The sequence below is a fragment of the Mauremys reevesii genome, linkage group 3, assembly GCF_016161935.1.
Source record: "Mauremys reevesii isolate NIE-2019 linkage group 3, ASM1616193v1, whole genome shotgun sequence".
NCBI classification, from domain to species: domain Eukaryota; kingdom Metazoa; phylum Chordata; order Testudines; family Geoemydidae; genus Mauremys; species Mauremys reevesii.
Window position 1 is genome coordinate 95,471,064 of NC_052625.1, and position 113,882 is coordinate 95,584,945.

Genomic DNA, 113,882 nt, shown 5'->3' on the forward strand with positions numbered 1-113,882 from the left:
GTCTACAAATGACATCAATAGTGTCAATGATACCAGTAGTCAAAACAATAAATGACAAATTCTTTGGCAGCCCAAAATCAGCCCCGGGAGAGGTGCCCGCCGAGCCGCGAGAGCAGCGGCCGCCGGCTGCGCATGCGGAAGGTCGCTGGGTCCGCTGTCAGCGCGCAGCTCCCCGCTCCGCGGACTGCGCGCTGGTCGCTGGTCGGCGGCTCGCTTGAGCTGCGCGGCCCTGCCGGGAGGGTCCAGCCGAGCCGCGACCAGCGCGAACCGCATCGCAGCCTGCGGCAGGTCGCAGGTCCGGTCGTCGGGGTTCGGTGGGGACAGGGGCTGCGGCATGGCGCATCCCCCCCCCAGCCTGCCGCCCCCCTGGGAAAGGGCCGCCCCAGGCGGGTGCTTGCCCCGCTGGGCTCTAGAGCCGCCCCTGGCTGTGCCGTAAAACAAACCCAAGAAGAAGCTAACCACAGTAATATGGAACCACTAGCACTGAAAGCCCCAAATCCCAAAATGTAAACCAAGAAGGCTGGAAAGTTCTTCATTTAATTTCTGTCCCCACACCCCTGTGTCATTCTACACTTTTGGCTTACAGGACTAGATGTGCAGGAATACCATGAGAGAACATGTTCATGAAATATCCATCCCAATTTTGCAGGCCCAGCTAGCATGGTCCTGGTTGGTATGGCATTCAGCAGTTGCTATGTCAACTGATTTTACCACTTTTAGTTTGCATAGTCATGACTTTTCAAAGACACACCAGTTTCCTCTTGGGCAACTTCAGCATTGCAACTAATTTGAGTAAGAATTTCCTCTCCATTTTGAGATGTATAGGAGTTGGCAGGGCAAGTGTGTGGCTGGTCACAGGAATTCCTAGCTGGTGGGTATGTAACTTTTAATCCTTTCCTCCTAAATTGGAGCTTTCTTGTCTTTGCTGAATGACTATTATGGTATTGAATTTTCACTTCCTTTCAAATGATCAGTAATACACTTATAAAATAAAGGAAGCTGTTCACATAGGCACATAACTGCTCTGTTCTACAAAGGTCTGCTTAAAAGAGATGTGCTACTTCCTTTTTTCCTTTGGTTAAACAAAGGAAATGGATTATTCCGAAATATTTTTTTTAAATGAATGTATTTCTACTTTGTAAAAGATCCTACTGATTATCTCTAAGCTGCATCAGAGGTCAGTGTGAGAGCTTCGTTTTGGTTACTTCACTGAAATATGATGTATGTGAAGATGAGTATTTGATAGTGAAGTAAACAGAAACTGCAAAACCAATTTCAGTTTCTCAGAGAAAAATGTGCGAGTCTCTCAACATGTTATGTGGATTTATGGTGCTATATAAACAATGGGATTTAATCTGCTGTAGCAATAGCACTAAGTAAATGGTTTTCTATTTTTTTAAGAAGGAAGGAATATGTGAATCTTTCATTGTTTTTGCTCATAAAAATGTGTGTGGCAGCGGTGGTGGTGGTGGTATGCAAAATGACAGACATGTATTATGTGAGCTTAATCACTCAGCTAAGGCTTTAACAGTCACTCTCGTATTGGTCAAATCCCGGGTTTCTCTGTGAATAGGTTATTCCAGATTATAAAACACTGGGTCCAAACCTAATACCAATTCCCCTAAACTGGACTCAGACCTATTTAAGGTTCAGACAAGTAGCCTCTCCAAGCATCTCTGACTCCCAAAAGTCTCTCTCTCTGTGTGCTTGGTTGAATTTAAATCCTAATGTACCCCTTGCTAATATATTCTTTTATTTCAGCTAACAAATCTGAATACAGTTATCAAGTATTTGTTATTTTCAGTGTTGGAGCTATGTTGGTCCCAGGATATTAGAGAGGCAAGGTGGGTGAGGTAATATCGGTTATTGACCTTTCCCAGACCTGAAGAAGAGCTCTGTGTAGCTCGAAAGTTTGTCTCTTTGATAGAATCATAGAACTGGAAGGGACCTCATCTAGTCCAGTCCCCTGCACTCAAAGCAGGACTAAGTATTATTTAGATCATCCCTGACAGGTGTTTGTCCACCTTGCTCTTAAAAATCCCCAATGATGGAGATTCCACAACCTCTCTAGGCAATTTATTCCAGTGCTTAACCACTCTGGCAGTTAGGAAGTTTATCCTAACGTCCAACCTAAACCTCCCTCGCTGCAGTTTAAGCCCATTGCTTCTTGGCCTATCCTCAGAGGTTAAGAAGAACAATTTTTCTCCCTCTTCCTTGTAAAAGCCTTTTATGTACTTGAAAACGGTTATGTCCCCTCTCAGTCTTCTCTTCTCCAGACTAAACAAACCCAATTTTTTCAACTTTCCTTGTAGATTATGTTTTCTAGACCTTTAATCATTTCTATTACTCTTCTTTGGACTTTCTCCAATTTGTCCAGATCTTTCCTGAAATGTGGCACCCAGAACTGGACACAATACTCTAGTTGAGGCCTAATCACCGCAGAGTAGAGCGGAAGAATTATTTCTTGAGTCTTGCTTACAACACTCCTTCTAATACATCCCAGAATTATGTTCACTTTTTTTGCAACAGCGTTACACTGTTGACTCTTATTCAGTTTGTGATCCACTATGACCCCCAGATCCCTTTCTGCAGTGCTCCTTCCTAGGCAGTCATTTCCCATTTTGTATGTGTGCAACTGATTGTTCCTTCCTCAGTGGATTACTTTTCATTTGTCCTTATTGAATTTCATCCTATTTTCTTCAGACCGTTTCTTCAGTTTGTCCAGATCATTTTGAATTTTAATCCTGTCCTCCAAAGCACTTGCAACCCTCCCAGCTTGGTATCATCCGCAAACTTTATAAGTGTACTCTCTATTCCATTATCTAAATCACTGATGAAGCTATTGAACAGAATGACCCAGAACCTGTCCGCGCCTCCCCCTGCCTCCCAGCACCTCCTGATCAGCAGTTTCATGGCATGCCAGAGGCTCGGGGGGAGGGATGAGTGAGGGAATGGCAGGCTCAGGGACCGGGTGGACTGAGGGCACGGCCTGTGGCAGAGCCAGGGGTTGAGCAGTGAGCACTCCCCAGCACATTGGAAAGTTGGTGCCTGTAGCTCCAGCTCCAGGGTCAGTGCCTATACAAGGAGCTGCATATTAACTTCTGGCCACCCCTGGACTGCGGGGTTGTAGTACCTGCCAGTGTTTGATTTGCTAGCAGGAAATACACTCACTCTTTTTACAGTCCCCATATTTTGCACCTCAGCTTACCTCTCTGAGGCAGCACAGGCCAGAGTTCTGTCTTTTCACAACTTTTTCAGGGAAGTGTTAAACAGAGTTAAACCTCAGAGCTATGAAATGCAAAACTCTAAATGTAAGTGTTGTTAATAGCTGTCACACAGCCTCAAAGAGAGAGTACCATTCAAGTTCTTACTGACAAACATGTAGTACAAAGACAGACATTTGCAAACAGTATCAGGAATACTTTTGAATGACTTCTTAAAAACATCTATCAGGCAGTAAACCTGTTGGTGTGCCTTATATAGACTTCCCCACTTTGTTGCTGTTGCACCTATTTCAATAGATCAGTTACAGTTTGGGGCTTGTCCACACAGGCAAGTCGCAGGAAAGTTAATGAGAAATAGCTAAGGTGTGAATTTAAAGTGCAAAGCTATTCTGCACAAACTCCTCATGTGAGCACTCTTATTCTGCACTAAAGCTCCATCTACACTACAGAGTGTGTGCCATCATAGACCCCTTGTGTAGGTGCGGCCTATGATGACAGTTTTTCTGTCAATGTTGGAACACCACCTCCCTGAATGACAGTAGCTACATCCATGGAATTGCTTTTCTGTCAACATAGCTGCATCTACATTAGGATTGTTGTCAGCATAGTTATGTTGGTTGGCATCTGTTTGGTTTTTTTTCAACCCTTGATTGCTATAGCTATGCTGATATAACTTTTAAGTGTAGCCCAAGCCTAAGACCGCACTTTACTCCTGAGTGAGAGCATCCACACGGGTGTTTGTGGAGCCAGAGGGTGTTAAATGTGCTTTAACTCATGCACATTGATTTCACACCTTTACTTGATTCACTTTAACTTTGAGTGTCACCCTGTAGATATGCCCCTAGAGTGCCTTTGTGTTGTTTAGGGCATGGCTATGCATGCATGTAGAGCGCTGTGAGTTAAATCAGCCTTCAGAGACCACAATAGGGAAAACGCTGCAGTGTGTCCACACAGTCAGATTCAAGCGCACTGGCATGGCCCCATTAACAGCTCTTGCAACAGCCACAGAGCAGTGCATTGTGGTAGCTATCCCAGCATGCAAGTGGCTGCAACGTGCTTTTCGAGTGGGGTGGAGTGTGACAGGGAGTGTTTTGTGTGTATGTGAGAGAGAGTGGGTTTTGTGGGGGCTGAGAGCATGTCAGCATGCTGTCTTGTAAGTTCAGACATCAGCAGACCCTCCCCCTCCCACCTCTCTCACACACAGCATTCCACAGTAATGATTGCTTTGTTCCGGAGCAGATAAGCAGCCGGCTGTCAGAAACGGAGCTTTGAAATGGCATATCGGCATTCCTGCAGTGATTCCAAAACAATGACAAGAGTGGCCACTTGACTTAAGGGGATTATGGGATGTTTCCAGAGGCTGAGCAGAGTGCAGCAATGCAACACCTCGTTCACACTGACACTGGGGCATTTCAGCTGAGGCACAGCAAGCGTTATGCCTCTTGTGGAGGTGGATTACCAGGAGTGCTCTAGCCACGGAGTCAGAGCACTCTAAGTGCCTTGTCAGTGTGGATGGGGAGTGAGCTAGGGTGCCCAGGGCTGCTTAAATGCGCTCTAACTCGCAAGTGTAGCCATGCCCTTAGATCAGTCCACTTTGGAAGTGGGTTAAGCTAAAGCTCACAAAGGCACTCTTAGGCTTGGTCCACAATTAGAAGTTATATCACCATAGCTATGTCAGTTGGGGCTGTGAAAAAAACACACACACTCCAGCCAGCATAGCTATGCCAGCACCTTCCCCTCCCCCTCCCCCCAAGTGTAGACGGAGCTATCCCAATAGAGTTCGTCTGTTGACGTGGCTAATGTTGTTTAGGGACATGTTTCTACACTGTCAGAAAAACTCCTTGTGTTGGTATGGGTTGTGATTACCATATGGGGCTGTGCTGGCATAGGCTCCAGTAGTATAGGCGTAGCCTCTGTTTGCTGTTGGATTAAGTTACAGCAGTTTAAGATCACTTTACTCCTGAGAGAGCTGGTGGTAACAGGCTTTAACCCAGGCACATTCACATCACACCTTCAACTGAGTCACCTTAAGTTCCCTGCCTGTCCCAGTGTAGGTAAGCGCTTAGTGTTGAATAAGAGTATCCACATAGGGAGCTAATGTACATAGCTATTGGGCAAGAGCAATTCTGCATGAGCTATTCTGGGACTTTTCCCTGTGTAAACAAGACCTTATGTAGTGCACTCCTCTACACACATTCTGCTCTAACTAGAGCTGGGTGAATAATTGATTTTTTTGGTTTGGCCAGCTCTTACTTCAACGGATATGATTTAGATTTGTGAGATTTGCATACACAAGGGCAGAATTTGTCCCTCAGTTGTGGTGTTTGTCATGTGCCTTTTAATTTTCCTACATATGTCTTCACTACTTAAAAGCAGGTTTGAGGCCATGCATTATAGCAACCCTACCTCAGGAAGACTGGCTTTTTGCCCTTATTGAATAGGAACCTGGTTTTCTGCAAGTGCACTTACAGCTTTCTGTGATCATTTAAATGTCTTCAGTCAGAACCAGGCATCAGAAAGGCATCATCACTGGTCACAAGGCACTAATTCAGTTATGGTAGGGTACTAGTGCCAGCCAAAGACTGGTCTTAGATGAGCTACATCCAAAATATTAAATAATAGTAATAATACCTAGTGCCTATATAGTGCTTTTCATAAGTAGGTCACAAAGCCCTTCACAACTTGTAATGTATTTATCTTCACAACATCCCTGTGAGGTAGGGAAGTGCTGTTAAGCCCATTTTGCAGATAGTTTCTCTGTGCTGCAGTTAAAAAAAAAAAAAAAGAGAGAGAGAGAGAGATACCTATCTCATAGAACTGGAAGGGACCCTGAAAGGTCATTGAGTCCAGCCCCCTACCTTTACTAGCAGGACAAGTACCAGGGCCGCCCAGGGGGGGGCAAAGGGGGCAATTTGCCCCGGGCCCCGGGCTCCGCAGGGGCCCCCAAGAGAACAGCGGGGGCTCCCGCCTCTGCCCCTCTCCTGGAGCCTCAGCGCACCAAGCGCCGAGTCTCCGCCTGGAGCCCCTGAGCCCTGCCCCGCTCAGAGCTGCGTGGTCAGGGGGCGGGGCTGGGAGCTCTGGGCTGAGCTCGGCTCCCTCCGCTGGGCCCGGAGCTCCCAGCCCCGCCCCCTCCCCACGCGGCTCTGAGAGGGACGGAGCTCAGGCCCCGCCGGCCACACGCTGCGGCTGTTCCGGCGAGGCGCTGGGACTCCGGGTGAGGAGGGAGCCGGGGGTACGAGGTTGGGCGGCGGGCGGGGCCGCCGCGGCGCAGCCCGGTCTTCGGCGGCGGCGGGGGCCCTTCCGTTCGGGACCCGCCGCGAAGTGCGAAGACGCGGTGGGGGCCCCCCGCCGCCGAAGTACTGCCGAAGACCGGGCTGCACTTCAGCGGCGGGTCCCGGTTCGGCGGTAATTCGGCGGCGGGGGGCCCCCACCGCGGGTCTTCGGGGCACTTCGGCGGCGGGTCCCGGAACGGAAGGGCCCCCCGCTGCAGAAGACCCCGGGCCCCCGGAATCCTCTGGGCGGCCCTGACAAGTACTGATTTCGTCCCAGATCCCTAAGTGGCCCTCTCAAGGATTGAACTCACAACCCTGGGTTTAGCTGGGTTGAGCTGTCCGTCCCTCCCTGAAGTCCCTAAGTCTACACAGCAACTAGACACCAGTAGCTGGTATGGGCCAGCTGACTCGGGCTTGTGGGGCTCGGGCTGCAGGGTTGTTTCACTGCAGTGTAGACTTCTGGACTTGGGCTGGCACCATCCCAGCTCGCATGGTCCTAGAGCCTGGGCTCCAGCCTGAGCCTGGAAATTTACACTGCAGTGAAACAGCCCCACAGCCCATGTGCCCAAGTGAGCTGGCACAAGCCAGCTGTGTTTTTTTTCACTGCAGTGTAGACATAGCCTGTGTGACTTGGCCATTACAGTACTTCTGTAAGACATTACTATTCGTTTATCATCTTGTGCATGATAACACTTTTGAAACATATGCACTAGATTAGAATATCTGGTCGGAAGGTGAGAAAAGTCATGTAGCGGCCAACAAAAACAGGATGCATAGCAGCATGTACTTGGATGGGCCATTAATATTAGATGGGAGGGACAAAAATGCCATTCCATATGTTAGGCAAGAGTTCAGTCCAAAAGCACTGTCCTGCCAGGTGGATTGGTTTCAGTCAAGGCAACTTAAATCACTGGTATTTAAAATACTGATATTAATCTTTTTTAAAAAATCTCTAGTTGATTTAAATTACTGCAGTTGAAATCAATGTACATGACTGTTGGATGTATTGAGTGTGGGTTAGCTACCTTCCAGGCATTTACTGCTTTTTGATAACAAATATGTGCCATGTTCAAGAAGTGATGTGTCTAAATGAATCTCTTCAGTCTTCATTCCTAATTCTATTCACCATGTGTCATTCTTCTTAGCGTATGCACAACACGCCTCAGATGGCACGTGACTAGGATTGATCAACAAATTTGATCCGCTGGTTGGATCATTAGCTTCCCCGGCTTGGACTGGGTACTGACAGGGTGCGATGTGATCGCTGATCCATATCCCCCCACGTTTCATTGAAATACAGTATATGCAAGCTATATAGTTAGACTTAAACTACACAAAACCCCTAAACAGTTTGTTACAATGCTTTTATTTTGTACTTTTTATACTCAACAAAGTAGTCCATGCATTTATCACTCAAAAATTTTGAAAGTATGCTTTCTTTTCCCACCAGAACTGTAAAAATAATAATCTCATCAAAATTATTGAAGTATTTGAGGTTCTGTACAACAGTGTAAATTCAAATAAAATATCTCCTTAAAATACACACACATACAAACAAATTGGGTCCAATTTAGAGAAAAAAGGGGTGTGGGAGAGAGGGAAGGTGACAGAGGGTCACCTTTAGTCATTCAAAAATACATTTTTCCCTCTTTTAAAAAAGGAACCGTCAAGTTGTGTTTCATGTGGAGAGAGATGTAACAGGATAGATTTTAGAGGGGAATGAGTTCCACACTGTAAAGCCCATGAGAGCAAAAAATGTAATACCGACCTGGTCACAAAATAGTAAGTATTTTTAATTAAAAAAATTGATAAATTTTCAGGCTTTTCACAGAAATTTTCCATTTTTTTATGGGAAAAATGATGAAAAATTTTCCACTAGTATTTTCATTTTGTTTAAAAAAATCATTTACAAAAAGGGCCATTTTTGGTAAGAGATGAGTTTTGATCACTATTTTGGACCAACTTTATTGCAATCACCTAATTTCAGGTGCAATGGTGGCAATTCTTAATCTAGGTTGAGTATGTTCATCAGCTATTCAACAGTACAAAGTTCAAAAAGCAATTGTCTGAGACAGGGCTACCCCCCTATGAGTGGTAATTAACAATCTTCTATTGGGGATCCATTTCTGTGCATTTTAGGCTTAAACATGAAACTATAGCTACAATAGATCCAGTATGTTCAGTTTGGCTGATTACAACAGTAAAATATCTCCAACTACCCTTGCCATTAGCAGTGAGCTTAGCTAATGTTTTATTCTTGCTCCTAGGCCTCTCTGGTGGTGGTGTTTTTTTAAACATCTGGTACATATGTGATCCCTTTTCCAGCCTGTCAATAGGTATAGGAATTTTTCCAAATATTTCTACATAGGCCCTTTGTGTGATCTATAGACACAGCAGGTTTTCCTCTCTTCTGTCTCCTCTCCATCACTAACCTAACCAAAAAAAGGCACAGGGCATGTCTGAGATCTGTGAAGGGTACAAGTGAACAAACATCTGGTAATTTCGGGCCTGAATCTGCTGCCTTATACCCATTGATATAACTCAAATAAAGCCATGGATTTAAAAGAATTTATTCTGGATTTACTCTTGTATATTTAAAATCTGAATCTGGCTATTTGCTGCCTTTCATAAATTCTTGGACTTTAACTCAGAGACAGAGGAACGGCTTGGTTAGCTCAAGTTTAGCAGAGCAGTAGTAAGAGCTCAAGTTTAGCAGAGCAGAGCACCTCCTTTGGAGATATTTCCATCCCTACAAAGAGGTGCCTCTTCCGAGTGACTGTCTTGCTTCTGAGTTTCTTTGTGGTCATCATGACACCTTGACACACTTAAAACTACTTTCACCAAACAAGGACACTCCACCAGAGAAATAGATCATCTCATGGAATGGGCCACCCAAATATCCCAAGAGAACCTACTTCAATATGGGGGGAGGGGGGAAAACAAAACCACTGACTGCACACCCCTAATTGTCACCTACCACCCCACACTGGACCCCTTTTAGAACATCATTTAACCAATTACAACCCATACTTGATGCGGACCACATCCTGAAAGAAGTCTTTCCCAAACCCCACTCTTCTGGCCTTCAAACAACCCCTGAACCTCACCAAACTCATCATCAGAGGCAACCTCCCCACAGATCAAGACACACCAACTCAAAGCAGCATCAGCCCCGTCAGAACAACAGATGCAAAACCTGCATCCATATCTTCATTGCTACGATGATCAATAACCCCTTCCCCCAACATCTCTTTCAAGATCCATGGGTCCTACACACGCCCATCACAACATATGGTATACCTCATCCAGTGTACTAAGCACTCCAGTAACAACCATGTAGGTGAAATGAGACAATCCCTACACTTCCAAATGAACTCTCACAGAAAAATAAGATAACTATACCATATCACCTGTGGGGTGAATACTTTTCACAGAATAATCACTCCACAACTGACCTCTCAGTCCTTGTTCTCAATGGAAACCTGCACTACACCTTGAAAAGATGACCCTGGGAGCTTAAATTCATAATTTTGCTAGACACTAAAAATCATGGACTTGGTAAAGACACTGGATTTATGGCTCATTACAACAATCCATAACTCACGAACTCTCTGTCCTATGACTGCAGAGGTGCTAACTGCCCACTTCAACTTGAATGGTCTCTTGCAACATGTGGGTTAACTCCTTGTGCTTAACAATCTCTCCCACCTTGTATTTAGCTGAGACTCTCTTGTTACCTTTCCCAGAACCTGAGGAAAAGCTCTGTGTAGCTCAAAAGCTTGTCTCTTCCACCAACAGAAGTTGATCCAATAAAAGATTTTATCTCACTGCTTGTCTCTTTAATGACCCAAAGGAGGCAGTTTCCATGCAGACAATTCCTACTTTCAAACTGAAATTGTCACACTTTTCGAGAAGCTTTGAAGGTGGTAAAGAGGACAGTTAACCTCTGCCACTTCTCCCTGGTTGGTGGTATATAGCATTTGAGTGCTAAGTGAAGATAAAAGATTTGTATTGAGAGACAGCTGCTTAACTAGAATACTATCTGTGGTTCAGTTACAGGAGACATTCTCTACATGCAGCTCGCAGTGGTTGGAGCTTCACTTGTCGCACATCATGTTTCTCTCTTTCCTGCCTTCTTTACTTGGGGGGTCTGAATTCCCAATGATTTAACAATATAAACACACTAGTACTAATTATCCTTTCATTGAACACCATTTTCTCTCTTACCTTCTGCACAAACGGTGTCAGACTATGACTGACTGATTGCTACATTTTGTGGGTGTGTATAAAGGAAATTCTTGAACTACACCATGCATCGTATTCCAACTTCCATCTTTTGCCTGTCCCTGTGTCACCATTTGTGGATTCTATTGCCAACCTCTAGCTTTTAAAATTAGTCAGGCCCCAATAAAATCATGATTGTAAAAAGTAATAAACTTTGGGTGTTTTTTCATTGGCTTCCAGAACCTTTGGGGTTCACATTTTTTAAGCTTTTCTCTCCCACTGTGAAGACTTTTCTAAATGGAAGCTGAGATTCTTACATACGTATGCGACCCCAAGAGCTGAGGCTTTCAAAAAATCCACACCCATTGCGACACTCGTGATAAAATTGTGAGTTGGCAACAGTGAATGTAGTGGGGAAAATCCCCTTTCTTCTACATCGTATTAGCTTCGGCAGTAGTAAAGCTATGGTTAATTTTTTTCCAAAAGCGACTAGTGGTTGTGGGTGCGCCATTTGAGATATCTTGGAAATGCCTGATTTTCATTGGGTAGGTGCTCAACTTTTCCTGAAAATGTCTCAACCACTAGTCGCTTCTGAAAATCTATGCCAGAATCTGCAAAATACCAGATTGACTCAAAATACAATATAAATACTAAAAGTGCAGAACTCACACTTGTGGGAAAACTTCCAGTGCACCCCTCTCTAGATGACGCTATAAGGGTGATCAGGGTCAGTTTTTTCTTCTCTCTTCTTGACAGTTATCATGTCTCATTCCCAGAGTCCTTTTACCCAGACCAGTTCAGTCTAATATCCTCACCCTTCACCTGGCAGTAGAGGCTTATCGTATTGCCAGTTTTCCTTGGGCAGGAGTCAGTGAGAAAAGGAAGCCCTAAAAGACAGCGGAAGCAGAAAGGGTCCCATTCTGTGGGGACTGAATGCAATTAATACTGATTATTCTTGTATGTTCATACTCCTCTGCTTACTCCCCCTCTCTGAACCCTCCTCCTACAGGTGCAACTCTGCAGCCTTAATGTTCATGTAGCAGTCTGGAGCTATAGAGTGCTACATAAGTGCTAAGTACAATTACAAATCTCTTCCTTTCTTGTCAAATTTTCACTTCTAAAATGATGGTGAAAAAAGTGAAGGTCAATCAAATAGGGGATTAAAAGGAAATGAAACGTGTTGCTAAAATCAATAATACAGTAAGTGAGGAGATTGTCCAATAAGTAGCAAAAATATTTTTCAGTGCAAACTGTCTCTACAGTACAGTTGCTCTTTGAGTTTAATATCTTAAAATATAATTTTTCCCTTCAGTGGAGCACATCCTGCTCTGATTCATAAACATCTGAAGCATCATGACTTGGTGAATCTGGCTCTGCACCACATTGGTGTTTGGGATTGGATGTTAAGTTCTGGAGCCATTGCCAATTAAACTATTACAACAAAAACTCCGATGCTGGCACTCTGGTTCCCCGTGACCCTGTTGCTGTGGAAGTGCCTGTCACCATTCTATACACAGGACGTGCACAAAATGGTCCTTATCTGAATGGATTTCATTCTAGAATGGTGGCATTGTCCATCGCCACTACATCCTCTCATGACAGCCTCACATCCTTTTAGCCCTCTAAGAAATTCACTTTCATGAATATAGGATGGAGGCTTTTGATGGAAGAGGACAGTAATGCCCAAGCTATTTCTCCACAGCTTTCCCTCTTCTGACCAGCATCATGGATTTTGTTTTGCTTTGTTTTATAATCTGTGCTCTTTCTCTGACATTTCTCTTTGATTCTCAGTGCCAGATCTTTATACATATACAATGGATTTACAAGGGTGCCCAGATCAGGGAGAAGATCCACTCACAAACCAGAGAGAGCACAAATTGTAGTGACATTCTGTTTCTTTTACTTTTAAACGTGTGCATCAAAGGGAAAGACTGAGTATTAGTGACTGAACAATCCTACAGCAGCTCTACTATTACCTTGTTACACTGACAGTTGTGACATGTTTAGTATCACTTCTGAAAAGGACTGATTGCTGTTGCCACAATTGCCTGCCAGTCAGTTATATTAGATTCAGATATTAGGTTGTCCTATGTTCAGTTTGGAATGTGGAGTGTTCTAGTGAAATCGGAGGGCATTCTAGGCATGGGTGGGTGGGATGGTTAGTTTCTGAAGTATTAATGAGTTCACTGTCATAAATTAAATGACTTCTGGCCACTAGATGGCTCTGTGCATATATACAGTTACAGGGTAAATTCCTTATTAAGACCTTGATGCGGAAAACATATCAATGAACCAGAGCTGGGAGGAGAATCTGTAAATTCCATTTCAGAGGATTTAAAAATGCATTTTTCTTCCAATTTGGAACAAAACACCCCAATTGAAATTCTACATAAAACAGAAATTAAAAAAATATGTTTATATTAGAAAAATCATAACATGTTTGATAATTTCAAAATGAAATTCTGCCTGGTAGGCTGAAGAGGAGCTGGGAGCCTAGAATGCTAGCTGAGCTGGGAGCCGTGGAGCTTGGGAACCAGGGCTTCCAGGCTCTCAGCTCCCTTTCAGCCTGGTAGGTGCGCTGCCCCACAGCAAGAGACCCTGGGACTCCAGGGGGCCGTGAGTCTGGGAGCTGGGATTTCCAGGTTTTTGGCTCCTCTTCAGGTGGGCTACTGAGGAGCTGGGCAGGTGAGCTGACAATAAATCTGGCAGGTTTGTTCTGGAAACCCGCCTGACAGGCAGGGTTACATTTGAACTATATGAAAACCAACCCGTCTTTACAAAAGATTTTGATTTTTGACAAATTCTAACCAAAAATATGTTTTGTCAATTTTTCTAACCAGCTCTACAATGAACCTTACTCCCTACATTTTCTAAATGTTTGTCAGTGGTTTATTCCCAGGATTCCTTCACTTGACTAATGTGAGTTGTGCAGCTAAAAACCCAGGGAATGTTTTGGAAACAAATATTTTATTTTAGTGGGTGCCCTTAAAAATGTCTACTAGTTCTAGCTGCACTTCCTATTTTCAGTGTTCCAGAACTATACCTTCTATTTCTACAACTGGGAGAAATTTTTTAAGTGCACTCGCTATATTTAGACAGATGAATGTGCCTACTAAGAATAAATGTGGAGCTCTATATTATTGGGATTCCCTCCGAGACCCCTTTCCACTCAGCGTCCCAAGAACTAAGTGATTATCAATGAGAGCAGCAGGAGCTGGAGTACGAGAGGTATTTGTTTACCTTGTGTTGGAGTGACTGCTCTGGGTATGTTTGTCCATTTCTGGTGAATGGAGGCAGAGTTCCTCTTTTTCTCTTTTTGGAAGGTGATACTTGAAATGTCCCCTGCTGACATGCTTGCTGAATGGACAGGGCTCTCTGCAGTTGGCTTCCACAGAGGGGAGTAGATGTTTCTTGTCTGTTCTATGTGCGTGTTGTTTGCAGGGGATTTGTTTCTGCGGGGAAAAAGTTTACTTTTACTTTTCCATAGAGGGAAGAAAAAACACGACAGCATAGGACACCTACATTGCCTTTATCGTCAGTCTTCCCTGGACCTCAACATCTAAGGAAGGATTCCAGGCAAGGCCTTTTTGCTGCCTCATTTTTTCTTTCATCTTCTGGACTACCAAGGGAATTTTGCATTTTGGAATGGAATCCTTTTGGGAAGGATTCCCTTAGCACTAACACTTTCCCCCAGCACCTCCACCCACCAGCTGTGCACGTTCAGCAGCTGTTCTCACCCATTTCAGCGACCAGTGGCTTAGCTTTGCTGTATGACTGTTTGAGAACACTACAAGAGGTTCAGTAAGTTCAGTCTACACTACGGAATTACTCCGATTTTACGGATTTCGATTTTTGGCAACAGATTGTATAAAGTCAAGTGCATGCGGCCACACTAAGCACATTAATTCAGCAGTGTGCATCCATAGTACCAAAGCTAGTGTCGACTTCTGGAGTGTTTCACTGTGGGTAGCTATCCCATAGCTATCCCATAGTTCCCGCAGTCTTCCCCGCCCATTGGAATTCTGGGTTGAGATCCCAGTGCATGATGGGGCAAAAAACATTGTCGCGGGTGGTTCTGGGTACATGTCATCAGGCCCCCCCGTCTCCCTCCCTCCCTCTGTGAAAGCAATGGCAGACAACTGTTTCACGCCTTTTTTCCTAGGTTACCTGTGCTGACACCATCCCATAGAGCCTGCTCAGCTCACCGTCACCGAAAGTCTCCTGGGTGCTGGCAGACGTGGGACTGCATTGCTACACAGCAGCAGCTCATTGCCTTTTGGCAGCAGATTGTGCGGTAGGACTGAAAGCCATCATCATCATACAGAGATGGGAGTGACTCAGCCAGGTCATGTCCCACTTTCTGCTGAGCACCCAGGAGATGACAATGGCTAGCAGTCAGACTGCACTGTCTGCTGCCTGCCTAAGATGTAAAAGATGGATGGAGTGGATCAAAACAAGAAATAGACCAGATTTGTTTTGTATTCATTTGCTCCCCCCTCCCTCTGTGAAATCAACAGCCAGCTAAACCCAGGCTTTTGAGTTCAATCCTTGAGGGGACCATTCTGTGTGACAGTTGTTTGTGTTTCTCCTTGATGCAAAGCCTCCGCCTTTGTGGATTTTAATTCCCTGTAAGCCATGTTGTCAGTCGCCCCTCCCTCCGTCAGAGGAATGGCATCCAATTCTCTGGGATGATCGCTTTACCCCTCCTCCCACCACGTGGCTGGTATCAGAGAAGATCCCTGCTAGCCAAACGCAAACAGCTCAGCGCCAATGCCCCCCCGCCCCGCTTGGCTAACTGCGGGGAGGATTTCTTTTCAGCCACAGGCAAACAGCCCAGTAGGAATGGCCACCTCTGAATGTCCCCTAATTAAATTCCCGTATCTCAACCAGGTTACCATGAATAATATCACTCTCCTGAGGATAACACAGCGAGATAAAGAACAGATGTTGCTTGAATGTCAGCAAACACCGGTACCATATGCTGCCAGGCTTTGCCATGCAATGATACCAGATTACTTGCTACTAACATGGCGTGGTAAAGTGTCCTACCATGGAGGACAGAATAAGGCTGCCCTGCCCAGAAACCTTCTGCAAAGGCTTTTGGAGTACCTCCAGGAGAGCTTCATGGAGATGTCCCTGGAGGATTTCCGCTCTATCCCCAGACACGTTAACAGACTTCTCCAGTAGCTGTACTGGCCGCGAATGCATCCCAAGTCCTCAGGGCAAATTAATCATTTAAAAATGCTTGCTTTTAAACCATGTTTTATATTTACAAAGGTACCCTCACCAGAGGGATACTGCCTTGGGAGGGTTGGGAGGCTATTTCAGTCAGGCTGAGAAAAAGATCCTGGATGTTGGGGAGAACGGTGTGCTGTGTGCTCTCTGCAAGCTCCTCCTCCTCCTCATCTTCCCTGTCCACAAAATCCTCAGGCATGGCTGAGAGTACCCCTTCCTCGGAATCCATGGTCAGGGTGGGGTAGTGGAGGCAGCCCCCCTTAGAATTGCATGCAGCTCAGCGTAGAAGCGGCATGTCTGCGGCTCTGCCCCAAAGCATCTGTTTGCTTCTTTGGCTTTTTGGTACGCTTGTCTGAGCTCCTTAAATTTCACGCGGCACTGTAGTGAGTTCCTATTGTGGCCTCTCTCCATCATGCCCTTGGAGAGTTTTTCAAATGTTTTGGCATTTCTTCTTTTGGAACGTAGTTCTGCTAGCACGGAATCCTCTCCCCATACAGCGATCAGATCCAGTACCTCCCGTACAGTCCATGCTGGAGCTTTTTTTCGATTCTCATCCATGTGAGCTCTGCATGGTCACCTGTGCTGATCAGCTCTCCACTCTGGGTAAACAGGAAATTAAATTCAAAAGTTCGCTGAGCTTTTCCTGTCTTCCTGGCGAGTCATCCGAGTTCAGATTGCTGTCCAGAGCAGTCACAATGGTGCACTGTGGGATAGCTCCCAGAGGCCAATACCGTCAAATTGCGCCCACACTAACCTTGATTCGAACCAGCAATGTCAATTTCAGGGCTAATCCCCTTGTCAGAGAGGAGTACAGAAATCGATTTTAAGAGCCCTTTATGTCGAATTAAACGGCTTCGTTGTGTGGATGGGTGCAGGGTTAATTTGATTTAACGCTGCTAAATTCGACCGAAACGCATAGTGAAGACCAGGCCTAAGAGGGCTTTAGCACCTTCGAGATCACAGTCCTGTTTCCCAGCAGGCCTCTGCTTTTCTGGCAACCCATTTAGGATTATCTTGAGGATAGCTGCAGAGTAAATTTCAGAGCCAGGCTGCCAATCAGCTCACCCACCTGAACTTGCAGCATGTTACAAGCCTGCAAGTGTGACGGCTGCTCACATGGCTGATATGCCGGGAATCCAGGGATCTCCAGACCTAATAGCATGAGCTGCTAGCAGGGGCGGCTCTAGGAATTTCGCCGCCCCAAGCACGGCGGCACACCGCAGGGGGCGCTCTGGCGGTCGCCGGTCCCGCGGCTCCAGTGGACCTCCTGCAGACGTGCCTGCAGAGGGTCCGCTGGTCCCGCGGCTCTGGTGGACCTCCCGCAGGCATGCCTGCGGATGCTCCACCGGAGCCGCGGGACCAGCGGACCCTCCGCAGGCACGCCTGCGGGAGGTCCACCGGAGCCGCCTGCCGCCCTCCCGGCGACAGGCAGAGCGCCCCCCGCGGCATGCCGCCCCAAGCACGCGCTTGGTGCGCTGGGGTCTAGAGCCGGCCCTGGCTGCTAGAGCTGGAGCCAAAGTGCTATAGTTAGGAGCTGTAACAGCTCACACCTTCTATGGATCAGCACAAAAGGGATCCTACACCGCACACTCACCAGTTGATTACACCAGCAAGTGCAGATAAAGGGTAGAAATATACCCTTATATACTATAGCCAGTCACCATAACAATTTGTTTTGTCCTGAGTGCTTCAGGAGTGGCCTTACCACCAGCATCCTTATTTCTTTGAATCTACTTTTTCCTCCTCCCCGTCTTTTCTGGGAGCCAGCTACTCGTGGAACTGCTTCCTTCAGACTTCCTCAGATGTGCGTGCACATGCAGCCTGTCTGCACATCTCCCTGCTGGATTGACAGCTCAGTAACTGGTTGCAATCCAGTCAGGATTATATCTATGGATCCTTTTCCATTTATGGTAGGATCAGTGAACCTTGCCCCAGTTTTTCTTGGGCCTTTCTCAAGAGGAGTCAGAAATCTTCTTTTTGGGAGACATCCATGTGAGGGGATTGAATCTCCTTCAACCTATTTGAAAACAAGGATGCTGGAGGTATGAAATCCTCTAACCAAGCTGTGTATAAATCTGTTAAATGCATTTCTTGCTTCCTTGATTTTATACCTGTCATAACCGTTCAAAGGGCCACTTATCCAGAGGGGATGACATCAACCCCTAAATATATCATTCTAGTTCAGGATGTAGGTACTCTTTGGAAAAACATTAATTGTTGATGATGCTTTAGTGCAGAGTTCTTGTCCTTTAAAAAACAAACTGGGAATCTGTAGTTTTGCAGCTGCTGTAGCGCATTTACATTTTGAAATGTTATTTAATTGCAGCCAACATAGGCCAGAATGCAGCTGCATCAACATAGGGTACAGTACATGGGGAATTCAAAAAGTGTTCACCATTTGGGTCTGAAGCTGGCTTGGTGGAACAACTGATCAGTCTAGTTGCTGACCTTCCTGGGTACAGGTACGCCAGAGAACATCTACAGATGATCCTCCATTTCCTTGAGATACAAATGAGATAGTAATTTGCGAATAGGGAAGTCCACACTAACCGAGAATGTATCCAGTTGCCAAAAGGATGACACAAAAGGTGTTGCTTCCTGGGTCCAGATGAGTCATCTGTTTTCAGATACATGGGGTTAAAGCTCATGTGGCTTTACCCTGTGCGGCTGTAAGGACCTTCCCCAGAGAATAAGAGATGACTCAAGGACTGTTATGTAAGACTATGACCTTGATATGCAAGTCAACTGCAGACATGCCTCAAGCATCATTATGGTTTGTTGTGATGAAATTGTTAATGATGATTAAGTGAAATCTATGGCAAAGTCTTTTTTTAATTTTATTTATTTATTTTTAATAAAGCTGTGGCTAGTTTAATGTCGTCTGTCAATTCATTATCTACTGGAGCATAGTCTTTCAGGCAACAAAAATATCAGCAGGGCTAAAGTTAGTGAGAAATCTAAGAATAGAAAACAAAAGTGAGAGAACTCCAAATCATTTGCCTACTTCCAGGTTGTTTCATAGCGCTGATTCTAGCCTGAGTGAAAAATGGAATTCCGTAGGCCAGTCTGTTTTATACCGTACACTTTTCTGAGCGGGAACGGAGCCATGCTGATTTTGGATGTTACCACAATACAAACAGAATCATGTTACATATCTAAAGTGTTTGTTCACAAACTGCAAGGCATATTCCCTCTTTCTGGATATCATCTGAGGGATGTGCCAAAAGCCAGACTTGTGCCAAAAGGACTAGAAATCAGCACATGCACTGTATTTTACAAGCTGGGAGATACAACTCAGACACTGTACCTTTTAAATTCTGCAAGAAAAATGTGATTAGCAGATTAGGGCTCCCCTTTGACAAGAGGATTGTGGGTACCTGTTTATTTCCTTTCCGTGTTTTTTTGATCTTTGACAGTGATATCTCTATTTTTCTGAATGGAGGCAGTAGCCAGGTGGAAATGATTGCAAGATATTTCTTATAAGTCACTTGCTGTGTTTCCATGCTAATTGCATCATCTATTACTCACATGCCACTTGGTTAATGTAGATCTTGTAAGAACAGGAGTAAAGAGTACTAATAATTTGTGCTGGTCTAAACTCTGCTTGCTTCCCCCTGACTCCCCAATGTGCAGAAATTTCAATAGTTTTTCAATATCAATGATTTCTGAAAATGAAAACATTCATCTTTGAAGAAATCCCACTATGACAAATTGGTTGTGTGCAGCTACTCTTGGTCTGCTCCTGCATATTGGCATTTTAGACTAGGGTTGCCAACTTTGGCTAGATGAATTCCTGGAGGTTTCATCACATGACATTACTTTTAATTAAGATTAATCTTTAATTCCTGGAGACTCCAGCACAATCCTGGAGGGTTGGCAATCCTATTTTAGACTGTTATGTTTTGTTCAGACTGTTGCTGACTTGACTGGTTCATGGTTATTACATGTTTTGATTGACAACTTACCAGCATATTTTGCTGCTGTTTCTTTTTTTCTGGGTTTTCTGGGGTACATTTGAGTGTCATGACATGGTAACAAGTGCTCCTGTTGTGCCACCCAGGCTGCTTGCAGGTCATTTCTGCTGTTGACTGGTCAGGGCCGGTGCAAGGATATTTCGTGCCCTAGGTGAAACTTCCACCTTGCGCCCCCCCCACCCCCCGGCCTGGGGATCCAGGGCTGTCCCTAGCTATTTTGGTGCCCTACACAGCCCCCCTGTGTGGGCTGGCCCCAGGCATCCACGGGGGGGCTGTGTGGGGCTCTGCCCCAGGCCTCCATGGGAGGGGGTTGACCCAAGACCTCCATGGGCGACAGGGGGGAGGGGGACAGGCCACAGAAGCTAGGGACACCATTCTTTACCCATCCTGGCTAATAGCCATTTATGGACTTCACCACCATGAATTTATCCAATTCTCTTTTAAACACTGTTATAGTCCTAGCCTTCACAACCTCCTCAGGTACGGAGTTCCACAAGTTGACTGTGCACTGCGTGAAGAAGAACTTCCTTTTATTTGTTTTAAACCTGCTGCCTATTAATTTCATTTGGTGACCCCTAGTTCTTGTATTATGGGAATAAGTAAATAACTTTTCCTTATCCACTTACTCAACATCACTCATGATTTTATATACCTCTATCATATCCCCCCTTAGTCTCCTCTTTTCCAAGTTGAAGAGTCCTAGCCTCTTTAATCTTTCCTTATATGGGACCATCTCCAAACCCCTAATCATTTTAGTTGCCCTTCTCTGAACCTTTTCTCATTCATTCATGCCCGTCACCCCAACCGGGGTATGGACCGCCAACAACAGATCTCCATAGTCTTCTATCCTGGGCCATTCGCTCTAGCTGGTTCCAGGTATAGCCCATTTTTTTGCTATCAACCTGAAGGTCGCGTCGCCAGGTATTTCTTGGGCGGCCTCTTTTCCGCTTGCCTTGGGGGTTCCACTGCAGTGCCTGTCTGGTGATGTTGGTTGGCTGCTTGCGTAGTGTATGTCCTATCCAGCCCCACCTTCTCCTTCTAATTTCTTCCTCTGCTGGGAGTTGATGGGTCCTCTCCAAGAGGTGGATGTTACTGATGGTGTCTGGCCAGCGGATCTGGAGAATCCTTCTGAGGCAGGTATTAATGAAGGTCTGGATCTTCCTGGTGGTTGTTTTGGTTGTCCTCCAGGTTTCAGCTCCATACAGTAAGACTGATTTCACGTTGGAGTTGAATAGTCGAATCTTTATTGCCAAAGACAGCTCTCTGGAGCTCCAGATGTTCTTGAGCTGTAAGAAGGCTGCTCTTGCCTTACCAATCCTTACTTTGATGTCTGCGTCTGTGCCACCCTGCTGGTCGATGATGCTACCTAGGTAGGTGAAGGACTGCACTTCTTCCAGGGGGCTTCCATTCAGTGTGACTGGGTCGTTGCTGATGGAATTGATCCTAAGGATCTTGGTCTTGTCCTTGTGGATGTTGAGGCCAACCTGTGATGACGTGGCTGCCACTACGTTGGTCTTCTCTTGCATCTGCTGTTTACTGTGCGAAAGGAGTGCAAGGTCGTCGGCAAAGTCCAGGTCATCAAGCTGGGTCCACAATGACCATTGGATTCCATTCCTACGCTTGTAAGTGGATGTCTTCATAATCCAATCGATGACGAAGAAAGAGAAGTGGTGACAACAAGCATCCTTGTCTGACTCGGTTCGCACCTGGAAGCTGTTTGTGAGCTGCCCTCCATGGATCACTCTACAGTGTATGCCGTCGTATGAATTCTTGATCAGGTTGACCACCTTTGCTGGGATGCCATAGTGCGAAGGAGCTTCCAGAGGGTCTCTCGATCCACGCTATCGAATGCTTTCTCATAGTCAACAAAGTTGATGTACAACGAGGAGTTCCACTCCATAGACTGCTCGACTATGATGCGGAGCGTTGCTATCTGGTCCGTGCATGATCTGTTCTGCCGGAAACCTGCCTGTTCATCTCGTAGCTGTGGATCGACGGCATCCTTCATTCTCTCTAAGAGGACTCGGTTGAAGACCTTCCTGGCACCGACAGGAGTGTGATTCCTCTATAGTTGGCACAGTTGCTGAGGTCTCCTTTCTTGGGGATTTTGATGAGATATCCCTCTTTCCAGTCAGCCGGAATCACTTCTTCTTCCCATATTTTCTCAAAGAGGGGGTACAGCATTTCCACTGAGGCATCCAGGTCTGCTTTCAGGGCCTCTGCTGGGATATCGTCAGGTCCAGCCGCCTTCCTGTTCTTCATCATGGTGATGGCTTTTCTGATCTCGTCTCTGGTTGGTTTATCGCAATTGATTGGGAGGTCCTCGTTGGCTGGGTCAATGTCTGGTGGATTTGGTGGTGCTGGTCTGTTCAGGAGTTCCTCAAAGTGCTCCGCCCATCTGTTCATCTGTAGTTCTATTCCTGTTATAGACTTTCCCTGCTTGTCTTTAACGGGACATTCTGGCTTGCTGAACTTTCCAGACAGTCGCTTGGTAGTATCGTACAGCTGTTTCATGTTACCGCTGTATGCTGCCTGCTCTGCTTCTGCTGCCAGTCCATCCACATAATCTCTCTTGTCCTTCCTAATATTCCTCTTCACTGCTCTGTGGGCTTCAGCATACTCTTTTTGAGCTTTGGCCTTTGCTGCTCTAGTCCTGCTGTTGTTGACTGCTGCCTTCTTCTTCTTTCTGTCTTCTATCTTTGTCAAGGACTCTGCTGTGATCCACTCTTTCTGCTGGTGTTTCTTAATTCCAAGCACTTCCTGGCATGCTGACCTAAGTGTGTCTCTCACTTTCTGCCATCTGTTGAGTACACTGTCTTCCTCTTCCTCAGACCGATCCTGTAGTACTGAAAACTTATTCTTCAGCGTCAATCCAAAATCTTCCTTGGTCTTATGGTCCTTCAGAAGGTTGACGTTGTACTTCGCTCTTCTGTCTGACGCGTCTATCCAGTTCTTCTTCAGCTTCAGCTTCAATCTGGCCACCACTAAGTGATGGTCGGACGCCACGTCTGCTCCTCTTCTAACTCTAACGTCCTGCAAGGATCTTCTGAACTTCTTGCTAATGCAGACATGGTCGATCTGGTTTTCTGTCATGCCTGCTGGCGATACCCAGGTACTCTTGTGGATCCGCTTGTGAGAGGAAAGATGCTGCCTCCTATGACCAGATTGTTAAGTGCACACAGATCCACAAATCTCTCTCCATTCTCACTCATCTCTCCCAGAGCATGGGTCCCCATGACTTGTTTGTATCCTGTGTTATCAGGTCCAATTTTGGCATTAAAGTCTCCCATAAGGATGGTAATGTCTTTGTCTGGGAGAGTCTCTAATATTTTCTGGAGTCTGTTGTAAAAGTAGTCTTTGTCCTCCTCTTCACTGTCATTGGTTGGAGCGTAGCACTGAACAACATTCATCTTAATCCTCTTCATTTTAGTTCTGAAGGATGCTGTGATGATCCTGGGACCATGTGCCTCCCAACCAATCAGTGCTCTCTGTGCCTGCTTGGACAACATGAAGCCTACTCCCTGTGTGTGGTGTGCGTCACTCTCCTCATGTCCTGAATACAGCAACAGCTCTCCTGTCAACAGTCGTCTCTGTCCAGCTTGCGTCCATCTTGTCTCGCTAATGCCTAGTAGGGTCAGGTTGTTGCTCCTCATCTCTGCTGCAACCTGCGCCGTCTTTCCTGACTCGTACATGGTCCTCACGTTCCATGTGCCGATGGTAATCCTCCTGGCTGCAAGAAGGGTGATCGGCTTAGTGGCTTCCTCGCGGCTTTCACCACCCAGTGTCATGCATCTTCGAGTTGAAGACCCTTCTTTTTCCAGGCTAAAAGTCTGTGTTAACTCTATTGTTGGCGTTTCTGTAGCAAGCTGATTTTTACAGGGTGGAGTTGCTAGCCCCACGCCCAACCCTCCTCCTTTACCCTGACTTGGGACAGGCAGATGGCCCCAAAGGACCTCTCTGGTGGAGTTGAACCTTTTCTAGTGCTAGAATATCTTTTTTGAGGTGAGAAGACCACATCTGTACACAGTATTCGAGATGTGGGCGTACCATGGATTTATATAAGGGCAATAATATACTCTCAGTCTTATTCTCTATCCCCTTTTTAATGATTCCTAACATCCTGTTTGCTTTTTTGACCGCCTCTGCACAGTGCCTGGACATCTTCAGAGAACTATCCACAATGACTCCAAGATCTTTTTCCTGACTCGTTGTAGCTAAATTAGCCCCCATCATATTGTATGTATAGTTGGGGTTATTTTTTCCAATGTGCATTACTTTACATTTATCCACATTAAATTTCATTTGCCATTTTGTTGCCCAATCACTTAGTTTTGTGAGATCTTTTTGAAGTTCTTCACAATCTGCTTTGGTCTTAACTGTCTTGAGTAGTTTAGTATCATCTGCAAACATTGCCACCTCACTGTTTACCCCTTTCTCCAGATCATTTATGAATAAATTGAATAGGATTGGTCCTAGGACTGACCCTTGGGGAACACCACTAGTTACCTCTCTCCATTCTGAGAATTTACCATTAATTCCTACCCTTTGTTCCCTGTCTTTTAACCAGTTCTCAGTCCATGAAAGGACCTTCCCTTTTATCCCATGACAGCTTAATTTACATAGGAGCCTTTGGTGAGGGACCTTGTCAAAGGCTTTCTGGAAATCTAAGTACACTATGTCCACTGGATCCCCCTTATCCACATGTTTGTTGACCCCTTCAAAGAACTCTAATAGATTACAGAGTAGCAGCCATGTTAGTCTGTATAGATTACTAATAGATTAGTAAAACATGATTTCCCTTTACAGAAACCATGTTGACTATTGCTCAACAGTTTATGTTTTCCTATGTGTCTGACAATTTTATTCTTAACTATTGTTTCGACTAATTTGCCCGGTACTGACATTAGACTTACCGGTCTGTAATTGCCGGGATCACTTCTAGAGCCCTTTTAAAATATTGGCGTTACATTAGCTAACTTCCAGTCATTGGGTACCGAAGCCGATTTAAAGGACAGGTTACAAACCTTAGTTAATAGTTCCGCAACTTCATATTTGAGTTCTTTCAGAACTCTTGGGTGAATGCCATCTGGTCCCGGTGACTTGTTAATGTTGAGTTTATCAATTAATTCCAAAACCTCCTCTAGTGACACTTCAATCTGTGACAGTTCCTCAGATTTGTCACCTACAAAAGCCAGCTCAGGTTTGGGAATCTCCCTAACATCCTCAGCCGTGAAGACTGAAGCAAAGAATGCATTTAGTTTCTCCGCAATGACTTTATTGTCTTTAAGTGCTCCTTTTGTATTTCGATGGTCAAGGGGCCCCACTTGTTGTTTAGCAGGCTTCCTGCTTCTGATGTACTTTAAAAACATTTTGTTATTACCTTTGGAGTTGTTGGCTAGCCGTTCTTCAAACTCCTCTTTGGCTTTTCTTATTAGACTCTTGCACTTAATTTGGCAGTGTTTATGCTCCTTTCTATTTGCCTCACTAGGATTTGACTTCCACTTTTTAAAGGAAGTCTTTTTATCTCTCACTGCTTCTTTTACATGATTGTTAAGCCACGGTGGCTCTTTTTTAGTTCTTTTACTGTGTTTCTTAATTTGGGGTATATATTGAAGTTGGGCCTCTATTATGGTGTCTTTAAAAAGCGCCCATGCAGCTTGCAGGGATTTCACTTTAGTCACAGTACCTTTTAACTTTTGTTTAACTAACCCCCTCATTTTTGTATAGTTCCCCCTTTTGAAATTAAATAGCACAGTGTTGGGCTGTTGAGATGTGGTGGGAAGAACAGGGATGTTAAATGTTATTATATTACGGTCACTATTTGCAAGTGGTCCTGCTATAGTTACCTCTTGGACCAGCTCCTGCGCTCCACTCAGGATTAAATCTAGAGTTGCCTCTCCCCTTGTGGGTTCTCATACCAGCTGCTCCGTGAATCAGTCATTTAAAGTATCGAGAAATTTTATCTCTGCATTTTGTCCTGAAGTGAAATGTTCCCAGTCAATATGGGGATAATTGAAATCCCCCACTATTATTGGGTTCTTAATTTTGATAGCCTCTCTGGGAGCCAGGGAAGTGGAGCAGATTGGGGCCGGGCCACTCCACTTACCATGCGGTGAGTGCAGGGTCGGTCAGGCCTGGCTGCAGTTTTCAGGGGAGTGGGGGCGGGGTGGAGTAGGGGCAGGAAGAGGCGGGGCTGGTGCGGAGCAGGGGCAGGGGCCATGGGGAAGAGCCGGGGAGCCGCCCCGTGGCAAGTCCCAGCCCTGCGGCTCCCCCGGCAGCTCCCCACCCCAGCTCACCTCCGCTCCGCCTTCTCCCCTGAGCATGCCGGTGCCGCTCCACTTCTCCCGCCTCCCAGGCTTGCCGTGCCAATCAGCTGTTTGGTGTGGCAACCCTGGGAGGGGAGGAGAATTAGAGTGCATGCCCCCCGCTACTTCCTGCAGGCAGCCCTCCCCGCGACCCCCTGTGCCCCAGCTCACCTCCACTCCACCACCTCCCCTGAGCGCGCTTTTTGGCGCCCCCAACCACATGGCACCATAGGCGGCTGCCTAGTTCACCTAGTGGTTGCACCGGCCCTGTGACTAGTGCTTCTTTATTTGAAGATTGGCGGCTGAGAGATTAGTACGGGGAAAGAACAGTAAAGTGTTGATGGCGGAATATATGTGCAGATCATGCAACTCTCTTTTGCTGCTAGGTTACCCTTGCTGCAGGACTGCTTAGGCCATGATAACATTGATATTTAGGATGGACTGCCAGAGCCCAAGTCCTCCTTTAGTGTGGTTGGGCAGTGCGTCAATGAGCATTTTTGCACTGGAGATTCTATTCTGTTTGAAGAAGAAATTTTTTGAAAACCAATGAAACCATACATGAGTTTGCATATTGTTTGCAGTGGTTGGCCCAGGACTGTGAATTTAGGGATGTTATGATAGTTGTGGTTAGGGACATTTTTGTGACCGGTGTAGCTGATAACTGCCTGGGCGAATGGTTACTGGTGGAAGATTCTAGAATGCTGACTCTTGATGCTGTAGTTGCTAAGAATGAGGCACTTGACGTGGTCCAGGCTGAAAGAGGTTCTATGTGTCAGGCTGCTACTACCTTTGTGTCTACTCTTAAACCATCAGCTCCTCCTCCTACTTCGGTTGCCCGGAGTCATACAATGCTACCTAAACCAGCTCCACGACCACATCAGGAAAAAGGGCCCGCTCCTCACTGTTACTGTTGTGGTTACATAGCCAATTTCGCTGCGAGCTCAGCTAGAACTGCTAAGTGTTGGGCTTGTGGGAAGGAAGTACATCAGGCCTACCCTTGTTATAGTGTACCACAGCACACTAAGTTAGTGTGCTGTGGTACACTATAACAAGGGTAGGCCTGAAATGAATACTCTGAATATGAAGCTGCATGAGACTACCTTTACCAGGGACCCTGATGTCACCTTTTAATCCGATCTTCTCAAGTGGCAAGGCGCTGTGGTTGGTATCCTGTATTGTAGAAATTAATGGTACACTGGTACTGAAGTTTAACATACTCCCCTTTGGGTTAGTTCATAATCTGGACATTTCTCTGACTACAGTGGATATAAAAGCTTGGAATTGGTATGCTTTGCGGACACTGGGTGAAGATGTATGCTCTGTGCTCTACAAATGCATAGCTTTGACTTCGAAGTTTTGCATTGTTAAAGGCCCTGTTGTGCAGATAGTCCCATTATTGTCATATGATCTGTGAATTTGCACAGGACACCTCAGGTGCATTTGTGTCGGCTAGATTAGAAGGGCATACCCAATGTATTGTTCAGATACCTCACCATGATTTATTTAACAGTGACGGTATTTTGTCCATGGGATGTGTGTATTTTCTGCAGTTGGATTGGAATGCCAAGCCCTTTGCACCGCCTGCATGTTGTGTACCCATGCACTTGTGGACAAAATACAAGCAGAACTGCAGTGCATGAAAGATAATGGTGGTATTTGGGATGTGGAAAGGAGCTCATCCACAGTGATTGTATACAAGAAGAATGGTGACATTTGACTGTGCACAGATTTTAGTGCACTTAATAAATAGGTGGAACATGAGCAGCTTTAATGGCCAAACTTCAAAGAGGTGACATGCCAGGTAAGTGGTTCCTGGGTTTTCTCTATGTTGGATTACTGATAGGTTATTGGCAAATACCTATGGCTGAAAGTTTGCAGCTGTTATTGACTTTCAACATTTCATTTGGGAGGTACTGCTATCAATGTCTGCTTTTTGGGTTTAGTCTCAGCTCCTGAGGTATTTTGGAGAGTGGTCTCTTAGCTCCTTGATAATATCCGGGGGCATGTTGCTATTTGGATGACATTCTTGTCATTGCTAAGACCCTTCCTGAGCATAATGGTATTCTGGACCAGGTGCTAATCCAATTCCAACAAGCTGTCATAAAGTTGAATGCAGCTAAGTTAAGTTATGCAAAAGATGCTGTAGACTTTCTAGGGCATTCTCTGTCAGCCAATGGTTTGAAACTGGCATGTGAAGGGGTACAAACTGTTGCTTTCCTAGTGGTACCCACTGATCATAAGGGTTTACATTTGTTTCTTGGCCAACTCAATACATAGGTGGTCGTGCTTTGCCCCATTTTAGTATCCTTGCAAAGCTGCTGTGAGATTTAACTCAGGGCCTGGGCCAGGTTGGTCTGGACTAAAGAGACAAATCAGGCTTTCTGAAACCCTGCATCAAGTCCTTTGTCAGATCCAATCCTGTGCTTTTTTTGATCCAAGGAAACCTGTAGTGATTCAAACTGATGAATGCAATAAGGAGTCGGGTGACATTCTGCTCCAGGAGGAACATCTGGTTCTATTTGCATCTCGTACTCTCACCCCACTGGAAGCAAAGTATTCCCTGACTGACAGAGAGTTCTTGGCGATGTTTTTTGCTATCGTATGCTTCAAAGTCTACTTAGTGGGAAGATACTTTACCTTAGAAACTGATCATTTGCCTGTCATGGGCCTCTATCATAAGACCATTGACCTGCTGAAAGTGAGGCTGTAACAGTAGATTATTCAATTGCAGGACTTGACTCAAGTTAACTAAAAAGTCTATGGGACTTAGATGCCTATGTGCAGTCGTTTTTGGAAATGGGATTTGGGCTCTCAAGTTACTTCACAATGCTTTTAAAATTTTTACCTTCAGTCAAAGTCATAGCAAAGATTTTTCTGAAACCAATTTCAGACACCTTAGCATAAATGGCCCCTATTAGCCATACAGAAACTTTTCCTTGACAGTTACCTAAATCTCTTATCTTTCACTCATAGGCTCAGAGTGATCTAAATCTGTGTAAAGTCTCATAATTACAAAAAAATTAATGAAAAATTATGGGAAGACCTGTCACATCACAGTAATCATCATTGTCAATTGTTCGTTCAGTTATTCCCTTGTTTTCTGGTTCAGCATTTGATGCTTCTGCTTTAATTTGCTTGTATAACTAAGATGTTTCCTCTCTTCCTGTTTATACTTGGATATGACTTCTAAACCTTGACATTCTTTTCTATAGCATCTCTTATTATTAATATATTTCTTCCGATTTAGCTACTTTCATCTTTTTAGTTTGGTTTGAAACTGTTGGGGGCCAGACTCTGTATATATGTATTTTTCTGTTTACTGTTTTTATTTTCAAAATAAAACAAATATTACATATTAAGAATGGCATATCTTTTAAATTCAGTTTTAGACAGCACAGGAAAAAAGTACTAATTATAGAGTTCCCTGAAGAGTGACTATATTTCCTTACATTCTGGCTGCTGCTCATTTAAACAAAATACTATTTTCTCTAAACTCTCCAGTTTACTGAAAGACTCTTTGCAGTCCATTATTTTTGAGGGATTGGTTTTCTAGTTCGTTAGCTGGTCCTAGTAAAGTTATTGTGGCTTTCTTCTGTCTGGCAAGTTGCTTTGATATTTTCCCTGACACAAATATTCCAGGGCCCAAAAGAATATTGCTCTCCAAAATCATACTGAGTCTGCAGTTGATATTATCTAGACTGGTGGCCTAAACCCTGGAGAGAGATTCTCTCTTTGGAAGAGATCCCCTGCTGGACTACATCTCCTATAACACACCCTGGCCAAGGACTTAATATTGCACTGCTTCTCCCCACCAAAAGTAGACACCAGGATGGCTTATGGGAGATGTAGTCCAGCTGGGGATCCTAGCCCATAGAGGAAAATGGGGACATGAGGATCAAACTAAATTCCTTTGACACGCTACCCCATTTTTGGCCAAAGTCTTTAGTCTGAAAACTACATTTCTGATGAAAAGTTTAGCATTTTTTTTATCAATTCTTCATTTTAATAAAAAATTTCTACAGGGAAAATTAGTTTTAGACCAGCTTACCCATTGCCTAAAACAAATTTTAACCTTGAGCTTTTATATTGCGCATCTTGAAAAGAGACTCGATGAAGCTAGACCTCAGGTCCAGATCATTATTTTACTTCTCTGCTAGTAAAGTTACATCATATACAGCACCCTTATGTTTGAAGAACATAACTTTTGTAAACTTAGGCAATTTAGAACATTTTTGAAAACTATTTTCCCCTTTCACTGAGATTTATGTTGTAAAAGTGTGGCTTAGATCTTAAATAAACATCTTTTTTCTTTGTTGCAGCTTTTCCCCTTGGGTTTTAGAATCCTACATGGCTGCTGATGGGAATGCTCTTGTAAGTATATCTCCAATTTTAGCTAGAGCCATTAGTCACAGGATGGGCTGAGGGAAGTACCCTACTTGTGTGTGTACTTTTGCTCTCCAAAAAGCTGAGGTCACGTTCACTCTTTAAATAAGTCCTTGATTATTGATTGGGCTAGCCAATGAGATTGTTACAACCTGGTCCAGTCCTGCTTTCTGGAGGAGCACCAGTCTGTTTTGATTGGATCCAACAGCTGAGTCCCATGTGCTTTTAAGCCCATTGGGTCTTGGTAGTGACTCTGGTCACTATTCCTGATTCTGGGTCTCTCTGGCACTCTCTCAGGTGCAGATCCTATGTCTGACCCTTCTTGGGCAGTGGTCTCCCACCATCTGGTAACCTAGACCCCAGAACCAGTGCATCAGCCCTCCCAAACCTCCAGTTGCTTAGACACATTCTCTCCAGAGATCACCTGGTGTGGGAGCTCTGGTTTTCTACTTACACCCTTCAGGTATAACATGGCAGTAAAGCACGGAACACAGGCTTAGCAAAGGAATATGTTATATATTCATTCTCATACTCTCACTCATTGCTATATGTGGGCTTGGGAAGGAATTTCACCCAGATCATAGGCAGTGACCTGGGGGATTATTTGCTTTCCTCTGCAGCGTCTGCGTGCAGGTCACTTGCCAGGATGATATGGGTATTTCTCACTTAATCATTTCTCTACCATTGTGGTTCCCTCAGGCACTGGTGCACCTTGGGCTCTCCTATTCTCTACTTGCAGCACAATAGTCTAGTCTCCTGTGGGCTGTAATACTTTGACCTCATTTCAGTTGTTGGGTTAGTGTGCGGTTGCTGGGTGGTGTTGATGGCCTGTGCTATACAGGAGGTCAGACTAGACGATCTGGTGGTGCCTTCTGGCCTCAATCTCTAACACTCTACCATTAAAACACAAGAGATTTACAGGCTGCCTTAAGGTCTAGTCTACACTTAAAATTTAGATCGGTGCTCAGGGGTATGAAAAATCCACATCCATTAGCATTGCAGCTATTCTAAGAGAACCCCCAGTGTAGACTCATCTATATTGATGGAAGAGTGCTTCTGTTGCTGTAGCTAACATTGTTCAGGGAAGTGGTGTTCCTACAGCAACAGAAAAACCCCTTCCATTGGCGCTAGGCTGAGTCTACACTATGGAGCTATGCTACACTATGGAGCATACTCATAATCTGTCCACCAGATGTCAAGTTTCTGCTACCAAATTAATGCTTGAAGCCACACCAAAGGCTACCTTCTAGATGGAGGTTGAAAATACAATGTGATGTTCACAAAACCAAAATGGAATTTGTCAGTTGACACAGACATATCCCTCAAAACATCACATCTCTATAAGTTCCTGCCTGTTGATTGGGTCAGCCAGTGAGAAAAGTGAATGTGACCTAGTTTGAGCATTGTGGTTTCATCAAGCTACATCTAGTGCATATATGTATTTGCACTCCGTGGGAGGAGCTCTGGATAGTAAACCATAGGTTTGCAGTCTACATTTAGATGCAGAGGTTCCAGTATGCCACAGTCCCATCACTGTCCACCACATTCCTGATGTGTAAAACTATAATGAAAAAAATTCCACTATTGTCAACTGCAAGCAAAAATCAGAAGTCAGGCTGCACAAAATCATGAGTGGCTTAAAAATAATGAGATTTTTAAAAATTAGATTTGGTTTATTTGCCTTTCTATTTTGGGGCCATTAGGGGATTCATGTTTTCATCTTTCTTCTTGGAAGGATAATGAAAACTGAGATTCTCACATAAATTGGGTGACTCCAGGAGCTGGGGCTTTAAGAAGCATACCAAATATCATGGCACTCATGATGAAATCACAACAATCTGACACACCAGAGTCTTGTATTGTTCCAGACAGTGCACTTTTTGTAATTCATACAGTCTCTTTTGACATGGGTGCTATACCACTGGTTTGGACCATTAGTTTTATTGATTATGGTTGGGTCTGTTTTTATACTGATTTTTAGCTGCTTCTCATTGTCTTGAAAAACTCCTTGTTAAAGGGATTTGTCTCTTGGTCTGAAGTTAAACTTGCAAACCAGAAAAACCCAAATGGCTCTTTATTGATGATTCCTTGTGCTACCCACCTGAGTATCCTGAATTGAAAGATTCCCTACACATAATGGCCATATCTGGATATCCTGAAGATGGGAAACTTCAATCTGATTTTTGGAGAACCATTTGTTAGTACAACCCAACATCCTGTGTGTTTTGTGACAAGCTGGACCTAAATATTGCAAGTCTCTGGATTCTTTGTCACACTGCAGACTGCAAGTTTAGTGGTAGATTAATTTAAATTTTAAAAAATGGAAGTTTCAATGATATTATGTATTTGAATAATAATATATTCAAAAATATGAAGATGAGTTTAGTGAGTACAGCTGCTTTTTCCCCACATTAAATTTATTAGCTTTGGGACCAGGATAGGTATCGGAGCTGAAATTCTGGAGTACAATTCTGTGAGAGTGGGGAGATTCCATGACAAATTCCACTGCTGCAGAGTCCCGGACTACAGGGCCCCTTGACTGTGCTCATGACCTGTTAGGAATAAATGGAATATTTCTTACAGGAGAAAAAAGAGCTCCTGCTCTTATTTTTATATGATTTTATTAACAAGTAATAAAGAATAAAGTGAAAACAGAGCACACTAATCACAGGCTTTATGTTTTTCATCTAACAGAAAAGTTCATGGCTTTCTGCTACTAGAACCATGGACATTGGTACCAGAAGTGTATATTAATTCATGGTGACTGCAATCCATGCCCAGATCTGGGGATTGCTGCCACCATTATATTTACCAGTGATTTGTTCCGTTCAATTATAACTTATACGTGCAATGGGGATTCTGTCGCTTCCCTTCAGACCTGTCTATGGTCTAAGCTATTTTGCTTTAGCTCAGTGATAAAGGTTGTGTATTAGCCGGAGAGCTACTTCTTCATCAAATAGTTACAGAGAGCCACATCCTGTCACTGTGTTGCAATCTTACCATCATGACATTTCATTAATCTGGATTTAGACGATGCGTCATCTTTACAGCATCATAGCGTCATTCCTACTACCTGGCTTCTGCATAAGAGGTGTTATTTCGTCTTTCTCTTTCTTCATCCCATCCTAATTGCTAGGTAGGAGGTATTGGGTCCAAGGAAGTAGTCCTGGCAGCTCTTACTATCTTCCTATGGGCTCAAGCCTGAGTCAGGTACAACTTCCTTTAGAAAGAAGACTTCAGGGTCAGCCCATATGGGAGTGGGGGAACATTAGTGGCTCCCATTTAGCTGGTCTAGTTACTCATTGTTTTCCTTGATCTGTTGCCATGGAGCATTTCCTGAGAAAAACACCCAATAGACTACAGTATAAATAAAAATAATACAGAATATGTGATGAGTAACATGAGTCTGGTTTCATTCACTCTTGGCAAAGCCATCCACAAGTGAGGTAGGTAGGTCATCCCAAATAAGCATCAATAAAAACTTTCTGGTACACAGTTATGTATGTGTTACCTGTGTTACAGAGAAAAATATTGAGAAAATGTTTAAGGTTTTAAAAAAACATGATTTTGATATTTTTTGGTGTGTCCCTGCCACTCTAAAGCCAAGCGTCTTAGTTATCATGAGTTCAACTGTGGAGCCGTGAAAACCTCCCCAAAGGTCATAAAATAGCTTTTCTGTCCCTAAAGATAATATAACTTAAAAAATGAATATCTTGGCAAGTTAAGTGGTCAAAGATACATTATAGTCCTTTGTTACATAGTTCTGCAATTTATCAGATGAATATCACCTCTGCATAGCTGGGTTGTGTGCATAAACAAATATCAAAATACTAAGCTTGTAGACATCATTTTTCACTAAGAAGTATGAATGTTTTAAAAGAATAACTATTATTGTCTCCATTTTATAGATGGGAAAACTGAGACAAAAAGCAGTGAGTTGCCTTGTCTGAGGTAACACAACAGGTCAGGGGAGAGCTAAGAACAGAACCCAGGACTTTTGATTCCTAATTCCCTATTCTCCGGACTCCTCTTCATATAGTTTAGGTTACGTCTACACTGCACAAAATGGCGTGTTCTTAACTTGGTTTAGCTAACCCATGTGAACTAACTCAGACTAAAATAGCAGTGAAAACACACAACTCAGCTTTTAATTTGAGTTGGCAGCTCAAGTTCAACCTCGCTCCCCTGTAAGTTTTAACTCAAGCTGATAACCCTTAGTTTCATTTCTCTATTGTTCAGTAAGGCAAATGTATTTTCTATATTATAATGTTGGATAAAATATACTATATGTAAAATATGCAATTGAATGCATATAATTAAAATACATAAATATATGGGATAACATAATCAACTAAGCATATTTATACATCAAAATTAGGAAAATCAGCCAAATGTGGACAATATTTTTTTAATATTGAGACACTAGCCTCCTCTCTGTAACATATTTTGTCAACATCTTACTCATGTAGGGGGTATATGTGTACTAGAAAGAAAAGAAGGGGGAAAAGCAGTGATATTTTTGTTTTTATTATTTGTTTACAGTAATGCCCACAATGTGCTGAGAGCTCAGTGATAACAAAATACCTGACGTATTTGTCACCCTTACATGTCAGTAATTATCCCTAATAAAGGCAATGAGGCTTAAAATGTTGCAGGCTTAACTTTTCTTTTTCTACTTCAGAGAACATTATACGATTCAGCTAAAAAGCAGTCAGAGAGAGGCTGCCTGTGGGTGTGAAACAGGAAGCACTAGTGGATAGATTCATATATATAATAGTGCTACATTTGTTCTTGTTCAACTGCACATACATCAGTTTTAATTAACACATTTTATGCTTCAGCTAGTAGCTTCCCTTTAGCTGCAAGTGGGTTTTTAGATTCCATCCTCCGTATAAACACCACCTCCTCCAGTCGCCCTCAGTCTTTCTTTACAAATGTTGTAACACAATCTGAAATTTCCTTTCTTTCCTTCCTGCATTTCTTGCAGGTTCCCTTGCGTCAGAAGACCAAACAGAAAAGTCAAGGTAACAGATCTTTTCCCTCCTCTTCTGTTCCTCTTTTTTTTTTTTAAATGTATCTTGTTCGGGAGAGGTCGAGGTTTTCATACCGCTGGTGAAGGACTGTTGTTTAAACTCTGCTTATTTTTTGCATCGATTCTGAAAGAATGACAGCATGCTGTTCATTTGGACTAAGCCCTTGTGGTATGTCAATAGACACAGAGCTGGAGATTCTAGAGTGAGAGAAGGAGAGAGAGAGACATGCAGCTTTTCATTTAGTTGAAAGCTAGTCCTCTCTAGCTGTGACTTAAATAGATCTATTCTTTTCTAATGCAGTTGTAAGAAGGAGGAGACACATTTTTATCTAGTATGTTTTATTTTACAATAAGTCATGTCTTATTTGTGTGCAGTTATCTTTAGAGTAATCAGTAATTTATTTTCTGAGAACCTCTTCTCGTTTTATCTTTGTACATTTAGAATGCCTTTTAAATGAATGTGTCTAACAGACATCATAAAACTGACTGACCATCTGACTTCTGTGTGCATTTTAAGAGACACTTGGATGACTCTTAATATAGCAAATGTAGATGGACTGATATATTTAATTTATTTAGTACTGTACATTTAAACAAGCAGAACCATTTATTTTAATGGCACAGGGATTGTTATTATGAGTCGACGGAGGATATCGTGCAAGGACCTGGGACTAGTTGATTACCAGGGGTGGCTCTACAAGAAAAAGGAAAAAGGACCTTTCATTGGCAACAAATGGAAAAAGTTCTGGTTCGTGCTGAAGGGGTCATCGTTATACTGGTACAGCAGCCAATTGGTGAGTACAATAAACTCCTAACTGTGTGTGAGTGACTAAGCAGGGACTACAGGCACTGGGAAGGAAAGGATTGGGGCAGATCTGAAGTGTAATCTGGAGATGTATAAATGATCAGGCTTATTTAGTTTTTGTTCAGCCTTAAGATTTCTTGCAAAATGAGCAAATGCTACCACATTTTTTGGTTCTGCAAGCACTTGTGAAATACAGTCTGTTCCTTTAAACCTGGGTGTTCTTTATAGGCTCCACTGTCATTTAAATGCTGGAAGGAACTTGCCAATTTAAGAAGCTTACAGGCACTTACTGGCAAGGAAGGGACAGCACTCTCCTCATGTTCTCAGCTGAACTAATTGCTTAATTTTAATAAGGGGACTTGCTTATTTCCCCCACCTCCAGTTTGAACCTTGCTTGACCTGTCTTTTACTCTCCTTTTGATATTGGTGTCTGATAGGAAAGCTGGTGTCAGAATTACAGCTTGGCCAGCTCAGTATTGTGTTATCTCTTGTCTTTCTGTCATCGCATCCAGTGTCTGTAACTAAACTGTCATATGTCCTGTTAATTTGTAACCTGCTGCTCTGGGGTGCCAATGATAAAGGGCCAGATTTGGAGTGTTTCAAGGGAGAAGTACACTGCACTTCAACTCAAGAGTCAGATTTCAGTTCAGAGGATGAACTTTCCCTAAAAGAGCCTTTCTATTTATGACAATCCTCTGCTTTCTCCAGACATTCCCTCTTCTATTACAATGTGAATGGGAAGCAGCCTATGATGGAGACAATGAGCAGTCCCTGGATTTCTGTGATCAACTGAAATAAAAAATAATTAGAAATAAAAAAGTTTCAAGGAAGCAGAGATTAAATACAGCATAATTGTCTTTCTATTGGCATGGTCAGGCAATCTATACTGCAACCAATCGTCCAGAGCCAGTCCTGTTTAGCTAAGATGCTTTACCTGGATGTTTAATGAAAGATTATGGCTTGTGTGCAAAGGCACTGCGTGTACTGGAGAGTGAATACACCTGTTTTAGACTTTGTTATGACCCTGCTTCATTAGGCAGGGCTAGCATCTTGAATTTGCTGACCAGAAGGATACAAGTTGGGGTGTTTGCCCCTCCCACTTACACCTGTTTCACTCATGGATCTGGCACAAAAGCTCCTACTGTATTTTTTTTATCGACACCTGCATTGAGGGAGCTCAAAATTTGGAGGGGTCAAGGGATTAGGTGACTAGGAGAGCAGAGTGGATTGGATCCATGAAGTTTAATCGCTGAATAGTGAATGATTAACTTTTCTAAATGCAAATAGCTGTTCTATTGAAAAAGGGATGTCTTGGGCCCAACAAAGGTGTTACTGAAACCTTTGTTTACAATTGCAACAGTAAACAGTTAAGTGTGGTCTGGGATTTATTGTCAAGTAATCACTAGCTTAGTTACATTGTAACAATTACAGTTAATTTTTTAAAACCTTTTATCAAAGAAAGCTGCTAAAACATTTAAAACGTAAAGTATTAAGAAAGGTTTTCATTTTAACATCCCGTTAGCTGAGGAGTGTTCTTTTATAGAGAGAAACCCCTTTCCAGGGCTCTTTTTAGATGTTACTAACTGTTCTCTTAGAGGAAAAGAGAAGAGCGTTGAGGTGGTTTGGAGCAGTTCTTGTTGCTGCAGTGGTCATTGAAGTCCAGTCCTTCTTTCTTTAAGATAAAAAGAAGACAGACACACGAAGAGAGAAGAATAACAAAGATAGAAAATGCAGCTCCTGACTCTGCTGTTGAATCTGACTTTCAGCCTTGTTACTGGAGAGACATGGGCATAGCAGAGCTTTATCAATCACTCTGAGACACGTCAGACTTGGCCTGCTAAACAGACTCTTTTTGGACAGAAAGTAAAAGGAAAGCAAGAGATAGGAAAGGGGAAAAATAAGACTGGGAAGGAAATGGACATGAAGGAGCGAAATGCAAATCTCACATAGCAGGTGGAGGTGTTGATATCATCAGTTTCCTTTCCCTGGCTTGCTCTGTTCAGGTTTCTCTCTTAGGATCAGGATGATCAAGGCCCAATGGTATAATGGTAGATTCTGGGGTCTGAGGAGATGATGCAGATGGAAGCCATGGTGATAAAGTTGTCTCCTTCCAGTCCATGTCTCACACCCCTGATTGTCACTGAGTGACCCCCCAGATAGACCATGTCCAAAAAGGGGTGGCTACCTTATTTAGTTAACCATTCAAAACACATCTCGGTGATTTCAACTATAAACATTTCCTCTCATTTTGAGACTCTTTCAGCTCATTGTCATAACAATCTGCAATTTTATGCCAGGAGCCTGGAAGACCCTTCATCACCGTTGTTTAATGTAAGCAATCCAGTTTGTACTGGTCCATTTGTCTCCACCTTTTCTTGATGTTATAAACAATTTTATGTAACAGGCTGAGTTGGACTATTGTTACCTTGGCCTACTTAAAGTACAGGCCTCTGCCCAACGTAGTTCTAGACAGTGCTCAGCAGCATCACACCAACGAAAAGGTGTTAAAGGAAGAGGAAGGCTTTCTCGCTTACCTTTATTAGGTCAAAGCCATCCCAGGTGCAGTTTGATTAATTTCAGTTGAGTTACCCTAGGGCTGTATTTGGCCCATCGTATTTTATAGCCTAGCGAATATTTCCACCTCTTCATTGATGTTTAGAAATGCTTGTTAATGCCTTGGTCACTTAATCACGCCTGCTCCTAAATGCTAGTGCCTGAAGCAGAATAAAGGTGCAGTGTTGTGGACCAGTATATAATAAGATTATTCTGGTTTCTTATTGACTTGCTGAAAGATATTATGGACCCAATTCACCTGCATGACACCAATTTTTATACTGATGCAATTATATTACCATCAGTGGAGTTAATCCCGACTTACACCAGCGAAACTGATGTAAGAATTGTGCCCTATATGTTTTAAAGATCATTAGAATATTCTGTAGTTTCAACAATGTGGGGAGATCAGCTGCTGTATGTCAGGCTGGGAGGATGCAACAGAGTCACTTTCCACTTTAGCATCTAAACACTCAACTCAGATTACTATAAAAAAGGGCCTATACACGATGATCCTCCTAGACATTGACACACTAGTGAAGAGTGGTGGGGGCGGAATCAAGCTGAGGTCAGATGAATGAATTAAGTCAGTGACCTTGGCTATCTGTGGTTCTGTATGACCACTTTCTTTATTTTAAGAAACAAGAAGTTTTTTAGCTTTCTGTAGATGCTACAGTCAGCCAGATACTGAGAACGGTAGCACAGCAACAGCAGTGTGGTGTTGGTGGCCTTTTTCTAGTAAGGCTGGAGAAATATCAGAATCCACATTTATATTTTCTCAAGTTTTAGGGTGGGTATTCTCCACCATCCCCAGTGGATCGCATGCTCTTGATTAAATCTACCCTAGGGCTTCAGAAGCTCTGGAACTCTTTGTAGCTCTGGCTATTGTGCTCAAATCTTGGGTCTTCCATAGAAAGGGAATGGGGAACAGATGCATTCACGTCTCACCAGCAGTGTACCAGAAGACAGCAGCTGGGCCATCTCAACAGAAACAGTGTCAGATTTGTGACCTTATTAAAAAAGGATGAGGAGAGGCAGTTAAGGTAGTCAGGGAGCACCTTGGGAGAAGGAAATTGAAAAGGATGTGATGGGGTTGAAAAGTGTGAATGAGAACTGATTTGGGAGTAAGTGGGGCAATCTTAATAAGTTAGTCTGATTAGCTCCAAAATGTCTGAATGCGTATCCAGACTGAACTCCGGACATCTTTGAGAGTCACTGTTTGCTAGTCTCTAGTTCCCTCTTTTTGTTGCTGTTCTGTACAGATGGATGCTTCTAAATTGAACATTTAGAAAGGACATTATCAGGTTCTGCCTCCCCCAAGCAGTTTTAGTTCTAGTCTGGAGCATTCATACTGAAACCTTGTGAGTGGGGCGTTACTTCTGCATAGCAGGAAAAAAATGAACACTAATAATTCTGGTGCTAGACTCCTGTTTCATCTCCTGTCTGTCTCACATGTGCACCTGTGATTAATTGGAAAGTGGGAGACTAATCAACTGTTTGTTGTGTATCTCTAGGATTACTTGTGTGACATTCAGTGGATGGACAAAAATTGCAAGTTCCCTTGTATAGCAATGCACATTGTTCAAAGTCTTGATCTCTAACGCTGTTTCATGAGGAATCAGCTTAGAAAAATCTTCTGATGAATACAATAAAAGGGGGTTCAGTTGATGATGGACTTAATATTTATCCTTAAGTCTTGGTCTAACTAATTGTGTTTAGGCCCTTTGGCACTGTCGAAAAGTCATTGCCTTCTGCTGACTGTTTGTTGGACTATGAGGTTCCTTGCAGGTCTGGATAAACATTACAAAAATTATCCACAACTGAAAATCTTAGAATGTACCAGAGAAGCAGAACATTGAGTAGACATGGAGGCTGTACTCCTCACTCATGCCTGCAAATGGTCCCCCCGCAGCCACAACTGAAGCACACTCATGAGGCCACAGAAACCAGTTTGTGCTATCAGTGGATGAAGTGACATCTTCAATCTCCAGCACTATCAATTTCACACTTTTCCCCTGATTGCTTATGTTCTCTTAAAAGTTAAAACTAAATTGTGACCTGGGGTAGCCCTCGCTGGAAATGCCAAGGTCAGGGCAGGCTGCAAAAGGGAGAGCAGATACTTCCAAGATTGGTGGGTAACACTGAAGTTAAACTCCACAACCAGTCACAAACCGTGCTTCTGATTCCCCCACACCGGTTATCAAGAAGCAAAAAAGAAATCACACAGCCCCCTTCGTTGCGTTCCAGTTCTCTGGCTCCCAGCCAGCACCTAGCTCCAGTGCAGTGAGAAGTTATTTTAAAAAAACTGCTCACATATACAAAATGTTCTTCTGACCCCAAAGGGTCAGCCACATCAGCAGGTCAATATAGGCTTGGCTCTTACCCCAAATACCACGCTGCCAGCCAATCCTTTAGTGTCTAAAACTAAAGGTTTATTATAAAGAAAAAACAAGGAGAAATGTTAAATGGTAAAATAGTCACAAACGTAGAAAGACTTCAAAGTCCATATATCACGTTCCTAGCAGTATTGGTGTGTTTGCTGGCTTGAAAGTCCCTCTGGAACATATCCACAGCTTGGATGGGTCATTCAGTCCTTTGTTCAGAGCTTCAGTTTGTAGCTTTTAAAATGCCATTCCATTCCAAAAATTGACTACAAAAATGTCACTTTTACTTTACATATCTGCTCCCTGTGCTTATTTATAATCCTATTTGTTGATTTCTGTGACAACAATAAGATTTTACTGGTTTTTACACATGCTAATATTGTGGAGCCAACACAGCTATCACAACTCTGTTCTCAGTTATACCTGCTGCATGTCTTGAGATTGCAGTGAAGATACCAGGTCTAGTTTATAGAGCTGTCAGTTTAAAACAGAAACAAAACAAAACAAAAAGCAAAAACAACCAAAAACCAACAACAAACAAACAACCACCCCCGCATCCAACAGTAGCATGTCCAACTTGCAAATGAATCAAATATGATGTGGAAATTATGAAATCACAATGAACATGGAACCCTAAAATGCACTTACATGTTGATCCTGAAAAGTGCTGAGCACTGTTGTTCCACTCCAACAAAGCATTTAAGCACCTACTTAACATTAAGAATGTGAATAGTCACGTGTCTTCAGTTGGACTGAATCACATGCTTAGTTGAAGCACCTGTTTTTAAATGAACTGTTGTATTGAGGCTGTAAGTATCCATCTTCCTAAATGACTGAGGGGAAAGATTTCCTTTAAAACTGAGTGGCCCACAGTGGAACGAAAAGGTCACCTGTAATCTGCAAAATCCCCAAATGAGACTTATGGCTCTAACCTACACTTTTTTATAGAGATGCACCCTCTGTAGATGAATGAAAAGGGCTAGGGATTCATACATTTTTAAGGGGGGTGGGGGTGGGGGGCGTCCATTAGATCATCTTGTCTGAGCTCCTGTATATCACAGGCCATAGAATTTTACCCAGTTCTCCCCACGTTGAGCCCAGTAACTTGTTTGACTTGAAGCATAACAAGTGTTTGGCTATCCATCTGGATTTGAAGATATCAAGCGATAGAGAATGTGCCACATCCTTTGGTAGCTGATTACAATGATTAATCACCCTCACTGTTAAAAAAAAAATAATAATAAAAAATAGTGCCTTATTTCTAATTTGTACTTAGCTGGCTTCAATTTCCAGTCACTGGTTTTTGTTATACCTTGCTCTGCTAGATTAAAGAGTCTAATACCTGGTATATCATCTCTGTGAAGGTACTTATACGCTGTAATCAAATCATCTCTAAATCTTCTTTTGATAAAATAAACAGATTGAGCTTTAAATCTCTCACTGTCAGGCATTTTGTCCAGCCCTCAATTCATTTTTTGTCTCTTCTCTGAACCCTCTCCAATTTTTCAACGTCCTTTAAAAATGGTAAAAAGTGTATTAGGATGACTCTGAATGCCTTGGATTTGCATTCATTTTCCGTAATGGCAAACTTTACCCACAAGTAGTATCTTGTTGATCCCCCAAGGAAAATATAAAAATATATACTATGGTAATATGCATTCATATTCTTCTTCTTCTTCTATAAATGGAGATATATATTATGTGCTGCCAAAGAGCCACCTGGTGTTGCAAAGTTCATTGGTTCTTGCTTTAAATTTCAGTTCGTTGGTGTGTGGGTAGGGCTGGGGGTGGGGGAATAAGGGATGTTCCTTTTTTAAAAGATCATCTTAATCTCAATTGCTAAAATTGAATAGCTAGATTGGGGGTGAATGGAGTGGAGAAACCAGCATTGTGGGTGTACCTTTCCAGTCCAATGGTGCATTTAATAACAGCTGTTTCAATGCGATGCTAGGCACCACATGGAGCACTTGTCTGTGCTGGCATTTGTTTTTGAAAGCTTGTACAGGGAAGAGAAATGTAGATGTAGTCTGTTTACTGTGCTTAGCTCAGGAGATAACCAAGCTTTCAGTACTCTAACCCTGCATAATTTGTTCTCTTCCTTTAGTACCATCAGTAGCCAAATCTTGGAAGGCACTTTCTAGAATTCCTCTTTCTCTTACTGGCTTATTTTTCCATTCATTTACTGTGGCTGCTGCTGCTAGATTGAAAGCATTAGTTCAGGGTGTTGTTTATCCTACTTTAAATATGATGCAATTTTAGTAAAATTCTCTCTTACGCTTTATTTTTCCATTTAAAAAAAACTTCTGATCTCCTGCTTGCTATTAATTTAACTTAATTACATTTCAACATGTGAAACGTAAAATAAAGCCTAACCCAGTCTCTCAGCACCCTTGACAGATAATTAAAATTATAATCCAGAGAAGACAAAAAACAACAGTAGCAAACCAACAACATTTCTCACTGCAGAAGAAGCCAGTCCACAAAACTGCGATTTCCTCACCTCCTATGATTAACCCCATTGCTTCCTCTGCACTTAATTTCTCAATCAATGTCTTCAGTCGCTCTAGTTTAAATCTTTGACGTATAAAAATGTGAGACTATTCTTGGCTAATATCCTCCTTTTTATAGTCTCTTCAAATTCACACACAAACAATGTAGTTTGAGATGCTGCCAGTCTTCTGCACCTCTGCTCCATCTGAATTATCCCTGCTCTTTGAAATATCTTTAGATAGCTCAGCTGCTTTTCACAGTGTACGTTTTCAGAATAATAATGTGGTAGGGTTGAGGGGGAGGGACAAGAAATGAGTAGTTCAGGCATTAATATTTCTAATATTTTTTGAAAGAACACATCCATATTTCCCCCACACATACAGATGCAGGTTCTTATTTATCTGCATCACTGCCATTCATAAGAGGGGAAGGGTTCAGGTCTACAGTGATTGAGCAGGTTGCACAGGTGAATGAAGACAGACATGGGGATGGATTTCAGCAGCAGGCTGCAACTTTATTAACTCAAATCTGGCATTTAACTGGGTCCAGGATGAGCACTTCTGAAAATCCCACCTGTAAATGCTTAATTAACTAATTATACCTGCAAATCAGATATTTAGATGTCTAAATTGCACTAGCAATGTTGTGGGTGAATAAAGGAAGCCTGGGAAAGCTGGCCCTTTATTTTAGCAAGGTGTACTAAGCAGTGTTGTACTGAATGTTAAACCAGCTCAAGTGTTTACCCCCTCTGAGTGTCTAATGGCCAGACCTGGAAAGAGGATATGGTCCTCACTTTTACTGACCTATTTTGACATTAATCTTCACCTCAAATGAGAAGATACTTCTGTTTTTGGAGCTGAAGTTTAAGAGTTCAGTTTCCCATGCTGCATATATGAGGTTTGGCTGATGACTTGTTCATGTACAGCAGTATCTGCATGTGATCACTGATCATTACAAAGGGAGCTGCATTCCCCTAGCACCTCCTCTATTTTAGTCCTGTTCAGACCTGAGGCTAAATTTTGTTTTTGGAGCTTGTATCCACAGCTGACCCTACGGACCAGGGTGTGGCTTTGTGTGACAAATCCTAACTATGAGTCAGTGCATGGTTGCTCCAGAGGGGGGAGTAATCTTCCCTAACCCTATTCTAGGTGCAGATTCCATCCCCTGCTGTGCCAGTTCACCTGTGCTGCTTGGTTCTTGGGGGTGTGGAGCAAAAGCTATGCCCACACCCTGCTCACTTGCACAGGAGGCGGAGTAGTGGCACCGCCATCACTATGAGATAGGCAAACCATGCAGGGTTTCTGATTCCGCTACACACAGTCACATAAAAGTCAGTCCTAGCTGGCTCCTTGCAGTAGAAATGTATATGCACTCAATAAAAGGTTGTCGGGAATTAATATAACTTTGGTCAGAAGTGTCCCCCGCTGGAGCCTGGGTTAATGTCGGTAACGTATTTTGTTGCAGGCAGAGAAAGCTGAAGGATTCATCAACCTGCCAGACTTCACTGTGGACCGAGCGAGTGAATGCAAGAAAAAGTAGTAAGTCTGTCACTCAGCCCCATGCTTAGCTGAATAAAGATTTTACATGCCAAAAGCTACATTTGAATTTGGTGGAGGTCAATGAAAAGGGATGGAGATCAGAAATGTCATGAAAAGACTATCTAAAGAACTTCTCAGTTTCTTACTTTCACCATGACTGGGCTTAACTTTTGCGCAAAGAATATCTGGTTTTGTGTGTTTGACATTGCCTGGAAAATTATTCTTATTATTATTTTTACTTTATTTTGTTTTGTTTTATTTTCCTGATATGCCTTTTGCTCACTACACCTCCTGTGTATTGCCTCCCTATCTGGACTGAGCAGTTAGCCTTCCCCGGAGAACCCTGGCATGGGATTTATGCAGTTTTAGGAGTTGTGGAAAGTGAATTTGGTGCACCCTTGTAAAGATAAAATCTACGGTATGCAGAGTCATAATACTCTATTAAACAACAAATATGTCTTTATACCAAGGGCTTTCTTCCTACTGGTATCCAAATGAGAACACTCTTGATTAGCTACCTTTTCTTAACTGGGAGGGTTAATAATGATATAAATAATATTGCTGTGTATTAACAGGGATTACTCTTTAGATTAGATTACTGCAATGAATTCTTTGGGATATGCTTGAGGATCACATAGAAGTCTCTGCTTGTTCAGGACCTGACAGCTTGCTTACTTAGCAGCATAAACTGTCTGATGTATTACTACAGTCAGGGCCGGAGTTAGGGGCAGGTGACCCAGGTGACTGCCTGGAGTGCCAGGCTCGGGGGGCACCAGGCTCAAGATGCTGTTTGTGTTGTTAGCGACAAAAGGGACAATAGGATGTTTGAAGTCAAATGTTTCAGGTATTCCGTATGTGGATTCACTTTTCACCAACCTGCTGGAATGTTCCTTGCAGAGTCTCATGGAACTTTCCAGACTTTCTGAGAATTACATTTTCCTTGAACCTCCTGGAATGTTGTCAGCCACGCTATATAAGGGGAGGGGCATCAACATTCAGTCAGTGAGATATAAGAACAAAGTGAAGTGAAATGAAAGCCCAGGACTAGGGTTAATATTCTAAGACTGTCACTTACTGTAACACTATTTAATACTGGTCCTCCCACTGTTGGTGCACAGTTCAATTTCTTGATATTAGTACGTTTTAGTTATTCTTAAAATTAAAATGTTTCTGTAAGATTCAAGGAAACAATTTTTTTCTTATTTGCTTACGTATGGCATGAATAAATACAGATTTACAGATTCTAGTGTGCAAATTTATCACCTTATATGACAGGGATAAGTCATGCATGCAAATCATGCATCAAAGTCATGAAAAGGGCTACAAATGCAATAAAAATAAGGTATTCAAAATTTTAACAAATGGAGGGGGGTAGGGGTGCCGAAGATGCTCCTTGCCTGAGGCATCATTTTATCTAGGGTCGGCCCTGACCATCGTGCTCCATACACTGCACTGGCTTCCAGATGCTTCTAAATGCAGTTCAAGGATTTGGTTTTTAATCTATAAAACACTACATGGTTTTATCCTGGCTTTTAAGAGAATGCCCTCCTCTCTATGCTCTATCCCCACATTTTTCTTGAGGCACGCTTGCTGGCAGGCCTGTTACTTGAATTCTTGAGGGACAGAGGCAAAATGAGTATGAGAGTCTGTGGCTCCAGAGTTCCCTGTTGGTTTCTCAGAGCCCTTGTTTGCTGAGCCACATAACACACAGCAAGTGTTGATGTTGCCTTTGCTTCAATGGACCATTTGCAATGCTAAGCATGATAGTGTTTGCAAATGGAGGGCCCTAGGTGCCTAAGGTTAGGGGCTCAAGTATGAAATGTTCAATTGTATGGTTACATTCCCTGACTGGATGAGTGAAACTCTTAGAATGAGGATTCCTCTGCAAAAATTCTTATTTGCAAATTCAGTGTTTGCTTTCTGTGGATATTCTCCAATTAATTTCCAACTGGTTGTTTCAGTGATAATTTCTGACAGAAATTGGTTTGGTAGAATATTTGCAATAAAACATAAAAAGGCTGCAAACAGTCAATGAATTCATCTAAAAATTGGAATGAATGTTACCAGAAACTTTTGAAGTATTCTCCCTGTACTAATTATCACATATGGGGGAACCTGCTATGATCTTATTTTCAAAATGCAGAAATTAGCATAATTTGCTTTATAATTTAATTTGTGATAACAATAATCTCCTTTCTAGAGTTTGGTGCATATAATTAGAAAGCTACCTAACAACATGTAGGAAGAAGGACAGATAAAGTTGTGCCCTTTTAAAAATGGTGAGATTTCTTAAATGAAAAAATCATAGGTATTTTGAGAAAAGGTACCCCATGATCTGCTTAGGCTTCCTGAAATCCTCTAGTTATCCACAGAACAGAGATAAAATTGGCTGTCGAAGTGTAAATTTCTTCTGTTTTAACTTACCCAGTGTGTTTCAACTAGCTAGTTCAGTCTCCATTGCTGTATAGTTCTTCATTGTAGCTGCCACTTATTGACACAGTTGATGATGTGTGTTTATGTGGATACTTGCCTGCAGTATTTGGACTGAGTTCAATTCATTTTATATAAGCCACCAAACAACCATCAAATGGAATCAACTTTCAATGCAGTCCTGTGGGCAGATTCCAGTCCCATTGGCCCTCTAGTCCTTCACTAGAAGGCAACTTTATTGCTTTTCTGAAACAGGCTGATTTTCTTTTTTGGGGCAACAGAACAGAGGTGAATTGAGATGGATTCTTGGTATGTGAGGATCCAGAATTGGAAACTTTTTTTCTTTAGCCGGCACATCTTTCTTGTGATACTTTAGCGCTTATTCCCAGGCATATACCATTGTTGGTTTGTTAGAAGGCAGCTAATATCATTATAACATTTATTTTCACAAATATCTTTTTTACTCCCTTCTCTTTACCAAAAGGGTGTACAAATCAGGAGGCCATAAAATGTCGCTAATAGACTAGAAATATGTTAGCAGTTTTTTTTCTTCTGAAAATGTCCTTTCAGTACTGGAATGCCTCTTATCTATCTCAACCCAATGTTCTTTGTATCTTTGCTAAAATGTCAGACCTATAAAATTCCAAAAATGGCACAGAATGTTGAGGAAAGAAATACATTTCTCGATGGATAACTTGGTCTGCATTAATAGAATGGGGTGTACAAAGGTGTTATGCTTTGGATAATTTGCTCACACAATTTCATTGTTTTTTCCTACCTAAATTAACTTTTCCTCTGTGTGTGTGTGTGTGTGTGTACGCGTTGTTGTTTTTTTTTCTTGAAGTGCTATTAAGGTCAACCACCCACAGATCAAGACATTTTATTTTGCAGCAGAGAATGTGGAGGAAATGAATAGGTAAGTAACAGCAACGGAATATCTCTGTCCTTGCCCAGCATCATAGAACCATTGCTTTGTTTGCATGTTGGTTCTTTAGTTATCAAGTAGTAGCTGTGATTCAAGATTATGTGATTGTTGTGATTCAAGAGTGCTGTTTTTGTTTTTTCTTGCTGATGCAGTGGTTATCTTCCAAGTAAATGTAAGATAAAACACCCTGCTCTAGTGATGGCTGTTTAAAAACATGCTAATTTAATTAAGATATTATGGAGTGGCAATATTTGCTCCATAGTTAAGGTTAAGTTAGGATCCCATTATAAGGCCAATTTTCAATAAGTCTGCCAATGTTTCATAAAAATCAATCAATGTTCCTAAAGTTCTCATAAATCAGCAAATCCACAAAGATTAACTCCGACCCTTGAATTTAGACCTTTAAAATATGGCATGTATTGTGAATTATGAATTGTCTGACAAATTTTAATGTACATTATATAATAAAAACTGAAATTTCTTATACAACCTTATAGAGTAAGGTACGGTACCATAGGGCATACAGTAATTTAATATTGGCCTTGATTTTTTAAGCCATAATGAAATTTACTTAACAACTGCAGTTGGCAGAAAATCTTTCTTGAGAATTGAGTGAGACACCCCTGCATAGGGTCAGAATTGATCTTTGTGGATTTGCTGATTTATGAGAACTTAATTTCTCAGTGTTGTATTAATACTAATGTTTTCCGTGGAAATGTATTATATAAAAGTCACACATGCATAAAACTAGAGAGAGCGGTATCTGCCCTTCTTGGTCCCAGTCCTGAAACTGTTTACACTTGTGAGTAGTCCCACTGAACTCGTTGGGACTATTCATGCGTGTAAAGTTACTCATGTACATAAATGTTTATAGGAGCAGGACCTTTGTTTGTAACTCTTTTAGGCATCCATCCATTAAACCACTAATGGGTTTATTCAGGGAGTAGTTTGCTTCATTTATTTAGTACATGTGCTAGAAGATGAACTCTTTGCAGCAGTGATGCAAACATAAAAAGCAAACGAATGTTGGATAGCAGATAACTGCATGCATTTACCAATGTGCACTTTACACTCCTACATGATGGCAACCTTTTAAATCTGGATTTTTTTTGACCTATCCGTTCTGTTTGAAATACTAAGATTTCTTTTTTACTTTCATTTCTATTAAGCTTCATTGAGTAAGGTCAAGGTCCTTAATAAACTGTAGCCAAAATTCATTCTTCACTTTTACAGGAATGACAGCCCGTAACCTTTAGTTGTTATGCACATCTATACTTCATACAGTGATCAGGAGGAGGTGGGACTAAGGACCCAATCCTACGCCTACTGAAATTATTGGCAAATTTCCCAGTGGCCTCAATGGTGAACAAGATGAGACGCTATGTCATCTAACTGTTGTATAACTAGTTTCCAGAGGTTCACTAGACCTTCAGATTAGTCTGAAGAGAGGTTAAACAAGCACATAGTATCTTGTGTACTATAGCACCTTCCAGCTCAAAGGATCCAAACGATTTATAAATTGAAAAGGTACACAAACTATAGCCAGGTGTCTCTTCATGCACTAAGAAAACACAGCCCTCTAGGGAAGGAGGGAAACGCAGCAGCTGTTAATAGCATACAGCAACAGTTTAGAACAGGAAGTGAAGAATGCTATATAGAACTGAAGGGGACATTTAGGAAGGCAGAACATAACTTACACAATTTTAAATTTGGTCAGGAAGCCTGAGTTAAAGGACCTACTCTTACAAAGTATGCCATGATCTGATCAGAGCACAAGATTGTATAACTATGAGGAATAAATAATTTGTTACAGTATCTTAAATAATTAAGTCACTGGTTCAGATACCCATGTATGGAAGCAGTTTAAAAATAGAGGTATTTCTAAATAGCCTTATAAACTGTTCCTTAGCCTGTGAGGTGAGGAGTACATATCCCCTTGGGGAGTGCTTGAATGCTCCTCAACTCCCTTTGAAATCAATGGGAGTTGGGGTATTCAGCACCTTTTAAGGAGAGTCTGCACTACAGGGGGGCTCACCTTGAGCTGCACTGCTGTAGCGCTGTGGTGTATAGACACTTGCTACAGTGACAGAAGGGGTTATTTCATTGCTGTTGTAAATCCACCTCTCCAAAAGGCAGTGGGTAGGATGGTAGAAGAATTCTTCTATCAACATAGTAGCGTCTACACTGGATCTTATGTCATCTTAACTACATTGCAGAGGGCATGAAATTTTTCACAGCCCTGACTGATGTAGGTTAGCCAACCTAACTTTGTAGTGTAGACCTGCTCTGATTCCCATAGGAACTTTAAACTGAGGATGAAAGAAAAGAACTGGTGGTGATAATAAAAGATAGGAAAATCACTGTATCTGAAGACTGTCAGAGGTGTTGCAGAGTAGAATACAAATATCCCTAAAAATGTGCTTGCTTTCTGTTTATAACATAGGTGGCTAAATAAACTGGGGCTAGCTGTAATTCCTCAGGCATCCACTGGAAAGAATGAAGAAGGTATGTTTACATCTCAATTTTTGCATGGAATGATTTTATTTTTTTTACACAGTGAGATTTTTGCTACAATGAATTTCATATCAACGCTGTTCTTTTTAAACTTTCAGTTTGTGGCTCATCAGCTGTTGCATGTTTTGCTAGCACCAAAACCCCAGTTGTGCCCTTGAATATCTGATTTCCACATCAACCAAGGCACAACAATTAATTCTCTGACAACTGTGGAATTTATGATATAAAAGTGTTTCCATTATTTATTCATTAATACAATACTATATGTGTAGATGCTGCTTTAGAGAGATAAAATGGCAGGTCCCTGCACCCAAGAAGTTTACAGCTAAATGATTCACACTATTTGTATTTATGAGCACCAAAGAACTCTGATACAATCATCTCTTTAGGCCAGGGGTGGGGAACCTATGGCCTGTGGGCTGGATCTGGCCTGTTGCTTAATTTCATCCGGCTCATGGCAAGTCTCAGTGCTACGGGCCTGAAGCCCTGAGCCTCAGCACCCCCCCCCCCCCCCGTGGGGCTGGAACTGTGAGCTTGCCCCACTGCGGGCAGGAAACCCTGAGGATATATGCTTCCCTGCGGGGCTGTGTGTGGCCCATGACTGATTTTTTTATATGGGTCAATGGCCCGTGCATAGGTGCCGAGTTTCTCATTTGTTGGGGGTGCTCTCCCTGGCTCCGCCCAGTCCCCACTTCACTCCTTCCCCCAAGGCCCCACCCCTGCCCTGCTTCTTCCCACCCTCGCTCTGCCCCTGCCCTGCCTCTTACCCGCCTCTTCCCTGCCCAGTTCCGACCCCTCCCCCGAGCACTCCGCCCTTGCTCCTCTCCCCCCAGAGCCTCCTGATGCTGTGAAACAGCTGATCTGCAGCAGGCAGGAGGCACTGGGGGAGGGGAAGGTTCTGGTAGGGAGGCTGCCAGTAGGTGCTCTGCACCCACCATTTTTTTCCCGTGGGTGCTTCAGCCCCGGAGCACCCAAAGAGTCGGCGCCTATGAGCCCATGATAGAAAAAAGGTTAACCACCCCTGCTTTAGGCCCTCCGCTACCTCTGTGAATGGGGACGTAGCTCATACATAGGACTCATTCATACAGTGCTCGTGTTAACTTTGCTGAGCTTGCTCAGTGCCATATGGAGTGGTATTACAAGCTGTTTGTGCTGATAGAAATCATGGGTGATGATAACTTGAGGTGCCTGGAGAATCAGGATGCTTCACTGTCTCCTTTGTTTTGACTGGGATACAGTGTATTTCCCCTTCCTTCTCTTTAACAGAAACCTCTATTCACTGGTCCACTTACTTTCTCCAGAAACTTGCCATTTGTGGATACGTTCCCTAGTGCCTCTGCAGCCCCTCACTCAGGTGTTAGAGCGGAGTGGTCTAGGGCAAGTGGAGGGCACGTTGCTACACTGAATCTTAGGTCTCTTAGCAGGAAACCCAGTCTGAACATTTTACCAGAGGAGGGAAGGTGTCCAGTTTTTCTTGAGCTGTTTAGACAAGCAGCAGAAGGGCTGATTGAAAGATGATGACAATAATTTGACTGGCAACCTATCAATATTATGGATACAAATAGGAGCTTAAAAATGAAAGTTCCAGGAAGTACAGTATGCTGGTTGTGTTTGGAGAAACAGCTGAAGCAAGAGAAGAGTTACGAAAATAAGAAGCAATTAAAATTAGGAAAGTCAACTGAGCTTAATGGGAACTATGTAAGCAGACGAGAGAGCTCCTGTCCTGAGAAACTCTACCCAGCTAACCTCTGCAGCAGGTGATCAAGTTACCAGCACTTCATCATCAGAACAAACCTAACATTGTCAAGTATTGTCCAAACTTTTTAAAGCTAACACCCCACACTGCTATTTTCAGGAAAATGCACCCATCCCCATCTCCTGCCCTTTACTCCTGATGTGTGTGTTGTTAAAAGCCTATCCATCTTCCTCCCATTAGCTAGGTGGGCACCCCACATTTTGGGAAAATGCTGACATAGCCTAAGGACATGCTACGGTTTCTAGCACCGTAACTCTTTCCTGAGTGTCACACATCATAACTATTCAAGGAGCTCTTAGATTCCCACTCTTGGATTCCTGCTTTTTTGAGAGGAGAGTGAGGGGAATGGTTTCTGTGCATTTAGTCCTTCCTTCAATCCGTTTCCAATATCAGAAACCAGATATAGATTTTACTTTTCTGGTGTCATATGTGTAATAAAAAAAAAGCCGCAGAAAGAATATTTTATTTATTAATCAATAGTTCCTTTGATTTCTTAAATGTTTCTACTTGCATAAAATTTCAATCTGTTATTCTAAACATGATTTTAAAATATGTAGCTGGGCAAAGTTTGCAGTAAACAAAACCGTAGCTATGTTAAAAAATAACTAAAATAATCCTCTAGTTCTGCCAATAATAAAATGAGAACATGTGCAAAACTATACAAAACCTGGCAGATCCCCTGAATGTCATTTCGTCAACATCTTTGTGACAGCTTTCTTTTGCTTAAAATCTTCACATCAATGCTTTTTGCTGACAGTAAATTATTAGAACCAAAAAAAGTGACACACACAGTTTTCCATATATAAAAGAAGGGGAAAAAGAGTACAACCAATAATTTATCTGAAAGATATGATAATTGATTGTTACCAAATGGTGATGTTAATGAATAATACTTCACACTTGTATGATGCCATGAAATCCAAGAACCACAAAATGCTTCATGAACACAAAAACAGAAACCTCACAAACTTCCTGTAAGCTGTGTCAACGATAGTAAGGTGGTATTGCTACTACTGTGTAACAGCACATAGAAGCTGTTGCACAATATTGCTAAGAGGAAGTGAAGAATACTGGTTCCAATTGAAACCACAGGGGCAGTGAGTACCTCAGTCTCCCAACACCCACTGATGCTGTCGTCATTACACTTTGCTTAACTGATTCTTGCTAACCACACGATGGCTCAGTTCAGATCAGATGTACAGGTACAGGGTATGTGCGTACTCTGTCGCACATGGTATGTGGTACAGAAAAGCATTTAAACAGAATGAAGTCTCTCATATAAACACTTGCTCCGAGTTTGAATCTGCAGTGCTGGTGGCTGCTGCCGAGGGATTTAATCCAGTGGAAGCAGTGTTTTCCAGTGGCTACAGCAGGGCCCTGGGAGTTAGGACCAACAGCATGCTGATTTCCTTTGTCACCTTCTTTGTCATTTTAAGCTCTGTGTCTCAATTTCTCGGTCTGTAAAGGAGTATAACTGGATTAGAACCTATACCATATTTGTGAATGCTTCGTTTGTTTAATTTAGTTGGAAAAAAAAAACCTTCCTAAGTGGCAGCAGTAAATACTTCTACTAACTCCCCTGCTATTTTCCTTCTGATTCATATTGTTGTCCCTCTGCTGAGCAGTAGCAGATGTTGGGGCCTTTCAGGCTGGAGTTAAAAATAGTGAGGTGGAGTCTGAGTGTATTCTTAGTGCAATTTGTTTATTTGACCCTATGTACATCAATCCTAGAATGAAGATGGTCACAAACAGTATTCAGGCCATTGCCCTCCTCCAGGAATCTTGGTCAAAACACCAATGCCTCCTTTCCCGGGAGCAACTCTGCCCCAGGAATTGACACTAGATAGAGAGACTAAGGAAGGGAACAAACTTCCCTACTGCTTGCCACAACTTCCCCAAACTTGCAAAACTAACAACACAGCATTTCTTCAGACGGAAAACTGCTCACATGCAAACTGTAAAACTGTCTATGGCAGCGCCATCTGATGACTCCTGCCATAACGATAAAATTGGAATAAAAATACACTTCAAAACAAGTTGCCATAAAATAGCAATGAGGAGACACTGCTGTAGGAGTGTCAAATCAGATCAAAATACATAGGACTGGAAGGGACCTCCTGGGTCACTGAGTGCAGTTCCCTTCAATCGGAGGCAACTCCATCATATAATTGAATATAATCATATAATGATCTTCAACTGCTGAGCAGCTAGAAGGAATAAATGGGTGTTTATTTTTTTTTCATATTACTCTTTGTTCCTAGAATGCTATAGTGAGAGTGAACATGAAGATCCAGAAATAGCAGGAGAGACTCCACCCCCTCCCTACACAGAACAGCCACCTCCTCCTCATTTGGTATGTATTACAGTAATTAGCTTGTTTCCAGTTGGTAAACCGCTGGCACAAATGTCATCACACCCTCTTCAGTAGGTGCATGTCTGACTAATAATTTACAATAAGGGCTATAATCATTTATTTAATCTGCCTGTGAAATATGGATGCACTTATTTTGCTGTACCCTTCCCCTCCCTCCTTTCCTCCCCACCTTCCCAGTGACAGTGCACACTAGTATGTCAGCCTTCTCCATGACAGTGCACTGAAAATTGAACATATGGATGAAATGATTAATCTGCATGACGAGCTAAACCAAAAGTTATCATTTTAGAACGAAAGTTGGAGGGCAGAATGTATCTTTGAGGGAAGTGGTGGATTTCACACTGTGTATCAAACATCCTCCCAGGGCTGGTCTATAAAGATACTACCCTGCCCTCATTTAAATCTCTCCCAAAGAGTCTCTTCTTCTGCGATACTAAAAGAATCTAGCTGATAGTCACCCAACATATCAATTATCTACTTATCTCATGAGTAAGCTTCTCATTAGCATGGAAGGAGGGGGAATGGTGTGGAGAGAGGGTCCTAAAACCGTTGGAACTGTGTGTGTGTGTGTGTGTGTGTGTGTGTGTGTGAGAGAGAGAGAGAGAGAGAGGTGAATGGAGGGAGGAGGATGTTATGTGACAATGATAAAAATCACTTTCTTCTAACATTGACCAGGCAAATGATTAGAAGAAGGAAAAAAGTACTATTACTAAAGCTAGGCTCAGTAGGCTGGCTGTATCTTTCTTTCTGTTTCCCGTAGAGCTTCCGTTTAGAGTATTCCCCTGTTCCCTCCTGCCTGGCTTCTGTTATAGGTTAAAGTGAACAGCTCCTGGGTGAGGGGAAGGGAACATAAAAACAAAAATCAGTCAAATCAACACCTGCCATGCAGCACATTGCCCCACCCCCTCATTTCTCTTTATCTTTTTAGACTATTTAAGGGTATCTCTACACTGCAATTAAAAACTTGTGTCTGGCCCAGGCCAGCTGACTTGGGCTTGCAGGGCTCAGGCTAAGGGGCTGTTTAATTGCAGCGTCAATGTTTGGGCTCAGGCTAGAGCCTGAGCCCAGATGTTGACACTGCAACTAATGGCAGGTGTTGATTTGACTGATTTTTGTTTTTATGTTCCCTTCCCCTAAGCAAAAAGTCAAATACTAAATACCTCCTCACCTACAGAGGTGGTTCTTCCTGAATATGTTGAGGCACATAGGTTAGTCAATGACGCTTACACTGCTGTTGTGAGTACTGTTCTGTGGATAAAAAGAGAATCTGCCTGCAGGGATGTCTGTTTGGCACCCTGCACCAGAGCTAAATTTGCTTTTATAAAGTTAGGATTATGTGTCACACGCTCACTTATTTCCCCTTTTGTTTCAGTCAGATAAATTAGTCTGCACTTCCTCTCCTAAAACAGTTGTCAAATGTTAAACACTGTAAAACAACCCACCTGGCACTCCTGGAACATGTATTGTTCACTGGCATGTAAAATTCAAGATTCTTTATTCCCTGAACTAACTGAAAGTTAAATGTGGTCTGGAGGCTATAAATAGAGCAGAGAATGAGAACGTTAAAGACTCTGCTCAAAGATTTATTCTGGGTCAAAGGCTAGTAATGAATACAGTATCTTGAATTTTATACTGCAGTGAATTATTGTCTTAATCGTGCCAGCATAAAAGCAAATAGATTGTTACAATACTTTGTAGCTGCCCTTCCCTCATGTTATCTTGAGATTTTAATTGAATATCTCTGCATTTCTCCATAGGTGGGTTTAATCATACTATTTTTTAATATTCTCTTTCTGGCATGCCAGCAGCTTGCCACTCCATTACTGCAAAGGCCATCACTGGGTGTCTCCTTCCCATATGTGAAATCCACTGCATCAGGAGTCAGGCTGGCTTTAGGATTTTAGGAAGGCGGGGGAGTGGGAGGGGTGCAAGCAAGATGGATGTTGTGGGGACTCACATTTCCTTGATCTCTCCCCTCATCAAGCTCTTCTTTCCTTTCTTCCACTTTCTTCCCTCTTCAGCTTTCATCTCCCCACACCCACATCACCTTCCTGATGGAAACAAGCCTATTATCCACTAAGCAACCCAGTCTTTTTTTAGCTAGTCAGTAGGCAGTGCACTGATTGGCACTGGTCGTAGGGTGACCAGATGTCCTGATTTTATAGGGACAGTCCCAATTTTTGGGTCTTTTTCTTCTATAGGCTCCTATTACCCTCCACCCCCGTCCCGATTTTTCACACTTGCTGTCTGGTCACCCTAACTGGTCGGTCCTACCCACAGCTTTCTGGCTACTACTAGTCATAGCTAACAGAGCACACTCAGACACCACCAGACCTGATTTAATGTCATATCAAAGTCCTCCTTGGCCAAAATTTCATAAATCACCAAAGGCAGCTGCTGGAGCAGCAGAGCCACTGGACAAATGAACAGCATGCCTCATACTGGGGTAATGCTTGGAGTGGAGCAGCTGGTTTTGAGAAGGTATGTGAAGTAATGCTTTTGACGTGTGCCTTCAATATATAATTTTTGTGCTCTAAATCCCTGAAGTTTGCCAGACTTTGGATGCTATTGTATGAAAATCTGCTCTTTGGGACACACCCAAGGTTGGAATCCATACTCTAGTTACATACTTTCTAATTTTTATTAGAAGTAACATTTATCTTAGGAACACAAACCAACATCAAAAGTGATACACTTGGGAGCCTAATGGCTTGTCTACATTACCCCCACTGGCTCGACGGGCAGCGATCGGTCCAGCGGGGGTCGATTTATCACGTCTAGTCTAGATGCGATAAATCAACCGCCAAGTGCTCTCTCGTCGACTCCGGTACTCCACGAGGGCGAGATATGCAGACAGAGTCGACAGGACAGCGTCAGCTGTCGTCTTACTGCAGTGAAGACACCGTTATTCACATAGCTGAAATTGTGTAACTTAGATCGACCTCCCTCCCCACCCCCCAGTGCAGACCAGGCCTTAATCTTTCTGACTTTCAATGACACTTAGGCCCCTAAGTGTCTATGTCACTTTTGAAAATGGGAATTATGCTTCTGAGGGTATGTCTACACAAGAGTTGGAAGGTGCAAATTCAATTGAGCCAGCATGCTAGGAATTAGTGTAGCCCTGGCAGTGCTAACAGCAGGAGGAGCTAGCTACCCTGAGTACGAGTCCATCCAAGGCCATAGGTACATATTTGATCAGAGCTAGTGCAGGTGTGTCTCCTCAAGCCGGACTATACACTTCAAGATTTAGAGTTACCTAGGCTCTGCTGAAAACCATGGCTTCTTGGGCAGGAAGGTCCACATGTGAGTGGATTTATTGCTCCCAAACAGCAGCTACCGTGAGATAATAGACTGCAGAGGCCCCAAGAGGACAGTTAAGGTGTTTCATGTCAGTAATTTCTCTCTAAAAGAGGCCCTAAAGACTCATTGATCTCCAGTGGGATCCTTAGGATTGCCTTGGTCAAACATCTGCTTTAAAAATGTCCCTAAAATGGAGGTTTACTAGTATATGGAAGATTGCAGTAGCTCCAAAGCAACCACTATGGTAACTTAGGTAAATACTGGATATCTTTAAAAAAAAAAAAAAAAAAAAAGAGAGAGAGAAATAGAAGAGTGTTTTCCTCTACCACCCCCGTCATCCTTTTTCTTTTTAATACAAAATGAAAAGAAAAAGAGTCCTTCACAAAGATGCAAAGTTCACATATCATTAAGGCTTTCTTTTACATATGTAAATTCCAACATTTTCCTTTCGTAATTTTTGAGCATTTTAAAATCAGAACATTAACATCACATTGGCATTCATTTGTATGTTTTAGTTGTACTGCTTTGGGGAACAGATACTTGGCCAGTGTCTCTCCTTGATTTAAATTATAGGGAAGAGGAACCCTCCTGATTTACTTATTGTCAGGTTTATTTCCTGGGATACCATGAAGAACTTCTGACTCTAGCAGATGAAATTTATGACAACATAAATAATTTAAATTCTGTAAGCAGGTGGGTTAGGCTCAAGAACTCTGAAAAAAACGTTTTTAATATAGTTACCAGAATGCAGAGAGTCTGTGCTATAAGCAGAGTCCCAGGATTAGAGCTGGATGAAATTTTTTGGATTGACCTTTTTTATTAAAATACACAGGTGTGGGTTGGCCAAAAAATTCACAAATTCTTGTTAAAGTCAGTTAATTGTTTCAGTCAAAACAAAAAATGAAAATATTTTGGAAATGTCAAAATAAACCCTTTTGTCGTTATCAGAATGGAACATTTCGGTGTTGGGGCAAGATTTATTCACCATTCACAAAATTGGCGCTGGTGGTGGTGTCAGTGCCCTCTCCATGCCCTGTAGTTATGCCCTCATGTGAGAGATGGGAGAATCAGGTTCAAACCCCTACTCTGCAGCTGGCACTGGAGCCTGGGCATCAATCTTCCTGTGTGAGCACCTGAACCACTGGGTTATAGAGTCATTCTCTTTCTCTGGCCCAATGAATATTTTATACAAAGTGGAACAGTAGAGCTGGAGAGAGACCCACTCCAGAATAGCCTAGTGGTTAAGTCACTCACCTGGGAAAGGGAAGGTCTGAGTTTCAAATACCTGCTCCAGAGAGGGGATTTCAACCTGGATCTCCCCCCCATGCCTGGGAAGTGCCCTAGCTACCAGGCTACTGGGTATAAGGGCACCCCCAGAGATGACCTGTGCCTGCCAATAGTGGGGGGACAGAAGAAGGGCAGCCAGTTTCAGCAGAGTTACTGAGCATGCTCAGTACAAGCCAAGGCGCAAATGAGGGGGCACATAACCCCCCATGCGTCGCCTCTGCCCCCCCACCTCCAGTTTTGTGAATCTAGCCCTTCATTTCCTTTTATTAAAAATACCCAAACAAAACATTTTGTTTGACATGAAATAATTTTTTTCACCTTTTTTGATTCACTGAGAATTCTGAAAATTTTCAGTTTCTGTTCAAACACAAACTGATATTTTTTTTCCAATTTTTTCAGACCAGCCAGTGACTGAAAAATCAGTTACTCACATAGCTCTACTCAGGATTTTTTTTTATCAACACTCTTTGTCTTCTGTAAAAGATTAATAATTACCAGGGGCGGCTCTAGCGATTTCGCAACCCCAAGCACGGTGGCACGCCGCGGGGGGCGCTGTGCCGGTCGCCGGTCCCGCGGCTCCGGTGGACCTCCCGCAGGCATGCCTGCGGATGCTCCACTGAAGCCGCGGGACCAGCGGACCCTCCGCAGGCACGCCTGCAAGAGGTCCGCCGGAGCCGCCTGCCGCCCTCCCAGCGACTGGCAGAGCGCCCCCCGCGGCATGCCGCCCCAAGCACGCACTTGGCGTGCTGGGGTCTGGAGCCGGCCCTGATAATTACACCCCAGGAAGAAACTGTGCTTCATTCCCCTCCCCTCACCAAACTTTAAAAGAAAATAGTGCATGTTACAGCACCATTGAATTGCAAAAGCTTGTACAGCGCAATATAAAATGTTGTATTTGGTTTTTAGATATGCTGTTAATCTATGGATCATTACTGTATTGTTAATAGGTATATTAGACTGGCCCTAAGTATATGATTATGTGTTATGTTTATCATGCCTAGCCAGGAGGTTTCCCTAGCAACCCAACTTCAACATTTTTCAGTGCTCTCAGTTTTGATGTTCTCTCTTCTGATCATTACAGATCTCTCTCCTATTTTAGGAACACAGTGTGACATAGTTTGCACCCCAGAGCAGACCCTTCTGCTTGCCATCGCATAGATTAGATACCTCATCTGGCGCACCTTCTCCTGGTAGTGCCTCTCCTGGCCTTGTCTCCACTTGTCGACCCACCCCAGTCCAGGAACCGCAGCATCCTTTTTATGACTTAACCCTCCAGCTGCGTCATTATCCTTGCTTTTCCCCTTCCGGGAGGGGAAGCATCTCCCAGTTCTATAGTTCAGCCACTTCCCCCGTGGTGAGTGGGGAGGATTCAGGCCTACCCACTATTCTGGGTCCTGGCCCAGGGACCCTATAGATAGAAGCTTCCTGCTTAACTGCTCTGGGAATATTGCTTCAATTCCCTGAGCCACTTCCCCACAGTCCCAGCACCTTCTTCACCCTCTTCTCAGGGCCTACAGCTAGCATGTCCCAGCAGCCAGCCAGGAGCTCCCACTTGTTCCCCTGGTCCCTGACAGCAACTGTTCTGCTCAAAATGCTACCTTCCTGCAGCCCACTAAGAATATAGTCCTCTCTCCTTGGGCTCCCTGCAGCAACTGAATGTCTCAGACCCTGCATTTCCCTTTATGTAAGCCCACTGGGCCCTGATTGGCTGCTTTTAAGCCCATCCTTTCTGGTGTGGGGTGAACACCCCATCCCACATAGGAATTGCCATACTGACTCAGTGCTGTGACCCATCGAGTCTCTGACAGTGGTCAGTACCAAATGCTTCAGAGAAAGGTGTAAGAACCCCACAGTTGGCAGATGTGGGATAATATGCTTCCATAAAGGTCTCTTAATTTACTTTGCATTTATCAACATTCCCTTTCATCCTCTATCATGTTGCCTGTTCACCTATTGTGGTGAAGTCCCTTTGAAATTCTTCTGTCTTCTCTGGGTATGGCTAACTTAAATAACTTTGTCCTCTGCAAATTTTGCTACCTCACTGTTTCTCCCCCCCACTTGCCTTTTTTTAGTTCATTAATAAATATATTAAACACCACTATACCTAATACTGAACCTGAAGGCACTCCACTGTTGACATGATGGACATTGACCATTTATTCTTGCTCTTTGTTTTCTGTCTTAGGCAGTTTTTGAGTCGTAACAATATTTTGTCTTTCACCCATGACAACTTACTTTCTTAAAGAGCTTCTTGTGAAGGACCTTGCCTGTTGTACCTCAGGCCTAGTATACAATGGGGTTTTGACCTGATTTTTGCCATTGGTGGCCAGCTATGAGTATAGCTGCACTCGTGCAGCTTCCTAGTGTAGACAAGGCCTGAGACACATGTAGGACAGACACCTGTAGTCACCAGAACACAGATCATTAAAGCTGGGCGAACTAAAATCTATTGAGGTTTGAGGTACCAAGAAGACCAAATCCAAAACATAAGCATTCCACTGGTGGAGTTTTCGCCAGTTTGAAACTGGGGTAAGTCTCACTAGTGCAAATAGTGGATGTGCATGTCTACACTGGAGTTTGCACCATTGCTGCACTCCTAATGACTGGCAACCAATGGCTTTAAGCAGAACAGGTCTCTGGTATAGACAAGGCCTTAGCTGATATTTGAAAGCCATATGCCCACATTTTCAAAAGAAAATGTGCACTCTGGGGTGTGTGAAAGTGTGCATGGGGAGAAGTTGTTGATTTGAAACTATGCACTTCTTTGCATACTTTGAAAATGTGGGAAACGGTGCAAAATTATATATATATATATTAGCTATCTTCTGTTTCATGGGTCATTATAACAAGAAAAGGAGCGGTTGGAGTGGTTGGGTAATTATTTTTCTCTCTCAATTTGTTCCGGAAAACAGGCTCAACAGCAGTCCTTATTGACCTCGCCGCTATCAAGTGAAGCATCCTGTTCTCTCTCCTCCCTGGAAAGCACCATGAAGTCACAAGATTCCTCATCTTCCTTGCTAGCCAAAATGGCTCCTCCAGAGAGACAGTCTTGGCTTGACATAGTTAACACGGAAGAGGTTGATCAGCCTTTATCCTTCTGTGTCCAGATTCATGCTGATGATCATCCAATTACTTGTAGTGAAATGGCAGAAAGTCGGCTTCTCAAATCTAATAATGGATCTCAGAACTCTTTATTAAGTGAAAACACAACTTCATCAGACAGCAGCAGGGATCGCCTAACTGTGCCAGAAGATTTGATAGGAACAAAGACACTATCCAAAGGTGAGCATATTGGAGAGGCATCTCTCTGCAGGACTATACAACACGAATTCTGCATTTTCCTCTCTTATTTTTAATTTTTCTTTGAATAACTTGCCAGTGGAGTGTGATTGATGAGAGAATGTCTGTACAGTGCATTGAGTATATAAACTTCTGTCATGGCTGGGTTGTGGGCAGCCAGATCTAGTGGTCAGAGCTAGTGTCCACAGTCACGAGACAGGAGTCAAGAGTCAGGCCAGGTCAGGATACTGGGAGATCAGATGAAGAAGACAAACCTGAGATCAGAACCACAAGTCAGATGCCAGGAGTCAAGCTGAGTTGGAATGCCAGGAAGTCAAGCTGGGGGAGTGAGGGTGGGAAGCACACAGCCCAGAGCAGGGTGGATCTCAGTTGTTCAGACACCTTCCTGTTCCTGCTGCTGGCTTAAGTCAGGCCAGTGGGACTCCGTCAATAGGACCTCAGGGGTGGAGCCTCAAACAGGGGCTGGGCTTCATGAGTCCTGGGTAAGCAGTTGTCAGCAGTCTGCCAAGGGGAGGATTGGAGTGTGGTTGCTCCTGTGAACCCTGTGGGCCAAGATTCAAGGCCTGTGGGTTATGACATCATCCCCTCTTCTAGGGGTGCCCTCTGGGAGACACGGGTCTAGGTTTCTCAGGGTGGCTCCTATGGAAGATCTAAATCAGGGCAGGAGCATGAATGTTCTCAGCTAGCTCTCAAGTGCATTCCTCTGGGCCATAACCTTCCTAGTCAATCAGGTACCACATCTTACACTGCTTGACTTTGGAATTGAGGAGTTTGTGGACAATATATTCCTCCTGATCTTGTACTTGTACTGGTAGGAGTGACTGGAGTCTATGAGGGAATGTGTTCTCAGTGTAGGGTTTTATGAGTGAGACATGGAGTACAAGGTAGACTCAAGGGATTGAGGGAGTTGGAGCTCAAAGATGACCAGATGGATTTGGTGACAAATCCGATATGGGCCAAGGAACCAGTGGTCTAGTTTCTGATAGTCTTTGTCTGTCTATAGAAATTCATAGCTTTTGTCCTACAGAGTAGGTAGAGCCTTAATGTTTATGCTGGTCCATGTGCCTTTTGTAGTTCTCCTTCATCTCTTCTTGGATGTGATAGATGTGTTGTATTAGGTCCAACGCCAATGAAGGGGTGTGAGGATGTTGATAGTTGTGGGTGAAGTCAGGGATGGTACCCATAGTTGACAAAGAAGGGGCTGTGGCCTATGGTTGCATGGTCTGCATTATTATACAAGAACTCTGCATATGGTGATAGTGTAGACCAGTCATCCTGCTGATGGTTGGTGTAGTATCATAGGTATTGTTCTAGGATCTGGTTGATTCTTTCCGTTTGGCCATTTGACTGAGGATGGTAGACAGAGGACAGGTGCACATTGACCCCTAATAGACGTAGGGCCTAGTGCCAGAAGCAGGAAGTGAACTGGAGCACCTGGTCAGAGGTGATGTGATCTGGGAGTCCATTAAGATAGACTGCATTGTGGCTGGTTTCCCCTGCAAAGGGTAAACCAAAGCAGGAAATGAAGTTGGCCATTTTGGAAAAGCAATCCACCATTGTCAGAATGGTCATGAGACCACTGGCTTCTGATAGTTTTACCACAAAGTCCAGGGCTGAGATGGGGTGTCCAGAGGTCGGAGGAGATCACAGGCTTTCTGGCATGGGATCATGGTGCAGGCACATGCCTGGCAGTAAGCAACAAAGATCCCTATTGTGGGTGCATACAGGGCCACCAGAAGTACTGGATGTTAATTGTTGTGTTTTATGTCACCCCAAGTGTCCTTCCTGGGTGGAGTCTTGGCACAGTTGAAGAAAAACCACTCTTGCAGGTCGAGGGGGAACATAGATGTGGTCCCCGACAAACATGATCCCCCTCCTGGGTGTCATGTGTTTCTTGGTCAGTATTGGCCATCTCGTCTGGTGGAACTCCAGAGACAGAGGCAGAGTGGATGAGCATCAGCAGGTCCTGACAGTGGGTCATATAAAGTAAATTATTGGACTTGAGAATGTGGGCTGGTTCTGGACTAGAGCCTTGTGGGTTAGAGCCATACCTTTTGGGACAAAGTGTCAGCCTTGCTGTTTCTAGTTCCAGGGAGGTAGGCCAAGGTGAAGTTGAACTGGGAAAAGAATAGGGCCCACTGGAGTTTTCGTTGGTTTATGGCCTTGGCCCTGCACTGTACTTGAGGTTCTCGAGCTCAGTAAATACATGCACTGGATGATGGACCCCTTCCAAGTAGTGACATCACTGTTCAAAGGCAGTGTTAATTGCCAAGAGCTCTTTGTCCAAGATCTCAATTTTGCTCAGGCAGGGTAAGCTTCCTTAAATAGTAGGTGATGGGGTACAGTAATTGCTTGGTTCCGTGACTCTGGGAGAGGACTGCCGCAATTGCTCAGAGGTTGCTATTCAAATTTTTGTAGCTGTACCTTTTTATACATAGTATACACTACTGTGATATAATCAGTTGTTTTGATAATTACTTGTATTACTAAGATTTAGTGTATACTGTAACGTTGTAGCCATGTTGGTCCCAGGATATTAGAGAGACAAAGTGGGCGAGGTAATATCTTTTATTGGATCAGCTTGTCTCTTTTACCAACAAAAGTTGGTCCAATAAAAGAAATTACCTCACCCACCTTGTCTCTAAGATTTAGCATGATAATGGATAGGCACAAGAATATATAATAAACTAGGAATACAATTTTTCAGAAGCAAATCTTACTAAGATAACACAATACCAACCACTAAAAACACTGAAGAAAATCTGTGAACCTTTTGGTATAATTGTCATGTGAAGTTATAAAGGTCCTATTGGTACACTGGTTTAAAATGGCTGAATGTATTTTGGAGAAAAGTAATGTTTCCTCCTCCTGCATTGTCTAGCTGCCAGCTGTCAAAAAAGGCAGAGTGCTTGTAAACTGATCCCTAGCTATTGATGTTCTGTGATGGAACTCCAGAAATAGATAACTTCAACAGAGTAGTCACTATGGAAACTGAATAACCTCCGTGTTTGCTTGTGTGCATCATAACCCACTACCGAGTAATCCACTTACATACTGTACTCGTCTTTCTCGCCTTTATTTGGTTGGGAGTGGGGGTGGTGGTGGAGGGGAGGGTGGTGGTGGTGAGTGAAAGCTTTTTATCGTAGCAGATTTGTGGGGGGTGGGGAGAGTGAAGTCTCAGTGGCAGATAAATTTCATGGTGTTTCAGCTATGAGATTTGAGAAAATCAGGGATTGAGCTTGAGATGAGAATATTGGAAAGAATATAATGCTGGTTCTGAGGTTCATCAAGCAGGACCTTCCCACTCCAGATAGCTAATAGGGATGTGTCTGAACCCTGTGAGTACATTAGCAAAGCACAGGCAAGCCAGATGTAAAAACACTCTATTCAGAGCAAGCAACAACAGAATGAAAGGATTGTTTTAATCAGTGAAACAAATATACCATGGCTTGAAGATTTGTTAATGCAACGAGTATTGGTTCTTCCCTGTACAAGTACTGCACGCCTGCTCTTACATACCCCTCTGCCTCTGAGATAGGATGTAAGGGGCAAGGTCCCAGTTTATATTGCTGCTCCTTGAAGGCCCAATACTCCTATTGCCTAATGGCCTGAACCATTGTGACCAGAACAATTATAGAGTTGATGACTATTCTGGCTTTGAAACATTCAGCTCCATGCACACGCCTCCCTTTTCACTCTTGAGGGGAGAGAAATAACCTGTCACACAATCTACTTTGAGGCTCTTTGGCAAAGGGAGGTACCAGAATGGAATTTCTATCATGGTGGCATGTAGGACCTAGGTGAAAGGTTGCCAGAAGTGATGAATTTTTTGGTTATCAACAGCCAGGAAAAAGGATCTACATAGGGAAAATCCTGACATACGGGGAGGGAGGAGTATCTCTGACTTTGTGGAAGGGCTATGCAGTAAAGAAGGGGCCTGGTGGGTAAAGGGTTCCATAACCCAAAATGAGACCTTCCAATTGCAAATCCCAACATCAGGTTAGTTGTATAAACACTGTTTCTTTGTCTTCAGCTGAGTTTAGTCTGATGTTTTGCCATTTGCTATTAGGCTTATGTGTGCCATGGATGACTATATATGTGAAGAAAAAAACTGGGATAAAAACAGATTTAAACAGTTACTTTAAACCTGGGGGAATGTTCAAAACTAAACAAGGAATTTTGCTGATATATTTGCAAGAGAAAAAGAAACACAGCAACACCAGTTTAAAAAAGAATGTTCTGCTGCAAAGAAAACCAACTGTATAATAATGAGCTGATAAGAATAGGAACAAGCAACAGTAAATTTGTGAAATACAATCCCAGCTACACCAGCAGAGTCCCTACTATGTGATACACCTTTGGAGATAGAATTCAGTAGACCCAAAAACATACACTGGGTCATAGTAAATATCATGATTAAGAGTTACATGGACACAGGAAAACAGAAATGAAACAAACCCATTCTCATTTTTTAAAATGGCTATGTCCTTAAGAGAAGCAAAAGATTCAGTTAAATGTTCAGACTCGAGTTATTATTCAAACTGAAATGCTGAATGTTTTGAGACTTGCACAGCATTTTTAAATATTATTAGTAGTATTAAATCCACTGCTCTGTATTTTGAGGAAGGTTCAGATATTGTAAAGATGAGTGTGGTACAAAACCCTAGATAAGAGGGAAGACGGAGGGGACTATTTTCTGTAGAGAGATGTAACAGGTTTCTCACTCTGAAATAGGAAGTTGATTCTATCATCTGCTTTTTATAGAAATTAATATTGCAGGATTGTTGCCTGCTGCACATAAGACAAAGGAATTAAAACTCTGTCTGGCATAAAGAAACAGAGAAATAAACACCAGTCGGTTAAGAATATAAACAAGTATCTGACTACGTGCTCTGTATCCAGGGGTTTCTCTTACCTTCTCCCTGGCAGCAAGATACACTCAATTACCAATCCCTATAATTTTTATTTCTTTTGGCAACTGTTGGATCAAATTGCCTGATCATGACCATCACCACAAATAACAACAACAACAAAGAAAGAAAGGAAGCAGAAGATATTGAAACATTGCTACAAGAGAATGGGAACATTTATTTATATTTATATAGGTTTCTTCTACAACAGCAATAACATCCTTCTTCCTGAGGATTTACGGCCAGCTGAGGTTAATGGCCTAAAGCTTAAGGCAAAAATTCTTCCGGCGAATGATTCTCATGCTGGTTATTCTGTTGTTTCATTTTAGCCGGAAACATCTGATGATCTGTCACATGCTCATAACTAGAGATGGTGCAAAACTGGCGCCTGTTCTTCAAACTCCTTGAACTTTGGCAGGGGTGGCTCTGTGGGAAGGAATTTGTTAATGAGATCTGGATCTGAACAGTTCCTGGTTTTCAGAGTTGACATTCTCTTCCCTTGGTTTAACCCATTTCTGCTGCTAATGCCAGGGGCCAGATTCTCTAGTATGCCTCAACCCCCTTTTCCTGCTCTGACTATATAAAGGGGTAAGATTCTGGCTGTAGCTAACCAACAGAGTTCTCTTGGTGGAGTTCTGCTTCAGAAGAGACACTGGTATTGCATGTGGAAGGTAGCCCTGTAGATGGATGTGGCTAACCTTAGCTTTATTTTGATGATAATTCTGATAGATGTAGAAAAGGATCAACGTTTTAAAGTGAAGATTTACCTATACATTTTTCAGAACCTTGCAAATGAGCTTTTAACTGTGCAACTCCTTGTCAGATCTCAGTTCTTTAGAAATTGATTCAATTCTGAACCCAAATTACAAGTGGAGTAAATGGCCTGGGTATTTAATGTTTGTTTCTTCTGTCACTCCCTTTCACAGAGTTGAGTTTTGCAGCTCTCCATTCACTGGGACTAGTATGTTTACCCTATGCTCGTAAGTCAATTATTTCCCAGGCCTGGTTTGCCCAGCATCAGCCTCTGGTGGATGGATGGTGCAATATGGCTGGTAACCATGAATAGCATACAGATAATAATTTCTGCAGGCTGCCTATATTAGGCAGCACTGATTCCATGATCATCCTCTGGTGCAATATGGCTAGTAACCATCTCTGCTGTCATGCAAAGTCACAAGCGGCAAAACAAGCTCCAGACATTTACCCAGAACCACCTTTTGTCTGTGGGTTTGAGGGAGCTGTAATTAACTTCCCAGGGACATCATCAAAATCTTGAAACCGGACTTTTTAAAAAAAATGAACAATAAGATTTTGAGTCTCCCTGGTTCCCTCTTAACCACAGGTTCCATGTCTTCTATTACCATAAAAAACAGACAGTGGAATCCCACAGACATAACTGGGAAAGGAGACAAGATATGAGAGAGAGAAAGGGAGCCATAAGATGGAGGTGCAGAGTTTTTTTTTTTTGGTTTGTTTTTTCCATTTCTCCCTCTGATCTCTTTTCTCTTCTGTGAACCTTGACACCAAAATATTTGGTACAGTCAGAAGTCGGGGCATTGTGATAGCCACAAGCAGGACCGGATTAACTATCCTGTGGGCCTGAGGCTATTAGATTTTGTGGTGCCTCGTCCGAGGGGATGCAAGCCCTGGGAGGGAGTTTGGGTGCGGGAGAGGGTGTGGGCTCTGGGAGGGAGGGTGTATGTGGGGGTTCTAGGCTGGGGCAGGAGGTGGGGGTTCAGGAGGGCACCAGGGGTTGCCCCTTACGTTGGGTAGCTTCCAAAAGCAACCAGCACACCCCTCTGGCAGCAGCTCTTAGGAGGGGGGCTACAGGGGGTCTCTGCGGCATGTCATTGCCCTCAGGCACCACCCCCACAGCTCCCATTGGACGCAGTTTCTGGGCAATGGGAGCTGCGGAGTTGGCGCTTGGGGCGGGGACAGTGTGCAGAGACACCCTCCCCCATGTCCCAGGGCTGCAGGAACGTGCCGGCCGATTCCAGGAGCGGCAAGGCAGGAAGCCTACCTTAGCCCCGCTGCACCACTGGTGGCAACTGGGGCCCTGGGCTCTTTTAAATCACCTAGGCCTCCAGGCAATTGTCCCCCTCCCCTGTTGGCAGGCCTGTTGCCTTAGCCTGAGGCCCTGGGCTGCAGCCCCTAAAGCCCTTGCGTTAATCTGGCCCTGGTCACAAGCAATAGCTGTGCGCAGCAGAGGAGAATGAGGATGCAGCAGATAGATTATTTGGCTTGTCTAGCTGACATTATTGGCAAGATGTGTGATCTGGTATTTAGGGGAATGGAGAACAAGTAGTTTAGTGTCTCGGTTCTGTTCCCTTTTCTGCCACTTCCTCCCTCTGTAGCAATGGGCAAGTCACAGTCTCTTTCGGCCTCAATTTATTCACCTATGTAGCAGACATAATGTCTTCAGAAGTGTTGTGAGGCTTAACATACCAATGTTTGTAAACTGCTGGAGGATCCTTGCTTGAAAGATGCTGTAAAACTGATCAGTGTGGTATGATCATCAGTAACCTCCTACAATTTAGAAGCCTTTAGCTAATGATACCAGACAAATGGAAAAGTACATACCAGCTGTATTTCTTCTCTATTAATCTTCACTATTTCACTTTATTCCCAGTCCCTCTGCAGCTCCTGGGAGAAAATGAGCATGTTTGTATCAATCACTTCTGAACTGAAAAATTTGGATGAGATAAAGAAGTGCTGCAGTTGCATTTATATGGCTTAACTTGCATGGTTTAGAGAGAATACACATATTCTGAAGGGCAGGGGTTGAGAAAATACTAATTTCTGATGAGTTATGAAATAAGTTGCTAGACATGAATAACAACTTGACCTGAATTTGGCTAGATGAGCCAGTTGGAAGGATGAAGATCAGAGAGGTTCTAGAGAAAGCTCACCTACCCAAACTCTTCAGCACATTGCTGCTACAGTAGAACCTCAGGGTTATGAACACCAGAGTTACAAACTGACGGGTCAACCGCACACCTCATTTGGAACCAGAAGTACACAATCAGGCAGCAGCAAAGACAAGAAAAAAAAAAGGCAAATACAATACTGTCTTAAATGTAAACGACTTAAAAAATAAAGGGAAAGCTTAAAAAGAAAGATTTGCCAGGGTAAGGCAAGCCAAAGTAAGGAAACTGTTTCTGTGCTTGTTTCTTTTAAATTAAGATGGTTTAAAGCAGTATTTTTCTTCTGTGTAGTAAAGTTTCAAAGCTGTACTAAGTCAATGTTCAGTTGTAAACTTTTGAAAGGACAACCATAACAATTTGTTCAGAGCTATGAATATTTCAGCGTTACAAACAACCTCCATTCCTGAGATGTTCATAATTCTGAGGTTCTACTGTACATCTTCAGAGCAAACCCCCTTTGGGTGTCCCAATATAGACGACCTATTGGTTTTTCACTCAGATATGGGAGACTGAGTGATGTGTACTGTCTACGTATCCTTTCGCTATCTGACCCAAAGTAAACATATTGCAATGATACAATAATACACCCTAAGGTTGCTCAAGTTTTATATGAACTATTGAATACACTGGGCCCTAAAACATCTGCTCACAAAGCTGATGAGAATTGGCTTCCTTGTGAGATTTCTTATGCTTCCTGCTTCTATTTGGAATAGAGATACTAAGTTGCTCTTGTGATATTCTGTATCAGTACTTTGTTTCCAGTCATGGATGGACCAGAAGCACTAAGCTGAAAGATAGAAAATAAGTTGTGACTACATCACATTATTTGAACCAGAGTCACCAACTTTCAGATTTCCCTAGAGGTGCTCGACTCTCACTCCACCCCTTCCCCCAATGCCCCACCCTCACTCCGCCTCTTCCTGTTCCTGCTCCTCCGCCTCCCACCCCAGCACCTCCTGCCCGCTGCTGAACAGCTGATCAGCAGGTCCCGCTTGTAGGTGCTGAGCACCCACTATGGTTTTTTCCGTGGATGCTCCAGCCCCAGAGCATCCATGGAGTCAGCGCCTATGATTTGAACCTCAGAAAACGTTCAGTTCCAGGTCAAGGTTTGGGTCAGTGCTTACTTTATCACAACCACCCAACCTTAATTTTTTCCCTAATATTTTTATGGAAACAAAACTACAATTAGTGTCGTCTTGTTTTCTGGCATGATAAAATGCTTGTGAAACACTTCAAAGTTGATAAGCACTGTCCAAGTGCTAAGTATTTTTTATTATCACAAATTGTTTATTGGACTTGTTGAAACACCTAATTGACACATTAAAATGAGGCATTTCAGAGGCATGGACCACATCCGAAAAGTGAATGTCTTGTGGACAACTCCTTTGCTATTTATAGCCACCTGGATCATGTCTCACATTTTGCAATTGCATAGCATTGAATATAAAGCATCAAGTAAAACCTTCATCACCACAAAGCATTGGGCTTTGCTTCTGGGGAAGGGGAGCTTAAAAGGCAGGCTGCTGAGGTCAGAACTACAAGCCAGGCAGGAGTCAAATCTGAAATCTTCTGGTCTATAGACAGGCAGGCATGTTATCTATTGATAACTACAGGATTTGTTTTCAAAAGAGAAATATTAGGAAAGTATTTACTTAGTTATTTTTAACTGTTTCGGTGGCAACTCTTCTCCTTGGTTACAGCTCCAGGTTGATGAGCAACTGGAAACAAAGAACATCATGTGACCAGTCCACCAGTGCTCCACATACCATGGTCAACAGAGCCCTGTTTTAAACATTTTCTAAACTTTTATTCACCTGAGCGAAACTGCTTCGTAGTTTAACATTCCATGTAAAATCTACTGACTCTGACCCACCTTTTTTGGAAAAAATCTCTAATTCTGCTGTTTTGAAAGGCTTTGGAAGTGGAATTCAAAATTGTGGTCTAGGGTGACCAGATAGCAAGTATGAAAAATTGGGATGGGGGGAGGGGCTAATAGGCACCTATATAAGACAAAGCCCTGAATATCAGGACTGTCCCTATAAAATCGAGACATCTGGTCACCCTATTCTGCCTGTCCTTTGAAGTCCTAGTCACTTGGGAGCTACTGTATGGAGTTACTTGGGAGCTGCTATGTGGAGTTTTTGGCCATAAGGAAATCATCCCTTCTTGTATAATAAGGTTTAAATTGAGAAAATAGACAGGTAGGATGAGAACACAAGTTATTGGGCTCGGCGGAATGGTAAATGAGTGATGTTTAATAGCCTGTGAGATTTAGGAGGATAGACTAGATGATCTAATGGTCCTTTCTGGCCTTAACCACTCCGAATTGATGCAGTGATTTAATAAATGTGAATTTTCATCAGCTCATTGTCATACAGGCTCTGAGATAAATAGCTGGTTTTGGCCTTTGACCATGTGAGTGTTTTAGTAGCAAGTTGAGAATCTTTCTAATTGTATTGTTTTGTGGAGGTGATGGAAAGGGGAATTGATCAAAAAGAGTTTGAAAATTGTCTGGTTGACCTAAGAATTAGTGCTCTGTGTTGCCACATAAAATACCCGGCTGATTATTAAATATTACTATTATTTTGTTATTATTATTATTATATTTGGTTAAGAATAGTCATTTTGCTCTATGAGATGTCAGCATGCAGAAATCAGAAGAGGTGTGTTCATGGATGGCATGTCTCATGCTCCTCAGTGGCCCCTGTAGTGCATTGGTGGTCATTATTGAGTAGCTCCAAAAGAAAGTCTTGTGTAAGAACATAAGAAAGGCCATACTGGGTCAGATCCATCCCCTGTTGCCCATTCCCAGCTCCTAGCGGTCAGAGGTTTAGGGACACTCAGAACATGGTGTTGCTTCCCAACCAGTCCTGGCTAATAGCCATTAATGGACCTATCCTCCATGAAATTATCTAGTTTGTTTTTTTTGAACCTTACTCCCTAATTGGTGTGTTTTGGGCTGTGGCATGAAGCTAATAAAATAAAACTCCATTTCTTTTTTGTCTCCTGAGTTGCTTATACACCTGATAATTGTTACCTTCACTCTGAAATTGAATTGCACATTTACAATCCCAAAGCCAATCCTGTCATGAGCAGAAATCAACTTTTGAAACAAATGCAGCTGCTTCTTCCAAAGTAAACAGTGCGAGCCAGCAATTTTCAGGAAATATTACTGCCGTGTATTATACCTAGCACGTGCATTTTTTTTCTGTTTCCTGTAGCTTTTTAAATATACAGCAGTTGCTTCCCTGCCTGCCCCCAAAATATTGTATCAAAGCCATAAGCTATATTTAGTTCCAGTCAAGGTACAGTCAGTCTGTTTATATTTGAAAAGTAATGTCAAAATGCCTGATAACCCACACACACCTTGAGCACTGGAAACACAAATATGTGTAAAGTATCATAAAACTAAAGTTTTCTCACTATAGCCAAAGGGTTTTAAAAAGCATTGTGGGGAGGGGGAAAGAGAGCAACATTTTCTAGACCATGGGAAAGATCTTTTATACGACTTCAACATTTTGTGCCTGAGCCACTGCCCATTGAAGTCAATGGAAAGATTCCCATTCACTTCAGTGGATACAGGATGAGGCCTTTAGACATTATGGTCATGGGTGCTATGGGAAAACCTTACAAAGATATTCTTAGGATCAAATCTTAGCTCTTAGCCTACTCTATGATTCTTTGATCTCCCTTAGTGCTGCTCTCTAATGGCAAGTGTCACTTGAGAACCTGTACGACATAGGCATATAAAAGAAGCTTGTGACACATCGGTGGCTTCTATTTACCTTTTCCTTAAAATATTTACTGTGGAGAGCCAAGAAGATGGATCACTCTGGGCAGTGTTAATTAATCCTTTCCTTGGAGAGGTTAGGGCAGTCATAATGTGAAGGCTCTTTTGTATAAAGGAGAGAGAGAGTGTGTGTGTTGGGGGGAGTGGGGGGAAGATGGGTGGGACCTGTTCCTTCAGACAAGAAACAACAGTTTGGTAGGATGAAAGGAAAGGATTAATTTCACTTTTTAATTTACTTCAGTTTATAAAATATTCTGATCAACAAAATTCAGTTGGCACATAGGTGGCCATTTTTTTTTTTAAAAAGCAGTGAAATAAAGTTGAATGTTATACCACTGTCAGCTAAAGGACCCAATATCACCGAAAGAAACAATAAACTCAGGCCTTTTTCCTGAGAGATTATGTGGGCTAGATGAGCCTAAACTGTGTAGCTTGTAGTATGAGCTGATGACCAAAAATCTCTGGCCTTGTCAAACCAGCAGCAAAATGAGTCCTACAGTCAAGATTCCCATGTTGAAAATGCCTTTTTACTAGGGCTTTCCAGTGCAAAAATTAATCGAGATTAATCCCACGATTAAAAAAATTAATCACGATTAATCACGTGATTAAAAAAAATTATTTGTGATTAATCACACTGTTAAACAATAATAGAATACTATTTATATAAATATTTTTGGATGTTTTCCACATTTCAAATGTATTGATTTCAATTATAACACAGAATACAAAGTGTACAGTGCTCACTTAATATTTATTTTTCATTATAAATATTTGCAGTATAAAAATAAAAGAAATAGTATCTTTTCAATTCACTTAATACAAGTACTGTAGTGTAATCTCTTTATAATGAAATGTAGAGTTATGTACAAAAAAAACTGCATTCAAAAATAAAACAATGTAAAACTTTACAGCCTACAAGTCCACTTAGTCCTACTTCTTGTTCAGCCAATCGCTCAGACAAACAAGTTTGTTTACATTTGCAGGAGATAAAGCTGCCCGTGTCTTGTTCACAATGGCCTGGTCTACACTACGCGTTTAAACCAGTGGAACATGTGTTCAAGGTGATGAACAGTATTTGGAGTGAAGGGAAAAGCTGAATGAGACTCTATCGAAGCTTCTTTTTGCTCAAAGTGAATGTTGTTAGCACTTGTTCAGAGTTACATACTAAAGACATTCAGAACACAAAATAGCCCTTCACTTCAAGAAATAGACTTGTCACTGTTGAGACAGAAGCTGGAAGTATCAATATCAGCACTTACTTTTTTTTTTTTTTTGGTCATATGTATGTTACTGAAAAATTGTCAGCTGTTTTTATTTTGAAAATATAGTCACTTTAACTTTGTTAAAATCCTATTAGTTGAATCCAGAATCACTGTAACTTGCTGTCATAGTCACATTCTTATTTATTATTATTCTTTTCTTTATAGAACAGGCAAAATGCTCCGAAGATGAAATGGAGCGACTTTACAAGTCATTAGAACAAGCAAGTTTGTCTCCCATCGGGGACCGTCGACCTTCAACCAAAAAAGAGCTCAGAAAGTCCTTCGCCAAACGGAGCAAAAACCCCTCCATGAATGAGAAACTCCACCAAATCCGAATGCTGAATAGCACATTAAAGGTGAGGTGTTTCGAGGGGTAAAGTTCCAGCCTAAAAAGAGGGAGAACAGTTTGAATTGAAAAAGAAACAATCCTAAACTTCACTCAAATCTCAAAGTGAATGTTGTTCAGTTAAGTCTTTGAAATAATGTTTCATTTTCTCCTTCCTCTGTTTTGTGGCTGTATTTGAAAGTGGAAGCAATAGTTCAGTTCTTGCTGTAGTTCCAGCCTGACTGGAGACGGTGTTAGGAATTTATAAGAGATCATATTGTAGTCAGCTGTAAAATTCACACTTTCAGTGGGTGTTTGGTGAGTGCACTGAATGGGACAGCCTCAAAGGAGGGAGAGCAGAAAAAAGTACACTGATGGTAATGGACAAACAAATGATCCTTAGCCAAGAAAGTTTTCCTTAAGGGATTACTGCAGAATGCACAGGATGTGCTAAAGCTATTTTAAGGGCCTCCTGGAACTAAAATAGCGTTAATAACACAGGCATCCTGCTTTCATGTTAGAATCTTACCATGGGCAGAGGATGAGAGGGTTTCTCAGACCATTCCCTGGAGGGTCTGAGAGATAGATAGACTCTGTGATGCTCTGATGGATAGGAATCACTTAGAGCCTCATTTATGTCTCATGGAATTTCTAGTCCTGTTTCTGGGTGCTACTGGAAGAGAGAGAGAGAGAGAGAAAAAAACTTATTAATATAAAATTAAATTGTAAATAGAGAGATTTGAATGAACATTAAAAAAAATTGCCTTCCCCATCCTCTTGCTTGTCACTAGAAGTAAGAACCAAGTATCTTACCTCAAATGTTTTTACTTAGCTTTAAGTCATGTCTACTCTGGAGAAATTTATAAAGAGATTTCTCACTGGTACTAATGCCAAATCAGCTGTTCTGAGATGGATAATAATCCATTCTTCTATAGCATCTGCTGTCTGAGGATCTCATAATTAATGAAGTAAGCCCCCCCACACACTTGTAAGATAGATAAATAGTATCCACATTTTACAGATGAGGAAACCGAGAGACAGAAAAACGTTACACGGCTTTTCCAGTGTAATGTGTATCACCAGTAAAGGAAAGAACAGAACCGCTTAGTGCCAAGCAGGGCCGCCCAGAGGGGGGGCAAGAGGGGCAATTTGCCCCAGGCCCCGAGCCCCACAGGGGCCCCCACGAGAGTTTTTCGGGGCCCCTGGAGCGGGGTCCCTCACTCGCTCCGGGGGCCCTGGAAAACTCTTGCGGGGCCGGGCGCAGGAGCTTCTTCGCTCCCGGTCTTCGCCGGCGGGGGGTCCATCCGCTCTGGGGCGGAAGGACCCCCCCACTGGCAAATTACCGCTGAAGACAGAGCGGGACCCGCTGCAGAAGTTCAGCCCGGTCTTCGGCGGTAATTCGGCGGCGGGGGGGCCCTTCCGTTCCGGGACCCGCCGCCGAAGTGCCCCGAAGACCTGCGGCGGGGGCCCCCCGCCGCAGAATTACCGCCGAAGACCAGGCTGCACTTCGGCGGCGGGTCCCGCTCCGGCGGTAATTCGGCGGCGGGGGGTCCCCGCCGCGGGTCTTCGGGGCACTTCGGCGGCGGGTCCCGGAAGTGAAGGGCCCCCCACCGCCGAAGACCCCGGGCCCCCGGAATCCTCTGGGCGGCCCTGGTGCCAAGTGGATTGGTAGCTCACATGTTAATGTTAAATCTTCAGATTGGGATAATGGTGAGTTGGGGATAAAAGCTTTAGTGCTATTAGAGTTTTTAGAGTTATTTCCTAAAGGGATTCGCATCCCTCCGGGAAAAGAAATGAGTAAATTATGGACCTGACAGTGGATAGCACTCTTTATAACTTCAGACTTTTTTTTGTTTTGATCTAACACTAGTTGAGTATGGAAAGGTCATTTTCTTGGTTGCTTTTCTTAATGCAGAAAATATGGGTTCTGCTATATTCAAACCAGGAGATTGGAGTGTCGACAAAATAAATATGGCATTAGAGAATTTCACACGGAGACAAATAGAATTCTTTAAGCAATGGTGTTTACATTAGCTAGTGTGAAAGGCACATTCTCATAGTAAGGAAAATGCCAAACTGTGCATCAGTAGAAAAGTATGCTTTTAAAGTAATTTTGTTTTTAATATTCTGTGAAGCAGGACATAATTAACCCTGCATGATCTATTGGAAATACAGAACTCAGAGAAGTCTTACATCTGATCCAAATTTGCTGTGCTTTGACTAAACCGTTATGTGCTTAAAGCAAAGTGATTTATGAACATACCGAGGCTGACTGAGATTCTTAGTTTGGACTTGCTACTCCACATCTCTAGCAATGAATCATTGCTGCTGCCACAGTATATCATTAGCAAAACATACTTCGGATGGCTAGGAAGAGAGGGAAGCTGTGTGCAGAGTGTTTCACATGCTAAATGAATGGGGGAAATTAGTCTTTTCTCCAGAGATATGGAAGAAAGATCCACAAAATAAGAAAATTTCCCCATTGGGAAAAAAAATCCCCTCTTCTATGTTACCAGCACCTGTCTTTATTTCTCTGTCTTGTGCCTTTTGCTGTCCTCTTATAAAGGTTGCCAGCTAGACATAGGGTTGAACCTGAGTAAATCTGCCCTTTTTAATAAGTCCAGCTCCAGTTGGTTCAAGAAGCACAGATCACAGAGGTCAGGCCTTCCAGGAAAGCTGTTGAGGCTATGAGTCAGGACCACTTTTGTGCATAATTCTTGGGGTCAAGAAAGCTCTGGGCCCATCAGAGGTGGCTCCAGGCACCAGCACGCCAAGCGCGTGCTTGGGGCGGCAAGCTACGAGAGGGTGCTCTGCCGGTCGCCGCGAGGGTGGCAGGCAGGTTGCCTTCGGCGGCATGCCTGTGGAGGGTCTGCTGGTCCCGCAGCTTCAGCGGACCTCACGCAGGCGTGCCGCCGAATCCACGGGACCAGGGACCTCCTGCAGGCAAGCCGCCGAGGGCAGCCTGCCTGCCGTGCTTGGGGCGGCAAAATACCTAGAGCCGCCCCTGGGGCCCACTTACCTGCTTTTATTTCCCCCTTACTCTCTGTCTCATCCTCCTAGCTCTGACCTGGAAACCTTCTCTGTCTTACTTTTGCCTCTCTTCTGTAATGACCCTTGCATGAGGCTGAGGAGAGGTGCTTGACATAGGCCAGTGGAGGGATCCACTGCCTCACATACATTGTTTTTATTATTTTTTTTCTATCCAGAATGGGTGTTTGCTTATCCCTTCTTATTATAACACTAGAATTCCATCTCATGCAGAGGCCTGCTCCGAGCATATGCCAGAGAGAATTGGTCACTTTTGCAGTTAATTTGTCTCAACTGAGGCTTCTTCCCGGAGCTGGCATAGTTAAATGATGATTGGTGGAGAACCATTTCAGTTCAGATCCCTTTGTCCTAGATCTAGAATTACTAAGAACATTTTGTTGAAGTCTATGTGTCCATAGTTGAAATCCAGTATCACCACTTGGAGGAGTCCTGTATGCCTGGGACACACAAAAGGATAGTAAGATACTGTAGACCTGGAAAAGGAAAATGGAGCTCTGCAATAGAAAACATAAGAACATAAGAGCGGCCATACTGGGTCAGACCAAAGGTCCATCTAGCCCAGTATCCTGTCTTCTGACAGTGGCCAATGCCAGGTGCCCCAGAGGGAATGAACAGAGCAAGTAATCATCAAGTGATCCATCCCCTGTCACTCATTCCCAGCTTCTTGCAAACAGAGGCTAGGGGCACCATCCCTATACCTTGAGGTGTTTATTCTCCATGTACTGATGTCTCTGCTCACATCCTCTGTGAGGGCTGAAGCTGAGATCTCTGAGCCTAAAAATGTGAGCCTCTACATACTGAGCTAAAGGAACTGGGTGCATTAACTTAAAAGTAGTAGCAGCCTTGTAAACCTCCCTATGTGGTCTACCACTAGAATGGGATGGCTAGCTACCCTATGTGAGTGTGGATTACATCTAAATTGAATATGTCTAGGACTTAAAGTAGGGTATTTACAATGTGGGAAGGGAGTGTTTTTCTGGAAGGTCAAAAACTATGTCTCAATTGCAGTAATTGCTGCTGCTGCTGCTACCAGTTTTTTTTTAATTTAGCATTTTTGTAAAATGATGTGAAAAGTGATCAGTTCTTCATGTAACTCTTCTCTTGAGCTTTTGTGAAAAATCTGGGATATTTTAAATACCCAGGTATAAACAGAACCGTAACTTCAATTGGAAGAAACTTTTGCCATGGGCTATGTTTTAAAATTCCCATACTCAAAAAGGGAATCACATTGCCAAGATGAGAAATTTGCCATCTTTATGTTCAGACAGTTTTTATTAAGGGAAATACGGTATACAGTCTGTATGAAAATATATATATTTAGTAACCTTCTTGATTTCCTACTAGTGTAAAGAGCATGACCTGGCCATGATTAACCAATTGCTGGAGGATCCTGAGCTGACAGCAAGGAAGTATAGAGAATGGAAGAATATAAACACAATGTTGATCCAGGAGATCTATCAGCAGCAGGATGCCCTGGCTGTGCCGGAAGGGAATAGCAAGGAGCCATAGATGAATCCACCACCTTTCTTTAATTGAAAACGCTATCTGAGGACAGTGGAACCTGCAGTATGTGACAGGATTCCTCCCTGTCCCTCTTTACCTACAGATGCTTTAAGCTACTACAGTTTCAGGTTTTGTTTTTTCCAAGTGCTTCTCTTCCCTTTTAAAAGGAAAACAACCCATTCACCAAAGCATTATTTCCTCTCTCCAAACTCATTTCATGCCAATAAAATGGAACCCAAAAATTAAAAAAAATGCCCCCTCTGGGTACATGTCTGAGGCAAACATTATCTGAAGCAGAGAGGAAATGGATTGACATCCAAGAATGGCTGATCTTTTGTCAGAGGTAAACCGAGCACACAAAGACCTGAAAGTCACAGAGGAATGTACATATTGTAGATACTAGACCTTCAGGGTCATTTTATTCATGTAACCTATTGATGGAAGGAACTTCTTAAAAGCTATGATAATGCTAACAGGATACCATCCTCTCTCCTACTACTTGTCTCTTCAAGATAACTACAAATAAGAACTTTTATCTGTACTTACACTTGTTTTGACTGCATTACCATTTAAACGGTGGCAACTCGGATAATTATTATGCATAAATCTGAATTTTAAATAATTTTCAAGGCACCCAGTCAATGGACACAATAAACATTTCCTAATTGTGTATGGACAAGATCAAGATGCTGTTTTCCTACATCATCTGGAGAGGGTCCCTTAATGTGTGTTGGTGACAAATAAATTTCTTCTGCAATGCGGAAACTCTGTCTCATCAAGTTTCAACTTTTCTTATGGAATGTAGGACTCAGTAAAGGACAATTTTCTGCTTACATATTTTGGACAGTAGTGAATACATAACGTACAAGTTTATCTTGAATTCATAGTCATAATAATAGACCTTATATAGCACTTTTAATCAGTAGAACACAAAATGCTTTACAAATGAGGTCAGTATATTATCCCCATTTTACAGATGGAGAAACTGAGGCACAGGATGGCAGTGACTTGCCTGATGACACTCAGCAGGCAGTGGTGGAGCTGGACAGATCCAAACATATAAAACATAGTTGCTTATATATATTTTTAATATGTGTCACTTTATGGCTTACGTGAATGTGTGACCATGTACTGTATATATGTTTATTTATATATTTATGAACTGTACATTTCCTACTGTAAAAAGGACCACATGTTATAGATGAGATTGTTTATCTGTTGATTTCAAGAGAAATGCCTGCTCAGTCTTCATACCCAAATATAATTAATATAAATTTATATTATTCATATCATTCCAAAGTTATGGATGCATTTGTAAGCTTTATTTTAACTACCTTGCTTCTACTTTTTGATCTCAATGTGAGATTTGTTTGAAAATTTCACTGTATATTCTAAGGTAGGAAAATATTTTACTATAAAATTTCATAACCGCAGGTGGCATAGTTATGATTAACATACTAGTTAATCAAAAATTAACACTTACATTGTTTTCCTGCAAAGTGGCATAATTTTCAGCCTTAGGTTTCTCAGCACAGGATATGCATTTGAACTCCCCATTGGGCCATGTGCAGTATAGTTTGATTTGCACATTTCAGTATATATGACTTTGTAAAGCCACTGAGTTTTAAGAAATAATCCTCCTTATTAAATGGATCCCCATCACAGGAACTAGCATTTAAAGATATACACCCAAATACTCTGGTGTGAAGGAGATGCACTCCAGTTAGCCAGTGTGTAAAAATGTTCTCAAAAGTTTTTGGACTCATCTAGCTTTAAACAGAATATACTATAAATACCAAAAATCATATATATGCAGATATTGACCTACCTGAATGCACAGTGTGGGTTACAAGAATTTTGATTATGAAAACAAATATTAACCATCTTCACTGGAACAGATTGGCTCTCCTCCACTTGCCTAGCAATTAGTTTTAATTGCTTGGAAATATTTCATTATTAAGCAATTACTGTTTTAAGATCTAAACACTTAGCTATATCCGAGATCAATCCCAGAGATGTTGGATCATTAGAGATGGGTTGGATGTGGGGATTGAATGCAGAAGGAAGCCAGGAAGAAGTGAGGCTCTGAGCTCTGATGTACGGGCACTTTTGGCAGCTGGTAAGTCTACTAAAGTTTGATTGAAGGGAGCCCTGCCTAGGTGGACTGTATAAGTTCCCGTGAAGCAGGTTTTCCCTTCTGCAGATATTAGCGTGAGGAGAAGAGTGAACTGAGGGATGGGGAGACACAGGAGGCAAAAGCAGGAGGTGATTGGGTGCTGTGGCTCGGACGCAGGGTTAGATTTGAGATACCAGCACTGCCTCCAGACTGGAACTAGGGAATGGGACTGGTTGTTGAATCAGCATTAATATTGGACTATGGAGAGCTAGAGAACAAGGACTGGCTGGGAACTGGAACTGGATGGTAAGAACTAGTATAGGAATCATAGAAAGAAACGGAAACCATCACTGGGCACAGCTGTTAAAAACAAAACCACAAAATCTTTTAACTAAACCTCCTAAACTATGGAAACCACAAGCTAAGTGACATAAATAGATCTGACACCAGCCTTTCCCATCCAGACCATTCTCTTGAATTGCACTTAGCAACCTTAACTGTAACATGATGAAGGCTTGTTTTGTGTGTGTGTGTGTGTGTGTGTGTATAGATTCTCTTGTTTTAAGCAACAATACTGAAGTTTTATTATTTTTTTTTGCTGACATTATGCAGCCAAAGTTGTAAAATACTTTAGGAACTTAAAGAACATTCTGTTTAGGATAAATCAAGAAAATATTGACTTACAAAATTAAGGAGTTCCTCATTATGTTTTTAGACTTCAAACATATTTTTTTCAGTTGTTCCTAGTGAACAACAAAATTCAGACTTTTTTAGTGCTATTTATTATCCTCGTAAGACTTCTTGCCTTAAAGCTAATCATATGTTATTTTGTAAACAAAAAATTAGGCTAAACCAATATTTTCACTCACACTTGGAATATTTCCTTTTGTTTCTTAAAAAAAGTCAGTTGTCAAGATTTTAGACAATAAGAACTTTTTTTTTAAAAAAAAGCCTTAAAGTAAACCATAGAACTAAACTTTGAAGGGACAGATCTTCACCTGTAGGCATAGAGTGCTTGGTGCAGCACCCCTCGGACTTCCTGATTCTGGGGCTGCTCTGTACCAGGCCACAGTCTCAGGAGCCTTTCACCTTCATCAGCTGCCAGTGGCCCCCAAGAGTCCATATAGCAGCCAGGTTTATGGAAGCTCCAAATAATACAGCTTGCCCCTAGCCACACCCTCTACGCTGACAGTCAGAGTAGGTGGTGTGGGAGCCATACAGGAGCTCTGCACTACTCAAGGATATATCTATCCAGGAGAGTCTCTTCAGGGGCTGAGTTTAGGGCTGCTTTCCACTGGGAAAGTGATACCAAACTGCTGGACCTCACTCTAGGAACTTGGCCAAAGCCTTGGAAAAATATAAAGATAATGCAGAAATTTGTTGCACATTTTATATATATGTGTGTGTGTATATATATATATATAGAGAGAGAGAGAGAGAGTGTATTTGCCTAACTTTTTCAATTCGGTTTTGTCACAGTGTTTGCTCATTAGTGGAATAAATTCATTCCACCCCAACCCTCTGATACGTGCTTTGGTCATATAATTATTCATACCGATCCCTCCTAGCCTTAACTCTACTGATGACATAACATTTTATTGTCAGTACATTGACAGCCAAAATTACCTCCCAAAGTGCATGAGATGAACTTGAAATTAAATCAGCTGGATAATATCAACATAGGGTTAGATACAAGGCCCATCCACCACATCAGTCCCATGCAAGCCCTCAAAATAATGTTAAGTGGGACATAAGTCGTGGCTAGGCCTTGTATTGGCCCTCTGCATAGGAGTGGATTTTACCTATGGAGAACCCATGTGTACGTGTTTTCAGGAGTAAAACAAACAATGTAAGTATAAATGATTAGCATACATCTGAGAGTGAGAATTAAATTGTTGGCTTTATAGCAGTATAGACTCCAATGAAGAAAGAGACATTTATTTTATCTACCAATTAGCATCTCATGGCTGACTTATCTGTGTATATATTTTTTCACCTGTAACATTTTTGTTTTTTTTAAACTAGCTGTAATGATTTCACCAGAGAGTGGACTGAAATGTTGTCATTGCTCCAGGGCTGAATGACAACAGCCTTTTGCCGCAAACAAATGTCATTTTGTGGGGGGAGGGAATCTGACCATTTTGGGGGAAAGGAAACATTTTTTGTGGCAGATTATTGAAGTGTGTATATGTGTGTGTGGTAATGGAGCTGATTTTAAATCTACTCAGAGTTTTGGAATTAATCCTGATTAGAGAAGTTATGGGCAGAGTGCAGGTAAATCATTCAGATGTGGAAGATAAATATAGTTTATTGCATGGGTATCATGTCTACATATATGGGCATGGGTGTGTATATAATACTGTATATTTGGTATACCAACTTATTTTTTGATAAAATCCATCTCTTGAAATGTAAGGCATTTCCACAGGAGGAGTCTCCCTGCACTGTATGGGAAGATTTTGTGTGGCTCAAGAGTGACTGATTGCAATGGCAGCATGTGTCATTTATGAGAAAAACTAAACCCTAATAACAGCAAATGGAGTGGTTTTCGTTATCTTGCATCATTTCCAGCAAAACCTCTAGAAGGTGGAAAAATCCAGTTGTCTGATGCCTGGATGTAATTCCCCAAATGAGAACTACATGATTAGATGTGAAAATGAAAAGACGTGGAAATAAAGAGGGATCTCTGCCCATGTGTTTGGCATTAGATCAAATAATTACTTAGCCCATTTGTGGTATCCTCATGTTCAGAGGTACCAACTTGGGGATTAATCTCTGGGGTCCATGTCAAATTTAAACCTGTTATTGGTGCTAAACGATCAATCAATAAATGAAGGCCAAATTTTAGTCATTTAGGGCTTGGTCTTGCAAGCTGCTGATTTCCCATTTGCTTAACTTTAAACACCTCCACTGCCCACATGCTGAAGTGCTTTTCTGAATCAGGGCCAGAGTGATCATCATCATCAGCAGTGATGAGCCCTCAGACCCTTGCAAATGTGGAGTAACTCCATTGGTTGAAATAGATTTACACTGTGCAAATGAGAGCACAGTTTGGCCCAGTGATTCATATTCTCTTACTCTCAGAGTGAATGCATGCATATACACATGTGTATGTGTAGATGTGTGTATGTCTGTATAATATATAGCGATGCAACAATGTCCTTGGATTGACAAACGCAGTACAATTGGTTTTAACAGGGTCACGTAGCCTGAAATTGTTTTGGAATACTGCCCTGTTAACCGGCGAATAGATTTTTGAACTATTGACTTTTCCACAACTAGCAGAGGGTGGGTCACATCACTCTTCCTTAAAATAGAACAGAGAATTCTCAGCACAGGGTGACTTTAATGTAGCTAATATCACAGGCAAAAAACTCCTGTGTCTCAGAAAGTAAATTTACTGTACCTATAAGTGCAGCAATCAGAACTCATCTCCTGCCTCTTCAGATGGTTTTGAGGCCTCCCAGACATGAAGGAAATGGAAAGCATGGAGAATGTGAAGTGAAGATAGAATCAGAATAAAAGGACATATTTTTCATTAAGGGATAACATTCCAATCTTCTTAGCTGATAAATAACTCTACTGTCTGATGCTGAAATAATTGCAGCAAAAACAGCTCAAAAAGCTCAAATCTCTCAGTCAGAATGAGAGGAGATACTGAAGGAGATGAATCCTATGTGAACAGAGGTACACAAGTGGTGCATGTAACTGTTAATCACATCAGTACAAGAGAGCACTGAGCACCATGTTCTCCGCACAGTGGTGTTTGCAGTCAGTTGTGTTTGTATAAAAGGTTTGGGGCATGAATTGGGAATGGTAGCATTACTCTAAAGTGCGAAGTATACAGGGAATTATGCGTCGGGTCCTAAATGGGTGCCTCGACCATGTGTGTTGTGCACATATTGTTCAGGAGAACTGTCATTTTTTGGGAGAAGTCCTACCATTTGGGGGGGGGGGGAGGAGGAAACATTTTTGTGGCAGTATGTTGAAGTGTTTGTGTGTGGGGTAATGGAGCTAATTTAAATCTACTCAGAGTTTTGCAATTAATGCTGGAGAAGTTAATGGGCAGAGTGCAGGTAAATCAATGTGGAAGATAAATGCAGTTTATCGCATGGGTATCACGTCTACATATATGGGCATGGGTGTGTGTATAATACTGTGTATTTGGTATACCAACTTCTTTTTTTGATAAAATCCATCTCTAAGTGTAAGGCACTTCCCTGCACTGTATGGGAAGATTTTTTGTGTGGCTCAACTGTGATTGATTGCAATGGCAGCATGTATCATTTATGAGAAAAGCTAAACTCTAATAACAGGAAATGGAGTGGTTTTCTTCTAGTGGTAGGGCCAAAGTGGTATTTCCTGTTTTATGTGGGACATGTGGAAAGAACATACATTTTAAAATGTCAGTCATGATTTCCTTGAACTCTCAGCAAGTTCCGCAGTTTACTCTTCTTGCTTTCTTTTTTACATTGGCCCAGCCTTTAAACAGAAGGGGCTACTATTAGAGTTAAATTCCCCCTCCGCAGAGGGATGCTACCAAGTTGACGTGCCACTAATATCCCACTTAGAACCTATGTTGAGGAGTTAAGTGAACATGAGCCTTTTTGTGGACCATCTGCACAGGGGTAAATTTTCTCCAAGACAGAAGTTTTGCATTAGTCGATTGGTCAAGGACGTAGGAACCATCTGAGTGCTTATGCTCACTCTGTCCCAGATATTGTGCGGCCTTGAACAGGTTACTGTAGCTGCTCTCACAAGTTATTCTTCCTGGCTCACTTTCCCTCTTCTGTAAAATGAAGATATAAATATTTATCTACCTCATATGGTGATGTGAAGATTAATACCCAGTCTTGCAGACATTTACACAGGTGACAAGTATCAGAGGGGTAGCCGTGTTAGTCTGGATCTGTAAAAGCAACAAAGAATCCTGTGGCACCTTATAGACTAACAGACGTTTTGCAGCATGAGCTTTCGGGGGTGAATACCCACTTCTTGCATCCGAAGAAGTGGGTATTCACCCACGAAAGCTCATGCTGCAAAACGTCTGTTAGTCTATAAGGTGCCACAGGATTCTTTGTTGCTTTTACACAGGTGAGTAACTTTACCCATGAGAAGTCAATGGAATGATTCAGATGAATAGAGTTACACACATGCATAATAATAATAGATCTGAAAGCACTTTACCAAGAAGGGCAGTATCATTATCCTCTTTTTACAAATAGGGAAACTAAGGCACAGAGCAATGAAGTGACTTGCCCAAGGTAACCCAGTAGACCAGTGGCAGAGTCAGGAACAGAGCCCAGATCTTCTGAGCCCCAGTCCAGTTAGTTAGGTTAATATTTGTTCAATATTTTAAAATTTAAAGTGCTATAAGTGTGCTCAGTACTATTTTTTTTGCATCTTGGTGCATTCATGTAACTCCTAACTTTAGGGGACATGACATACATGTAGCCCAGGGGAACTAGCCTCCTACATTGGCACTTCTGCGTTAAACACGCAAGACAGAATTCTTAACTCAGACTTTTTTTTTTCCAAATTGGCTTTGAAAAAACAAACAAACAAACCTAACATGGCTGCTTTGTAGTAACATAAAAAACAGCCTGTTCTTAAGACAGGCAAATTTACTTGGGGATTATTATTTCAAAGCCTGTTTTTTTTAGAATCAGAAAGCTTCTGTGAATGGCTGTTTTGAAAAATGCCTTGCACTCTGGTAGAGAACGTACCTTCCGGACGGCCTGGCTGAAACAGTCCCTTTAACTGGCTGCTGTACCTGTTCCTAAAGAAGGACACTTCATGCCAAATGAACGCCCTTGAAAGACATGTGATGTGTTTACATTTTCATATATGTAGCACAGCCAGGCAGCTCTTTTTACTAAATTAAAATAATAAAGGGGATGGGAGTTGCATAAGGGAAATTTCACTTCATTTTAGAAAGGCAACACATGCAGCGGCATAGGAAATATGCTTCCTCCACATCCCTGTTATCATACATTGTTATGAAGCAAACTTAAGTCTTTTCCATTTCCTCCTTTCTTGTCAATTTTTAGGTTACGATGTCCTTTGGTGGCATAAAGAGTAACTGCTCATCAGCTTCTTTTGGTAAGAATGTAAATGAAGGGAACTCTTTGATCTGTGCATGTACCTTATGTGTAAGTAAAAGATTTAAATATGTGGGAGACTGTGTGTTACATATACATAAAGCGTGTGTGTATGTGTATATCACTCTGTATATATCACAATAATTTATGGTTATTGGGCAAGATCCTCAGCCTATGTTCCCTTCTTACATCTGAATAAAACAAAGGAAAAGCAGGTGACCATGTTTTGGGCTAAAACTACCTTTTTATTGCCTTTGGGAAAAGGCAGCTTTATGATAGCTTTATGGAATAGTGGGGTTCTTTTAATTAAGAAAACTAGTACACATGCACAGCCTGCTGGCTTTTAGTGATATTGCAAGTGAACTAATAATGCAATGAGCTCATTCATAGGACTTAATGATTTTTTATTCCTTTTTATATCTTTATATTTTCCCATCTGTATTTTTATTGCATCACTCAAAGTCTTGGCATTATACACAAAACCCACTGTCACATCTATATGTACTTGAACTTGAGCACTGAAACCTAGTTATAATAACCGTGTACGTCAGTTGGCCAACTCACTTTCCCTGGCAAAAAAACAACAACCCCAAAACATGTTATGCCGGCTATATGTCAGTTATGCTTCTGCTACGTGCCACATAAACGGCCCTGATCCTGCGAGGAGTCCAGGAAGGCAGATTCTTTGCCCACCTGGACCCCCCGTAGACCTCTGTATTGGAGCACTCTAGGTGGAGCTCTTTTTGGGATCAGGCCCTTGTCATTCTACAACCCTGATTCAGGTACATCCATTATCTGCAGTGGCTTTTACAAGAAGTTGGTCCCTAATAATTAAATGGTATAACAGTATCTATCTCCATGACAGAAGCTTGATTTTTTTAGATGCCCTATTTGGCTCTCCTTGGGGTTTTGTTGTTGTTGTTGCTTCCTTATATATATTAAGTTGGTACAAGCAAATGTAAATGCAAGGACAATAACAAATATCTAAGCAATTCTGTATTTTAGAATCTACTAATAATTTTTAAATGGCTAGAAAAAAATATTTTTAAATATTAGTCAATCCTAACTAACTGTAGAAATGACATCAGAAGCTCCACAAAACACACCATTGTATTAACTAACCGACTTCAAGTCTAGTTAAGGTATTAACTGGTAATATATGGTCCCTCACTTACATTCTTATACATAATTATTTTCTCTCCCTTACCTATTTTGCTCATACGTAGCAAATGCTATCGTGAGGGTTGCTGTGTTCTTTCTGTTATAATACACAGTTTTCTCACAATACATCAGGACTTCCCAAAACATTTGCCTTTTTATGCTTTGCCTCAATCTCAACAATGATTTTTTCTGGTGAAAGTTTAAGCAAGCTGGATCCAACTGCTTTTAATTTACTGAGAGCATGGATAAAAATATACTCTTCCCATTCTAAAAATATGCTGCATTTTTAATTCCTACAAATAGCTTAAACCACAGCTGTGATTTGAAATATGAAATTTAGCACAGACGATGTATCCAGCTTACTGCACTTAGAAAAATTGGTTAGAAATGATCAGAGTTATGAACTTGTGAAACAGTTGCGCTGAGCATGCAATGTGCCCTTCAGATATTGCGTTTATAGACTTTTCTATGGCGTTCATCAAGGTAGTAGCGGAGCACCTCACAAACATCAGTGAACTTATCCTTGCAAATCTCACTCTGAGGTAGAGAAATTTCCCCTTTTACATATTGGGAAACTTATGCTTAAAAAATAGAAGTGACTTGCCCAAGGTCACACAGGAAGTCTATGGCAGAGTTAGGAATAGAATTCAGCTGTCCTGAATTATAATCCAGTGTTGTTACCACAAAACCATCTTTCCTTATGGCACTTCAAGCACTGTTCTCTTTGCAGATCCACTGCTGCATTTTTTTATTCTCAGTCTTCTTAAAGACAGTGAATTACATTCGCTCCTGCTAGCACGTGGTGACACAAACTGCATGAGTGGTGAAGACAATGTTGCCACTGCTATCCACTCTTGGGGGGTTCTGCTGAAGGAGAGCAGCATTCAACCCTGCAATGGGGGGATTGTGCCAACAGAAACCATATACAATGTTGCACATAACTAGAAAAAATGTGCATTAATTTCATTGTCTGCCTGTGTGGCCTTTGCTATTTCACCTTGAGGCCAATTGTCAGTTGATATTGTCTCTGTATTATTATTCAGCCTAGAAATTCTCCTGCTTGCATGATGACAAGCAAAGGGAATTCAAAATCAATCATCCTGTGATTTGAACCGCATTTTCTTATACTGTAAAATGCTGAATTACATTGCTAATACTTTTGGCTGGGAGCAGCTCACATCCCATCTCTGCAAACACAACTCAGAGCCTCAGAGAGTGACACAAATGATGGCTTGCTGTGACTGTGAGACCCACATAGCTTGCTTAGCAAGGAAACATGGTTTCCTCAGTCTTCAGGAAATTAGATGGGCATTGGGGATATAGGAAGGAATGGCTTATAAAACAACACTGTCCATGTAAGAACAAGGGTATGAAGTAGAACTGACTGACTGGCACACACAGTTAATTTAGCCTCTCTCCTTGCTCAAGAAACATCAGTGAGCTGAGTGTGATTTCCTTGAATTTGTTATTGCAGTTTAACCAAAGACATGTATTTATTTTCTGTGCTGCTGGGTGGATTGATCACAAACATTTGGCTGGGAGTATGTTATTTGAAACTCTAGCAGTCAGCATGAAGGATCAAGCTGAGCTTCACAATACATCACCTTAATGCTTCCTTTCTTGTGAGCTTGTTACCTAGCAGCTTTGTGTTCTTGGGGAACCAGGGTGCAGTACCCAGCCTGTCTGACTCACGAAAGACCGTATGAGAACACAAGTGACACAAGCAGTACATTGATAGAATTACAGACTCCACCCCCCCCAGAAGAGTAACGCTAATAAATGAGCGTACCCCAAAGAAAGGGGCAAATCTGGTAACAAGCTGGCCAAGAAGGTTAACAGTGATCAGAATATAGGGATAAGGGGTTAAATCCTGAGCTCCACCCCCACCACTGAAGTCAATAGGAGTTTTGCCATTGATTTCAGTGGGGCCAGAATTTTGTGAAAACCTCTATTTTTTAAAGTTGGCCTGGGATGTAGGAGTCTTGTGCACGGTGTGACGTTGCACAATATATGATTTTATAAATATATGCTAGTGAGTGAATATAATGTAACTGGAATATGCTTCATGCAAAAGGTCTCTTGTAAGGTGGTATTACAAATTTTATAATCTACTGAGTGTGGTCATCCTATTTGTATAAATGTACCACTCTTGTATCTGAAACTAGAAATATGAAATATAACTCTGAGGGCCTATTGTAATTATGCAAAGTGTGGGCCATTAATGGTGGTTTGGAATCTTGATGGCTCCCGTCAGCCAGGACAATTGACTGTGGATGGCTCTGTTTGCAGGCAGGGCCTTCCTGTGAGTCAGGCTGGGAGGAATGAAAGCTTGAAGTCTTACAGTGACATGTGATCATGTCACCTGAACTGGAATCCATCTTTAACCTGGTGTCTTTCCATTGAGAAGGAGGGGTGGGAACCCAAAGAGGGAGAAAGGATTCCTGCCTTATGCAAAAGATATATAAAGGGGTGGAATAGAACAAAGGGGAAGAAGCCATCATGAAGAATCCCCTAGCTACCATCTGAGCTGGTACAAGAGCTGTACCGGGGGAAAGAATTGTGCCCAGGTCTGGAAGGTGTCCAGTTTGCGGAAACAACTTACTGAAGTATCTCTGAGGGTGAGATTATCTGTGTTCTGTTTGATTAGACATAGATTTGCGTGTTTTCTTTTATTGTGCTTGGTGAATTACTTTGTTCTGTCTGTTACTACTTGGAACCTCTTAAATCCTACTTTCTGTATTTAATAAACTCACTTTTTACTTATTAACTCAGAGTATGTATTAATACCAGGGGGAGCAAACAGCTGTGCATATCTCTCTATCAGTGTTATAGAGGGCGAACAATTTATGAGTTTACCCTGCATAAGCTTTATACAGGGTAAAATGGATTGATTTGGGTTTAGACCGCACTGGGAGTTGGGCATCTGACTGTTAAAGGCAGGAACACTTCTGTGAGCTGCTTTTGGGTAAGCCTACAGCTGTTAGGGGACATGGTTCAGACCTGGGTCTGGGTTTGGAGCAGGCTAGCGAGTCTGGCTCAAACCAGGCAGGGCACTGAAGTCCTAAGCTGACGGGATAGGAAAGCAGGGGCAGAGGTAGTCTTGGAACATCAGTTGGCAGCTCCCAAGAGGGGTTCAGTGATCCAACCCATCACACACAGGATGGGGAACTGCTTCACTATAACTGTTTTGTATTTTTAAAGATGATTTTATGTAATAGAATAAAAATAATGTGCATAGCCACAGTCAGTTACCATTCCCTAGAGAGTGCAGGCCCACCAATGCTGCTGAAGGGGATGTCCATTAAAGACCTGAAGGTCAGACTCCTGGCTGGTGTAGATCTAGTGACTTCAACTGAGCTATGCAAAATTGCACCAGGTGTGAAACTAGCCCTCCACATCCACCACTGCAGACAGCTGTGGTTATCTCTAGGAATCCCCTGGGAGGACACCGGAATGAAGGCTGATTGATACCTGCAGAGGGAGTGTCTAGTGGCGCCACTGGCTGTACTGCCAGCAGGATGTATCGCCAGGGCTGAATAGAGTAGTTTGAACAGTTTCAAGGTTTTGTTGAAAACCAAAAATTTTCCAGTTTTGGGTTGTTTTGGAAAACACAACTGTTGCTGACCAAATTGAAAATGTTTCATTTTTAAAAAGTTGTTGGTATAGAAAATAAAATACTTTTCTTGATCATTGCTAATACTGAGTTAGCTTTTTGCCTTTAACCTATTCTACTTTTGGTTTTTAACCATAATGGTAATAAAGGTGGGGATTATTACAGTGCTTGTCTATGTGTATAGTCTGTGGGAGTTGTCACGCTGCCTGGAGTGGTTCACAACTCAGAGTGCTGACTTCAGGGCAGACACCCCAAACTGGTGGTGTGTTGTTATTAGATTTCACCAACCCAGTGACAAATGTGAACTCCTAAAGCACTATCACAGTCTTACCATAGAATCACAGACAGTTCCTTTGGGCATTCCAGTCTATTCTTGCCACCCAAGCAAGCCAAACCTAGTGAGAGTTGACTGCTATACACCAAAGATCACAAAATATTCTGGTTGTTCCCAATCCCAAGAGACCAGTCGCTTACCTCAAGTCAATTTGTACCTGGGATCTTTCACCAAAGACAACGCTTGTAGCCAGTCCTACAGTAAACTAACTATAGATTTATTAACTAGGAAAAAAGAAATGAGAGTTATTGACAGGTTAAAGCAGGCAAACATACATACACAAATAAGTTACAGTCTACAGTTCCAAAAGGTGACACAGCTGTGGTAATCTGTCAGCACCGAATGTTTTTTAGGGCTAACCCAGGTTGACCTTGGGGATCTCTGCTTCTGTTTCAGAGCTCTGGCCATTAGAGTCTAAACAGCAAAAGAGAGAGATGAAAAAATTTCTTGACAGCTATTTTTATTTTTTCTTCCATAATTCAACTGGATGGGACAAGCCCTTTTCCACAGCCTCTTCATGGGTGTGAAGGGGCAATTAAAGTCTTTGTATTGTAATATCCCTCAGTGGCCCAGTTTTGTTAGGCCTTCTTGATGGTTGGGAGAAGATCCATCCTGATTGATTCACAGTTCTAGCGAAAACATTTTTTTACAGCTATAAAGCAAAAACATAAATATTACCGAATAGCATGTGATAAAAATATTATAAGTGAGATTAATGCATGCAGCAACTTCCAAGCATTTCATAAAGTCTAAACCCTAAACCCATTGTTATAAGTGCAATATCCATCTTAACCATACTAACATGCAGAGTTTCCAGCAATGAATTTGTCAGTGCTGGGCTGAGGCCTAAAGCCCTGGCAAGAACTGGCACCTGGTTTCCCCCGTCTCAGATGTGTGTCTCTCTTTTGAAGCCTGACCTGTCTGTGCCCTCCCCTGGGACTCTGTGGCAGGGCCGTCCAGAGGGGAGGGCAAGTGGGGCAATTTGCCCCGGGCCCCGCAGGGCCCCCCACGAGAATATAGTATTCTATAGTATTGCAACTGTTTTTATGGAAGGGCCCCCCAAAATTGCTTTGCCCCAGGCCCCCTGAATCCTCAGGGCAGCCCTGCTCTGTGGAGTGTACAGACAGTTCTCTCCCCTCCCACCCCACTAGCACAAGAGAGGCAGGACAGTAACATGCATCTTTGTTGGATAGATGCTGCACAGATGATAGAACTATCCTTAAAATGTTATTTTTAACTTAACAGGCAGCTTTGTGCACTCGACCAGCTGTGCTGCTGATGGAGACAGGACTAGGATAAAAGTTTATGGGACGCTTTGTGAGAGTAGAAACAGATGGAGCGGGAGGCTTTAGAGTCTCTGTCAAGGAGTTTGGCTGTGGGGAAGAAAGGGTAATCGAATGGCTTTTAAGAACGTGAAGGTGTGGGACTGAGCAAATGAGTGTGGACACCTGGTTAGGTTATAAAAAAAAAAAAAAAAAAAAAAGAGCCCTGAATGGCCTTGAAGAAGGATGACTTGGATTTGCTTCATTATTTGGATGTTTTAATGCTCTCCCAGCTGACTCCTGTCAAACACAGGGAGCTTGAAAGCTTTCTGAGTGCAGGGTGAGGGGCAGATTGCAGCTGTAGAGAATCTGTGACTTTTGCTCTCTTTGTGTGTTTAGATTGCAAATTGGTGTTTGTGAGGCTGGTCTCTAATCAGTGATATTTATTCTAGGTAAAGTTTATCAGGCAGGAACACAGTTTGAGGTTGGTAGATTTTCCAGAGGGGAATGTTTCTGCCATTTGGAGCTATGGATAGGATCAGTTCAGTCACTTTCTATATCCATGGCCGCTTGAGTGTTTGGCTGAACTCTCCAACTGCGGGACATGTGCTGCCTTCTGCTGTATGATGCCGATAGGAGCAAAATCACAGAAAACCTACCTGAGCAGGGACCTGGGGCTCTATCTACATTAACATCCTGCTGCCTTATAATCTAACTGTTGCAGAGGGCTTGTCTACATTTAAAATGCAGCATTGGCGCAGCTGCACCAATGCAGCTGTGCTGTTCTAATGCTTTAATGAAGATGCTCTAAGCCGATGGGAGAGAGCTTCTCCTGTTGGATTAGTTGATCCACCTCTGAGAGAGGCAGTAGCTAAGTCAGCAGGAGAAGGTCTCCTGCCAACAGAGTATTGTCTACACCAGCATTTAGTTTGGTATAACTACGTCACTCACACCCCTGGGCCATGAAGTTATACCGAAGTTATTCTGTAGTGTAGACCAGGGCAGAAATTTGGTAACAGTTGAGGAACCACTGCATGGCAGCTGGTTGGGGGAAGAGTTTGGAGCAGCTGAACAACAAAGCATATTGATCTCATCCCAGAGCAATCAAGCTTATGGTACAATCAAAGTCCTGTAACTAACTCCCCCCACTGCCATCCAGTTTACTTACACACATACAGTGAAAGAGATCTGCATGTGACGGGAAGGCTGGCTTAATGGATAGGATACTGAACTGGGATTCAGGAGACCTGGGTTAAATTTCCAGCTCAGCCACAAACTACTTGTGTGACTTGGTCAAGTCTTGCAATCTATCCAGTGTCTCAATTCTCCAACTGTAAAATGGAGATAATACTTGCCTGTCTTACAGTGTTTCAGTGAAGATAAAAACCAATAGTAATTGTGGGGCATTCAAATGCTACAGTGATGAGGATTCTATAAGCACCTAAACCAGTCTTATTCAACGTATTCATAAATTATCTGGAAAAAGGGGTAAACAGTGAGGTGGCAAAATTTGCAGATGATACAAAATTACTAAAGATAGTTAAGACCTAGGCAGACTGCGAAGAGCTACAAAAGGATCTCTCAAAACTGGGTGACTGGGCAACAAAATGGCAGATGAAATTCAGTGTTGATAAATGTAAAGTAATGCACATTGGAAAATATAATCTCACTTATACATATAAAATGATGGGTCTAAATTAGCTGTTACCACTCAAGAAAGAGAGAGAGAGATCTTGGAATCATCATGGATAATTCTCTGAAAACATTGCTCAATCTTCAGCGACAGTCAAAAAAAGTGAATAGAATGTTGGGAATCATTAAGAGAGAGAGATATTGCCTCTATATAAATCCATGGTACACCCACATCTTGAATACTGTGTGCAGATGTGGTTGCCCCATCTTAAAAAAGATATATTGGAATTGGAAAAGGTTCAGAAAAGGGCAACAAAAACGATTAGGGGTATGGAATAGCTTCCATATGTGGAGAGATTAATAAGATTGGGACTTTTCAGCTTGAAAAAGAGTTGGCTAAGGGGAGATACGATTGAGCTCTGTAAAATCATGACTGGTGTAGAGAAAGTAGATAAGGAAGTGTTGTTTACTACGTCTCATAACACAAGAACTAGAGGTCACCAAATGAAATTAATCAGCAGCAGGTTTAAAACAAATAAAAGGAGATATTTCTTCACACAACGCAGTCAACCTGTGGAACCCGTTGCCAGAGGATGTTATGAAGGCCAAGACCATAACAGGATTCAAAAAAGAACTAGATAAATTCATGGAGGATCGGTCCCTCAATGGCTATTAGCCAGGATGGGTAGGAATGGTGTCCCTAGCCTCTGTTTGCCAGAAGCTGGGAATGGGCGACAGGGGATGGATCACTTGATGATTGCCTGTTCATTCCCTCTGGGGCACCTGGCACTGGCCACTGTTGGAAGACAGGATCCTGGGCTAGATGGACCTTTGGTCTGACCCAGTATGGCCATTCTTATGTTCTTTGAAGCTCACTAGACAGATGGGGCAGAGAGGGGTAGCAACGTACATTTGTCAGATCTTGGGGACGGGCACGTAAGCAGTTCCTTTTGTGGGTCACTCCCTCTGCCTGATTAGTCTACCACATGCTGTGCTTCCCAGAGGGCGTGTTATGGTGGAGCAGAGTGAGAGAACATGTCAAGGAGATTTCCTGTTTAGACTCCCTCTTGTGCATTGTTGTACGGGACAAGGAGGATTTGTTGGGGAGCCAGCTGAGCCCAAATCCTGGGCTTTCTGGGTGTAACTTTATCCACTTTCTCTATGTTTATATCCACTCCATAGCTGCAAAATGTGAGATTCTTGAGGCTGACGCTGACTTTATCACTTTTACTCCACTGAGTTCAACTGAATGACATGTTGTTGAGACATATGTGAGATCAGAATCTGCCCCCTGGTGTCTCTCTCTGAAAAGAATCTGACAAGAACTGGAGTTAGTCTTCAAAAATCTAATGTCTTCTGATAAATGTAAAGCTTTTGGCTCTTCTGTTGCACTAATATCAGTTTGTTAAATCCCACATCACTCTGTTCAAAACTCAGTCAGTCTGTTTGGGGAATTCATATAAAAATATTAGCAATTACTTTCAAAAGAAACCTCACTCATTTCTCCAGCAATGACTCAGACCTAGATTAATAGTTTTCACTATTCTCTCAAAGTGTTTGGTAGTGTTCCAGAAGATTCCCTGGTACTACAGACATAAAAGAGTGCACTACTGACTTACTTGAGTCACTGGCTTATATAACAATATTTACCTACGACTTCTAGAACTGGATCAACTGTCCTCCTGGTGGGAACTGATAATTGGTTGGAAATAGCTATTACAATGACAGATATTATAGTAACCTCTAAATCAGACAGCCAGATCAGCTCTTTAATCTTCTTGTTTTTCCCCAAAAGTTTCTAACCTGCCCCTCAATTGAAACATTTTCCTGCCCCCTCCCCAATTCTATTTCCAGTTATTAAATGTCAAGCATTTACATCAGAAGAATGGAGTGAATCAGAAACTATTTATACTGTTTTGGCTGAATGCTAATCCAAGCACGTATTTATATTTTTAGCCTAATCCCCTGCCCAGACTAAAATTCTGAGCAGTTTTTTGAATTCTCCACAAGAACAATATATTTGCAATTTTTTCCAGTGGCCAAAGCATCATGAAACCTTACAGTGACCTTTGAAGCTCTCCTCTTCCCAAAACTCCAAGCTGCACTTGGTTCCAAACAGACAGCCCTGAAGGTCTGGGAACTATTTAGTCCCTGCAAGTCGTAGTTTTCAATGATTTGTCACGTCATTTGTTGTGTGCCTTTGTTTCTATAGTCTCACCTTTCTGAAGTAGCAATGAGGGATTGAACTGTGCTACTGCTTTTAAAATTACATGTATTTGTTGATATTCCACATATGTAAATATCCCCATACAGTAGTTGATTGGTAAATGGAAAAGCATTTTTGTCAGCCAGGATAACTGTCACCCGTGATCTTCACATTGATGTAAAACCACTTTTCCTTTCTTGTGCCTCACCTTTTCTTAGAGACATATGTTGCCTTCATACTATACTGGGAATGCCCATTGTTAACAACGGGACCTTTGCACAAAGAATAGGGATAGAATGATGACCTTTAATATTTTGGTGTGTGCACAGAATGTGACGTTAGAAGTTATTCCTCTAGGTACCAATTAGAGTGCTTCTGCTATTGCATTGCACTCCAAGGAAGTTCAGATGATGCACCATATTATTGGATATGATTGTAAGTAACCCAGAATATCTCTTAGCAATTAATGGAGTCCTATGAATATACAGGTTTCTCACTTTCTTTTGAGCATTTAACTCACTCTAATTGACAGTGTTCCTAGAGAAATGCACAAGGTGTTCTGGTTTAATTATTTGTCTTCATTTGTAAACCTCAGTGTATCTCATATGCAAGAACATTACAATACAGAAGAACATGTTTGCATATTCTGTCACCACACATAAAAAAAGCAATACAGTACAATATAATCTGGAGCTTTATAAATGACTAGATACATAATAATAACAAAGGGTCTTAGAGATATACTGATTCATCATGATGCTGATCAGGTGATCCTCCTGTACAGGAATGACTTGTATTAACTTCTGATCTGCTGCAACTTTGCATGTGCCTTTTTTACTTTTTGCCTGCCATGTCAACTTAGGCCACCATATCCAGAAGCCAGTCAAAGGTAAAAGAAGGCCAACTGTAAGCGATAACTTGTGATGGATCAGTGTGTGTACAATGACATTATCTCTTGGTAATGCAGAAGATAGTGTGTCACTGCTGGAGAGCAATTTGAATGATGGGCCACCTACTGGTGATGTTAATTACATATGGTCTCCATGTCTGCAAGCAACTCATTGTCACAGCACTGCACACCATATGTATATTTTTCTTATTAAAAAATGGTAGTGCTTTACCTAGATTTCTTTCTTATCATTGTATCAGTCCTTGGAATTCAGATGTGGTGTAATCTTAAAAAAAACAAAACTTTTTTTGGAGGAAAGGCAATCTTTAGGTGAAGGGTTAAAATCCATGTGCATTTTATATAACAACCTGGTATATAGATTGTGCCAGCTCTTTCTCAGACCCAAAGTCCAGAGTTTGGTCAAGAGACCAGAGGCCTAGCAAATAGTGATTAGCTAAGAGAAAGCTGGGGTAAACAGATAATCTTGTTTTGCTAAAATAGGCCTGGTCAGCAAATTGCCAGGTGTTGAAGCTAAGAACTAAATAATTGTGTCTTATTCAGAGTTTCAAATTGAACAAAGATCCCTGTTCCTATTGTGTCAGTCTCTTCTGTAGGGAACGTTCTTCCCACAGATCCAACCTTGAGTTTATGAAAAGTTGGCACATGTCAGTATAAGATATGGCATCCTTCCACTTCCCTTCCCAGGGACCAATGCCTGCCTTAAGACATAAAGGGGACAATCTTTATTGCCATAGACTTTCACTGTTTCTTTGCTTTAACCTCTAGGAATGTACCTGTTGGACAATCAAAGGAGTTGCTTCATTCCTATGGACCCCAAATCAGAATTCAACATATATATTTTATACTAATAACATTTTATCAAAGTATTAATTAAATGTTAATTTGCTAACGTGAGACCATGGGCGGAGACATTATGTAACCTTTTAACCATTGGCTAATGTGCTATCTTGTCTTGCTGCAAAACCTATCCCGGGGTGTGGAACTGCCTACCCCGTCACTTTCCCCCGCCCATGGAAAATCTATATATTCTATTGTAATCAATTAATTGACAGTGTCTCTGAGCCTAATAAGCCAGGTGACACTCCACCAGCGCTGTGTGTAATAAACTCCTATGCTTGGCCTCTGCACGGTGTGGATTTATGTCCTTCATTAGGTGACATAAAACCCCCTCATTAATAAAATATAAATAGTCTTAAAAGAAGTAGTAACAAACATACATATTCAATCTATAACCTCTGTTCAATCTGTTAGTTTCATTGTAATGGACAGTCATTTATATCCGAGCTATTTTGAAGAATTGAGGAATTCAAACCAATCTTAGGCAAAACATATGTAATTATTATATTGGCTTGTGCTGGCTCAACTAATAAGAACGAGTTAAATTCCCAGCTTATGGAACATGATTTAAATCCGTTGACTTTGATTATGTTGTCCCTGATTATGTCCGTGGTGAATTTGGCCCAATAAACTTCCTAGAATTTGCATTGTCAATATGTACCAGCTAGTTATGTAGCAATGTAGGAATACATTAAACAATTTATTGTCTGCAAGTGGTGGAACAGTAACTTCAGTACAATAATTGACTGGTTTTAGAGGAAAGAGGGGTTTTATATTGTTAGAGACATTCCAGGCCCCAAACCTAGATTTTAGTTTAAAATAAATTGTGAGCAAAATATCATAACTTACTTTTTAAATATTTTCCTGTGGCATTTGCCATAGTGCAGCATTGTTCTAGTGCAAGAGAACCTGAAAGTGAATCAGACTAGAAACCATCCAGTCTGCTGCTATTGGAGTGATATGCAAAAATGGTGAAAAATGACATTTCAAAAATATTTCAATTTTTTGTCAATGATTCATTGAATGTTATTGTTTTTAGTTTAGCATGAAGCAGTAACCTAGTACTGAATACAACCAAGTGCATGCACTAATATGGATTGCTTGGAAAGGCCAGGGTCATACATATAAGAACAATGAATGTAGGTCACTCTTACAAGACGGGGGACTGTGTCCTGGAGTACAGTGACACTAGAAAGGACTTAAAGGATAAGGGTAGAGAGACGACTGAACATGAGCTTCCAGTGTGATGATATAGCTAAGAGGGTGAACATGATGCTGGGCTGCATAAGCAAGGGAATATCAAGTACTTTATTATACAGTATCAGTGTGACTACTATGGGAATAAAGTTTTCTTACCTGTTGTCCATATTTCAAAGAGGATGTTGAAAAATTGGAAGGGTTCAGAAAAGAATTACATGCATGATTAGAAGTCTGGAAAAAAATACCTCATAGTGAAAGACTTAAGAAGCTCAATTAATGTAGCTTATTCAAGAGAAGATTAAGAGGTGACTTGATCACAGTCTACAAGTACCTATATGAGGATGAAAATTTAATGGCAGAGAGCTCTTTGATCTAGCAAAAAAAAAAGCATTACAAGATCTAATGGCTGGAAGCTAGACAAATTCAGTCTAGCAATAAATCACAGATTTTACACTGTGAGAGTAATTAACCATTGGATCAGATTGCCTAGGGACATGATGGATTTTCCATTACTGGAAGTCTTTAGGGATATCTGCCTAAAAGATATAATATAGCTCAAACAGACAATACAGGCTTGTGAGGGTCTATGGCTTGTAATATCATAAAAATATAGGGCTGCAAGGGACCTTGAGATATCATCAAGTCCAGCTCCCTGAGTTGAGGCAAGACCAAGTAAACCTAGACCATCCCAACAGGTATTTGTCCAACCTGTTGTTAAAAACATTCAATGGTGGGGATTCCACAACCTCCCCTGGAAGCCTATTCCGGAGCTTATTTACTCTTATAATTAGAATGTTTCTTCTAATATGTAACCTAAATCTCCCTTACTGCAAATTAAGCCCACTACTTCTTGTCCTACCTTCAGTGGACCCAGAGATCAGTTGATCACAGTACACTTCATAACAGCCCTTAACATATTGGAAGTCTTATCAGGTCCCCACCTCTTCTTTTCTCCTGCATGTTTAGTCTGTTATTGTAGCCTTTCCTCAAATCTGGTTTTCTAAACCTTTTAATCTTTTTTGTTGCTCTCTTCTACACTCTCCAAAGTGCGGCATCCAGAATTGGACACAGTACTCCATCATAAGCCTCACCAGTGCCCTGTATCTCATGTCTCACATATGACATTCCTGTTAGTACACTCCAGAATGAGTTTTTGTAACTGCATCTTATTGTTGACTCATTCAATTTGTGATCCACTACATTCACCAGCTCCTTTTGGGCAGTACTATCACTGATCCAGTTATTCCCCATTTTGTAGTTGTGCATCTGATTTTTCCTTCCTAAGTGTAGTACTTTGCACTTACCTTTATTGAATTTCATCATATAAATTTCAGACCAATTCTCCTATATGTCAAGGATGTTTTCAACTGTAATCCTGTCCTCCAAACTGTTAGTAACCACTCCCAGCTTGGTGTCTTCTGTAAATTTAATAAGTATACTCTCCACTCCATTATCCACATATTTATTCAGGAGGTCAGACTAAATGATCAGAATGTTCCCTTCTGCATTTGTCTGTACAACACTTAGAAAAATGGGGTGTTGATCTCGGATAGGAACTCAAGGCGCTGTTGTTTTCCAGATCACTGGATAGTAGCATATTAGTGATATTCATTGGGAGTCCCAGGCCCACATGCATACATACGCTGGGTACCATAAAAATAATTAGAAAATGATTGGGGAAAGGTCTTATGGCAGCAGAGACAAGGAGTGTGTGAAATGGAGTATCATATTTCTCTTCAGGTTTATGATGAGCCTTTTCTTTTTGCTGCTCTTAGTATTCAAATGTATATGAATAAAACAGAATGTACCATGAATATTTGATCATTTTTCACAGAGTTCTCTCTCCTCATGGAAGGTCTTTTATTTTCATTGCAATAAATATAAGCATATTCAGCATCACAGTTGTGACACCCTAGCAATATTCACCACTATCATGTAATTAGGATATGTTTTGTACAAAGGGGTACAAAGGGAGGGATCATTCTAAAAGTCTTGATCTGCTAGACATTAATATCTTGTTGGATTGTATGTGCTATCATCGTATGTGAAGTTTGGCTATGTATGTGTTACTGAAACATGTTGTGAGATTGAAAACACCCACAAGCAGCCTTTCAGGTACACGTAAAAGGGCCAAACAATGTTAATGGCTCATTGAGGAAATGCACACAAGCACAAGGGTTACCACAGGAACTGTGTACAATAGAAACCTCTCAGAGATAGCACTATACAATGGGAACAGTTTGACCCAGGTCACAGCAAAAGAAATTTCCAGCAAGTGGGAAGAAGATATAAAAGGGACAAAATGATGGTACCTCACTCTCCCTACAACAACACACCTGGAAACACTGGAGGGGCAAGGACTGAACTGTGGGAAGTGATGGTCACAGGCTCAAGGGATTTTTAACCTGTCTATGAAAACCTGGGAAAGCCAAGGCAGCTTGTGCCTTAAGAATCTGCCAGTCTGTTTATCACTCAGGGTGGGAATTTGCTAATTCATAGCATACCTATTTAGTCTGTTAAACTCAGTTTGTGGTTTTGTTTATTTACCAAGGTAATCTGCTTTGATCTTTTTGCTATCACTTAAGATCTATATTTTGTAGTTAATAAACTTGTTTTGTTTTGTCTAAAACCAGGGTGTGTGGGAATTATAACTCGGGGCAGAAAGCTGTTGTATATCTTCTTCCACATTAAGGGAGGGGGCAAATTTCATGAGTGTTCCCTGTGCAGTGCAAGATGGTATAATTTTGGGTTTACACTCCAGACTGGGGTACATGCCTTCTTAACTGGGAGGTGCCTTAGCTGAGCCTTCCCATGCAGAGCTGATCTCAGCATGTGTGTATGGTTGCAGTTGGGTGTGTCCCTATCTGTATGTTTGCTGGTTAAGTGCAGTCTGAAGCCTGATGAAGGGCTTGACAGGCTGCATAGCAGTACAGTGTAAAGGGAGCCCAGGCTGGTGCATCAGGTGGGCTCAGTGGTACCCCAGTTCCAAGTGGCACCTTGGGGGAAACCCATCACAACAGTGTTTCTTAGCCTATATATTGGGGTCCAGCAAGTGTTTCACTCTTACAAACTTCTTTTTCATTCTAAAAAATATAAAGCCGAAACTATCAAACACATTATCATTGTCAATTTTTCCTAAAGTGTGACTCTTTCATCCATCAACCAAAAGGGGAGAAAAAAAGAATGCAGATTTAGTTCAAGCAGATGAAAAGTGTCACACCATAAATTAAAATAACACAGGGAGGAGGAGGAGGCGGCGGCTTAGGAGAGAGAAATTTACCACCAGTTTTTCAGTTAAAGGAGATATTTTATTTAAGTATAGGCCCACAAATCTTAGGTAACCAGGCTTATTGCTATGTAATAGGCAATAGTTTTTCTTTTAAAAGGTGGAAAAAGGATCAATTTCACAAAATTAATTAATTTAATCCTAAACTGTGAAGGCTGTCTAATGACCCTCAGCAGTACGTTAATGTAAGCAACTCTTCAGTATGTTACCTGCATCCACTCAGCGGCTGTCTCTTATAGTTCCCAAATACAGGGCCTAATCTCCGGACCTAGCCTAAGCTGTAGGAGCTCATGCTTTTAGCTTTTGAGGTTCCCTCATTCATTCCTGATGTCAACCAAGATGTCAGTCGTCTCACTAGCACTGGCTGAGTGAGGGGCCTGACTTTAACAGAATACTCTTTAAAAAAAAAAAGAGATACTTCCTGCAGAGAGGGGACAAATTGTGACTGTCTTAAAAAAATTCAGAATTGACTTCAGGAAAAGCCTGATGTGTGATTAGATGGGACTAATTCTAGATGTGGTCAGTTTTGCCATCCAGACAAGATACAAAATGGAAGGTAAAAGGATGTTAGGTCGGACTGCTCTTCATAGTATGTTATAAAACACAAAATGGCTGTCAAAAGGTCACTGCCTACATCTGACTGCAGAAAGTCTCTCTTGTTTCTCAGTTCATTCCAATATGCTCACAAGTTTCTTTGAGGTAAATGTCCAATAAATAATCATTGTTTATAATCAAGTTGCAGATGAAAAGCGCTATAGCAGTGCTAATTATTAACAGATCACACTGTGATGTTACACTAGAGTGACCAGATGTCCCAATTTGATATTGGGGCTTTTTCTTATATAGGATCCTATTAGCCCCTCCCCCCATCCCAATTTGTCACACTTGCTGTCTGGTCACCCTATGTTACACCCCATATTCTTCAAGGAAAAATGGTTATGATATGGATATGACATAACTGAAATGTACTTTGTGCAAGATGGCACATGTAAGGTATCATTGGAAAGGTTATGATTTACTGAATGTGTTTATCCAATTTGTATGTGTTTATCATTTTTGTATCTGAAGCCTGGAATATTGACCATGTCTCTGTATTTCAAATGTGCTATGTTGGATGAGGCCAAACAATGTTGGGGACTTATTGAAGAAATGCACACTAGCATAATGATCATCCCAGGAATGGTGTGCAATAGAAACCTTCCAGAGACAGCTCTATACAATGGGAACTGTTTGACCCAGATTACAGCAAAAAAGCTTTCCAGCAAGTGTGGGGAGGATATACAAGAGGGACAATGAGAACATGAGAGGTCCTCACTCTCCCTACAACAACACACCTAAAAACACCCAAGGAACAAAGACTGAACTGTGGGAAGTGATGGTCCCAGGCTAAGATCTTTAGCCTGTGCATAAAACCTGGAAGGCCAAGGCAACTTGTGTCTTAAGAATCTACCAGCTTTTTATCACTCCAGGTGAGAGTTTAATTTGTATCCTACCTATCTAGTGTGTTAAACTCAGTTTGCAGCTTTTCTTTATTTACTAAGGTAATCTGCTTTGTTCTATTTGCTATCCCTTTAACTATTCAAAATCTACCTTTTGTAGTTAATAAACTTATTTTGTTTATTATTAAACCCAGTTTATTTAATTTCTAATGGGGAGGAGGAAGAAGCCGTGCACATCTCTCTTCACATTGAGGAAGAGGGCAGATTTTTATGAGCTTGCACTGTGCAGATTTTTCCATATAGTGCAAGACAGTATTATTTTGGGTTTGTCTCCCAAGGGGTGTGCATGTAAGTGCTAGGGGCGTCCTCTCACACAGAGCTGACTTCAGTCTGTGGCTGCAGCTGGGTAGGGCCCTACCTGTATGTGTGTGCTGCAAGAGGCCGGAGTGCCTAATTTAGCAAAACCGAGCAGGAACCCAGGCTGGTGAAGCAGGAGAGGCTCAGTGAAATCCCAGTACATGAGGTGGCATCCCAGAAGGGGGGTCCAACCCATCACACACACACACAATATCCCCTGATGCACAGAAATCTGAAACCTCTGCTTCAACAGGCACCAGAATAATCCATTAACCTTTGCATGAATGGTGAAGGGGAGGAACATTATGAAATTAAATGCAAAGGTCCAACCATTAACAACCAGTAAAATGGAAACCTCAGAGCATTAGCAAGTTCAGGTAATTTATTTTTAATCACTGCTCTTTATTCAAATCCCATGATATTTTCCCCTTAGCGTGACCCTCTCAGCCTGGGTCCTGATTAAGAATAAACTGCTTGGTCAGAAATTCACAGAGCCATGAGCACGGGTGTGTACCCAGCGTGGTTCACCCCAGTCACTGATACCTGTCCATTTTGTGGCGTGAGGGAGACTGTGGCGCATGTCTATCTGGAATGCACCACATTGAAGCCCATTTTTCAGCTCCTCCAGAACCTCTTGTTGAGGTTCTAGCTGCACTTTTCCCCCCACCTCTTCATATACACACACCCTGTCTGTGGCTCCATGAAGTTGCGAGACCTCCTCGTCAACCTCCTCCTGGCGCTGGCCAAAGTTGCCATCTACAATACTGGGAGGAGGATCCTGGAGGGGAGGTGCTCTGTGATTGTGGGGCCTATTCCATTCCTTCCTTGTCTCATGCATCCAGGCGGAGTTCCTCTGGGCGGTGTCTGCTGACTCCCTACACAGCTTTGAGAAGTGGGTGCTGTCTGGGGTGCTCTGATCAGTGTCCCCCTCTGGAGCCCTGCTTTTGAACTTATGACCCCGCACTCCTGACCTGTTATTCCTTAGTTGTCCCTAGTATTCAGTTGAGTCCTGGGTCTAGTGGATCCTCCCCTACGGTTTGAGGAGGGGCCTTTAGAGGTGGGCAGGCTTGTACCCGCCTGCCTCCTGGAATTCAATAAGGCAAGCAGGAGAAGGCTGGGCTTGAGTTAAACTGTGTGGACAGCAGCAAAATCTGAATGTTTCTAGTTTCACCTCTCCTTTTCCCCTGTCCCCAGATCCTGACAGTTTCTAAAATAGCTCCTAACATGTTCCTTCAGTTGAGTGCTTCACAATATCATAGAGAACTCTGGTTTCTGAGAAACCATTCTCTGAGCTCCATGTTTATGAAACCTACAGTGCTCACCGTAGTCTCTATGCTGTGTCTCTGCTTTCATCACTATGCAAGAAGAGCTGAAAGGAGACTGACACGTTTGAGGGGTTCCAGTATTTTGTTGACATTATCTTCCGTTGTTATGTTTTCCTCTCACTGGTGTCACAGCAGTCCCCATCCAAAGGTCTATAAGTTTCCTCCCATGCCACAGTCTTGTGACTCTTCCAGAAGTCTGACATCTACAGAAGTGTTTGTATTTTTCTTTTTGTACCTTTCTCAAGCTTCTTTTGGTTGTTTTATTTTCGAACCACCAGTAATTTTGATAGACAGCAACAGATAAGCTATAAATATCAGTAATAAGGAAAGATAAGTGTTAAAATTAAATGGTAGCCTTTTAAAGCACCAACCCCAATTTTAATCTTAAAAGAGAAGTGCTGTGTTTTCAGCGGTATGGGTGAATTTCCTTTATCTTCACCAAACAATATGTGGCCTTTACTTTCCCAGATTGGGTGTATTCCTAGATTAACAAAGCAAGAAAGGCAAAATGCATGGATGAAATCTGAAAAATATATTCCAAGTCATATGGATAGCACATGGATTTTGCTTAGAATATGAAGTGATTCCTTCAAATGCTGCTGATACTTCATGGAAAATTATCATCTGGAAAAGTGAGTCTGCCCTTTTATCTTGTTTCACATTTTCGGTACTTTTCTATGCTTCTTTTACTTCTTTTCCAAGGACACTGACATAAAAGCAGGAGGGTTATTTCTAAAAAAATCCTTGTGCTCTGCTGAGCTTCACCTAAACTTCTCCCTTCCCTGAAGTCAAACTCTTCTGTTTGTAGTATCATATTCATGTCCATAGGAATATAATAAGTACTGTGATCATTCCTTTATAATTCTGAGCTGTACAGTGATTCTGACTGGCAACCAATTGTGATGTTAGAGAGAACTGTGAACTGATTGGGAATGAACAGCAGCAGATGAACACTTAAATACACGTCTTCATACAAATGTTCTTAAATAAAGAGCAAAGAGAATATATAGAAACAATTATATCTAAACAAGATACTACATTAAAATAACATTAAAGTTGTAAAAACAGGCACAAAGGTTAGGAAGTGCTAGAATTAAGAGGGAGATAAAATTCAAGTGGTAAATTGCAATAAATTTACTTCACTCATCTTTGCCCACTACTCCAGAACCCTGGGGCTTATTCTAACTATTCAAAACCCTGAGCTGCTTCAAACAGCTACCATTTTAAAAAAAAATCAACAGTCAGAGAAATGCTTTTGCCTCCCACCAAAAATGTCCAAGATACTCATATGAGGTTTGAAATTGGGACAGTGGAATTACTCTATATGTTGGGGTATCCACTCCCTCCTACAAGCCTGAAGAGAGAAAATAGGCCAATGAATTTTATAGGCTGCACCTGGAAGTCATGAGGCCTAATAGCTGATGAAGCCCAGCTGCGGGAGGAGCTGGGATAAACTTATAAAAAGAGGAAGTTGTGGGTAAGAGACAGCTGGTCTGGGCTTGGGGTTGCCAACTTTCTAATGGCACAAAACTGAATACTCCCACCCCTTCTCTGAGGCCCCATCCCCCCACTCAATCCATTCCCCCCTCCCTTTCACCTGGCTGAGGCAGGGGACTGGAGTGTGGGAGGGGGTATGGGCTCTGGGCTGGGGGTGTGGGTTCTGGGGTGTGGCCTGAAATGAGGGGTTTGGGGTTCAGGAGGGTGCTGTGGATCAAGGGGTTTGGAGAGTGATCAGGGCTGGGGCAGGGGGTTGAGGCATGGGAGGGGGGCAGGGGTGCAGGCTTCAGGTGGCACTTACCTCAAGCAGCTCCCAGAAGCAGCATCATGTCCCTGCTCTGGATCCGAAATGGAGGCACAGCCAGGTGTCTCTGTGGCATGCTGCCCTGTCCACAGGTACCACCATCCCCAGCTCCCATTGGTCATGATTCCCGGCCAATGGGAGCTGCAGAGCCAACACTTGGGCTGGGGGCAGTGTGTGAAGCCCCCTGAGTGCCCTTACATGCAGGAGCCAGAGTGGGGGCATGCTGCTGCTTCTGGGACCTGCGTGGAGCCATGGCAGGTAGGGAGCCTGCTTTAGCCCCGCTGTGCCACTAACTGGACTTTTTAACGGCCCAGTCATCAGTGCTGACTGGAGGCACCAGGGTCCCTTTTTGACCAGGCGTTCCGGTCAAAAAATAGACAGCTGGCAACCCTAGAGAGGACTCTGGGTTGGGGCAGAGGATTGTGGTGCGAGAGGGGTTTTGAGGTTCAGGGTCCTGGTGGTGCTTACTGCAGCTCCCAGGAAGTGGCCGCCAGGTCCCTGTAGCCCCCGGCATGTGGGCAGCCAGGGAGGCTCATGCCCACAGGTACCGCCCCCACATCTCCCATTGGTCATGGTTCCCAGCTAATGGGACCTGCTGAGCTGGCACTCAGGGTGGGGGCAGGGTGTGGAGCCTCTCTGGCCCCCCACGCGCCATGGGGTTTCAAGGACCTGGCAGCTGCTTTTGGGAGCCACGCAGAGCTAGGGCAGGCAGGGAGCCTGCCTTCGCCCTGGGCCCCCGCTGCATCGCTGGCCAGCTTTTAATGGCCCAGTCAGCAGTACCGATTGGAGCCGCCAGGGTACTTTTTTGACTGGGCATTCCGGTCAAAAACTGGATGCCTGGTAACACTAGCTGGGCTATGGAACTGTGGCTGGTTGGCTGGGGTAAGCTGAGAGCTTGTGCTGGCTGAACAGAGCTGGAAATACTGGCTGAAAGAGAAAGTCTGGAAGTTATGTTGGCAGACAAGGGAGAAGAAGCAAGGGATGAGGAATGGCTTCAGAGCAGGAAGAAGTGGGGGAGGAAATAGAAATATCTGTATCTGAAAAACCGGGAGCGGGTAGGGAATGGGAAAAAAAAGCAAGGAACAGGATCAACATTTTAATCAATAAATCATTAGCGGAAGATAGAATAATAGAATCTCAGGGTTGGAAGGGACCTCAGGAGGTCATCTAGTCCAACCCCCTGCTCAAAGCAGGACCAATTCCCAACTAAATCAACTAAGATACAAGAACAGGAGATGTTAATCCCTTGAAAAAAGGAGAATGGGTCAGATGAAGTATTGTAGGTCTATTAAGAGCTAAAAGAATGCAGCTTGGAGACTTATTAGTGGAATGCACATATAAGAAATAGGCTGAGAAAACTCTTAAAACTACAATTTTAGGGAAAAGTCAGAGTTATTTGCCAGCCACTTACATTTATGACAAGCAAGAGTGGTAACATAGGGATCCACTAGGTATAAGTGAGGACTAAATTAAAAGGGTATAAGTGAGGACCAAGTGCTGCTTGTTAAGTGACCTATTAGCAAGAGAGGGGAGAACACACAACATCTACAACTCTCTGCTGCCTGATAGGGTTAATATAGGATATTTCCTCTTCTGGGTTAAGATGCCTAGCCTGGCCCCTTTGAGATGTTATAAATGTCAAAGATTTGGGCATGTGGTGGCTCTCTGTAAGGGGAAAACAAAGTGTGGGAAATGTGGAGGAGAACACTTGTATGAGAACTGTGTAAGAAACAACTAAAATGCAGCAGTGGTGGGGATAAGCACAGTGCAGCATACAAAAGGTGCATGGCAGCGGAATGAGCTAGAGAGATACATAAAACTATCCATAAAATAGCCTATGCAAAAGCTACCAAAAATATTCAAAGCATAATGCGGAGAAAGAGGAAAATGCTAATGAGGGAAAAGAGCTACTGGTAAAATAATATGCAGTTTGGGGCAGGAAAGATAACATAAGGAGAATAGATGAAGATATATAGCTTGTAGGTAATGAGAAATTTATAGCATTTATGATAGGAGTGATTAATTGTACTGTACAGACAGGGAAGAAGACTGAAAGAATAAAAATTATAACAAAAGCCACAGGAAAGTATTTGCATATAGCCAATCTCGTGATAGGCTGCATGCATGCAAATTTAAACTAAAGTAAAAATGTAGTTTAAGCAATGTGGTTCTAATGGTGGGGTTTTTGTTTTTGCTGGAATGCACATAGTTTAATAACACATGGACAGGAATGAAAGAAAACCGTTTTCTAAAACAGGAAAGCAAACCTGACGTGATATGAGCACAAGAAACCTAGGTAGTGAGAAAGTTACATTTGTTTAAACTGGCAGCATATGATATCCTCAGATGTGACCAAGAAATAACAGGAGGAGGGGTGTGTGTGTATATTTATAAAGGAAGGTGTTTGCTATATTCACGTGGATATACAGAATATAAATTTTGAGTTCAACACTGTTGAGGATCCTCTGCAGAATAATAGCACCTTAATACGTATCTAGGATGTTTACAATCCATGCAGCAGCCAACCTATAGGTAAGACATCAAATTGCCATAAAGATTCCAAGTTTTCAGAGTTATAGAAATAAGTTAACAGTATGAATGGAATATGAAGTAAAATCAAATGTACACCTTTCTATTATAAATGATAAAGTTGAAAGCTCTACCTTGGGTGGGGAGGGCCAAGGCTCTGAGGTGGGACCAAGCATTCTTTCTCTCAGGTGCTTGGCTAGTGGGTTTCTTTTCACATGCTCAGGGTCTAACTGATCACCATATGTGGGGACAGGAAGGAATTTCCCCCCAGGTCAGATTGGCAGTGACCTTGGGGTTTTTTGGGCTGCTTCTGCAATGTGCAGATGCGGGTCATTTGCCAAGATTATCTGCATATATCTCACTTAATCATTTCCCTGTCTTTGTGGGGGCCAGAGGCATTGGTGCTCCCCAGGCCCTTCTGTTCTCTGCCAGGGGCACATAATAGTCTAGTCTTCTGGGAGCTTAATACTTTGGTCCAATTTTTGGTTGTTGTGTTTAGTGTGAGTGGTGGTGGCCTGTCATGTATAGGAGATCAGACTAGATGATCTAGTGGTCCCTTCTGGCCCTAAACCGACTCTAAGTATAAACACAGAATTTGACCCCTGGTCAGATGTTGAGCCCTGCATGTTTGGATACAAAGTTCACGCTTACATCTGCAATTCCAAGTGCAGATGCCATGTGGGTTGTTTATTAAGAACCCTCTGAA

At 42.4% G+C, this 113,882-nt stretch overlaps 1 protein-coding gene across 5 annotated transcripts; it reads left to right on the top strand.

Moving 5' to 3' along the window:
* The first annotated feature begins 826 nt into the window (after window positions 1-826).
* Window positions 827-82,391, top strand: IPCEF1 (interaction protein for cytohesin exchange factors 1). Of its 5 annotated transcripts, none has more exons than XM_039528220.1 (11): window positions 828-875; window positions 30,554-30,605; window positions 35,605-35,641; window positions 36,274-36,443; window positions 45,346-45,419; window positions 48,694-48,765; window positions 51,218-51,279; window positions 55,306-55,397; window positions 62,918-63,287; window positions 76,357-76,547; window positions 80,909-82,390. In XM_039528220.1, the coding sequence occupies exons 2-11, from the start codon at window positions 30,582-30,584 to the stop codon at window positions 81,071-81,073; spliced, it is 1,257 nt and encodes a 418-aa protein (XP_039384154.1). In that variant the 5' UTR covers window positions 828-875; window positions 30,554-30,581; the 3' UTR covers window positions 81,074-82,390. The 5 variants fall into 5 exon arrangements, with proteins under 5 accessions (XP_039384157.1, XP_039384154.1, XP_039384155.1 ...); XM_039528221.1 differs by having other exon boundaries at window positions 843-871; XM_039528219.1 differs by lacking the exon at window positions 828-875 and adding an exon at window positions 27,323-27,395 and having other exon boundaries at window positions 80,909-82,391.
* Window positions 82,392-113,882: the final 31,491 nt, after the last annotated feature.

Bases quoted from the DNA above. Each gene is read 5' to 3' on its own strand.
- IPCEF1 (XM_039528219.1), top strand. From the start codon at position 27,325: ATGAGACTACCTTTACCAGGGACCCTGATGTCACCTTTTAATCCGATC. The intron at 36,444-45,345 runs GTGAGTACAATA...ATTTTGTTGCAG, and splicing joins ACTGGTACAGCAGCCAATTG to GCAGAGAAAGCTGAAGGATT. The intron at 48,766-51,217 runs GTAAGTAACAGC...TTTATAACATAG, and splicing joins AATGTGGAGGAAATGAATAG to GTGGCTAAATAAACTGGGGC.